This window comes from Tachysurus fulvidraco, chromosome 17 (assembly GCF_022655615.1).
Source record: "Tachysurus fulvidraco isolate hzauxx_2018 chromosome 17, HZAU_PFXX_2.0, whole genome shotgun sequence".
NCBI lineage: Eukaryota > Metazoa > Chordata > Actinopteri > Siluriformes > Bagridae > Tachysurus > Tachysurus fulvidraco.
Window position 1 is genome coordinate 12874029 of NC_062534.1, and position 141173 is coordinate 13015201.

The 141173-nt window shown below is 39.6% G+C and overlaps 3 protein-coding genes across 20 annotated transcripts; 2 read left to right on the forward strand and 1 right to left on the reverse strand.

The window, feature by feature from the left end:
- The first annotated feature begins 34111 nt into the window (after positions 1–34111).
- atp11c (ATPase phospholipid transporting 11C) lies at positions 34112–92625 on the forward strand. Of its 15 annotated transcripts, none has more exons than XM_027135974.2 (31): positions 34115–34720; positions 54609–54728; positions 56146–56235; positions 66897–66977; positions 68806–68913; positions 71331–71459; positions 71788–71876; positions 72951–73001; positions 73350–73414; positions 73852–73933; positions 74020–74170; positions 74330–74527; positions 76117–76287; positions 76762–76949; positions 77042–77113; positions 78236–78309; positions 78404–78507; positions 78598–78779; positions 79626–79892; positions 80073–80250; positions 80342–80444; positions 81585–81730; positions 81824–81883; positions 82345–82472; positions 82783–82918; positions 83012–83077; positions 83220–83323; positions 83886–84042; positions 87057–87165; positions 88086–88117; positions 90403–92625. In XM_027135974.2, the coding sequence occupies exons 1-29, from the start codon at positions 34694–34696 to the stop codon at positions 87159–87161; spliced, it is 3432 nt and encodes a 1143-aa protein (XP_026991775.1). In that variant the 5' UTR covers positions 34115–34693; the 3' UTR covers positions 87162–87165; positions 88086–88117; positions 90403–92625. The 15 variants fall into 15 exon arrangements, with proteins under 15 accessions (XP_047658666.1, XP_026991769.1, XP_026991771.1 ...); XM_027135975.2 differs by having other exon boundaries at positions 87060–87165; XM_027135968.2 differs by having other exon boundaries at positions 34113–34720; positions 82783–83077.
- Positions 92626–98471: 5846 nt separating this feature from the next.
- Positions 98472–128550, forward strand: mcf2a (MCF.2 cell line derived transforming sequence a). 4 transcript variants are annotated; one of them, XM_027135110.2, is made up of 30 exons: positions 98475–98998; positions 105446–105514; positions 106779–106893; positions 107744–107834; positions 111629–111748; positions 112101–112217; positions 112309–112458; positions 113634–113755; positions 115307–115421; positions 115513–115632; positions 116292–116483; positions 116614–116805; positions 116930–117101; positions 117895–117971; positions 118109–118191; positions 118891–118957; positions 119090–119205; positions 120143–120212; positions 120395–120487; positions 121096–121188; positions 121331–121456; positions 121811–122032; positions 123418–123510; positions 123618–123696; positions 123806–123869; positions 125555–125655; positions 126721–126830; positions 126967–127079; positions 127295–127395; positions 128376–128550. In XM_027135110.2, the coding sequence occupies exons 1-30, from the start codon at positions 98905–98907 to the stop codon at positions 128414–128416; spliced, it is 3318 nt and encodes a 1105-aa protein (XP_026990911.2). In that variant the 5' UTR covers positions 98475–98904; the 3' UTR covers positions 128417–128550. The 4 variants fall into 4 exon arrangements, 2 of the variants coding, with proteins under 2 accessions (XP_026990911.2, XP_047658668.1); XM_047802712.1 differs by lacking the exon at positions 98475–98998 and adding an exon at positions 99481–99811; XR_007138380.1 differs by lacking the exons at positions 126967–127079; positions 127295–127395; positions 128376–128550 and adding an exon at positions 124744–124885 and having other exon boundaries at positions 98472–98998; positions 126721–126748.
- Positions 128551–129671: 1121 nt separating this feature from the next.
- f9a (coagulation factor IXa) lies at positions 129672–133690 on the reverse strand. The gene is made up of 8 exons (XM_027135100.2): positions 133534–133690; positions 133151–133320; positions 133045–133069; positions 132819–132932; positions 132590–132721; positions 132205–132473; positions 131969–132095; positions 129672–131643 (listed from the first exon to the last, which is right to left on the reverse strand). The coding sequence occupies exons 1-8, from the start codon at positions 133598–133600 to the stop codon at positions 131063–131065; spliced, it is 1485 nt and encodes a 494-aa protein (XP_026990901.1). The 5' UTR covers positions 133601–133690; the 3' UTR covers positions 129672–131062.
- Between the last annotated feature and the right edge of the window lie 7483 nt (positions 133691–141173).

Genomic DNA, 141173 nt, shown 5'->3' on the forward strand with positions numbered 1-141173 from the left:
GGAAGGCGAGAGAGGGAGGACTCACACTGTGTAAGTCTCGGCCACTGTTTCCAATGTTTATTCATCACAGATATTACCCTGTGTGTCCTTGGGTGTTGTTTAAAGTTTGTCAAAGTTTGCTTTTCCTGTTGTTCTTAACACAGGCCACACCCGAGATCTGCCCCCTCAGGCATGACCTTTGTGTTTGACACCTGCCTCACAACCTCGGACGCACAAACGCACACTCCAGCCTGACAGAGATTTCACTGTGATCCTTCTCAGTTCTGATCTGTGATTCTCTACAGATTTTCCTTGTTGTGTTATTGAACTTGACAGTTCTTCGTCGTCTCGTGGTATTGTAGTGTCGTCTTAAGTGCACATTGTAGTGCTGGTACTCATTTTAAAGGTAGTAAATAACTACCATAACTAACACGTCCTCAACACTGTGCGGTCTAGCTTACTCCTACGGGTGTAGAGGTAGTGATTTAGGTGATGTGTGATACTGTCAGCTGGAAAGACTCGCAAAAGCACAGTCGTATTCATATCCACATGACGAGGCACGGAGTTCTCCATGAGATTAAGGAATTAGTGTGATAACATTTATTTAGAGAAAGATGAAGGGAAAATGAGGGTGGGCGAGACGAGGGTGGGCTGTGGCAGTGTTGTGGTGAAGTTACTCGAATATTTGAAAAGGTATTTAGTTGTGTTTTTGTAAAGTACTTGTAGTAACGTAGAATACTTTTACTAACGGACTGAGTCAATTCTTGTTCGTCTTTATATTTTATAAGGCAGCAATTCTAAGTACATTTGGACATAAAGTAAAAAGAAAATAACAGGGACAGATTTTTCCTTGTCAGATGTACCTAGCCTTGTTTGGTCTGACTGAAATTGTAGGCAATCTCTCTCTTTCACATGCCGGTCTCTCAGTCTTTCGTTTGCTTTGTCAAACCGTGTGCATAGTGTTTCCTGATAGGAGTAGTAGTATAGTGTATTAGGTGAAAAGATAGCACTCCCACAGTGCTCGCTCCTAATCGTGGACCCGGACCCGGTCTCCAGTGCAGAGCGGTCGGAGGCTAAACATGCTAGTTTAACATTGTGATAAAGCGCCACTTTTGTCTGTACGTGCATGGTGGTGTGCTGTGTGTGTGTGGTGTGTGTGTGTGTGCACGTGGGTGTGTGTGGTGTGTCGATGTGTGTCGTGTAGGGAGTGTGGGTGGGATGTGCTGTGTGTATGGGTGTTGACGTGAGTTCCTGCAACTAACTGCCCCCATTTGTATGCACAACAACTGAGTCTCAGCTCAGCACATTTTCAGCTTTTAAAGGATGACCAACTGTTACCCAGCAAGCTCACAGCCGATAATAGGATGATCACTCGCAGTACATCGCAGTGTTAGCATTTAATTGTATTGCAGACAAATGCTGCTAGTTCGTTACGCTGCACCTGCGAAAGCATTTTGTGCATGGAGCTCACAGTTGCATACAACTGAAATGTATGTTGCTAAGAAAGCAATAGTTTTTGACAGTAATTGACTGTAATGTTCATGTCACTCCAGTGGACCTACAGAGGCAGTTACTTGTCCTCCGTCACTTGTCTGACATCCGCTCATCTCACACAGGCTCTCATTGTAACCCCCAACACACACACACACACACACACACACACACACACACACACACAACCAACACCCCACACACACACACACACACACACACACACACACACACACACACACACACACAACACAGCCTACTTTAAACACACCCTGCCCCCCACCCTTGGTTGCTTGGACTCGCAGCCACCAGCAAGGAGCTGAATATTCCGTTACAGTATGCGTTTTCATGCAATTGTCTAAAAACAGGATGAAGAGCCGTAAACGATTATACCAGTGGAGGCGTCCTATAATGCAGCAGACCTCCACACACACACTTCTCAGTCTCCTTCTCGCTTACAAGCTTTCTCTCTGTCTCCCACCTCCCTAACACACAATAATCTCTCAGGACATCCCTGATATCCCATAAGAGCCCCACCCAGGAGGAAGAGTAACCCAAGAACCCATTTCTCAGGGTCTAGTGTGTATTGTAGGCCAACTGATAAGTTTACTGTGTCTTACCCACTGACCCAGCAAACACACCCCATAAGTCCCCTCATATTAGCCCTGAGCTGACTCTCTCCACACACACACACACACACACACACCACACACACACAACACACACACACACACAACACACCACACACACACACACACACACCACATGCGGAAAAAAGTGTTGAGGGCCATTTTCATTCCCTGGGCCGTAGTATAATCCGCTGATATAATGTGAGAGATAGCGATCTTTTATTTGCTGATTTATAAAATGAGGATGTAATATGAGTGAGCTTAAAGGGGAGTGACTTGGGGTGGAGGGAATGAAGCAGTGTCGCTGGAATCTACAGTGCTTCATACCTTTCGGCTTCATTAACCAATTTCACGCCGAGCTGAGCTAAGAGAGGAAGAGCGGAGGCTCGGCGGCCACAACAATGGCACCTTGAGGGACGTGGCAAAAAAGTAAATAGGGTAGCACTTCACAGGCAGCAAATTAAAAACGGAAAGTTGGAGAGGAAAAAAGTTGAGGGCGAGATGATTATGTCTTTATTGTGCCCCTCTCTATTTATTGAAAAAAAATCTCTTCTTTCCATTTGGTGGCCATCTTTGACCCCCACCCCCATAAGCTGGGCTGATTCGCGGAAATAATGATCTATTACTTGTGCTGTAATTGGTTTCTAAGATGGCTTTGGCAAGAAAAGCTACTCATAGCTTTCGTTTTTTTTTTTTCATATAATTTGGTTCTTATCTGTAATACTGTATGTATGAGAAAAACTGAATAAATTAAACATTAATGTGGGTGTTTACTGTCATTGCCCTGATGAGTTAAAGGGCTTTGTGCCTGATATTAATAGTCCTGCAGAGTTCTGCACTGATCTGCTTTGGAGAAGTGTGTTAAGATATTAAGACCATAAAAGTGTTTTTTTTTGTTGTTTTGTTTTGTTTTAGATTTTAAGCATTGTTTCTTAATGATTTGGAGCTGTGTGTATGTGTCCAGTGAAACTGTAATAAAGTGACACTGGGAAGCGAGGAAGCAGTGCTGTAAACAGTACACATTCATTAACAGTGTGAAAACAGACACTGACAGTGGTGAGAAGAATGTTTTTTACACTCTCTCTCTCTCTCTACGACGCTCTCGCGCTCGCTATCGTCTCTACGATCAGCTCTCTTCCCGCATCTCTCTCGCGTCGCACTCACTCGCTCTCCTCTCTCTACGTCTCGACCCTCTCCCATCGCTCGCGCTCGCACGCAAAGCGAGCGACGCGAGAGAGGAGCTCGAGAAAAGGAAACGAGAGAGAGACGAGAGAGAGAGGCGACGAGAGAGAGAGCGAGAGAGAGATAGAGGCGAGAGAGACGAGCAGAGCGAGAAAGTAGAGAGAGAGAGAGTAAGAGAGACGATAGACTGAAAGAAGAGGAGAGAGAGAGAGGCGAGAGAGAGAGAACGAGAGAGAGAGAGAGAGAGAGTAAAGAGAGATCTTTTCCCCCCCCCTACTCTAGCGAGAGCGCGAGAGAAGAAGAGAGAGAAGAGCGCGCGAGAGAGAGAGAGAGCGAGAGCCACGAGAGAGCGAGAGAGAGAAAGAGAGATAGGATCGCTCTCTCTCGCTAGATAACTACGCTCTAGATATAGCTAATATCTATCACTATAGATTTAGATAGAGACGCGCAATAGAGATCTCATCTCTCTCTCTCTCTCTCTCTCTCTCTCTCTCTCTCTCTCTCTCTCTTTCTGTGTGTATATGTGTGTCTGTGTGAATGAGTCTATTATTATTTTCATTACTATTTCTGTGTAAGCTGTACATTGCTAGTATTAGGAGAATGTGTGTGTCAGAGAACACAAGCGAGCACCCGTGTAGGGTTAGTTTCAGGGTGAAAAGTGTTGTAAGAAGTTTTATTATATGAAGTCCAAGAACATCACTCCTATTCTGTGATTGTTGTGCGGGATAGGATTGTTCTCTGTTGTATTTGATTTATTTTTCATAGTTATGTAAGTTTTTCTCTGTGTAGATATATAAGGCCACAGTGTCTGTGTGCTCGGATGCTTCATTAAGCGAGCTGCTGCCTGTGCGCACACACACTCTCATACCCTCGCACAATGCCTCGACAGCAGTGAGACTTTAGTGCTAGTGGCCTGCTGGCTTTACGAGGCAGACGGATCCTCCTCGCCATAAAGCCATTAGTCAGGAACAATGGGGGCAGGTGCGAGGCCTTCCTCAAGTGCTCACCTGCACCCTGAGCTCCATTCAGCCTGGCCAAAGGGCCTTTCTCTTCTCTAACTCCACTCTCGCTTACTTCACAGATCACTCCACAGTTTCTTTCAGTCTCCTTCTTTCTTTCTCTGTCTCTTACTCTCTCTGCCTCTCTTTCTCTCATAACATCTCCTTATATGAGGAGATGAGAAGGATGAATATGGAGACGAAGGTGTAACCCTGATGGAGATAATCTTTTATTGTGTTGTTTCTTTTCAAACAAAGATATCCATTGGAATCATCTCTGTGTTTCAAGATGATTTAAACAACCCTAAAAGACTATGGACTGACTTTATGACTTAATTCCCTCAGAATCTCTGCTGCTTTTAGCTCGGTGGTTCAGCAAATCAGTAGAAAACTAACAGTTCCAGTGATGACCCAAAAGTTTGGATTTTTTTTTTCTTCAGTATTTCTTATCTAATTTGTCTCACATATAATAGTGCTTAGCAGATGCCTGACTGTGCAGATTGATAGCCATTTTTTTTCTGCCAATCTTAAACTCAGTCTTATCCAATAATCCAAACTAAATGCAGGTTACACAGTAAACTCCAGACAAGATATCTTACATCTGTGTACCAGCATGTAAGTTATACAGTAATGTTATATTCACAGTTTTGTGTAAAATCACATTTTTGTGGTATCTATATACAATCAACACAAGAACTGTTCACTTATTTCAAGGTGAAAGTTTTAGATAATTGTTATACAGTATACTGTATATGGGTTTACACTGTATATATCCGTATGGTATATGTAATTATATATCTTTATACAGATCATCAGTAAGAAAAGCATTACTGGTTAAAACAGAAGGTCGGAGACTGTATAGATAATGGAAATAGATTTGCACATTATGATTATAAAACAAAGATAAAATGAAATGAAATACTGGATATTAAACACTCAAATTCTGTTTCAAACATTCAGTGTTATTTCTAGGTTACTGTTTAAATATGAGCAAATGTATGATTTGTTTCTTATTTTGTACAAAATGTGCCTGATGTTCTTTGAGTTTTATTTTGAGGCACATGTTGATCTGGCACTGTAATAATCTAACATGATCTTTATATTACTCTGAAATGAACTGAACTGAAATTCATCTCAATTTAGTTTGCACACTGTAATAGTTTTTAATTTGCACACTGAATTTGACCCATTAGATTGTGGAGAATATGATTTGTAATAAAGCATCAGAATTTAGATAATAATGCAAAATGAATCCATTTTGTCACAGCCTTCTAGAAGTACACTGCACATGCAGGAAATTATAGATGCTGTTATACTGTACTTTACGTATATTAAGTGTAAGTTTAATTGGTACGTGATATAACTCAGTTAATATAGTATATACTATAATCAGTTAAGCAAACTAGCAGGAAGCAGTGAGTCAGCTGTGTTGTGGGACGCGGAGAGCGAGACAGGTGGACAGCACACGGGCAGTTACTGTATGGGATAGACAACAGGAAGACAGACAGACCGACTTGGAGAGAGACAGGCCTGTGGACAGGCATCAGCAGGGGTAGGAGCCTGAGTGTCCGCTCCGGTGGCAGACGAACAGATGTGTGGTGAATCTTTAACTTCCCTCACTCCCCACTGTCACTGCATCTGTGCTCAGCCCCGCCTGGTCAGTGGAGCCCCCAACTGTGTGAAAAAAATGAACAATACAAACCTACCGGTACACTTATTGATCAACGCTGCCTTGCCCAGATTACTGATATTTAATAGCCTGTAGGGTCATTAATTCACTGCCTGTTGAATGCCTGCTGGAGCATTTATCAAGTTTCAACTGAACTTAAACGTATGTATATATGTGATTTTTTTAAAAATATATCACGCCTCCTGATGATTTCCCTTAACTAGTCTGAAATAATTATGGGATGATGAGCAGCTTAAGCAGACTAGATAACTGCTACTGTGAACGATATAACAAACACCTTTAATACCTAAAATTATGATGTGTGTCCATATTAATAATCCTAAGAATGCAAACTGTTGCTTGGATTCATGTCACAGCCTCATTAGTGTGTGACAGGTATTTAACCATCACACGGAGTGTAAAAGCTTAAGTATACTGAAGCAGCATCATGTCTGATTGTCCCCTCTCTAACCCCGTATGTGAAATAACAGCTATGTCACTGGCATAATACTCCGTAAGTAGCGTTTTATTGTCATTTATGTGATCAGCCCTAATCCCCTTAGACGTCACACAGTAAATAGTAGGGGGAAAGCTATCTCTCCATAGTGCTCTCTTTCTCTGCTGCTCCAGCACCCGTGGTTTATTTTAATTGAAAATTAGCAAAACAAAACAAGGGCAAGAGGCTCCCTGAATGACCCCCCCTTTTCCCTGGGAGCTCCTGGGCCGTTGAATAATGCATATGGGAGAGAGTAAACAGCAGCGGTGGCTCTGGCCCCGGAACAATGGGCCTGCTCTGATTTTATTAGCGAGCTGTCAATCCTCCCCCAGCCTGGAAAGCGTGGGACTGCGGCCAGTAGGCAGCTGCTGACCGCCTCACACTGACCTGCACACTCAGGCCCAATCCAGCCGGCTGCTTACACACACTGAGCTGCATCCTGCATGCCTGCACACACCCCACCTTGACTCATCCACACATTAGTGGTTGAACATGTTTCAGTGATATGACTAACTAGACCTTTAAAAAACTAACTGTTGTAAATTGATATAGTTAAGCATCAATTATTGGAAATTGGAGCCTAATATAATCCTGCATGCCTATACACAGCCTTCAGGGATGCAAACACACCCATCACCGAATGATCTTAACTCTAACAAATACAATTTAACTAGACGTAGGGTGTACTTAGTAGTACTTGGGATACATAGAAAATCCATACAGAATTCTTCTTCTTCTTCTTCTTCTTCTTCTTCTTCTTCTTCTTCTTCTTCTTCTTATTATTATTATTATTATTATTATTATTATTATTATTATTTATAATTGTATTATATTTGACACTTGGCAATCACACTCACATTCACATTCATTTCAATTTGTGGATTGTGGGACAGCAAAGGGTCACAGAGGACATTTTAAAACTTCTCTCCTTCTCTTTTCTGCACTCCTTCAGCTATTGAGATTCCAGTCCTGCTTCTTGGCTTCGGCCCGTGGTTGTTACCATGCCAACCAGCAAATTGGTTAGCAGGATGAGTAATGATGGGATGTGGTGGAGCTGGAAGGAACCAACAAAGAACTTATTACAGCTGGGTCCTTTCATAGGGCAACCATTGTTGTCAAGTGTACCTGATATTAACCTGCTTTAGCCGGGGCTTGCTCTCCTCATGGACTCTGTGTGTGTGTGTGTGTGTGTGTGTGTGTGTGTGTGTGTGTGTGTGTGTGTGTGTGTGTGTGTGTGTGTGTGTGTGTGTGTGTGTGTGTGTGTGTGTGTGTGTGAGCAATGTTCAGAATGTTTGGTTTGCACTTTTTCTGCCTCTCATCAGATTGTCTGTCTTACTTTAAGGTGCATGCTGACACTTTACCTTTCTGTTTAGACAAAATAGAAAACTGGTTCAACATCCAAACAAACAAGGAACAAATCCACCAGAGCAGCCTTTTCTACACTACTTGGCCCATGCTGAATAACCTCTCAGTGCAATAGTTTGTGAAAGTATCAATTTCCTTACAAGTGCACAGAAAGAGTTGTCCAGACATTCTTTCAACAAATAAATAACATTTGACTAAAACATTGATGCATGATGTGATTCAAATGAAAACCACAGATTTTTATACAGTACATGTACAGGTGTATTTACGTCAGAAATGAGTTTGTTCATTCTAGGAAAATACTTCAAGATGGTTTGGAGGATTTAAATTAAGGCATATTTAAACACTGTTCATCTTATTTTATTATAAACCGAAATATTCTTTAATACCAGAAAAGTTATGAAAGTGGATATCATTGCTGTGCCACTAATTGCTGAAGTTCCTGATTTCTTCAGTCTTGAGCTTCAGTTACTTGGGTGATATATTTGGTTAATTCTCCACGTTTATTTTGTTTTTCTTTGGTGTTTTCTGGTTTCCTCCTGCCTCCCAAACTTTTCAGTGGATTGCTTGTGTTGTTTCGACGAACTGGTGTCCCATCCCGGGTGTATTATCTCCTCACACCTAGTTGGGACATTCTCTAGATCCACCATAACCATGACTAGAATAAAGCAATCATCTCATTCAAATTAATTTAAAAATAATTTTAAATACAGTATAAATTTAAAAGTTTAAACTGCTCATCACCAGAAAGTGCTGGGCATCAACTTGAAATTAGACTAATTATCTTTTTTTTTTAGCAAGGGCTTAATTTTTTAAAATATCTTAAGAGAGTGTGAGACCTGAGTAATTGAGGTACATAGTGCTGTTGTACATAGTACCACACACACACACACACACACACACACACACACACACACACACACACACACACACACACACACACACACACACACACACACACACACACACACACACACACACACACACAAATTCATGCATATGCAAACATCAAACACCTCTCTGAATAGGTGATGAACCCACGCCCTCTCTGTCCTCCCACTGAGGTGTGAAGGGTGTAAAAGCGTTCAGCTACTGGCTCAGGAGTAGCGAGAGAGAGAGATCAGTCATTGACGCAGGATGTTTTAGTATTTGACGTTAGTTTAACAACCTCCTCTGTGCAAAACCCCCAGGCAGGAGGAAGATGGGTCAGAGATAGTGGATTACACCATACCTGCTGCCCTGCCTGACCCATTGTTCTGCTTATCTTTAGCCTGGCCTATCTTCTAACCTGCAGCCTGGGAGGGAGGGGGATATAATACCAAATTCAATGTCTTCAACTTCATTTAGGAACTCTGGGGAAGTGCTGCACCCAATTAGTGGGTCACCATACTGGTGTTAATACAAAAGAGTCTCAGTTTGGGTTGTGCTGTGTGATTGCTGGTGAATTTAGTTGGTGAGTTTCCCAGCATTGAATGTGCTTTGTTGTGTTCAGTTAAGAGTGTACAGTATATATTTTATGGTACAATTTGGTAGAAGCTCATTGATATCACTTTAATCCTTGTAATTTAGTTAGTAAATAATTGTAATTAAGTTTTAATTTGATCTTGACCTCATCAGGCTATTAAGTGTACCTTTTTATTTCAACCTCAATAGTTTTTGAGTTTATCATGAGTAGATGTAGCTAGTAAGGCTTTAATTCCACAGTTTTATGGTTAACAAGGCTTTTTTTATCAATAGAGCCAAAGCTGGTCAGTTCCCCAGCATCATCAGAGGGCCCTCATTGTCCATCAGTCCTCAGTGTCTGGTCATGGAGCAGCCCTGCACCCACTCACCCACACTGTTCACCGTGGGAAGCAGCACATCCAAAAGAATTGGCCATGTTTGGCTCAGGTAACATGTTGGAGGAGGGGAAGAGCACAAATGGATGGATGGATGAAGACAGAGAGAGAGAGAGAGAGAGAGAGAGAGAGAGAGAGAGAGAGAGAGAGAGAGAGAGAGAGAGAGAGAGAATAATCCTGGGGTGGGGGACACCAAAGGTGAGCATGAGCCTCTGAGGTATTTTTTATGTGTTTATGTAAGTGTGCATGTTGAAGTATATGCATTATTGTGAATGTGTGTATGTGTGTATGTGTGTGTGGGATGGGGCATCCCTTGGGAAATAGAACTGTGGGAATATGCATCCCAAGCAGGACTACTGCTCCCAAGGGAGCCCCTCTCTTTCCGGAACACACACACACACACACACACACACACACACACACACACACACACACACACACACACACACACACACACACACACACACACACACACACACACACACACAAACACAAACACGCGCGCGTAAAAGGTGGAGGTATCATCTGTACTAGTATTTCCTTACATTGCTATTTCTATATCACTATTTTCCATGTACAAACATGCATGCACAAACACACACACACGTGCGCGCGCACGCACGCAAACAAACAACAGGTCAGCAGTGGCTCAACAACCAGTAGCCCCTCTGCTGAAGAGACAATATACATTCTTCCCCCTAGGGAGGTGAGAGATGGACATGGTGTCACTCAAAGCCCAGTACTGCTTGACAAGCAGATCATTGAAAAGCCTTTTGTGTTAGTATGTATGTTTCTCTTATTACACTCTGCTTGTATGATCATTATAGAATATTTATCTTTTTTCTTGGACAATAGTATTTATTTTTAAAGAATAAATAATCAGGCAAATTTTTTTAGATATTGACAATTACAAGAATACATACATTTCTGTTTCTTTTATAATTAGACTAATTTAGTTATATCATTTAGCATATGTTATATTTATAATTAATTATATAATAATGATTCAATAACTACAGACAATTCTTTTTTTTAGATTTTCCTGTACTAAAAATGTCCCTGTAAGTCACTTATAATGGAACCCTAAGGGGATTTGATCAAATCTATCAATAAAGTATAGATATAGTATAAAGTAAATATCAGTCAGATTCAAAATAATTATTACACTAAAAATTAAGCAAGATAAGACACGAGAGAATGTCAAATACTAATGGTGCCAAATTAAATTGGAAACCGATGGCTCTGTTACTCATCTGTAGGAATGTTTCTAGCATGGTCAGTGAGTACTTTTCTTTTTCCAGAAAAAAATGATAGTTCTCATTATTCTTTATCCTACAATTAAACATCCCAAAACAAATGAGACTTGGGAGTTTCCAGGACATTATTTCTGGGTGAATATGTCAACAACATCCCCATCCACAGGTCATAAGTGGTTCATGAATGTTTTGATGATGATAAAAATGTTATTAATGTTATTTATTTTTAAAGTAATGTTATTAATTTATTGTCTACAGATTTGAAACCAGCTGTAAACATGTGAGAGTTCATAGTGACGTGTTGGTCTCTCCACTTTCATCAACTAAACCCTTAACATCAGGCACCATCATCACAGCTGAATGAATCTCTTTTGGAACAATGACTTTATTCACTCATGTATAGTTCCAGAGATTTGTAGTATCTGGTCAAAGTCATAATGAAGCTGGTGGCTTGTAGTAACCCAACACGTTACTAACACACCCGAGGGTAATTTACACTGCTCTTAAACCTGTTTCATTCTGGGTAGAGGAATGATTCATACTTACATTTACAGCATTTGAGCTACTTGCATTTAATCTCATTTTCTACAACTAAGCAATTGAGGGTCAAGGGTCTTGCTCAGGTTAGCTTTGCCTTTCGAACCTGGGGTTATGAAATCCTGCCAGTCGTGTGTATTGTGAAATGACGTGGTGTTAGATTGTTATGGCTACATTCTTAGTTACACCCACGGACACACACACAGAAATTAAAAAGCATGTACTGTACCTTATATCATGTGAAAACCAGGACATAGGAACACTTAGCAACGGCTTGGTAGCATTAGGTGGCAAAACACCGAACATACTGAATGATAGAAAGTGCCACAGCGAGTGGGAAATAATTAGTGCCGTAAAATTTGTTGAAGCTGGATATCATTGAGCGCCTGAACAAATACACATCAAAAAAGATTAGAAAGAAGTGAATACCTGCTTGGGCACAGAATGGCAGACCTGTCATTTTCCTTTCTGGCACAAAAGCTCAGACAGGCTGTAATTTAAAGCTGTTGTGTATTGTCTCCAGTTAGAGTTGTTGACACCGAAAACATGCAAATAAGAATATGAACCCCGGGTTTAGGAACATACAGTGTGAAACATCAGATTATGAAAACCCAGGATTAATTATTAAACCCGGTAAAGTAGGAGCAGTGTGAAACATGAAACAAGATAACCCAGGATTCCTTTTTCCCAGGACTAAACCCAGGAGTTTAGAATGACTGAGCGTTAACTATTTCAAGTGTGAAAAGCCCTTTTATGTTGTTTTTGCCTTCAGTATGTTTGTGTGTAGTTCTATTTAACTTTCTCCAACTGAACCAACACAGTAAAACCTCATTGTGCTAAATTGCTAGAGATTTGTGGTATCCTTCAAACAGGTGCTAACTGGAAAACATTTAGGGTCTCGTCTCGTCTCGAAATATGTAGAAATTATTGTCCAAGGTAATTATTCATAAAGATGCAAAGTGAGAAGAAATGCTGAAATGCTGAATTAATCTTTATTAAATACATTTTAGAGAGCTGTAAAAGCCATAAGTGGTGTTTTTTTTATTATTATTTGTGTTGCTGCACATTGCTCAGAACACTGGCATGAGTGCAAAACAGTACATGCGGTATGCTGATAATCTGTTCCCGCTTGACACCTGCTGATGTATAGATTAGATTAAATCTGAGAATGGCTGAGAGGATTAAGTCACTGCTGCTTTCCATGGAGCAGAGAAACACCTTGTCTGCTGTGGCATGAGGCAGAGCCTGAGGGTCAGGGGGTCTTGTTTACCTGGGACAGGCATTTCCTCTGTGGGCTGATAAGAGCAGGACAGGGGAAGTGCTCTGTCACAGGTGAGTGGAGAGAGAGAGAGAGAAAGAGAGAGAAAGATGCATGAGGAAGCCACCTATGATACCTGCACTTACAAACATGGAAACACACAAACCATCCTCAAATAAGGTCATGTGTGTGATCTGTCTTGGTGCAGACAGACCATGGATAGATTAGTTAGCATATGTCTATGTGTGTGTTTGTGTGTGAAAAAGATAGAGAGAGAGCTTTGGCAAAAAAAAAGTGATGCTCAGACTGTTTAGCTATAGAATGCATATTTTGTTGTTGCACAGAAATATGCAAATTATTAAAAATCTTATTTGTAAAATTACTTACAATTTTTAAAATGACTCTCTAGCAAACAATCAACATACAAAATGCAACCAAACTGGAGCAAACCCCGTTGTAACTGCTAGTACTGGTGACATGCAATATGAGTTGAGCTTAAATATTTGTACCCACAAGGCACTGCCACAAGGCTGCAAACAGCAGAGGTGCTTAAAGTAAACAGTCCCAGGACAGAGGAGGCTCGGCTGATGGATGGAGGCTGAGTTTGTTTGTTTTTACTCTGGCCTTCCTCTTCCTCCATTACCTGGGCTTGAGCTCTTCTGTGGCCCTCAGGTGCTGAGAGGAGCCAGTCAGCCTGAACGTGTTAACAAGAGAGGATCCCTAGCATCCACTGACAGACATACGTGCAAGCGGCATGGAGTTTGTCACTAACAATAAGTTCTGCTTTCTGTATGGTTATGTTTTTATGTTTAATGTCATCATAAAATATCATGACATTAAACATGATTTTCATTTATTTTATGTAGTAACTGTATGTGTAGGAGTTTGTTTTGGAGCAGGATCGCATGAGCTACACTATATGTAACACGTCTGCATATCCAGTCCTTTATCACTTTTTGCCCATTCTGTACTGTTACTGCATGTAATATAATTACACAACAATATTCTATTTCTTTCATATTAATTTCTATTCATTTCTTAATTCTTTGAATTTTTAGGTTAGTTTAGTTAGATAATCAGATGCTAATATGTACAGGTTTTCATTTCACTGCAGGTTATATACTGTATATAATTGGCTACATGGCAAATAAAATCTTGAATCTTGAATCAACCACACATTGTTTACACACACACACACACACACACACACACACACACACACACACACACACACACACACACACACACACACACACACACACACACACACACACACACACACACACACATACTGCACCATTTTCTGGCATTGAGCTTCAGAATCTTGAAGGTTTCATTTTGAAAGACTCGCCACTTTTCTTTATATCTGCACTTCTGTGTGTTTATTTCCAACAGAAATACAAACTTGGGACCAACAGAACATAATGAAATAATCAGAGCAGGATATATTCATCGAACCCAAATGTGTTTATGTACAAATTAATATTGATGTTAGCTATAGAATTAGCGTTAGTGTTAAAATTGTGGTTTTCCCTGATTTTGTAATTCTGTGGTTAACCATCAAGCATTACTTAAATCATTAAATTACTTTAGATAATTAATATTTTTTTAATAAAATATACAGAAAGATGAATGATTACATAATTAATAATAGATTTTTTTTTGTTTAAAGTAGTTAGCGGTTAGTAAAAATGTTTTCTGATAGGGCACAGAAAAACTCTGTGGTTATTTATCTGAAATGTGTGTGAAGTTCATTAGTGATAGGAGACAGTTTTGGTCATGTTTAAGGACTAAATGTACCAGATTCTATAAGTAAATCTGGCTTGTGAGACTCGACCAACTGTAGAATTGCTGTATAAATGTCTTTGCTTTTAAATTGACATATAGAAATAAGTTTCAACAAAAATCACATAAGCTAAAGGTGTTAAGGGCATTGCATTTGGATTCTATTTAATATATTAAGCTGTGATTTTCAGGTGAGAAGTAGAGGTGTCCCCCGCTCGATCCCCACCTTCTGTTCAACAGACCTCCACTGAGGTAGCGCTCGGTCCCATTGTGGCCAATCCTAACCTGAAGTACTTTCCAATAAGCAAGCAGAGCGCATCTCAAGCAGCATAGCCCCCCACTTCAGCCTCCACTTTCTCCCCAAAAAATCCCATTTTCAGGCCTTGCAGCTGCCCCTGTTCTGCAAGAGCACTTAGCCATGTCATTCTATCTGCCTCTCCAGGCTTGGGGTAGGGGGGCGGCAGTGAAACAGGCACGGTTTTGTGCGCCACTGTCTCTGATACGACTCCAAAAATGAAAATGAGGCCATGGATCTTCATCAGGGAAGGCAGGTGTCCCCAGCCTGGCCCAGGTGAAGACACAGGGAGGAGTGCAGAGCACGAAGAAAACGGAGGAGGGGAACTGGAGGGCCTGCCTTCTATTACAGCCCTTCCCTTTCCTACCCCACACCCCACCCCACCCGACACTTAATTGCCCATGTAATGAGCTGCCGGTGAATGGGCTTGCTTGTGTGGAGGCACTTGAGGAGCCTGTGCATTAGGGGCACCTCCTGCAGCTCCTAATCTCAGAGCCCATAGATAGAGAGAGAGTTGTGTATGAGGCACAGGAAGAGAGAGAGAGAGGAAGAGAGAGAGTGATGCAAAGAAAAAGAAGTTCACCTCTCTTAGAATTTTTTTCCTGTTTGTATTTTGCCCCACTACAAGCCCCCTTCTATCTTTGTTTTCTGGTTTGCGGGGCGAAATCGGCAGGGCTTTAAAACCTATGTTAGCCAGACAGACTTCTAGGCCCCAAGTGGCAGATGAGCACATTGGAGTGTGAGAAGTCTTCATGTGGCAGGACACCTGTTCTGTCTTCACTTCAGTCAAGCTGCTTAGCCAATGTCTTGTCAGTCTATTGAAGAGGAACCACCTGCACAGTGACCTTACGTACTTCAGTATACACTGTGCAGTTAGCATTAATTTAAAAAAAGCATCTCGATGATGCATCCAATTTTGAAGTGAATACAAATAAGAAATCAGAGATTTTTTATGGGTCAGGTGTCATTCTAGAAAGGCTGTTATCTTCATGCTAGCATTCATTTATTCCAGATATTTACATTTTTGCAGTGTTCTTAATTGTGAACCGTCAAGTACAGTCAAGGCAGTAGCAAGTTCCATTAAAGTTCCATTATTGAAAAACAAGTGTGTAATTCAGAAACAAGACGGAAGGCATTTGGAGATGGAAATACTTCTGAGTAAACTGACACTCAATACAGCAATGATGCATGCATAGTCCTGCATTTTCCTCTAAGCATTATGACCAGTGCCAGCACCAGCACCCTTCTCACGCTGTTTGCTGTAAAATATTAGCTCCCACAATCCCTCTGCGGGAAGGCTGACAAATAAGATGCTGTTGTTTGGCTCTCACAGAGGGTGCGGGGGTTAATGATTAGTGCCGTTGGGGGTAGAGATAGGGGCTTTCTCCTGTGCCTCAACAGATGTTGGTGGGCCCTTAATGTGGTTATCAGGACGGAGGGTCTTCTCAGAGCTGCTCTGCCATTGTGTGCCGCTGCATTCCAGGGCTCAGCCACGGCAACCGGGCATCCTGGGAGCACAGCCGGGTGTCCCGCTGCGCCACTGTGGGCCTGAGCGCTGACTGCTGAGCCACCCCCAACACACATACACACAAATACGCACACATACACACCACTATATCCCACACACAAACACACACCACTGATCACAAACACTATTCTTTACACCCCCATTGCCCTCTAACACCCACCCCAGCTCCCACTCTGTTCCTCAGCCATACTGCCCTTTCCCACACCGCTTTAATGGACTGATGCCTGGGCACAGCTTCTGCTAATGATTCACTCTAACCATCTATCTATCTAACTATCACCATCTCTTTCTTGCTCTCTTACTCTTTCTCTGTCTGGAAAATGTTTCTTATAACATATGAATATTATATAATAACGTCCTGTGAAATTGTACCATTGCTTATTGTGAAAATTGTTTTTTCGTTTGAAGCTCCTTAAGTATATATATATTTTTAAAAGTAATTGCAATGATAACACTCATGAGACCGATAGAGTCGATATGAGTTTGTTAAAATGTAAACATTACATGCTGATACTGTAAAGGTAATGGTAATAATTTATTAGCATTTGTTTAAAATGCTAAAAGTAATGAAGTAAATTCAAGTAAATTTAATTGCAATAGATTTATAATAAAAAATGTTAGAGATTACTTGCTTAAGTATGTTTATGTCTTACATGCAAAACCTACACACTGACTAAGAATTGCAAATGTTTGCCCTGGCTTGTTCCTTTGAATTGGTCTCAGCATAGAAACCCGTTGATTAATCCACATGAGCATCAATCACTCACTGGAAGTCCCCAGTTGGGTGAAATGTATCCCAGTGAGAATTAATCTTCTCAGTTATAATTCCTCAAATGCATCATTTAATTAGCTGAGTCTCCCAGTGTGAGAAGACAGGTGAGCGCACCCACCTTTAATGTACACATAAACTCTTCTCCTGTTTTCAGGACATGCTCTCAACTGCATCCTCCACATCAGTGGCAGCTGTGGGCTTGTTTGTATACAGATGCGGTGAGCGGCAATGTTAATTACCCTGCAGCTGCACTCCAGGCCTTGGGCTGCAGTTTCTCACTGCGCCGTCTTTGTGTCTGAGCGCAAGAGCGAGGAATGTGGGAACATGTTGTAATTAAAATGTTCTGTAACCCAATTAAGCGTACTGCCCTATCACCACCATCACCAGCAGCAGCAGCGCAGCACAACACAGCACCCAGCGATCAAGCTGTCTGAGAGCTAGTTGCCACTTCTAGCCATAACTCTTCATTTCAAAGCAGCAGGCTTTAATGTCTGCTTCAGGAAAAGCTGCTGAGCCTGCTTAGACAGAAGAACAGCCATATCTATAGAGGAATATGACGATATGTAGGCATGTGCTAGCGGGTAAACACAAGTAAATGAGTTTGTGTGTGTGTATGTGTAAGGGGTCTCTTTTCCCTCTTCAGGCTTTCCTATTCATCACCTCTCTGACTTTCACAGAAGATAAATATGTGACAATTACTTCGGTCACAGCTGTCTATCACCCTGTCACCACGGAGACAAGCAGTCAAATTTCAAGACATGGATTTCCTAAAAAATTCTCACTAGTGCATATCACATAGGATTCCGTTCTCTCTTTTAGTGAGGAAGTTCGACCACATTTTGGCATAAACAACAGATTTAGTTCTTTGAGTACCCTTTGTGCAGCACCTCTAACCAGTTGCTGGGCAGTGCATTCAAGAAGCCTGAACAATGACAGTCCACAATAAAGGTGCTCAATTAACTGTATAACCCTGCCGTCAATTAAGGCATCAGTTACTAAATTGATGGATGAGGTTAAATGATGCGATTCATTTTCTCCATCTAGCGGAAACACATTAGAAACGGCGGTATGTGAAATTTATTTGATTAATGCTTTAGTTATAGTGAGAGACATTGGCTAGAAGAGACACTACACTTTTATTGAAAGAAAGATAAATGTATTATTTTAAATGAAATTTCATTTTACAGCTAAAATAAACATGATTTAAAATTAGTTTTTGTTTCAGTTGCATACTAGTACAAGGTATTACCAAGGGCTAATAACATCTTTTTTAATACAGTATATTGAGCCGGCTGCATCACTTATCTGGGCTTTCATTGTTCAGAATCATACTCAGCTCAATTTTATGTACCTTAATTATTTAAGTATTAGCATTATGGATTGGGGTTAAGCTCAAATGAGATGTTCACTATTTGGTTTTGTGTTCTCAGCGAATGCTTTAATTTCTCATTCTCTTATTATAAAGTTTCTGAGTCACTGAACACTGCTTATCAATTCTGCTCATGGGACATGGAACAAAAGGTTCATGTTTAATCCAAATGATTTTGATCCAGTCATCTCGTTAACATACCTGTAATGTTCAAGTACATATTTAAGATGCTTTTTTTTTTTAAATTGTCATTTATTTCACATTTTTATATCCTAATCATTGAAACTAAGATGACTTACAGAATACAGATGATAATTTTCGGATGACTTGAAAAAATATTATTAATTAATTCATCTTTATTTTTGATCCTGGTCAGGGTTTAGGGTAAAGCCAAGCATTACAGAGCAACACTTTATGGTTTATGTCGTATTTACATATTTTTATTATATTGTTTTACCAATAAATAAACTTTATTATGAATATAGTTACAGAATTAGTTTCATCAGAAGTATATTTTCTAATTTACGGTTTATTTTTAATTTGCTGTTATACTAGCCATCTGATCTGGGCCAACATTACATCAGTTATTAGCTTTTATTCTCCATTAGTGATTTGACAAATGCCCCTTTTCTAAAGCCCCCATATCATTCTGCTTGACTTTCCCCTGGGTGTGAATTCAGTTATTGATTGCCTGTTCTGTTTCACTTGGAAAAGGTTGATAAAAGGAGGTTTTCACTTTCTCTATTCGATGTGACAGCTTCCTAACAAGAATAATGGAAAAGCCCTATTCACAGGCAAATCAACCTAATTCAGCGTGCCCCTTCACTTTGAATGGAGGAGTCACAGTCCTTCCCTGCTCATTCCATCACAGCCCTCTCTCTTCAGCAGCCTTCAAAGTTAGCAGAACTCCTCCAGCACCAAACACTAGTCTTTGTCACTATCCGCTGCCTGACCATCAACCAGATAAATAGGTTTATAAATGCATGCCCCATTAATAAAGGCAGCACAAATGGGCACAAACAATCAGCTGATTTCATGAGCTGAAAAAAACTCACGAAATCCTCTCAGAGAATTTTCTGGTCATGTTCGGTTCGTGAATTTCACCATCCACAATGTTCTAATGCTCTTGTACCTATTAGACATTCCCTAAGCACAGGAAATGTACTCAATGAAATTTGATATTGCTTTGACCAGCTTATACCGGGGCATTATTGAGGGAAACCCTAACCCTCAATCTAACCACTTTGCACAACAGGATTTTTAAACTGCTTGTAATAACAAGGAACCTTGCCTGTGTAACGCTGGATTGAGGCCAGATGAGAAGAGTGCAGGTGTGAGAGCTAACCAAGCCTGGATGCCTAGTCTGGGGCCTGTTCACAGGGGATTAAGGTATCAGCTCAGCCCTGGTGGCACAGAGGTCATGTCTATTGCACTTGGGGTGTTTCCAGCATACTGGCCACATTATGGGAAGTGCAGGGAGCGAGACTAAGCCTCCCATCGCCATGAACCATGAACGACTGCACACAAAACACAGTGTTAACCCACCTGTCCTGCTAATAAAGCATCTCATACACCTTTCTCAGGTGGATTTGTATACAAGTTACAGGAATTTATATCTGTCTGAGTTTTGGAGGTTTTGGTTTTGGAATAAAGTGTATGTGAAAAATGAGAACACAGCAGGAAGAATATTAAAGAATATCACATATGTCTTAAACACAGTCTGTGAGAAACATTAGACAGACCCTAACACCTGAGCCAGGTGATTTAATGCACGCCCACAGATTACCTGGCTTAGGTGTGTTGGCACTTAAACAGAACAAAAAAAAAGTAGATTACATACACTGCTTGTAAACTGTTTGGGCTCAACTAGGTTTTTAAAATGTTTTAAGGAATGAGAACTTTGTAGTTTCTGACATATTAAAGACACATATAAAGACTAATCAGGTTTATTTTGAGAAACATAAACTAATAGATGTAAATGTGACACTAAACTGCTTCACACACATTATGTGAACAGTCAGTTTTTCCCCCCCTAGGAATTTCTTTTCTTCTGTGGCTGGGTGGATGTCTTGGTTTAAAGGTCAGTTTAAGGCTCAGGTTAACTTCTGGACAGGATGTTCCATTTAAGACAGTGTTTGCTCTTTTGTATTTGGGTTACATGGAAAATTTAATAAACCTTCCCCTAACACAAAGACTATAAATAAGTAAATAAGAAAGAAAGAAAAATAAGTAAGTAAGTAAAGAAAAAAAGTAGGATAGATACTGTACATGGATAGGTAGATTGATCAATCCAAGTCTGGGCGTTAGATTCCCACCATGATTCCTCTGCCTTGTGCATGCATTTTCTCCTCATTCTTCTATGGTGTCCTCCAGGTACTCTGATTTCTTCAGTCCAAAAACATGTATTGTAAGCTGACTTGTATCTCTAAATTGTCCATTGTGTATGAGTGTCCTGGCATACACTCCTGTCTCTTGCAACCCTGTATAAGATAAGCAGTATAGAAAGTGGATGGATGGATGCCTTCAAAGTCTTTATTCAAAACCTTAGCTCTACTTTATCTAATTAACATCAATATTCATTTAGAATCTAGATAGCTGTAGATAAACAGGTGAAGGTTGTTAATGACAACATAAAAAGAAGGTGAAAAGTTCTCACTGCAAATACTTGGCCTTTACAGCTCCATAACATACATAACACTTCTGTTCTGAGTAACTAGTCCTTGTGCTTATATGGCTAGCGGTTAACTGTGAATGAGTCCTATAGAACATATGGAAACATTTGTTTAAGCTCAGACATGTTTGTGAGATTTTGACTTCCCCCATCATGTCCAGCACTTTGTGCACACTTGCTCCTGCTCTCGATTGGCTATTCAGACCCCTCTAGGCAGACAAGGCCCAATCACAATATTGTCAAGGCTCGGTTGGTTTTCTGGTTCAAATCCTTGTTCACGCTGTTTGCTGAGTACTCATCTGCTGTGACAGGCTTCAGACAAACAGAGGCTCCTAAAAGAGGTCTTCCACAAGCAGATCCTTCCTGCTGGGCTGTGGCTGAAACGAGCCTTTCTCTCACCATCAAGTGGAACCCAGCCTATTGAGCTGCAACCCTCGGAGGCCTGCATTGAGGCAGGCTATGGGCCAGCGCTTCACCCCTCAGGGCCTGGCCACCCTCACACTGTCCCTGGACACCTGTGTCCACCTACCCCCAGCGTGGGAACCCTCCTAACTCAACCCTGTTACCTAGTGCTGCTTGGACATAATGCTCTGAAATCCTCTCTCTTTAGAAGTCTTTAAATGTTAGCACAGCTCCAGCAGACAGTGTTGCTCAATGTCACCCGATGTCACATCTTGTGATTTGATTCATATTGTAATAGGCCCAATAAGGATAAATTCATACAAAATATGGGTTCAGAGAATTAGCTCACAGCTAATGTAGTCTACATTGATAATGTTTTGGCTGGCATGCAGGTACACAATGGAATATTGGAAATTTGAGAAGGTAAAAAGCTGACCCAGTTCCTTGCCAGCAACCCCACTCCAAGTGCCCAATCCGGCTAAATCTCCATGGCACACTGCAGAAAAATGGCATCAATTAATCAGCATTCATGAACCGTTTACTTGAGCCCCCTTTTGTTTGCAGCAGAGTTTAATCCAGACAGAGACTTGGCTGTTTGGGTCCTTGCAGACAGCAGTGCTCAGCCCATTGTACACTCACAACTGCTGATGCATGAAACGTTGTCATTCCCATACCCTTCTGTCCTGCAAAGCTTTCATCTAATAAAGTAGCAAACACTTAAAAACTAGCGTTTTATAAATAGTAGGTTGATAAATTTTGTGTTAGCTTTATATGTGTACTTCTGTTTATTTCTCTTCATTCATTTGTAACCAGAGGTCTTCAATTTCTCCAGGCCATGACTTCTTTCTTCTACTTCCTCAATCTCTCTCCTCAGAGGGCAATATGAACCATAAACCTCCAGTTTGTTTGACTTTGCCATGTGAAGACATCTGTCCATATTCCAGATATCCCATTTTGGTGCAAATGATCCCCTTGAAGGAGGCAATTTTTACAATATGGCAATTCTACCATTTCCATCACGGCTTAGCACAGATTCTTTGCCTTGCCGAAGAAGCAAGTTTAATTGGAAGGCTGCATTTCAAGTCATTCCACAATTATACAATTATACTGGAGATGCATGTCTGCATGTTGCTCCGTTTGCACCAATTTACTGCACTTTCTGCACAGTTTAGAACCCGCTTCCTTTTCAGTGGATGCAAATTCCCCTCATTTAGCTCCAAATGAAGCATAATTGCTCATATTCAAGCAAACACCTTGCTATAAGAGGTTCCTCCTAGTTAGTTCGCATTAAATCTGAGCAGAACAAAAATCCCCAAATCCATTTGTGCACATGTGCCAGCTGGGTCATTCTGTTGGGAGAGGGATGAGGAAATGGATGATGCAATTGAGCACATTTAACATCCTGCTAGCACTTCTTCCTGTTACCGGCATCTCAAAACATCACTTAAATGCCTAAAAGGCTAAAACATTCGCTGGAAACCTGCTACAAAAATTAGTTATTCAACATCATGTAACGGTGTGTAAATGAAATGTATATTGAAATCGATGACATTCTGATTATTTCCAGAAATATATACACGAATTTGCATTTGGAGTGGAACGTCATTTCATAAAAATTTGCTTCAGGTGTAGGCCCTCCATGCATCTTTCACGTCTATTGAAATTATAGTGAAATAACGAAATTAGACGTCACCGGACATTTGATCATCAAAGTATACTCCAGTCTTTCCGCTCTTTTGTTTGAAATAGTAGAAGTTAGAGAGCGTTTCATTGTCCGAAAGGCCCAGAGTACCCCAAAGTGGCAGGACAAGCACACCGCTGACAATAGCTTACAAGAGACTGTTTTAATTCATACCCTCTTCTTTATAAAAAGGGCGACAGCACAACAAACCGTTGACTTGCTGATACACAATTAAGAGTGATGCGGCAGTTAATGCTACAAGCCGCTCTGTTTAACAGTCTGTCTTTGACCCTCTGCCTTTGAATAAATATAATGTGGCGGGCAAGAGCGAGAAACTGGAGCTGAGAGAAAAGGGTGCTGGGGAGATTTTAAGCCACAGATAAGTAGTTAAAGACCTTTATAGAGTATAACGCCATTATGCTTGCTGAATAAAAATAGGATTTAGTGTTTTTTCCACTTAATTTGAATCAAAAGAATCCCCACCTTACATATTGCGCCGGTAATGTAATGGAGAGAGAATCACAAAAAAGGCTTTGTGGTTCTGACACCTTCTATAGTGGGCCTGTGTTGTCCTGCGAGCAAAAGGAAGAGAAAGCTTTTTTCTTTTGCGCCTTGCTATCTGCTAACCCATTCTAATTGATGCCGCTTGCATTCCTGCACTGGGCGCATTCAGTGAATAACGAGCGATGGACTGAATGCCCATGAATTGGTGCCTTCTAAGAGAAGCAGTAAAACAGCCCCTACACCCCCACCCAGCTCTGGATCTCCCCCACTAACCACCAAACTCCTCTGAATCCTTGGCCAAAGCTTGCTCTAGCTTTACCGCCCATTAAAGCTCTGCTATTGTGCACTGACGCAAACCCCACAAAAGCTGTCCATCTCTGTGAGGCCTCTAAAGCTTGGACTCACACAGACTAGAGTGACAGCTACTGCCACCACTCCTCCACCCCTTTCACTCTTCTTTCGCTCTTTCGCAAATTCTACCCCCAAACATCGCACTCCATCTTCTGTATATCTGTATATATATATATATATATATATATATATATATATATATATATATATATATATATATATATATATATATAAACCAATCTGGTGCTATGTTCAACTGAATAAAAAATAAAGTTTGATTTCATAAAACAAAAGTTGATATCAGTTGTACTTCACCCTAATCTTCCTAATCTTTACTTAGTGTGACTTTTCATACTGTTTGTTTGAGCTGTTATGAAGCAGAAGTCTATGTTGATGATTTAAGTTTGTCTCTCTCCAACTCTGTCACTCCTTCCCTCTCCCTCAGTGCACAAAGCATCAATCTGTCTTCAGAGCTGGCACCCTCAGCCCTTTGTTTCATCTGCAGGTGCCTATGAAAGCACCACGGCTGCCCTGAGCACGCCACGCCTCGTCCCGGCACAGGAACTGCTGACAAAGACTCCATGTGGGAATGAGGGATGCGTCGAAGGAGGCGGGAGGGGGGTGAGGAAAGGGGGGTGCTGTTAGGACAGATGGTTGGGGAAGTTTCCCAACTTTTTGCAGGCTAGGCCTCCTCCATGGAGACAGTTCTGCAGGATTGGGTGCTGTGGTGTGAAGAGAGTCACCAAGGGAAGAGCCACTGATGCAATGCCTTCTGAGATGCACAGGGTCACTGCCTTAACCTTATCACTAATGGGCTAGAGCACAGTCATGCTTTCTTTTATAGACCCTTGTGAAAATTAAATTTGTGTTTAGTGTCTTACTGTTGTTTTGATTATTCTGAAATTGTAAGTGTGTCTCTTTACACAGCCTTTCTTGCTAAAATGACAGTTCTGTGTAAAAACATGTAATTAAAATGGACTAAAAAATAATGAAATGAAACAATTTAAAATTGACTATGAAGATGCTGTAATTGGCTGTCATTTTTTCCACAGCCCCAAGTATCTCAGAGAACCTGCTGCAGTTCATTTGGAGACTTTCCCTAGCTCACTCAATTGTCTTTCTGCAGCCGATACATGTTATGTTCTTTAATGACGCACAAATATCTTTCTGTAAATGTAAAAATTTAAATAAATGTTTATATTTGTTTATTTCTGTGGGCAAACTAATGCAGAAAAAATTAATTACACAATTCCATGAAGTCTCTTTAACTTTACTGTTATTCTTTTAGTTACTGTAGCTGACCTGCACATTTATTACATCACTTTCCATTCTGCAATGCTTACACATTCTGTACTCTTTATACTGTATAGAAATGTACATGACAAATGAAACCTTAAATTTGAATCATTCTGTTAAAAGTCACATACAATGCCAGAATTTCTTTATTTCACCTTTTCAACCAGTCTATAACTAAATAAACCATGAATTGATGTAATATCTCATTTATTTACTAGCTCATTGTGGAATGTAAAATCTAAAATATCTTAAATATTATATATATTATTTACATTTTTTTTAAATTCTAATATATAAATATTATTAAAATAGTATTTGATTTATTTTATTACAATAAGGACATTTCTCTTTATATAATCAAATCTAAAAGAAATATGGCAACCTAAGCCTTCCTCTCAAATAATACTAATAGTCTTGATAATACAGGACTATGTCATACTAATGTCATACTAATTGAAGAGGCTAACTTCTTATTTTTTTTAATGTTTGTGAAAGATCTGTATTCGGAACTGCTCAAGGAAGATTTTACTTCACTATATCATCTCATTTGACATCATTCAAATCTTCAACTTTAGCATCAGTAAAAATATCTGATAGCTGATTGCGACTTTAATAGGTTGTCTATTGAAGCTAATATAAAAATGACTAAAATGTGAAATCTTAGCCGAGATTATGCTGTTGTTCATAAATGATAAGGTCCAGGACTAATGAATTAATGAAGTAAACGAAATGACTTACCTTATTGTGATTGCTGACAGCATGACACTTTAACACGAATCTGCAAGTAAACAGCCAGTCTTAACTCTGACCAGTATATTATTTCCAACAACCTCATCATCATCACCATTTCTACCACCACTATCACTACTACCATTTCACCACCACCTCCATCACTACTACCATTTCACCACCACCACCATCACTACTAACATTTCCACCACCACCATCACTACTACCATTTCACCACCACCACCATCACTACTAACATTTCCACCACCACCATCACTACTACCATTTCACCACCACCACCATCACTACTAACATTTCCACCACCACCATCACTACTACCATTTCTACCACCATCATTACTACCATTTCTACCACCATCACTATTTTTAAGGTCGAGTACCCAGAAGAGCACACCTATAAAAACATTAAAACAACTATATTTACTTAAATATATTATAACAATCCCCACTACCAGCCCACCACCATCATTACTACCACTACCTTAATATCAATTCTGTGACCCCAACAAAATCACTTCTACCACATCCACCACCGTTATCATTACTACCGCCCCACTAACATTCTAACTAACTACCTCCGATAACACCAAAACACGAGTTTAAGTTCAAGTATGTATAGGAGCTTGTAAATAATTATATACCAGTCAAGAAATAAGAACCAAGAGCTAAGAACATTTATAACAAAATAATATAGAATAAATTTAAGTAAATATAGCTGAATTTGGAATTTGGAGTACTTCTTTGATTAAAGTAAACATGTTTTTATAGGTGCGCTCCGCTGGGTATTCACCCTTAAAAATACATAAATATAAATAATCCTTAATAATAAAATTAAATAAAAAACAGGGCAGTTGTTCAGATTTGTGACCTGATCATAAGGATGATGGAATAACTTAAGTGGCCTGAAAGATCACTGGGCCTCAAGCTCATATTAACACTGACAAGATCCACATGCGAAAAACAGGTAAACTCTTCATTTGACAGGTTCTCTCTCTCTCTCTCTCTCTCTCTCTCTCTCTCTCTCTCTCTCTCTCTCTCTCTCTCTCTCTCTCTCTCTCTCTAGCACACACACACACACACACACACACACACACACACACACACACACACACACACACACACACACACACACACACACACACACACACATGCACAGACTAAGTCCATAAGACAGAAAAGACTTGACATAATAAGCTGGTAGACTAATTCACAATCTGAACTGAAAAAGTTGATTCTTGATTTAGAAGACCTGCAATCTGATCACACAGCAGTAAGCCAGGCTACAATGAAACAGGGAAAATTGTGGCTGGGTCTGAGGGCTAAATAATCCATAAAAGCTTTTTTTGACTTAAATGAACAGGATGGGTTAGTATCGAGTAAGAGGACGGCTCTTTGATGGCTCTTTTGATACTAAAGGGGCTTAAATTACTAAGCAGTTGAAAATTTTTACTGTAGTAGATTATGAATAAATTGTTTGTAACTGAGAAAAAATTTTCATAAGAATATTTGACAATCTTTCTATTATTTTCTTGCCCTACAGCGCCCCCCTGTGACATTATCTTAACATTACACATAAACTCTGTGTGTGTGTGTGTGTGTGTGTGTGTGTGTGTGTGTGTGTGTGTGTGTGTGTGTGTGTGTGTGTGTGAGTGAGTGAGTGAGTGAGTGAGTGAGTGAGTGAGTGAGTGAGTAATGAGTGAGTGTGTGAGTGAGTGTGTGAGTGAGTGTGTGAGTGAGTGTGTGAGTGAGTGTGTGAGTGAGTGAGTGAGTGAGTGTGTGAGTGAGTGTGTGAGTGAGTGTGTGAGTGAGTGTGTTAATTGTACACTAACACAATAATGATTTATTTGGTGAGATGCATGATATTTCCCTTTACTACATTAATAGCAAACAAATTAATGTCAGGGCATTTTCACTTGGATCATTGCTGGCCCTTTCAACTCAGTTAATCAAATCAGCAATTTATTTCAGCTTTAATGGGCCTCCTTCTAAAATTACATTCACCTACATTTTTTGCTGTCTCTTGTTGAATTAAAGAAAAAATAAGAAAATAAAAAGGTACTGAAACATTTTAGACATTGTGGAAATTCCATGTGGTTGTTTCATATTGATATTGCATAATTTGAAGAGTTTATTAAAAGTTAAACTTAATATTCAGTCCCTCCCATTGTTTGAAGATCAAACCCAACTTATCAACCCTAAACAGTTACAGTGTCAGGTCAGGGAGCAGAAACAGAATCGGGACCTAAATACAGGGATAGAAGGTAGACAGGGCTTTTATTAATAAAAATAAAAATTAGTAAAACAAATCAAAGGAACAAGCAAATTCATATGACATTTTCTGTACATTGATGATTAGTCCAGCTTAACCATGGTGTAAACACACACACACACACACACACACACACACACACACACACACACACACACACACACACACACACACACACACACACACACACACACACACACACACACAACATATCCTTCAAGATAACAATGGCTCTTTTTATGGGACACAAGGGCTCAAACCACATGAACACCTACGGGAGATTTTAAACTGATGTGTTAGACAGTGCTCCCGACCACCATCATGAAAACTCCAACTGATGGAATATCTTCTATTTTACCTGTTTTAACTGCCAGGGTCTGTAAAAATCAGGTGAATAGTTGTTTTCTATACTGTTGGACTATATGTATCCCCCATAGAGCTATCCATGTAGCTGTATGCATATACTGTACAGTGGTATGAAAAAGTGTTGGCCCCCTTCCTGATTTTTAATTTTTTAATTTAATTTAATTTTGAATTTTTTTATTTTTGCATGTTTGTTACACTTTAATACTTCAGATCATCAAAAATATTTAAATATTAGTCAAAGATAACACAAGTAAACACAACATGCAGTTTAAAAAACAAAATCCAAACCCACATGGCGCTGTGTGAAAAAGTGTTTGCACCCCTGTTAAAACATGACTTAACTGTGGTTTATCACACCTGAGTTCAATGTCTCTAGCCACACCCAGGCCTGCTTACTGCCACACCTGTTCACAATCAAGAAATCACTTAAATAAGACCTGACTGACAAAGTGAAGTAGACCAAAAGATCCTCCAAAGCTACATGTCATGCTGAGATCCAAAGAAATTCAGGAACAAATGAGAGCAAACATAATTGAGATTTATCAGTCTGGAAAAGGTTATAAAGCCATTTCTAAAGATTTGGACTCTAGCAAACCACAGTGAGAGCCATTATCCACAAATGGCAAAAACATGGAACAGTGGTGAACCTTCTCAGGAGTGGCCGGCCAATCAAGATTACCCCAAGCGCACAGTGACGACTCATCCAAGATGTCACAAAAGACCCCACAACAACATCCTAAGAACTGCAGGCCTCAGTTAAGGTCAGTGTTCTTGACCCCACCATAAGAAAGAGACTTGGCAAAAATGGCCTGCATGGCAGAGTTCTAAGACATAAGCCGCTGCTGAGCAAAAAAGAACATAAAGGCTCGTCTCAGTTTTGCAAGAAAACATCTTGATGATCCCTAAGACTTTTAGAGAAATATTCTGTGGACTGACAAGACAAAAGTCTTTTTTGGAAGGTGTGTGTCCTATTACATCTGGTGTAAAAGTAACACTGCATTTCAGAAAAAGAACAGCATACCAACAGTAAAATATGGTGGTGGTAGTGTGATGGTCTGGGGCTGTTTGCTGGTTCAGGAAATTGGTGTGATTACTTGCTGGAACATTTGCTGTGATTAAATGGAACTATGAAAAGTGATGTGACATACGGCTAAGTACAGTGACCCATACTCAGATTTCGTTCTCTGCATTTGACCCATCCAAAGTGCACACACACACAGCAGTGGGCAGCCATTAATGCTGCGGCACCCGGGGAGCAGTTGGGGGGGATTCGGTGCCTTGCTCAAGGGCACCTCGGTCGTGGCCGGCCCGAGACTCGAACCCACAACCTTAGGGTTACGAGTCAGACTCTAACCATTAGGCCATGACTTGCTGTCTACCAAAAGATCCTGAAGGACAGTCTGCAGCCATCTGTTTGTGACCTCAAGCTGAAGCAAACTTTGGTTCTACAGCAGGACAATGATCCAAAACACACCAGCAAGTCCACCTCTCAATGGCTGAAGAAAAACAAAATGAAGACTTTGGAGTGGCCTCGTAAATGTCCTGACCTGAATCCTATTGAGATTCTGTATAATATTTAGGGGGCAAACACTTTTTACACAGGGCCATGTAGGTTTAGATTTTGTTTTCCCTAAATTAATAAAAACCTTCATTCAAAAACTGCATGTTGTGTTATCTTTGACTAATATTTAAATTTGTTTGATCATCTGAAACATTAAAGTGTGACAAACATTCAAAAAAATCAGGAAGGAGGCCTTTTTTTTCACACCACTGTATACTGGGAGGTACAGATGACCACAGGAGTAAAACAATGACAAATTTTTATAGAAGGATTATTTCTAATCTTCTACTTTTGACTGTTCCTGTTGGTGGTCGCAACAGCAAATCATCTGTTTCCACCTAACTCTACGCTCTGCATCCTCTACTCTTGCACCAATTAACTTCATGTCCTCCGAGTTTCCCTCTCTTCCAAGTACTTTTTAAAATAAACGTTCAATATTATTTTTCTGTAAATGAGACCTGGGCTTGGACTACCTTAGAATGCTTGAAACATTCTGTAGTGCTTTTGTTGTGTGTTTGTGTGCTCACATTATGACACACATATAATTTGGCTAAACTCGATATATATTGATTCAGTACATCCTGATGGAGCTGTAAAAATGTCTTTAGTTACAAGATATAAAACATGTGAATTGTATGTCAAAAATGTAATTGAAAATTGTAGTAAATTTACTGGCAGCTACATGTAATTGTCAAATCTTTCTAATCTCTTAACAATTTGTTATCTAAGTTAACAGTGGCTACAAATATGTATTCCTTGTGTTAGACAGTAAGCAAAACAGTATGCTATCCCTGCCTACAATTCCAGCTTGATCTGAAAAATACATTGGCCATAGCTGGTCATTGTGGTAGATCATCTCTGGCAACTTGATGAGAATGTCAGGGATACAAACTCCAGTTTTTCCACCAGTCCCCAGCTTTCTCAGGGTTTTGGGGCTTTTTTCATTAGCAGAACGCAACAAGGTTGTCTCTTTGACCCAAAAAGCTGATTCTCTCTAGGATAGAGGCAAGGTTGTACAGGTAGATATCACAGTTCAGAACAAAGGCTTCGACTCAGCACACTTAAATCTTTTGTAGAAGGAGAGTGATTATAGATATTGAGTTCCTGAAGACTCCTTTCCAGGAGTAATCAGGATGCTGCTGTACTTCGTATCTAAGTTTCTATGTGCCCTCACTGAGGCCATTCGCGATATGTCCAAACACCATGTACACATTGTGACATTCATTTGTTCTATGAACTCAGAACAGAGCTGAAACCAGCCACAAAGCCCATTTGCATAAGTAGACATGATTGCATGATTCAGTCAAGTTAGATTTAGTTTCTGTGTCACAAACAGAGACGTTTTCTGTGGGCAATATATTAGCACACAATTGTTAGTCTCCTCGGACAACGCAGTGCTAGTCAGACGTCTTGGCAGCACAATGTCTTGTGTCACTCTGCCCTGCAATGAAACTTTTCAGGTAGGCCCCTTTCATAGATATCTCACTGAAAGCAATTCATCTACTGCAACTGTAGTGTCTCTCACGGTCAAGACCCCAAAGTACCCAGAAGTGATTTCCCAGATCTGGAAAAGGTTTAACTAGTCAATGCCTTATGTCTTTTTTGATGCCAAATCAAGTCTATGCCCATTTTTGAACTGCTGGACAGCCCGACAGGACAGAACCCACTAACCCACTGTGTTGTAACTCACACATCCCACTTCAGTATGACACATGTTAAAAGTACAAAACATGCCCCCCTGATGGTGCCCCAGCAACAAGGCAAAGTACAGATTGGTACCTTTATTTCTGAGTCTGCACTTCTAATAATAAGCATCATTAAATGAAAGAGCAAATGGTCTTTGCACTGAGTGCAGCATGAAGAAATTACTTTTAACCCTGGGGCCAGATAGCTTCTGTCTGATTGATTGGATTTACAGAGAGCTTTTAAAGTGATGTGATGCTTCTTTAATAAGGTGTGGTCACTAATTAAGAATAATAATGCATTTTATAATTAATATAATAATCAAGCAAAGAGCTGAGTTCCTCAAAATCGATTTTGTGGCTGTGAATTACTTAGTTCATGGCAGTTACTGTATAAAACAGGTGAGGAACAGAAATTTCAGTTGAATTAGATTATTATGGCCATAGAAACCTAAGCATGGGGATGATAGATAATATAAGATCTACATTTTACTTCAGTGATGGAATGATGCATAAGGACATACTGGAGTCACTAGTGTTGTACATTCTATAAAACAGAACAGAAAAGAATTACATAAAATAAAACTGAATAAAAAAAGAATAAAATTTTTGTTAAATAAGTCTTAAATAAATCTATCATTTATTAGTAGATGATGATAACATGTAAAATGTCTACTTTCAATGTACCAGAGTTACAGGCAAATCACCTTGTCAGCCTATTAACGTATTGACAAATATGTTTACAAATATGAAAATGCATTTTGCACAGCAGTTGTTTGTCCTGCTTTGTCCTGTGAAGGGTTGTGCCCTGAGTCCCCTTGCCCTCCAAGGTGACAGTCCCAGTACATCTTCTTCTTCTTTCGGCTTTTCCCTTCAGGGGTCGCCACAGCGAATCATCTTTCTCCACCTATCCCTATCTTCTGCATCCTCAACATTTGCACCCACTAGCTTCATATCCTCATTAATTACATCCATATACCTCCTCTTTGGCCTTCCTCTTTGCCTCCTGCCTGGCAGCTCCATGTCCAACATTCTCCTACCAATATACTCACTCTCCCTCCTCTGAACATGTACATCTAAGGCTTAGATATAAATAAATTCTGGGACTGTCACATAGTAGAGTAACCACATGGGGGCGCCATAACCAAACCTATTCACTGACCCATCACACTTTCTGGATGATAAACTCAACAGCTTGTATTTCTGGATACACGACTTTTCCTCTATCAATAACAAAAAGATCAGTTCAAACAGGTTTTTCTTTCCCCTAAAGTAGTGTTGGAACTGTGGGAAGGTCAGACTAATAATATATACTGTATGGTAGACTAAATCTACCTGCTAACCTACCTAAATAAAGCTGCAGAATAATAGGTGTAATAATGAATGTTTGTTTCATTGGAAGACATCAGTACTGCTTTTATTACACCAGATACTGATAACATAGAGCCTATAGAGGTATATAGAGGGTTATATAGAGGTAAAAGGCTATTATTCAATTCACAACTCGCTGCTTTATTTGTCTATTTCATTTTTTATTTATTTTTGTATGAATTATGTGTTAAAAATCGTGTGATACCTGGTTTATTCATAAATCCTATTCCATTCTGCATGCATACAGTGGACTTTTTAATCTGCCCTGTCAGATTAATTCATGCTAATGTTTTATTGCACTTTATTCCTCTTTATTTATGTCTGTACTTTTGAGAGTCACAAACTGCTGGAACCAAATTCCTTCTGTGTGTCCACACACTTGGCCAATAAATCTGATTCTGATTCTGATTATTTATTAATTAACATGCTGTAATTCTGGGCATACAATTATGAATTGAACTTTTTCCTATTACATACAGTATTTCACTTTATCCTGATCACAAAAAAATAGGTATTCTATTCTTTAATTAAAAAAAAAAAGAATCATGCACTTTATAAAAAAAAACACCTTAAAAACAACTGAGGAATACGGTGTTAAAATTAAACAAGGATGCACGATAAAACAAAGATATATTCCACAGTCGTTACATTAATTGGACTGTTTACTTCTGCAATGTTTGTTATACAGCCTGAGAGAGCTCTTAAACTACATTTCCCAAGAAGCATTACGTAATGACGTTTCGCAGTGGGCGGTGCTTAGTGGTGCGTAGCGGGTCTTGCGTGGTGTGGAGTAAAATATTTGTTTGACAGGGCATCAGGGCATCAGGGACAGGAGGCGGTGGGCGCAATGTAAGGGCAAGAGACGGGGCATCCTCGGCGATTAAACTACTGACACTTTATTTTTAAAGATAAAAACCCGTTTATCTGCAATCCTTTGCACTACCGTACAGCGTGAAGGGTTTTTTTGGTGAAGCTCAGCAACAGGGCGCGCGCATACACACACACACACACGCATACACACACACACACACACACACTGCACGATGCCGCTGAACACACGGAGGCTCCCGCCACTAGCACCAGCGCCTCGCCGCTAACTGCGGAACACAAACCGAAATGCGAATGGTGACAGGAAGAACAAGTGGAATAGAGAACAAACCATGTAGCTTCCCCACCGCGTCCCGCACAGACAGAACACAACTGAACACAGATAGCTAGCCGAAAGCTAACCGGCTTTAATTGGCGTCATACATGCAAAGTTACTGTAGCTAGAGCAAGTAGCCTGAAACAAAAGGAACCGCGTTATTTTACACAGCAGGTGCCAAAGAAGACAGGAACCGAGTATGTTACGGAGAAGGTTGAATCGTCTGGTAAGTACAGCTTAACATCTATAACAAACACAGTGGGGTTCGTTATTAGTGCAGCGTTTGTTTATCTTCTGCTCTGTTAGCGCTTCGGCGCGCGAGCTCAATGTTGTCGTTTTCTTCTTTAACTTCCTGCTAATGTTTTTTGCTAACTGGTTTTTCTCACCGCGGATCGTCTGGCTGACGACTACAAAGGAGTGTATAAAGTGTGTAAAGGATATAAACGCACGGCTAGTCACAAGTCAGGAAGAGTGGAGGAGCGGTGAGATTACCGCGCATGATAACACGGGAACTTCCTTCTGAGCGCATAAAAAAAAAAGCTCCTTTACTTCTCTATAACGCTCCATAACCTCCTGTTTATGCGTACAGCACATCCTCTTAGGGCTAAGTTAACACTCCTGGTGTAACACTGACACACGTGTAGGTTCAGGAGTCACTCTGGATTCTGCTGTGTGAAGATCATCCTGCTGCCAGTCCACTGAAATCTATCCAGACAAATCTGATTATTTCTAAGAGCTGCAGTTCCGGCTGAATTGCATCTAAGACTACTTTAGTGTTGCAGTCTTACTCCTCTGAATCCGAGAATTGGTTCCCTAATGACCCTCATTAGATGGGAAGTGCTTGGTGAGATCATGCAGCTCAGACAGCATGCATTATAAATAATTATTCTGTTTAGCAGGTTGTCAGCACATGGCACTACTCGACTGTTTGGATTCAAGCTGACAAGCCCAAATCTCCTGCATCTACATGAAGCACGAGTTGTTTCGTCCTTCGGATTTAAGCGTCAGCAAATGTTCTTGCAGCTAATGATGAAGTCATTATTAAAGTCATAAATTGGCTTTCTGTAGACGCCTTAAAGGAGGTCAAACAAGTTTATTAAATAAAGCGTTCATTCAGCTGCTTCTTTCACCATAGGATCCAAATTCATCCAGGATGGATTTGAGGACACACATGTTGACTGAAAGAGGTGTTTTTTCAGGGCAATTTTTCCTGTTTTCCTTCCCATCGCATACAGTGAAACCGCTGTCTGCCCTCTTCCTCATAAATGAACTCAAAGATCTACATGAATAGCTGGTGTTATTGCTGTGACAAGACAGTGAAAATGTGAACCATCTCTCCAATTATGGCTCCTGGCATCATTGGGATTCGAATTCGCAAGTTGACTGCTTTTTGTTGCACCACACAGGAGCCTGTCCTAGTAGCAATTTAGATGATAAATTTTATTTTAATTTAAATTTATCTCACCCCAAAGTCTCAAGTAAATAAACTGTCATCTTTAGTGCAGGTGTAAAACTTTGTAACTCTGCCTCTGGTAAGACAATCGGCCAAACCTGAGCATATCGCAAACGCAATTAATGACATGCGAACTGGTTTACTGGAGTACATTGCAGAAACTTTGGCTTCATCCCAAATGATGTACTTCACACTCTGCACTTATACTATGCACTATGTACCCTTCAGTTGAAGTATAGTCGCAAATTTAACACAATATTTGTTTTAATTATTATTTGGAAGTTTCCAACTGGAAGGTCGTTGGCCATCTTTATCATCGGCATTTGTGTCAGCACACAGTAGCTCCACCCCTTTTCACTGCACAAGCAAAGCTGTGACTGTTCAGTGCACGAAGTGTCCAACATTCGACAAGTCACCAATTTTTGGAAGTCACTCTAGCGCTGGCACTCAGTGAAGCCATGACTTGCTGAATTAGCAGAGCTGAAGAACCTGCCAAAGTGGGGACAAGTGATAACCCAAAGTGTCTCATAGTCACATTCACTTCTCTATAGAGCTCCTCTTGTGTTTTAACCGCAATGCCTGGATTTAGTCACGCGTTTATTACATTTATTACATAGGTGATGTACTGAAGATTGACCCATTGCATTACTGGCGGCATTGTTACAACATTTTACTGCTGCACCGAGCTGTTTTACTCCCTCAGTAGTGTGCATGTAGTCACTGTTGACCGTGTGACTCAGGCACCATGAGCTGGATAATGATTACATTATTCACTCGGACCCTTTATTCGGGATTTCTTTGTAGTAGGTACATATATTTGTCCTGCGTCCACTGCTATATTGACATGTGACTCTGCTTCCTCGAATAGGATTTCTAGTTATTGTTATGCATGATGGACTTCTGGATCTTTCACTCTCAGTAATATTTCTGTCCTTCTTTATATATAAAGTTTATCCCTGTGGAGGTTCTTGCTACTCTCCGCTTTCCTCGGAATGACGTCTTTTTTCGGCACCTTTGTTTTCGACGTCCGAAGTGGGGGGAAAACTTGGACTCCATGTTGGTCTTTTATTCTCAACAATGTGATGAGAGCTATATGTATTATGCCCTCCTCAAACCAGCTTATGCTCGCTTGTTGATTGGGCTAAAGCAAATACTTGTGTGTGTGTATAAAGCAAAACGTATTTAAAGGTTGTTGTTAAACGCTGCATCGAGTAGTAGGTAGGTTTTAATTCACTGCACTGTAAATGTTTTTAATCATCATGCGAGTCCTACATACATCTGTGGCATTTATTCTATAAGGTAATGAATTCTAACCACAAATAAACTTTTATCTAGAGAAGAAACAGTTCACTCACATTTGCCGTGTTTAACAGCAATTAATGTCTGTTGTTTTTCAAACCTTTAGGGTACAGAGAGGGGAAAAAAAACCTAATGGTGACCTTTATCTCTAGTGCAAGACTTGTGTGGGTCTTTCTAACCTCTTCCTGAATGGAGCACAGGTTTACTGACGTTATCTTAAGTGAGGCCTACATTAGATGTGGGCATTAGTGCCAACATTTAGTCTCATTTTACTACTACTTGCATTGTTTTGTAGCACCACTGTCTATAGTGCCAGCCTCAGTTAATACTATTAATTATTCAGTCCCTCCAGGATTTCTTTTTTTTTGTTGCTGCCAAAAATGTTTGATTTTGCTGTAGCTTAACATTTGTGCTGCTTCTTGCAGAGCTTGAGTTAAAATACGTTTTGTGATGTTACACAACACATCCTAGCCCAAATCTGTGAAAATTCTGCCTTAATTCTTGTGGAGTTTGCTTGAAGTTGCTTGTATTTATTTCTGTAATTTTACAAAACCTCAAAATCCATGAGGGACTGATTAATAGTCTCCTTAACACATTCTCGCTTCAGCAGTAACGATGTACAGGGACATGTACATGAACAGCTGATGTCCTGCGGTGATACAGTGACACTGTAAAACTTTCCGTAAGGTGATGTTTATTCTTGAAAGACTCTTTATTGTTTTTTGTACCATGATAAGCTGTGGGGTTTACAGAACAACTCTTTATAGGCACATTTGATTAAAAAACCTGCTGCATCTGATAAAAAGCACTTGTTAGACTTGCACAACATTAAACATGTCCATAAACAGCACTTTATATATATATTGTGTACAGTGCAGAGAAATTCTCGCTCGGCATATTTACATCACAGGAATCTGGAGTCCAAGTGCAGCTCAGTGATGATGCAGCATGTCAGGTTGAGGATGTCAAAAAGCGTTTGAGTGACCAATAACATTTTCGCTTGAATTTGATCCTGCGCTCTGACCCCAACTACCAGCTAACTGGGATATGTGAAGAAAGAATTATACTGTACTGTTACATCACAGATAAAGGCTTCTTCTGTACATGACAGCATACATGCCTGTAGAAGTGTCAACTAGTAAATATTCAAATCTCAGCAAAAACCGCTGGGGTATTGCAGAGAGCATTTTATTTCATTGTAAACAGTCTTCCAAACTTCAATTAGGAAACAGTATAAACGTGGCTATTTTATACCGAACGGTCAAGAAGCGTCATACTACTGCTACTTCGTTCACAGCCTTGCTCACTTGCTGATTAAGCAGCATTTACACGTTTCTCCTTCTCTTATTTCTACACTTATTACATCCACTGCAAGTGTTCCACCAAATAAATCACTGGAAAGCAATGTCCCAGCTTCCATTAGCTCTCCGTGATGAGATGTGCCATTAAACCCACAGTCTTGGGACACCTATTAAGGTATATGCCAAGTGGTAGAACTGCTATAATGTGCACTAGGGGTGTTATCTCATGTAGTCCGTGTTATCACGTGAACTGGGTGGAGGTCTGACAGAAGTGCTGTAGCGTTGTGTTTAGACCGATAAAGCATTTCACGTGTGAGGCGAAATTGGTGCACTGCTCTTGATGCTTTAGGACTTGTTTTTGGTTAATAGTGGTGTGTGTTTCTCTCAGGCTGGTGAACGTTAGAGAATGTCGGGTAAATTGTTCATATGTTCGCCGACACGTGCCTATCAGAGTCGGCTGCATTGAGCCACAGTTTGCTTCCAAATGAGAAGCTTCACGTTTGTGCACTTAAATAAACATCAAATCTCTCTTTCTCCCTCTGTGTAGAAAGAGCGAGTGAGAGAGCGAGAGAGATCCTTGACACTGGGTTCTGCCTCAGTTTATGGTGGAGTCAGAAGTTGGCAAGGCCAGAGCTCTTCTTGCTGCATTGAACGCAGGCTTTTGAAGTGAACCCTCGAGGAGATCTGAAGACGGAGGCGACTGTTAACAGTGGCCCGAACCAAAAAAAACAAGCAGACTGCAGACTTTTGATGTGTGTGTCAGCAATTTACTGGGATTCCTCCCTTTTGTAATTTCCTTCCCTCATGCTATTGTAATACTCAACACCCTAGTGCATGTTTTTTTTTTTTTTTTTACCCCCTCAGCTTTTGAAGGCTTTTTACAAGTTCTTCAGTGTGTTACGGCATGTTCTCTTTCAAGTCTTACACCACTTTCCTTACTGCTGTTGCAGGATTAAGCCTGATAGGATCTGCTAGCATAAAAACCTGTTACTCGGGTAATTTGAGTCAGCCCACATAGGACATCATAAACAAACACACACTAAAAAATTCCCCATTTTGAAGAAGTCTGAGTGACTCTGGGTTGTGCATGTTAGCCTCGGGGCTCTCCACACTCTTTGCTAGTACCACTAATACCTCCGATATTGCCGACCTGCCCTGTGATGATGATGTGATAATCGCTGCTCGTTTCTGGATGAAAGTTGCCCAGTGAAAGTGGACTGATGTAAAGCGAGCGTGTCAGCACTGTTTCTGCTCTCGAGTGAACCCACAATTCTGTCCTTTGAAACAGTGTTCTCTCGAGCACTCCAGAGGTTGCTTGTTTTGCAGGATTTTAAAGCAAACAGAAATCTGAAGCATGGTTCTGTATCAGATTGCTCTCCTGTAGTGGGACTTTGGGATTATTCTTGTTCCCATAATAGCTCCAGTCCACCTGTTGGGGGCAAAAGTTAAACCGATGACAGTATTGAGAGAGCAGCAGAGCTGGGGGGTGAGGCAGGATAGACGGGGATAAGTCCCAGTAATCCCTGTGATTTATCAGTCCTGTTTCATCCGGAGAGCTGTGTATCGATTAGCGCCGCGTTCTGCTTTCCCGCCATTTGTCTTGCGACCCCCCCCCACCACCACCACATCCCCCACGCACCAAACAATCTTTCTTTATAACTGCCAGTTAGACAGAAACGCTTACACCGTTTTTTACCCTGTCTGTCTTTCTTTACGGCGTGAAATCGCAGCACACTTTGATCCTCTACACCACACAGGCAACAAGCACAGACAGAGAGACAACAAGTATCGCCGCGACTGCTGTATCATTTCAGACTTTTCAGTAGACTGCGACAGTGAAATAGGAACGCGGTGGAGCGCTGGGTGCTTCGGGTGTGTCTGGGATTTTGTCCATCTCTATCTAAAGAAAAGGCTGATTTCCCTGAGTTTGTAACGCTGAATAATTTAACCGGCTCATTTCTTTTAAAATTCTCCTCACAATGCTTTTCCTTTCCAGAACTCATGTTGCTCAAGATGCATTTGTGCCGTGTTTATATAAAGCCTCATCCTGAGGTTCCCTTTGCCGTGCTTCGGCTCCCAGCAGCACTCTGAGAGCACTCACATAGACATGTGAAGAGGATGATGAAAGGGGTGTGTGTGTGTGTGTGTGTGTGTGTGTGTGTGTGAGAGAGAGAGAGAGAGAGAGAGAGAAAGAGAGGTGAAAGTATTCTTTTGATACTGAAAGCTAATATTACTGCATCCATAAAAAAAGCTGCTCACAGGAACATCACACACACACACACGCGTGCAGAAGCTTGTGTAATTGCAGATGATGCCGTATGGACGGCTGTATATTTCAAATGGCCGTATATATTTTTTTTTATGGCTTCTACGACACAACATGGGATAATTAACTGAACAGTAATTACAGTCAGGATTGTTGCTTGCATAATAAAAGATAATGACATCAGAAGTCTTAGAGCTGAGATGCAGCTTTTGTTTTTCAAGCCGGTCAGCATTTTTTTTTAAAGCTCTATATCAGGCAGCTAGTACAGCTAGTCGAGAGGGCCAAAATTGTATCTTCCTCTCCCTGTAAATGGGACGGGAGCCATAATGCAGTCAAACAGATGAAGTTAGTCCTAGACTCATTGTAGTAAAGGAGACACTGCAACAGGAACTTGATCGCAGGCTCCACCAGAACAGGAACAAAAGTGTGCCATTATAGAGTAAAAAAAAAGAAGTATATATTCACGTGTATGTGTGTGTGTGTGTGTTCTAGCATCTCAAAATGAAACAATGTCTTTATTATTATTGGGAGTTCGATTCGGTGTGTGTGTGTGTGTGTGTGTGTGGAGTTTGCATATTCTCCCCGTGCTTCAGGGGTTTCCTTTGACTACTCCAGTTTCTTTCTGTAGTCTGCAGACAAGAGTTGTAGACTGATTGGGATCTCAAATTGTCTATACTGTCCGTGTGTGATTGTGCTTTGTAATGGGTTCCGATTCCCCTAGAAGAGACTCCAGGTTCCCACAACTCTGTCTAGGAATGAATCGGTTTACTCGTTTTAACTTTGTATGAACTTTCCTGTTCATACGACAGAGTTGGTTAAAATGTGTTTGCTTACAACAAGGCTCTGGATTCACTGTGTATGTCTGTGTATCAAACAAGACATTCGTCATTTCTAAAGTAGACATTTGTCATTTGTCACTATTGCTCATAGTATGTGAGGGGGAAATAAAAAAAAAAACACACTTCCTCCTTTGATAGTGTTTTTCTCTTTATCAGGAATAAATGGGATAGGCTACAGGGATAGAAAAAAAAGAACCTGCATTGTGGAAAACACAAATTTCCCCAAATCTGTAAGGTTTAGTGTTAATGGTGGCTTACAATGCTGATGGTCACACATCACACTGAGACACCACTATAACATTCAGTGTTGAATTAATGCTTTCTTAATTCACACACACACAGTACGTAGTATCACAGTGTAACACACACTGTACGTAGCAGCTGTGTATCATGAACCTAACACACGCTCGTGCTGCAGTTGCAACGCTCACGTCACGTCTGCCACAAATTCTGGACTGCCTTCTGGTAATCATGCAGCCATTATAAATTCGAGAGCATCGTCTCTGTGGGACTTGTTTGTTTCCTAGTTTTGAATGAGCCAAAAAAGCCGTTTTTTTTTCTTCCCACCATTGAATGCCTCCAGCTCAGTGTTTGTGCATATTTACTCAAGCCTGTCTGAAAGTGCGCTTTAAAGAGCATGATTCATTCACACTGTGACTCAGCAGCCCGAACCAAGAAAACATGACGTGTGCTGAAGGTAGGTGTCACAGCGATAGGAGGATTACAGCCATTGAAATTTCACTCTATGAATTTTTTATAGGTTTGCTAAGTGATTGGCACGTAACACAACCTTCCTACTTCCCTCAAGCACTTGGTCCAAGTCCACTTTGGCCAGGATGAGCTGATACATACAGTGTGCAGGGGCTGAAACCCAGCGCACTACTCCGCTGTCCGTTTTGGCCACAGCGTGCAAGCTCTTGTTTTAGTTGTGGTCAGGTTTGTGTTCGTCTGCAAAGTGTTTGCTCTCACAGCACAAAGGCTTCCTGTTATATTGTCTACTTCAGGTTTTCCAAAGTCTTTCAGCACTCGGACGTTCCAGCGCAGTCCGACCGAGCTGTGAGGTGAAATTTGCCCAGTGACCAACTCGCACAATAAACTCTGTTTAAACATAATAACTGAAAACAAAAAATTTCAGCCCAAAAGCTCCAGCAGCTCTGATGTAAATGAAATGTTTTTTTTGGGGGGGTTTTTAGTGACAAATACTAGTCGATATTGCTTCTTGTCTCATTCTGTTCCAAGTTACACGAGAGCACATTGCTGCACAGGAAAGGCTGCGTAACACTGTTTCTCACTTTGTTTCTGAGAAACGGACACTGTATAAATGAAGTGCAGGCCACAGCATGTCATGCCTGCTGTCGCTGCGCTCTTGCTGCTTCTCAATACATGACACGCTGCTGCTATTTAAACACACTTTTTAACCTGCGCTACCGTGGAGCCACCTTCAACAGGCGCAAAGGAATAATGTTTCACGCAATATGGCAGAGTTGGACATAGTGACAAGCTGAAAGTCGGTGGTTACTGCCAGTAATCTTTACGGTGCTAAATGTCAAATGCTCACAGGATAAATAATAGATCGAGGTGAGATATCCAACCTCCTGCGGCTGCTCTTCCAGATCTTCCCCAGCGAGCTCACCGCACAGCCAGCATCCCCTTGGCACGTTTAGTGCTGCAGATAAAGCCGCTTCTTGACACAGTCCCAGCTCTGACCATACGAGTGCTTTTATACACCTCATTTTCTCAAATTTCTGCTGATAAAACGTTTCTCTTTCCTGCCAAAATCTGATTTCCTAGTCAAGGAAGCGGTGTTTATGACGTACGTGACTCGTAAATGAGATTTTTTGCTGAAACACATGAGGGATTTAGACCTGGTGATGTGTGTGTTGTCCTGAAACGGGGAACATGAGTACTTATTTATGCAATTTCTCCTTGGATCAGTTCACTTTAACACAACTGTGTGTGTGTGTGTGTGTGTGTGTGTGAGTGAGAGACACGTGAGTATACAGTGTGCGGCTCTTTTTTAGGACAAAATTGTGTAAACTTGCCTGTTTTTGGAGAAGAGCCATTAAAGGTTATTTTAAAAAGGCTGGCCATTTGCTTTCTCACCACAAGCTAACCACATTGGAGTTTATTTGCGATTGTTTTGGTACGGATCCAAAAACAAATGCAGCGTTCCGAACCAAGGGAGAAAACTGACCCGGCTCTAAAACAAACACCCCAACGTGCCAGGTCTGTAAACTCTCTTTAGACAACACCAAAGAGCTTTTAGAGTAGAGCCGCTGCTCCTCCCTGAGACTCCAGGACGCATCCTGAAGCAGATTCAAGATTTCATCTTCTGTTGGATTAGGAATGTTTCTGGATCTCTGGTAGGAGCTGAAACCTGTGGCTGAGTGTAGACACGTATGGATTGACCATCCTAACCTGCTGCACTGCAGGAAAAATGTCCGAAAATTGTATGAATGAATGAAAGCGTTGTAGCCTTTGTCCTCCTTTCTCTTTGGCAGACATTTTACTATTTTAATTGTAATTGAGGCAAACACTAATGGATGTCATGTGGAATTCATTCGGGGCTGAACTGCTCGTACAGACATTTACAAATGTAATTGAGATGTGTAGCTGAACTGACTGACTGCGTCTAAGTGCCTCTCTAATAGAGTTCAGCAAACCGGCACTCGCCATGCTAACCCTATTAAACCTGCCCTTTGAGCTTGCTCGCTTTTTTGGTCCCAGGCTGCTCCACACTACAAGTCAGAGCTTAAATAAAGAGCCTCTGTGGCTATTTTTATCCATGCATTGATCGTTCTTTTTCTCTTCCCGCTCTTAATTACAAGGTGCCTTTTAGTGCAGCAAGAGCCTTGTGAACCCGGCCGTCTGTGCCTCACGCTGCGACTTCATATCCTGAGTAAGCAAACGAACATGCAAACCATGCAGTGTGATATTTTGGGCTTTCCGTTTGCAACAGTACCTTGTGTTGCAGTGGTGGAGTTCAATCAGTATTGCATACGTCATGATTTAGTCTAAGCAGCATGATGGCAGAACATCATCGCTCGGAGATGTTCACAAGCTCCTCATCGACCTGGACACCGTAGCTCAGCTTGTTTTCCTGCTCGCTTTACCCATATGCTTCAAGTGCTGAGCTGACATGTTTAGAGAAAAGGTGAAATGCGGTATGCAGGTTTTTTTGCGATCAGAAGGCAAAAATTTTGTCATGATCTCATTTTGCTGAGCTACAACTCGAGAGTAACTAATCAGTCCACATCTCTACACCAAGCGACAGGAGCCACTTAACTATGTAAAGACAACAGATCGACTGACGAATTGAATCTGACTAAACCATCGTAAGTGAATTATGAGTGTGACATAGAACATGGACTGTTTAATGCAGAATCACATATTGGTGAAGACAAGTATCTATCAGATCCTTTCTGTGCAGTAAGGGAGCTAAGAAGTTGTAAATATGACTTAAGTCAATTTGGTCAGAGCAAGACGAAGGCGTAACTTCTTATTAACTTGTACAAATATGTACAAACAGCAATGTACATCATAATCAAACCGTTTTTCTTCTGTAGGTGTTTTAGAGCTTTGTCTATACCAAACACATAATAACTGAAATCAACTTTTGAGATGAGTGAACACTCAATTTCAAGAAATGTATCTACAGACATCGTATGCGTTCATTCCACCATGTTTTCTAAAAATCCTCAAAAAAAAAAAAACCCCAAAAAATTCCCACTCGTAACTACGACCGTTTGTTAGAATTCCTCTGCATTTAACTCATACATTTGAGTTTCCAACATGAGCTGAATGCACCATTAGGTTAAACTTTTATCTATACTGATTTCTGGGGCCTTTAAGGCAGCAGAAAGCCTCTTTGGATGCAGTGGAGCGTGGGACTCTACTGCGCACCTACACACATTCACTACAACCAGCACGTTACAGAGCTCACCTAGCTGCTGTGTGTTATGGGCCACAAAAATGTTAGTCAGAGCAAATCCGTTCACATGTCTGCAGTTTATCTGCATTTCTCATGTTGATGTAGTTCAAATCAATTTTCCAGAGTGAGTAATAGCCTCATCGTTACATCATAACTTTCCTATGTGGTTCCTTTTGTTAAACCGTTTTTTTTTAAACAAGTTGTGTGTAAACGTTTCCGAGATACGTTCTCCAAAGTCGAAGTGTGACACCGTTTTATTTGAACATACTCCAGCAGATCATTTTGTTTTTCTTCTAGCGAACAGTCCACACAACTGCTTAAACTACGTAGCTGGTTTGGACTGAAAAACAGGTCCGATCTCCTCTAGTACTGATCCACTGACTGGCATGTGTGCTGAAGTTGTATGTTTATATTTTTGTTTTGTTTTCCTTTGCATGTCTGTGGCTGTAATGCAAAACTGTAGAGGTGGCTTTGTGAGCCTGGAGCTCGTCATGCATGTCTGCTTATTTGGCATGCAAATCAAAAACTGAGGTTGGAAATGAGAGAGTCCATAAAATGAAAATTGCTGCACCTGCTCCTTCTGATCAGTTCAGTCGAGTTGGTTAATAGCAGTTAAGCAGAAGAACAGCTGATGTGTTATTAGTGCATTAATTACAGTTTTTACTTTTTACCTACCTGCTGTAGATATTTAATTTTTTGTCTGTGACCATCTGACATGTTTCTTTTAGTTACCGGCTCTAAGTAATGGAACAAGACTTTGGAAGTGGCTCATTAGTTCTGTATGATGTCACTCTAATATCGTTTTATTACCGTTATTGATCTAGCGTCATACTACATCGCTTCCTGACGTCCGCCTCGGCTGCAGCTCTTTTCGGAAATGGCCTGCGCTCATCAGAACCCGGCTCTCTGTATTCTGTATTAATCTCCTGTATAAAGAATGCAATGATGGGATCTAAATAGGAAATGAAAGCAGTGTGCCGAGCCTGATTAATTATCCATTTGTCAATGCTAGGCTAATGAAAACCTTGCTTAGTAATTCAGCACTTGTGGGTATGTAAGTCTGCAGCCACCATCCGGTATTTATTGCTGTCAGGAGATTGACAGCATCGAACACAAGCCATGTTCAGAGTCATTAAAAAAAAAAAGAATATATACTTCACTATCTCTTCCTTATCACATCTCTCTGTGCACATGCCATCAGTCTCTCTCAGATCGATGGCTGGTCCACCACAAGATGAGTAATAAGTGCTCTTTCCTGTCGCGTGTTTAGCCCATGGTCCTTAGTTACACTCTCAGTTACAGAAGAGAAAGCCGACATAGCAGAAGTGCAGCCTTAGACGGCTAAGCAAGAACAAAATATATAGCTCAAGGTGCATCCCCAATGCCATGCTTACACTATGCACTATACCGTGTAGTGGATGAATTTTAGAAAGCTCAGTCCTAAGGGTTTTTACCTAACCAGAACTGTGACGCTGCTGGCTTAAGCACAATTCAGTTTCCTTTTTCAACACAAGCTCATTTAAAACATTTCCTTGCACATGTCATTTCCCCCTTCATCCAGTTTCAGCACCTGCTAGCTCTGCCTCTCTTCCTCTACATAAGCAAAGTTATGTGTTGAGTGCATGAAGTGTCCAAAATAGCGAACCTCTAAAGAAGTGCACTGATACTTGTTGGAGTTTTCAGTGTGAACACCCTACACACACTGTTTGGCCCAGAAAATGGCACAGTGCACAAGTATGGGATTTGGGCTTTATGTGCACCTTTAGTGTCTCTTAATTGTCTCAGTCTGTAACTTACACGTGTCTCTTAACTGCAGATGAAGACAACTGGACACAGACTTTTTTTTTTTTTTTTGCAGTTTCTATTTTCTTAATTGCCTCAGTGTATTACCTGCCTGGTTTTGGCCTTTCTGAGTAAAGTAAGTGTGTGTGTGTGTGTGTGCGTGTGTGTGTGCAGTTCATGTGATTTGGAAGAAGTCAAACACAATGAATATATATACAGTTTAAGGATATATTTGCTTTGTCAGTGTTGGTAACTTGTGCCATAGCATCCTGAAAAAACCAGTGAGCCAATAAAGCTTTTAAAACCTCGCCGGTTTTATGTTCTAGAACACACTTTGTTTTGCCGTTAGAATAAACGAAGTGGAAGTTAGTTTAATAAAAGCGCACATTAAGTCAATCCTCTCTGCACAAACTGCCGTGTTATTTCTCAGCTTTTTACAACGCATCAGTCTGCACTTGAGTCAGTCTGAGGTTCCTAGCCGCTGAGCCTGGGAGCGCCGCGATGCCTAAAGACAAACGAATGGCTCGTCAACTCCTTCCCCTTTAACCAAGCCGAGGGCTCGTTTGACTGGAGGTCATGAGAGCAGTGTTCAGTGCCAGTAAACCTTTTAACAAGGCAAGATTTAACATACAATTCCAATCTCACAATCTCAGCCACCCATGGAAGAGGCACAGCACGGCCTGGCCTGCTGGTATGGCTTTCACACTTTTGGCATTGGATGCAGCACTTTGCAACCTAAATCCCATTTCTCCTTTCTTTATTAGGTGCACATAAATTCTTTAGGGTCTAATCCAATATTGTAATGCTGCTGTTAACTCAATCCACTAATGCTTGTGTTTTCCCTCATGCCGAGCATTTGGATCTTGTCCCAATCGAGTACGCTGTGTTTGCATAATTGATCCTGCTCTTCCGTAGATACTGAGCGCAATCCCGTCCAGCAGGACTCCAAAGACGGGCAGTCCTTCCGTCCCCTGCCAAGTATCATGCCAAAAGCTGAGGCTCGGCTCTGCTGTGCGCTGCTGACATCGTGCCAGCTGCAGCTCGGTCAGAAGAGCAGCTTTCTGCCGCTGGGAAAGAGTCCTCACAGACGTCTGGTTTTACATACCATTGGTCTAAAGCGTCAAACCCTGTGTGTTTTGCACATGCTTGTTGTGGCATGCCTCTCACAGTTGACTGCAGAAAAAGCTCCAAGTATGAAATTTTGTTCAGGGCTTTAAAGGAAAAGGACCTCAAATATACGTGTGAACATTTGACATAAAGATATCAGTATCTTGTGTCTGAAGTTGTTAACAGCTGAGAGAAACTTCTAGACTTGCACACATGACACTGAATGACACCGTTGTGTATAATTTGCATTTAGCTGACGTCAGATTGCTTACGATGGTGTGCCTTGATTGATGTATTATTGTTTAAACCTGCATAAAGAGATGAAGGAATGTAGTCTGGCTTGCATGACATAAGACGATGTAGCTGCATGATGGCAGCACTTTACAGTTTAGTGTGTACATTTTTAGAAAGGTAGTTTTTATTATTATTATTATTATTATTATTACTACGATTTCACACATTTTTAATTCAGTTAGTTGTTGGCCTTGAGGACTGATTTTTACTAAGAGCCCTTGTCCTGGGTCTGTTGTGTGTGAAGCATTACATTTTTTTCCCCTTTTTTTCATGACGCCCACACATTTCATGACGCGCACACACACACACACACACACACACACACACACACACTCTTATTCAGTGCTAGAGTTCCAGTGACCTAATAAGTACCAAAAATACCAAATGACATACTATACAATATATATGGATGATTTTTTTTTTCTTTTCATTAACTATAACATCTGACAGGACTAGGCGTTTTATTATTATTTTTTTGTTCCCTTTTTTTAGAGGATGTACAATATTTAACAGTTTCTATTAAACTGTTAAACATCTATAAAACCTACCAGTGAAGTAAGTGTGTGTGTATGTGTGTGTGTGTGTGTGTGTGTGTGTGTGTGTGTGTGTGTGTGTGTGTGTGTGTGTGAGCCTGGTGAGGCTGTAACCTTGAGACTGTTATGGTTAATGACTCCTGAAGAATGACATGGGAGATGAGGAGTCTGTTAGAGATAGTGACTGTTAACAAATAAGTGAGAGTTCATGGATTTGTTGGCTTCTAGCTTAGCAAGTATTTGTGCTCATTTCGAAACTAAAGTGCAACACAGATGTTTGGCCTTGGACATGTCAAACTACACTGGACCAAGTGGGTCCTGAGGACAGGAAGCAATCCAAGAACTGAGCCTTTTGGAAGATTAATGTTGTTATCTTCAGAGGTTTCAATTACAAAGATGCAACAAGGTCGTATGGTGTAATAGCGTTAATGCCAAGTCTGAACAGGCCCATAGATAAAAACGCGTAATTGTTCTGTTCAGATCTTACTGTTAATATGATACAAGTTGTTGCAGTGATTGTTTTTGTTGCTTTTGTTTCTTTTGCACTTGTTTTTTTATTGTTGTTGTTGTTGTTGTTTACTTTGTTGTTGTTGCTCTCTTGTTTTTATTGTTGTTGTTGCTCTCTTTAATGTTTATCCATCAGCACACAGCAACAACTGACAGCAACAACTGAAATAGCTACAACAAAAAGAGCAAACAACAGTGTAGTAGAGTAGCTACACAAAAGGGACTTTTTGGCTTGCATGGTGAAGCCCCAAGTGGACTGTAGTTTGAGCTGTGTTACACATACAGTAATCTGCTCTGAATCACAATGAACATTGTTACACTTAGCATTTCAGTTGTGAAAGCCTTGGCTCAGTTTTACATTCATTACAACTGTTCTGGATTGGGCCAGTTTATCAAAACTCCTTGTACAATTCCATTATTGTCTGGAGAAAAGTCGTGTGACATGGACTTGTACAAGCATTGCAGAACAGCTAGAACTGCACAAAAGGCTTAGACTACTGTTTAACATACAATAGAAGCAGAAATAAAAATTGAAGAAAATTTTTTTTGCACATCTATATAGTGACTAATCTTAAACGTGACTTATACAAATCTACAATGAACTCCCGTAATGCTGACACGACACAGCTCGTCTGTATCGGTTCTGGCGGATAATCTGAGCTTTTCAACGATTTGTATGGTGTATACTGGGATGGCAGGATGACTGTTGAAATCTCGCTCTCCAGTCCATTCTGTCCTCTTCTCATAAACATTGGTGATTGGCGTTAATGCTGGTGAAGCTGGGTCATGTTGCTGCCCCCTGTCCTCCGTGCTGCAGGATTTGGAAGTAGAGGCACATGCTAGAGGCAAGTCTGGCACATGCTACCATTTCCTGGCACGGAGTGCTCCATCCGGGCAGAGAACAAACACCGGACGTGTGATGAGAACTCGCAAGCGCAGTCACGTTCCGCCGACGCTTACATAATCTCCCGCTCTTCCCTACAGGAAGGAGAGCCAGAACCTCCAAATGGTTCTGATAATGAATGTTTACCAAACAGACTCAAGCTGGAGCAGCTCTCATGGGACAGGAGAAGATGGGAGCTGTAGATGAAGTGTGTGTGTGTGTGTGTGTGTGTGTGTTTGATTATGGAACCGATTCATGCCGTAGCTTCCATCCGCCAGGAGTTGATAAACATGAGTGGATAAGCAAATGTCTCCATGGTGGAGAATGCGAGCTTCATCAGATCATGAATACTAATGTGTTCTGCTGAAGATCTCAGCTTGCCTGGTGACGCAGTCAGGAGGAAATATATTCAGTGCCTCGTCACACTCCTCTGAAGGTACAGCCATCGGGTTCAGCTTGTCCAGACAGATGAGGGAAAGCGTTACCGCCGCTCCCACACTTAGAAGGTGCGATTACTGTGCGTTGGATCCTCCTGATTGCTAAATAATTCACTTCGCTAGTAACAGCAGCACCACTTGCACTTTTCCCAAGCAGGCTGAAAAATGTGGCGAGCAGGAGAGAGTACAGCTGAAAGCCTGCTGAAACACACTAGTGACAGCGTGGTGTTAGTCTGTTGTAGAGAAAAGTATTGGCTGGCTTGAGCTGGTACAGCTGCTGTCTTTTTATTAAACACACACAATTAGTAGAAATGGAACCACAAGTTACTCAGCTCACTTGTAACAACAAGAAGAAGAATAATACAAATCATAATCATTATTATTTTGATTTGATTTTATTGTAGCCAGTTGCAGGAGTTGCTTTCTCATATCTTGTGATTAAATGTCACAACATTTCTTTGCCACATAATTGATCTGTTAAAGCTGATATAGTTTGTGTTGGCCGTTAAAGTCTCTCTGTTTAGAATTTGGGCATTTGTGCAGTTTTGTGTAGTTGGACATGCTTGGGTTAAAAAAAAAAGAGACATGTACCACCACGCAGGACTCGTATGCTTTGTTAACGTTTTCCTTCAAAGGGTTGAAACGCAAGCAGTCCTTTTTATTTATTACCGAACGAATCAGGTGACTGAATACAGTTTCGAATCAGTTTCATGGCTATTTTTTTTCACACAAGGTGTTGCGCTAGTGTAGTGTTTCAGTGTGGTGTTTACGATACCACAGAAATGAGCACATGATTAAAACATTCAACATTTTAACACTACAATAGTTGAAACTAATGCAGTTTAAATTGTAATCATATTAAACCTGACTAATTAAACATTAAGCTCTCTGACCAAGAGTCTTAAGTGTTTTAAATCAGCAGTGTGTGTGTCTGTGAGAGAGATTAGCACTTGTGTGTAAGCTGTATGTTCAGAAGGGATGTGGTTATTAAAGCTCTCCTAATTGAAAAGAGAAAGCCCTAATCATCTTTAGCAGCAGAAGTTATGGGCTTCACACTATGCCATTTTACTGTTGCTGCTCGGTTAGAAAGCGTAACGTGATGCACACTGCAGTTGAGACCAAAGTCACTCGACAAAAAAACTTGTCTGAAACTTTTGCGTACAATCTCTGAGTGTATCTGCGGCCATGACGCTCATCTTAATTCGACCAATAAGAGGACAGCATATGACTACAGGAATCCTGTGGGACACTCGTGGCTAAATCAGACATATAGGGCTTCAAAAGAACAGTTTCTTGAATTGCAGCTGCAGACAGAAAGTCTCAGTAACGTCTCATCACATTTGTATCACAACAGATACACGCAAAAAGAGACACAACCCCAGAAAGAAATAAAGGATGAACTACAGCTTCTGTGTATAGCTAGCTATTTGCCACACAGTACTCTGTTCATACAGTTTACTTACTCTTATGTAAGTGTGAAACTACCAGGTCTTCCAAAAGTCTCTGTACGGAGGCACAATGAACTCTTTAAGCAACTATCAAGAGATTTATGATCTCTACTATCAAGTTCTACAATCTGTTCTGCCTCTACTCTACATGATTGGCATTTCTTTGTAAACACACACAGTCTCACTCAGCTCTGGCTTTCAGTTTGGTGTGTGTGTGTGTGTGTGTGTAGGTGTGCCTGTCATGATTCTTGTTAAGGTCCATCACAGCTTCAAGATCAAATTGTGAGACGGATTTTAGTGCGTTATTTGTTCTTCTTTTGTCACAGGTATGCTATCTGTATGTCAGGTGATCAAAATTAGGGAATTTTAGCTGTGGGTTCTAGCACTGTTTTACTAGCATGTTTCACAAAATAACCAATGTATGTCACCAAACACCTTTATAATGTGAAAAACACAGTGATCAAAATTAGAGAACAGTAAAAACTGTAGTTGAGGGTTACAGCTGTGAGAAGCACAGCTACGGCCACAGGACATAACTAGTTTCTCACACTGCTCTCGTGTGATCAAATCAAATCAAATTTTATTTGTCACATACATACAGGGTACGATATGCAGTGAAATGCTTTATGCAACTATCCGGTATAAGAATGCATAGAACAGTGAGGATGGAGAGAGAGGTCCAGTCCTAGATCCTTGGTGTCTCCTGGTTTAAGATCCGGATGGCCTGCGGGAAGAAGCTTCTCCTCATTCTCCCTGTGTTTGCTTTCAGGGAGCGGAAGCGTTTCCCTGAACGCAACAAAGAAAAGAGTCCATTGTTGGGATGGCTGATACCTTTTACAATCTTCCTGGCCCTGGTCCCGGCACCGCGTGTAATTTAACACGTTCCTGTTGATCTTCATTATTTAATCTGACCTGGAGTACTTTTCAGTTGAAGTACATTTCTTACTGGGATATTCACATCTTATGCAGCAGACTGGTATCACACAAGCCTTTGTGTTTTAGGTGGAAATGTTTCTAAGCTCTCTATGCTTTAAAAGCAACCTTATTATGTAAAACAATAATATGATCCTTTATCTATCAAATGTATTGTTCAGAAAGTCGACCTGTTAAATTAAAAGGCTTGTATAAAATGAAATGATATTTCAGTCTTAATCCCCAGCCATTATTACCAGTAATAATCTCTAAAAAACACAAAATTTGTTCAGACTTTCATTTAAAGAGAGGCAGTAAATGTTCTGCAGGATTCTCACCACACCACACGGACCCATGGGTAATTATTAAACCACTAAAATGTCGATCAGAACACTCCGTCTAAGCTGTGGCGCTTCATATTTGCTTAAAGTCGAACTTTTCTCCATCTTTATCTAGTCACCAGCGTTTGCTTTTCTTCTGTCGCTAGCAGTCATCAGCTCCCTCAGCCATGCCAGTGAATGAATAACCTCTGCCTGCTTCGTCACCATGAGCTGCTATACACATGACCGTAGCATAAAACTACTTTACTACACACCAGATATTGACTTTAGTTTATTACACTTAACTGCCCTGTGTAGGAGTGTTTTTGCACAATTCTTCATTTGATCCTCCTTAACTCCTAAAAACGTTGAAAGCATTATTGAGCAAGCCGATTCCACTCATCCGGGTTCTAATCTGGACACATCTCAGTAAGAAGTGGTTTTACCAGCAGCACATCTTTAACTGATGGCTTAGCTGATAGAATTAAATAAGCAAAGCCTCACAAAGTGTTTTGCTGTTCAAGTGACATTAGACATGTTATGACAGAGCTTGACTCGTAGAAGATTGTTTTGGGACACCATAATCAGCCCTTACATGGCGTCTAATATGCATCATTTCTAAATCTGTCCCGCGTTTAGTCAAGCGCCTGAGCATGATACGGAGCAGACCTGACATCTATAAATGCTCTGTGTCAACAGGCCAAATGGCATTGTTAAACTGAGTGTATTTTAATTGCTCTTGCTCTTGCTCTCTCTCTCTCTCTCTCTCTCTCTCTCTCTCTCTCTCTCTCTCTCTCAATAGTTTGGTGGGGATGAAAATAGAGTGGACAGCAGGACCATTTACGTAGGACATCGCACATGTCCGGCCATAGAGGCCTTCACCCCTCCTAAATTCTGCGACAACAGGATAGTGTCTTCCAAGGTACAGTATGTGATTCTCTGCACAGAGTTCTTTTCTTTTCTTTTCTTTTCTTTTCTTTCTTTCTTTCTTTCTTTCTTTCTTTCTTTCTTTCTTTCTGTCTTTCTGTCTTTCTGTCTTTCTTTCTTTCTTTCGCTGTGGTTCAGTCCGGTTTGCATTTGAAACTTTGGGCTTTAAAATAATAGTTATGCTTTCTTACAAGCTCTGTCTGTTTTCTGGCAAGTTACACATCAAGAGCAACTATAAGGTTACACATGGGGCAGAGAGATGGTGGGGTGGGGTGGGGTTGGATGCTAGGCTCCCTGCCGCTTGACCACCTGTTTGTTTGAGGTGAAGAGGCGTCCCCAGAAGTGCTCCACGCCCAAAGCAATCCATCCACCCACACACCCTCTTTCACATTCTCTCACATCTCTCCATCACTGCTCTTGCCTCATGCTCACACTCTAGGAAATGCCATGGCACGAATAAATCTTCATTTTTTCCACTCTTTTCCCATGTCAGAACATCTCACAATTAATGGCAGAGCAGAACAGGTGATTCAGTCGCTCTCCTGATTCTGACGGGACTTCCTAAATCTCTCTCAGCTGGCAGTGTGTGTGCGAGAAAGAGATATGCCAGAGATGAGAAATAGGAGTTTATAGAGTTAGCCATCAGGATCCTGCTGTGGAATCGCGTGATCAATCCTGCTCTGGTGCGACGGGTGTAAACACACTTTAATTACTCGTGCTGCGGTGTTTACCCTGCGCTATGTGCCTGGCGTTCATCATCCCTTTCCTTTCTCTCAGCATCTCTCCTCTGCACCATCCCTCACAGTTTTCCTCCTCACTCAAGAAAGCCTTCCTTCTATGGCGTTTTCGTTCTCAGTCCTCGTTTGAATGTTTTGTCCATGCTCGGGCTTCCCGAGATGAAGCCTTCTTGTTCCTGTTCCTGTGCTTTTATGGTTGACATTTTTGTGCTCTCTGACCTGCACTGCTTTTCTTTCACCCCACTTACAGAACCTGTCTCTATACATAGAGTATTGAAAGGGTTTCTTTCATCGCCTGCCAGTCGCAGTATTAGGTCTGTGTGTGTGTGTGTATCATGGGCTGTGCAAGCAATTCATTGTTCAACAGCTTTTCCTCCATTTTCATGGCCCACCCCAGACTGTCAGAGAAAGAGGTAGAGAGACGAGTTGATTATGTAAATGAGTGAAACACCTGCAGGAACACACAGTATTTGTCCTCAACCTAATGCAGAATACTGTGTTCACTTGCACTAAATTATAGCCATATGCGTTCTTTTTTTAAGATTTCTCAATCAATAAACACCCACAGTACAGTCTTAGATTAGCAAAGTTTCCCAATTAGCTCGGCAGGTTCACGGCTGTGTGTTTTGTTTTTCCATCATCATACTGATTGTGTGATTTGTTTTATCTCTGCAGTACACGATCTGGAACTTCCTGCCAAAGAACCTGTTTGAGCAGTTCAGAAGAATCGCCAATTTTTACTTCCTTATTATATTTTTGGTGCAGGTAAGTGTTTATAGTTGCTTAAAGGAAACCTGCGTGTGGTGTGTTTTTGTGTATTAAAGCCAACAGTGTGAGAGATGTGTTTATACTTTGGCTTCCTGCTCACTTGGAGCCTGCTGTGTCTTTATTCTCCTTGCTGATCTGATGAGAGAGAGAGAGAGAGAGATGTGGAGGAGTATGAGCCACCTCAGATATCCTTAAAAGTGGATATCGGTAAATAGTATACACTAGTAACATACTGTTGTAGAACAATGCACAATATTATCATGGAGATGGGAAACGCTTGATACTGATTGATGTCCCATGGATTTGATTTGAGAGGCAACATTTTCATCTGTAACGGTCCAGTTGTTTGTGCTCGAACACTAGAAGCTAACAGCAAGCATTTGTATCTGAACAAATCTCACATGAAGAACCTGACTGAGGTTTAGACATGAAGTGACACTGAAGGGAGTTCCCCAGTACGATGGCCACCGTTTCACCATTTCAGTTGTAAAGCTCCTCTGTTTTTGTTTCACGTCAAATCTCTTTCGAATTCCCATCCCATGGAAAGAGAGAGCTACATCTTAGTATGGCTTTCTGAAACACTGTACACTTTGAATATGAAACTATTTGACTTTAAGAATCCATATAAAATTCATATAAAAATACACACACACCGACTCGCAGAGAGAAAACTGCCGATTTCCAGCGTCAGAGGTGCGACAAAGTTGAGAAAACATCATGCAAATATGAAGTGACTCGATGGAAAGACTACCAATGGGAGTGAAGACAGAAGACCGTGTGTGATCCGTAACACAGCACTCCCTCTAGAATGTTTCTTTGTTGCTTTACGCCAACACTTACCAGTGACTTCATAGTACCAAAACTCACTAAGGAGAGGTAATCATTACTGCGAATAAAATAAGGAAACCCTGAACGGTAGCATTAACAACCCTCAGTTACACAGACACAAACTGCAGCACTGCAGCCACTCTTCATTCTGTCTGCCGTGTATTCTGAAGCGATCATGACTGTGCCCTCCACCCTCCACCCAGAATCACTCCAACATCTCCCCATCATGCACCCACACATACCCTGCTGATTTTATATATATATATATATACACACACACACACACACACACACACACACACACACATATATATACATATATATATATATATATATATATATTCAAAGCTGAAAGAGTGCAGCATAAATAATCACTACTTCATCTTCTATAGAAAGATAGATAGATAGATACATAGATAGATAGATAGATTTAAAGAGAGATGGATGGATAGAGTGCATGAGCTATGAGATGTTATCTGTTATGTAAGGTAGTGATTATTTGCTGCTGTTTTTTTTTTTTTGGTTGTTTATATTAACGTATAAAGCAGTGTTAATTGCTTTTACTTGACCCGCATCTCTTTTAGCGCTCATTTTAAAAAGGCCACGCGTTTTTATTTTTAGCATAAAAGCTAAGAATCCCTGGAGTAAAGTGTCCACCAGAAAGGGTTTTGAAGAGCCATCACTTCAGTTTGGAATGGCCGAGTTACAGACGGTCACTATGGGAGCGTCCCAATTCAGAGCATCCTGCCTAGGGTTCTTATACAGAATACAATAAATAAAAATACAGTAAATAAAATCTTCCTGACTGCTTCTGATGCTCGTATCATATGGGTTCATGCTCGAGTCTTTAAATTCGACATTTATCGGTCGCAAAAAACTACATGCGGCGGAATAAAAAGCTCCTATAAACTGGCAGTAAAGGAAAAAATACAGAGCTCTTTAATATCCTATAGGAATACCGGTCACGTGAGATGAATATACTGTATAATAGAATATAATTAACCCAATCATTTGTAATGACGATTGTGTGGGAGACTGTTTGCGATAACCTTCATGCCACTTGTGTGTGAAAGCAAATATTTGTCGTCACACACGGGTGCCTTTATTTTGGCTTGTTGTCCTTTTGCTTGTGTTTGTGGAAAGAGTATTTTGTGTGTGTGTGTGTTTTGAGTTGTGCATGAGTATGCGCATGTGGCTGGCGTGTCGCCACTAATCCAGCTTCCCTCTGGAGGAGCTCCTTTCTGCCGAGCTCGCCCACGTAGCCCACTATTAGTGCTGTAAGGGAATCACACACACGCACAGCTCCCGTCGCTCAGAGAGCACAATCGCATCACTGGCACAGAAAACGGGCCGCACTGTTCTTCTGAGGCACCACCAGAATGCGACATCAGAATACAAACCACACGTCTCTTTTTCTCCTCCTTCCTTAACTTTTCTCTCTCTCTAAATCCTTCTCCTAATCCCTCTGTACCTCCACTCATCTCTGCCTTCTCATCTGTTTCCCAAACTCTCTGGCTCTTTTTTTCTTTTCTTTCTTTTCTGTTCTTTTTTCTTCCATCTCTCTGATCCTACGCCTCTGCAGCACAGCCCTGCTGACGTCAGCAGCCAGGAAGCCCTCTGTAGTTCTCTAGAACCACAAATAGTCACTGGCTGATAAAAAAAGCAGAGCTTGGCTATAAATAGACTCTGCATGCCTTTGCCTCGGTCCTGATGGGAATAGGAGGGAGGAGAGTGGTAGAGCGAGAGTGAGAGAGAGAGAGAGAGAGGATGAGGAGGAGGGTGGCTGGGAGAGCTCTGTCTTTAACGCTTTGACACATCTTGCTGGAATATCCCGCATAAACGTGTGCATGTGTGTGTGACCGAAGAGAGCAAAAGGACAACTCTCAGGTTGTCAGTTGTTGTAGAGGATATTAACTGTTTACTTAACACTGCTTGCAGCTTTTTCAATTCGTTTGAAAGCTTAGTTCCAGAATTACACATCAGGTTCAATGGACTGGGTTTGGTGCAGTGTTTATGTAACAGTGCATTATGCTGCTTGTGTATGTCTGCAGCCAACCAGCATGAAAAAAAGAATAGAAAGTGCAAACTATCAAGCTTTAATGTGATATTAACATCCGAATCAGAAGAATGGAAACGGTACTAAAAGTGAGTAAGCAGAGAAGAGGTCTAGTGTTGTTTTCAAGTGTGATCTTTGAATGGTGATTCAGCCATCATTAGGCTGAAAAGCAAACAAACTCAACAGAGACAGCAAAAGCAAATAAGCTGTTTGGTGCATCCTTCAAAAAGCAAGAAGAACGCACTTGTGAGCTCATGAACACAACAGAGTACATCTGTAGTTGATGTCAGAAGTATTCCTTTTGCCAATGAAGAAAAACACCTTGACTACACTTGGCAAGATGAAGAACTCCTCCAGGAGGTGGGTGCTTCTGTGTCAGACTCAATAATCAAGAGAAGCCTTTATCTGAGTAAATACCGAAGGTTCAGCACAAGATAAATGAAAACAAATAGACCAGATTAGAGTTGGGCAAAAATAGGAAAACAGTTCTTTACTGTTCTGTAGCAAATTCATATGGACAGATGAAACACCTGTCAACTTGTAGAAGAGTGATGAGAAGAGTATGGCGAAGGAAAAGAACTGCTTATGCTCTTGCTCACACCACCTCATCTTATAGCATGGGTGTGTATGACTGTTACTGGAACACAAAAGCAGCAGGATGAGTCCTGAAGTATACACAGTGGGCTACACAATGGCCTAAGGCAAGCCAAGGCTTTTTCAAGGTGCAGGAGTGAAATCGTCTGCAATGGCCACCTTAGTCATCCTGCTTAAATCTAATCATCATGTATTTCACATGCTGCAGCCAAAAAGGCCAAAGTACCAACGTGACCTGAAGACTGCTGCAGTAAATACCTGGCAGAGGACAGACAGGTAGGGAAGCAGACAGACAGGCAGGGAAGCAGACAGACAGAAAGGTAGGGAAGCAGACAGAAAGTATCTCAAACAAAGAGACGTAGATCAGATTAATGGAAATGATTGTATACCAAACCTGACATTTTGCTCACTTTCCAGTCACATTCAGTTCGCATTGTGGTATTTGTACATGAGAAACTTCCTCCTGTAGTGTAGCGTGTTCTGTTCATGATGCAGTCGCGGTGTAAAGACACTCGTCAGGAATCAGTTTGTTGTTGTTAAACAGTCTGTTTAATGGTCAGAATGTTTTCAACAAAATTTGACAGTCTTTTCTCCCTGTATAATGAACAATGTACAAAATGTTCATACAAACATTTTCAACAGAGTGTGTATTTGCCTTTCAACTAACTAGATCAACACTTGCTATAAACAGGAGTTCAGTATTGTAAAATATCACAGGCTCACCCAATTTCAGAATAAATGTAAATGTTCATGAATTCTCAGAATGTGACTAAACTCTCGTACTTGTGTAAAAATGATCAATTGAAACATAATGTGTTTGACTTGTAATTAATGGAATGCTGATGTTTCTATTTAACACACATTTCCAGGATGCACCCACATATTTGCATCATGATGCACAATGCATCAGTCTCTCTCTCTCTCTCTCTCTCTCTCTCTCTCTCTCTCTCTCTCTCTCTCTCTCTCTCTCTCTCTCTCTCTCTCTCACATACACTATTAGTATCATGTATTTTTTTTCTGACTAATGTACCAACAGTATAGACTATAAATTCATATTTGAAATTCACTATTACACTATATTATGGATGATTTTATATTATACACTGCATTCTGTATATATTCCAAGTACATTTAGAAAGAATGGTGTTCATGCCCTCAGTGCAGTTCCAGAGCCTTATTGTATCTGTGACTGGTGTAGTGAAGCGGACTCATGATAGCTCGTGCGCTGTTATTAGCACACCTGGCGTTCCTCTGTCCTTTGTCACCTGTCTGTAGATTGTAATAATAAAGATTATTAAATGTTTGCTTTACCGACTGTTACTTCTAGTTCTGTGTAGCACTGTAAGCCCGGGAGCTTCTATTAGGCATGTTATTAGTTTGCTTACTGAGTTCTTTCATTCATTCACTGGTGATGGGAAAAGGTAAACAAACTTTTACTTGTAGTAATCACAAAACTCGACTAAGCACAGAGAACACAAAGCACCACATTATACAGGGTCCATACAGAGAGGAAATGAACACAACAGCTTCCAGAGACATCTTTCAAAATGTTACTAGATAGATAGATGGATAGATTCAAATCAATTTGTTTGTATAGTGCTTTTTAATAATTCACCTTGTCTCAAAGCAGCTTTATAGAAGTATAGAAATGGAAGGGAAAAAAGAAATATAAGAAGAAGAATTGGAAAAAAAAAGAATAAAAATGCATACAAATTAAAGTTTAAAAACAAATTATTTAAAATAAAATAAAACGTCCATAGATAGATAGGTAGGTAGGTAGGTAGATAGATTGATTTATTTTTCTATCTATTTAGGGCCTTTGACAAAAGAAGGCCATGGAAAAGATATGGCATTTTTGATCATTTAAGTGCAATTCCACACATGACCACGTTAACACGAGTTCGTCATGAGCGAGAGTGTAGCAGATTTTTTGTAAACAAACAAATGACATTTTGCTGAAAAGTAGTCATTACCTCTATGCCTGGAGATGTTTGGGCCATCCTGTGTGTGATTAAATAATCATACATTTTTATAATGTTGAGACATCTACTGTATTTTAGCCTACAGTTATTTTTGTACAGGAGCTCTCAGATCAGTTTTTGGTACATTTCCAATTGTGATTGTTCACACTTGCCCAAACGAAACGCCCCGTAAACACAGCAGAATTTGCGTCACACTGACTAAACACAGCATAGATACTACTGAAATAATTAAATTGGCTGCAGTTGTGTTATGATTGGAGCCCACAAGCTGCTTCTTTTCATTTGTGTTGCACTTGTGACTCAGGAGGTCGATGTGTCTTCATCTCCTGAGTAACCTAGACCTTGCTTGATACAAGCCGCAAAATGCCCAAGTCTACAGGAAGCACCGAAAAAATGTTTCAGGGTGTTTGCTGAATATAAGGATTGCATCTTCTCTTCCTAAGTGTGATTGCACATTAGCTGTGTGCGAAACATTCCAGACATAGACAGGTCACCCCCTACATGAAGCCAGCACATTGTAGGGCACAATCACACACAGTCACATACTGAACAAAAATTAGGGATGTTAATCAGCCTATAATGCATAGGCAGAAGATACAAGCTACACACTCATTAGACTGGAGTTGTTTTTTATTCAGGAACTAGCTAGACTATGGGGAACATTTACCATACAAGAATGAGCTGTTACTATAGAAATGATAATGAATGAGAGCTTTGATATACAGTAAACCTTTGATTTGTGGTCACAACTTCTATCCAATCAGATTAGTTGTGGTGTAAATTGTTTATTCAGTATATTATTTTTTTTTCATCCCCCTTATGAAAATCTATTTGCATCAAGTATGATGAAGTTTAGATTTCATCTAGTATGCACCGTTTCCAGTTTTCCAATTGTCCAGTCATTTACCTCCGGGGTGTTGTGATGATTTATCACAGCAAGAACACAGAAATCTGTCACTGACCTGACCATAACACTAAGTGTTCTCTACACACAAGCTCACAGACACACACGTTTGGCTAGCTTTACTGGGATTGACAGGCGTTAGAGTAACACAGCCTCCCACACTTTTGACCCCTTGGCTTTGGCTTTTTAGACTTTGTATTTAGTGAGAATCCACAGAGGGCAGAGCGAGGATGATTACAGGGTGGTGCTGTAAGGTGGAACTTTTTCAGCTGTCTTTGTCAAGTATTATTCATTCTAAAAATTTAATTAAAGTACATTGTCTTACATGTACATACACAATATTCAAGCACTGTATTACTTTCATGACGTGTGGTTTGAAATCCTAATCTGCATGTAGTCCACGGACACAGAATTTCAACACATTTCCCGGTATTTCTCGAACAAAGCCTATGTTACCTGGCGAGCGGCTCAGTGGTGCTGCTTCCCATATGCTCACGTTTTAAACATGTCAGCACCCGCTGTTGTAGTTATTGTTGCTTGCTCATGCCACATGCTGTTAGGACAAGATGTTCGGGAAGCTTGTTTTAGTGACTGCCAGCAACTGTAATGGTTGAAGAAGGGGGGGGGGGGTGTTACAGTGAACAATTTCATTTATTGCTTTTCTGAAAATCTATATTTATCATAAAAGCAAACCTTTGTTAAAGTCTAATTCTGTTGAATAAATTCTAACTGTAGTCTAATTCTGTTTGTTGAATTCTAACTGTAGCCTAATCCTTTCTATGGAATGCTAACTGTAGTGTAATTTTGTTTAGTGAATTCTAACTCTAGTCCAATTCTATTTGCTGAAATCTACTTGTAGTCCAATTATTTTTGCTGAATGCTAAATGTAGTCTAATTTTCCTGATTGATCCATTTCTCAAATTCTAAGTGCTGTTTAATTCTATTTACCAAGGTTTTTTTGTTTGTTTGTTTTGTTTTTTAGCTGTAGTTTAATTTTATTCATCATGTTCAAATCTGTGGTCCACTTCTATTCGCTGGGTTCTATCAGTAGTGTAATTCTATTTACATCATTCTGTGGCACAATTCTATTTACATAATTCTAACTGTAGTATAATTTTGTTTGCTGAATTATAACTTTGGAAAAATTCTATGTACTGAGTTAAATTTAGTATTATGTTTTAGTTCTTTAAACCTGCATGGCAGTGCAGTGAAGGGCTAATGAGTCCATTGCAGAACAACCAGGGATTGATTCTTAGCTCAAGTGTGAGCTTAGTGTTTTTTTTTATCCAAAAAAATGGGATGGGATGAAATCAAGCAGTGTGTGTTAATCAGTTCAATCATGTGGAACCCATGGCACGTATTTGAATTTGAATTGTATTCAGCTCCAGTAAACATGCTTGATGCTGCAGTGACTGCTTTAAAGTGGCCCTAGATGTGAAAGTGTGTGTGCATCGACATGATACAACAGATTTCCCAGATCTACTGTAACCCTGACCAGGGTAAAGCTCTTCCTGAAGATAGATGGAATGAAAAGTTAATGTTTTGTCTGATGCTTCTGAAGTATTTTACCTAAGACATATGGGCAGAGTTCATTCGGGTTTACACAAGTGGACAGATTTGTGAGACAAAATCCACACCATAACAAAACCAACAAAGCTTTCTGAGTCAGCTGACGGCTGCTAGGAATAAAACGAGACACGCATGTTAATTCACTAAAAATGCTATGTACAGAAATGTACAGTATCAGTTAAGTGCTGTTATCAGAATGCATCTGATACTTTAGTTAAATGAAGTGAAAAACCAAGCTGTGGCCTTTCTGCCAGGAGTGAACTGCAAACACAGTAGGAACTGAAGTCAGACTGTAGTAAGGACAACAGGGACAACAGACGGTCAGTGCAGTCGGATTGGACAGAGGAATTCACTTAACATTGTTACTTTACCGAGTCTTACCTAGTATATAAATCATTCTGATTTATATACTGCATTTAACAATAGACATCGGCACAAAGCGGCCAAACTGAAATCCGGGTGTCAGATTAGATTTAGATTGTACGTGTTTGTTATTCTTGTCACTTATGGCAGATCACAGCTGTGTGCTACACACTTTTTGTACACAAAAAGGGTCATCTATGGTGTCATCACTGACTGTGACAAATGTACAGAGGTGTTTAACGGCAGCATTTTTTTTTTGTTTTTTTTTGCTCAAAAGTGTGACGTAGACGTCTTCTGCAGCCATTCTCTCCTGACCGGTTAAGCTTTTCCTCTCCTCATGTCTGGTCTATCCTGTAGCGAATGCTTCTGACAGCAGTGTCACACAGCAGCTGTTAGCACACCTCGAGCAGATGGGGATCCTTTGAGCAACAGGAGCTGCCACACTATGTCAGAAAGGGAGTGAGAGAGGGAGGGAGAATGAGAGAGAGAGATGCAGGACAGGCGTGCCCTCTAGAGGGTGGTGTGGTCAGCTGAACGTACCATCCACACCGAGTTTCCTGACCTGCTGGACATCTACAGCACGCGGTGCTGGACCAGGGCCAGGAAGATTATATAGGACCTCAGCGAATGAGGAGAAGCTTCTTTCCACTCTGGCCATTCTGAGTTTAAAGCAGGAAACACCCAGGATCTAGTACTGGACCTCTCCCTCCTTCTTCACTTTTTTTTTGCATTATGAAACTTTAACACTGGACTGTCACTTTAACTCTGGACTTGCACAGCACAGTGCCACTTTATACACACCATACTGCATATGGACACGCATTTATGTATATACGTATATTTTTCACACATTTTCATATTTTATATAGTTTTTATATAGTTTATACTTATTTTTATACTTATATTTATTTACCTCCTTTTTGTTTTATTATCTTTAATTCCATTCCTTTTTATGCTTTAACACCGGACTGACCTAAAAAGCTTTTTACTGCATGTCATACTCTGTATGTGTGTGTGTACGTGACAAATAAAATTTGATTTGATTTGACTCTCACTCTTTCTTTTTCTCCTTCACACAGTTTGTTTTTTTCCCCAGTTGTTGCATGTGACATCAGCACAAGTCCCTTAGCAGAAGCTGGAAGATGCTTTGAACATGTTTGTGTCTGTCTCTGCTTATTCCTTGGGAGCCCATAACTGTGTGTGCGTGTCTGTGTGTGTGTGCGCGCCCGTCTGTGTGTGGCTTTCTGTGTGCTTTTCTGCCTGCCTGTCTGTCTGTGTAAAAATTTTGACCAACTGCTCCATGTTCACATGAAATGATGAAGTTTTATATCCACTCTCACACTTCACGTCCACACATCTATTGTATAACTCATGTAGCCTGTAGCTGATCTTACACATGGCTTATGGGAATACACATGGTCTGTAGATACACCTGCAGTTTTCCATTTTGCAGGTAGCATGCTGTGTGTGTGTGTAGATGATGGGAAGGTGCAGTAAGAAACATGATGCCAGTGGTGGATAAACCACTAGCTCCGCTGTCTGGTACATTTCATGTCCATGCTGTTTGATTTTTAGCTTGAGTTGCTCAGCTGACAAGGAAGATACTTCTTTAATGACGATTGCAAAACAACATGACTCACTGCTGTAACTAGGACATTCCAAATCCCACTTCCTGCTTCTCTACTTATGATTTAGGAGCTTGTCAGTATTTAGAGTCATTCTCAGAATTCTCAAAAATAAGATAAGATTACTGCAGGATTTGATCTTAGATTCGCATTAATTTTTTGGTTAAATACACGAGAGACCTTTGCACAAAGATTTTTGCATTTTGAAGATGACATCTGCGACTAAATGTGGAACTTTAACATTGATGGGTTTATGTAGCGATTGAAATTGCCATTTTTAAAACCAGGAACAAACTGGAATTTCACCTTTGTTGGTAATGCAAGGAAGTTTAACAGTTAAACAAGAAGTTAACATTAGTAAAAATCTGATTATTGTGTTTAAATCTTTTCTCTAAAAGAGATTTTTAAATTGACTTGAACCTCCTGAAACAGACTCGGCCGTGAAAACGGCTCCAAACACTCACCGATGCTCGCTGAAGGCAACACGATGCATTAAGATCCGAGGGGGGTGTAAACTTTTGGACAGGATGATCGATGTACACTGTCTTCTGGGAAATGTACATATCCTATGTACCTCTAAAGGGCAGAAGTACTGTAAATGAAAAGGCTGTGAATTTATTTAGTTATCCTTCACACTGCACAGTTAATGGGTAATAAATTGTGGTGTGTTTTGATGTTTGTGAGGTGTGCGAACGTTCCTAACAGCACAGCACTCTTTCTCTCTTATCTTTATCTAGGTGATTGTGGACACTCCAACCAGCCCAGTGACCAGTGGCTTACCGCTGTTTTTTGTAATAACAGTGACAGCGATCAAACAGGTGACCACAGCATCCTCCATAAGTCTCTCTCTCTCACACACACATTCACTCACTCTCTCTCTCTCTCTCTCTCTCTCCCCCCATCTCATCCTCTCACATTTAAGCACCATGTACTGGTTACCTATTCACTTGCAAATCTCAATATTTCTTCTGGCCCCGATGTCGAGACCTCACCACAGTTTAACCGATTATTTCTATTTCTTTGATTACACATTTTCAGTCTGGTAAATCTCTCATCCTCTGGCAACACTGATAAAATATTAAACATGTCAGTGCCATGAAAGGGCAGTGTTCAACCCCCCATTTGTCTTCATTGAAGTAGCCTCCACTGAATATCCCCTGCCTTTTTTTTCCTAACCCCGTGTTAACACGGTCATCCTATGAGCTCGCCTGTCACTGCTAGTTGGTGAGCTTTAACCATCCAGCTGTTTTCCTTCTGAGACAAATGGACTGAAGTGAAGTTGACTCTCTCAAACCGATATCCATAGACAAGGAGTTTATTTGAACCAGTGGTGTAGCCGGGATTGAATTTCAAGCACGGATGAGGACATATGTTCTAAACATCCACTACATGAGCTGTACCAATAAATCATTAAGTGTGCCATGCTCCTGCATCTTGGTCATGTGCCAGATGTCAAAATGATTTAAGATGCAATCTAACATCGACCAGTTTCGTCGTATTTATAATGTTTTGGACCGTTCCACTGAAACCTATTAAAATAACATCCAGAGATAAATGACAAGCATTATAAACCCAAACGTTTGTGGACACTTGACCATCAGACACACGTGTGGTAATTTCCCAAACTGTTGCCACAAAAGTAGAAGCACACACTTGTAAGGATGTCAAGGAAGTCATTTGTTGTGCTGTATCCTTAGTTTCCTTTAAGTGGAGTCAAGGGGACCAAACCCTTTCCAGCATGACAATGTCCCTGTGCACAAACTGAGCTCCGTGAAGACACTCGAGTGACCTGCACAGAGCCGTGACCTGAACCCTGCTGAACACTTCAGTCCTCCTCACCCACCATTCCAACATCAGCACTGACACACTACTACACAAAACTACACTCCAACATCTAAAGGAAAGCCTTCCCTTATTATAATAGAAAGAGGAACTGATATTGGTCACATGATCACAATTAATATCGAGTATTACTTAAGCTAAAAAAGCAGATCTATGCTTCCTTTTTAACTTCTGCTGTACTTCATTGGCCATCACACCAAAATCCTTAGCGTGCAGTCAGCTGGCTCAGAGGTTTCAAACAGAAATAGGAATAAACCGTGATCCCAGCTGGTTAATCCCGCTAATCCTTTAGCAGCTGGTCAGCAATAAAATGTGACAACAAGCACACATTTATTTGGGCATCTGGGCTGGTGTTTAATATGCGGTAATCTGAACGATGTCTTCGCTAACCTTTTATGAACATCATTATATCACATTTACTGCACATCAAAATTAGGCTGCATGTGTATTATTTTAACCACTTACAAATAACCATTTGGAACGGTCATAAAGCTTCGTAACAGAGACGTCAGACACTACGCTGTAACTTGGGGAGGAAAATGACTGCATACAGACCGCATATAGTGTACCAACACTTTTTTTGTTTATTATTAGAATTATTTGCACACGCTGTCCTGATTTAATTAGGCACTCAAATTATAGTTCACTGTAGTCTTTCCACATACTGCTTTGTGGATGCATAAATACACTCCCTAGTTTCATTATGATCACTCTGTTTCTCACTCAAAATTTCTTGCTCTGTTCTCTCTCTCTCTCTCTCTCTCTCTCTCTCTCTCTCTCTCTCTCTCTCTCATATCTCTCTAGGGTTATGAGGACTGGCTACGGCACAAAGCAGACTACGAAGTGAACAAGTACCGAGTGAGAGTGCTAGAGAACGGTCGGATAGCACTTACAGAGAGCGAGAAGATCAAGGTAGGTTTCAGCTGCTGCTCCCATGTCACCACTGTAAGAAAGAGGGAAGAGAGGACTAGTTGTGTGTGTGCAGTGTGCAGGCTGGTCTTACCTCATGAACTAAAATCCAGCGCATACACTTTACATTATCAACACACAAACTGATCAGTTGATTCATTTAATTCTAAGTTGTTGGTCCAGACTAATGCAGTACAACAAGCCCATGGGTTTGTACGTTTATAGAAGTGTGTCCTATTTTACAAGCTTTTGAATCAAGCACATTGTCTTAACCAGAGGTGCACTACATTACTAAAACAGCATGCAGCTGCAAATGATGCTTTTTAGGGGTTCCCCCAAACCACTAATCATTCGCCACTACCTTTCACTGAAGCCTCATTATTTCCTCTTCACACTCTTTTACTGGATCCGGTCTTTTCACACCAATTGATTTCTGCCCCATTTGATAAAGCATCCATGCTTCTAGAAGTTCTCTGATCTATATTTATACATCTAAGCTCATGGAGCCAACACAGTACAATGATGTGTTAAGGCCATAATATAGAGGATAGGATTTTCTGTTCAAGTGGCTATTACATTAATGTAGATACACACCAATGTCAAACTGTCCCCATGATTTGGCAGATGTTCATTGCAAGCCTTGCTTGTGAGGAGGAAAAAACCTTTTTTCCCCCCCTAAAATGTTACTCAGAATACATAAACAGCTTATACATAAACAGATATTTTACAGTACCGTATGTTCACTTCACATATCACAGAACTGTTGAATGAATGACTTGCTTATAACAACACAGCTCAGACACTCGTGCCAGCTGTACTGTAGCTCAAATCACAGGTCTGTGTTAATGTGCTCCGTCTAATTACGTTCTTGTTTCTATAGTAACACCTCATTCACAGGGACTTGTATAGTGGATGCTACATGTAGTACAAGTCTAATAAGAAAATGGCTAAAAATAGCATCATCAACGTAAGTGGATAGTGCTTTAAAGTTCATTTGTCAGTGTGTTTCCCAGCGCAAGAGTCTTTAGGGCAAACGTTTATATTAATAATAAGAGAATAAATGGCTGTTTAATGCAAAATGTCACATTGAGCTCATTGACAATCCATACTGGTTATAAATGGTTTATAAATGGTAAGTCTAACTTGTTTGTAATGAAATCTTTTATTTATTTATTTATTTATTTATTGCTTGCTTGCTTGCTTGCTTTAATGATTGCAGTCGTTAAAATTACAATAATAATATATATACAGTAATCCCTCGCCACTTCGTGGTTCAAGTTTCGCGGCCTCAGTGCATCGCTGATTTTTCAAAAATATTCATCGAAAAATAAAAATAAAAACGATTTTCCAGAATGCCAGACAAAGAGAAACTCTCTCAGAGGCTTTGTACACACATACAGGCACTCAGACAAGGCACATGATTGGTTCCTGGCACGAGATCTGAGCTGATTGGCTGCGCATAATCGCATCCTCTCCCAGCTTCTTCCCTTGTTGTATCTCGCCACTCTTGTTCACGCTGTCAACTGTGTCTCGCGTATTGTGTTTGAAATTAACTTTTTGTTAAGCCCTTACAATGCCTCCTAAGCGGCGTGCCCCTGTGAAAGATTCCTCTAGTGAGCCCAAGAGGAAGAGGAAGATGATGACCATCAGTGAAAAGGTCAAACTTAGGGCCAATCCTACTTCGCGGATTTTCACCCATCGCGAGGGGTTCCGGTCCTCATTAACAGCGATAAACGAGGGAACACTGCAATATATACCTAACAGTACACACTTTTTGTTGTGTTCTTCGTGACAGTCTTGGGTTTGGTAACGCGGTGATTTTTCTTCTCTGCATGACGGCTTTCATATTTAGCGAACCATGCTCTATTTCTGATAACACTGCCAGTGTGAAAACCCTCACAGATAAACATGGATAAAACAGACATTTACATATGAAACAGGAAGTGCTCAGCGAACAAACCTGAAGTGAACGTAATAGTGTTGTGCTCCTGATGGACTCGATCCGATTGCAGTGTTTGATTTACCAGTGAACTTAAAGTTGTCATAGGAAACTTTAAACCTCTGTGTCCAGAAATCTGCAACTAAATCTTCAACCAAAAATGTTTCGGTTTTGTTGCTTGAGATTGTACAAAAGCAGCCAGCATCTACGAGGAAACGTTGTGTGACACAAGTCTGCCATTCATCCCACTTAAATACTGTGACACGATGTGAACCAGGCTGTTAAAGCAGAGCAGCTCAAAAACGTATGAAACAGTCTGCGTCTGTAAAAGCACTACACAGACGGATTATTCAGTCTTCGGCTATGGATTTGGCACCTGTGTGTCATCTGCGTGTGTAGTCTGCACAAGGTGCTTTTATGTTAGGAGTCGTCTGTGTAGAAATCCACCTTATTTGTCTATTTTTTCACATGTACATCACAGGTTGGTGATATAGTAGAGGTTGTGGAGGATGAGACCTTTCCCTGTGACCTCATTTTGCTGCATTCCAGTCGAGACGACGATACGTGCTTCGTCACCACAGCCAGCCTGGATGGGGAGTCCAACCATAAAGTGAGCTTATTAACACATCCTGTGACGTAGGTCATAGCTCTGTTACTGGACAAGGTGTTTCCGTGACTATATTAGGTATGAGTTTTCAGTTTGATGAAGCACAGAGACCCATATAGCTGCTTTTTTTTTCTCTCCCTGAATTGCTCTGGTTCTTGAAATAGTTGACCCACATTCTGTCATCAATCGTCTAGTCTACATGTCATGTTCCTCCCTACACTTCAGCTCATTATGGAACATATCTGTATTTTTTTTTTTCCAGATGCATTATTATGCCAGCAGATTGTTGTCTGGTTTTATCTATTGTACTTCTACCTGCTCTCTCTTTTAGACACATTACACTGTGCCGGATACGGAGAAGGATTTGCAGTCTCTCATCGCTACCATAGAGTGTGAGCAGCCTCAGCCTGACCTCTACAAGTATGAACTCATCTTGTGTGTTGCAACACATGCTGGCACATGCTCAGTACATTAAGTCCTTTTCAGTACATTTTTTTTAACTCGTTAACCCCAGTTGCAAAAGCAGTGTTTACTAGATCCCTGTGTGTGACATCAGCCATCCTGTTCAGTCACATTAAGCTCTGGCAGACCATACAAACCATTAGAGAAGGTTTGGAAATCTGCACTTTCCTTTTACTCAGAGAGAAGTGCCAAGTAGATTAGCTCTCATGCTCCCCCTGTTGGCAGGTTTTACTCACTGCAGTTTTGCCCCCTTTAAAGTCACCAAAACTTTAGCTTTTGTCTTGAATCACATACAATTTTTTTCTCTATTTGTTAAATATAGAGTGTCTGTAAAGTCTCAGTCCATAAAAGAAAAACATTTTTTGCATGCTCTTACTTACTTTTTATGTTTTAGAAGTATTAAGAGAAGTACATATTAAAATTAGTCTCACAGCTGCATCAGAAAGCTGTCACAAAGTTGAGAGGGACTAACCACAAACCAGTGTTACATGTCCTCTTGCTGCATATTGGAGCGTAATGGGCTATCATTCAGTGACCCAGAAACACTTTCCACTCGTATCTTCGGTAATAACTAATATTTAGGTCTGCATGTTTCTTAAAATATACGAAAAGTCTGTAACTTTCATCGAAAAAATTTTCTTATAAAACTATGTTTTATAAAGTTCAAGGTGACTTTAAATTCTAAGCAGCAGTTCTGAGTATCCTCAGGCATGTTTGAAAGTTTTAGAAATGGATCTCAGTGCCAGTAAGTTTTAATGATGGGTCAAACCCACTGAGCATCTTATCTGTATCTGGTGCATTTCATATACAGGGTTCAGTCTTTGCACTGTAGATATTGTTGTGCTGCTGTGACAGTTTACAGATATTTTTAGAACATAGAATGAAGACCAAGAACAAATGGATCAGTGCGTTTAAAACATCTTGAGACATCGATCAGTTATATTTAGCACTTGAACAGGTCAAGGTCACTATGTGTTTATTTGCTTAAATTTGTGTGTGTGTGTGTGTGTGTGTGTGTGTGCCTACTTGCAGGTTTGTGGGACGGATGCACATTTACAAGCCTGATCAGGAGTCACCAGTGAGGTGAGTCTGTTTTTGCTTGCTCTACTCTCCTGTTCCTGACGTCATCACCTCCGTATCTGTCCCTTCGGCTCTCGGACACTTTTCTCTTCTGATCATTGTTTCATTGACTCATAACATCAAACAAGCATTATATCAGAGCAAGGCTATGCTGCTCAAGCGCTGCTATAGAACACTTTGTCATTTGTCACTGTAGCAGTGAGTAATGTATTGTAAATCCCCACACACCCTGTCCTTCACAAAACCAGCCCTCGCCAAACAAACACGCTTCACATTGTTGTCAGGCATAGACCCGAACGTAGAGACGCCGCTCTGTATTAATATAATAGCTGTGTTTATTTTGTGATTTAGATCATTGGGTCCAGAGAATCTGCTCCTTAAAGGTGCAACCTTAAAAAACACCAAGAAGATTTACGGTAGGTGCAAATGTTCTGTGTCAAAATCCCACTGACTTTTACAGAGATTAAAAATGAATTGATTTTTACATTATACAAGTCTAATATGAAACAACACAACAAATAATTTGTTTGATTATTCAGTCATTCATGTTCAGTAACAGTGGACACTGAACGTGAGGTGCGAATAAACCCACGGAAGTTGCACACACTCAGAGGAAACCCCTGCGCTCCCAAGAAGACTACAATTATCTTTTTAAAGCTGGTTGAATATATGAGAATAGCTTTATATCAGTTAACTTGCAAATATCAAACTCACCCCATACCCACACTTACTGTAGTCTATAGAAGCAACACATTTTTGTTAATATTGCTTAAAATTGCCATCAGAAAAGATAGTGTGTATGCTAATTAGTAAACAGAAGGATTAACTCCACACATGCTGTTTCTGCTCCCAGGTGTCGCAGTGTACACAGGCATGGAGACAAAAATGGCTCTTAACTACCAGGGCAAGTCACAGAAACGCTCAGCTGTAGAGAAGTAAGTGGTCGAGGGAGAAATCTGCATGGCTGTACAGACAGCAGGGTCCGAGCTGCTCTGAAGTTGTTGTGCATTTTTCTTAACAGGTCTATCAATGCATTCCTGCTGGTTTATCTGAGCATCCTGATCAGTAAAGCGGTGGTTTGCACCACACTGAAGCACATATGGCAGAACCGAGAAGGATCTGACCGAGCCTGGTACAATCAAGAAACCCAGAAAGAGAGGAACACTAATTTGGTAAAGTGCCACCTGTCCTGCCATATATGACTAAAACTTTCTTTCGTTGTTGTTTTGTTGTTGTTTTTGTTTTTATATTATATTCACTATGATACCTTGCAGTTAGAATTCTAGGAAAAATAATATTTTTCCTTTTTTTTTTTTCCTTTTAATTTGCAGTATCTGAAGATGTTTACAGACTTCCTTTCCTTCATGGTGCTCTTCAACTTCATCATCCCTGTATCCATGTACGTCACTGTGGAGATGCAGAAGTTCCTGGGTTCCTTCTTTATCACCTGGGATAAGGATTTCTTTGACCCGGAGATTCAGGAGGGGGCGCTGGTTAATACGTCAGACCTCAATGAGGAGCTCGGGCAGGTGAGTATTTCACTTGTCTTGACCAGCCTTTAATTCAGCGTGTGATGCGTGTAGTACGTCAACAATCTTTTGAAAGAGATGCTTGTGATAATGAAGTGTCTGTTGTCTGTTAACTAATACACAGTGTCAGTCCTAGTGTCGGTGCTACGCATTTTGTAAATTTTATTTATTTATTTACTTACTTACTTACTTAATTATTTATTTAATTAAAAGCTGATCTGATAAGTCAGAAAATAATGGTCTTTAAATATATAGTAGATTGTCTTCTCTTTAGTCCAGCGCACACAAATCAATAAATGAGGGCTTAATGCTGGGCCAGATGTCAAGCTCATCAATACTGTAATGTACTACTAACATATGCATTGCTAAACATATACTTTGTGGAGTATCATTGAGGTCAGTGCTTTTATAACCACATTATTACTCACTGTAATGACTAACCGATTGGAACCAATGGGTTCTCTTATTTCTTGTATGTCTTACTGTCCACAGTATAACAGAATTTATTTATTTATTTTAAATAATGTTTTTCGCCCCTTAAAATGCTACAATACCCAGAATGCATTACAGACATACATAATTCAATTCTCTCCTGCTGTGGTCGACCAATCATCACTTCAGGAAGAATAAACAGTGGTCTTTAGTCGATTTTTAATGGAACATGAGAGTTTGTTTAGTAAAATGTGGCCTTGTGCATACTGTTAAAGTGGACATGTTTCCAAGCCAGCAGTAGACTTTGAGTTCTGCCTTCGCAGATAGTAACTAAACAGATTATCATATGAATGTAACAGCCTTAGTTTTCTTGTCTAAATTTAGTTGTTTATAGTTTCTGTGTGGTTAGCACCGTGGCTTTTACGATTACTTCATCATCTGCGCTAATCTATTACGTTCTAATACATAATAGTAATAGTGAATAACATGTCAGTTTGATTCCTGAATAAAATTCTCTACAGATACATTGATCATATTGTAACCCAGTAACCTCATTCGCTAATGTGCTCACTTCTGTTTTTAGCCAGCTTGAGCGTGCACTTCTTTTTGTTTACATATACTAAATTGGTCTCTCTGCTGTCGAAAATCAGTTTTTACAAGCGTTCAGCCATCACTTCAAACCCAGAGGACTACAATTGGGATTTGAAAGCATTTACTGGGTTTTCCACTAAACTCTGCTAGCAGAGGCTTGTCTTCATGCATGTAGCTACATGTAGTAAGATGACTAGTAAGCCATCTTCACTCCATCACAATAATTTAATTATGAAATAAAGTCATTGCTTATTAGCAGCAGCCAGCTAGCCATCTTGTAGAATATACCCTCATTAGCTGGGATCTTGGTGGGCATGTGAGACTCAGCAAAAATGTCACAGAAGCATAGAGTCAGATACCAAACCCAGTGGACAACAAAAGGACATGTACATCGACACAAGTATACATGGTGCTCATGCACTACAGGGTTGTTGCATTTACTCTTTTTGTCAGTTTGTCAGAAAATACCATGGAGCGGTCAGAATTCCAGAGCACATGCATGCCTTTAGTGTAGACTTCTCAGCTTCACGTTGACATTGTCCTGTTTATCATCCTGTTATTTGAAGGTGGAGTACATTTTCACGGACAAGACGGGGACGCTGACCCAGAACAACATGGAGTTTATTGAGTGCTGTATAGATGGCTTCCAGTATAAGAACACAGAGTCCTGGAGTGAGGTGGACGGGTTCTGTGTGACAGATGGGTCGGTGAACAAACTCTATCAGAAAGCTGGGAATGTGAGTGGTTCTGTATTCTTCATACGTTTATAGACATTTCCTATAGTGCTGTTCTTTAAAGGAGCAGTTTGTAGTTTTTAGAGCCCTCAGCTGCCTGCGTGGTGAATTAGAATTGCAATGAAAACATGAACAAGATTTCCCCTTGACTCCCAATCAGTCCCACCCCCTCTGTGGCAACTATGTATGCCCTATGAAGAGGGGGTAAGCTGTGTATCTCTGTTTTAGACAAGAGGCTAATTTAAGTCCAGAAAAAAATGCCAATACAGGAGTATAAGTTATCTCTAACATTAGGTCATTCTAAAAGTCTGCAAATTTATTTATTTTTTTGTCTTTTTTTTTTAAAACCATGCACCCCAACTCCTTTGGGAGCATTTAACTCTGTGTGTCCTTGTGATGTACGTGTCCTCCATGCGCCAGTGTTTTAGCTGCATTCATTTAATATGTCCTTTCTCTCTCTCTCTCTCTCTCTCTCAGGAAACGGAAGAGCTTTTCCTGCGGGCTCTGTGTTTGTGTCACACAGTGCAGGTGAAGGAGGCGGGGCCAGATGAGATTGACAGCGACCAAATAGATGGCTTTGACGGGGAACACTCCCAGCAGGCCGAGCAGACGGGATACATTGCATCTTCCCCAGATGAGGTTGCTTTAGTAAAAGGAGCCATGAAGTAAGCCAGCACTCTTTACCCTTGTTCATGGATCATTGGCAATAAATGTACTAATGTAATAACAAGAATAAAAATTACACACCCTTTTTCAGATACGGGTTTACCTTCATGGGTTTGGACAGCAAAAAGATGAAGATAAGAAACAGGCAAAATGACATAGAAGTGTAAGTGCTGTTCTTTCTCTCTACAGAAATAATGTTGTAGCCTCCAGACTAGCACAGCGCAGTAGTGATGGTCTGTAGAACAGAAGCTGAGCTGAGAAATATCTGCACCACTTCCTATCAGTATTCAATTCTCAATGTATTATTCATTCATCTAAAAGCAAATTATTCTGAAACTGCTGTATATTATTGACTGATGACAATAAAACTAACAGGAACATATAGCTCTGCAGATACGAGCTTGTGAGTGTTAACTGAGATGAATTATAGCATGGACTAAGCCAAAGCCTCATCATCTGACCTCACAAATGCTCTTGTGGTTTAATGAGACCATCCCTACAGTCACCCATCAAAATCTAGTGGAAAACCTTCCCAGAAGAATGAAGAAATCTGGACATATAGAGAGTCATTAACATTTGGCTATATAGTGCATCAGATGTACAGAAGTACATTTATAGCATTGGAATGGCTGGTTATCCGTAAGGGAAAAGACTTTTGGTCAGACAGTCTGCCTATTATTTCTAATTATAACCCATTCTAATATCTGGTAAAACATTGCTGGCAAATTCTAAAGAATGGAGAATACTAAGAATCAAAACAAGCTCATTGTCATCTCTTCATTTGGCTGATCTCTGTGGAGTAGTAAATGCTGATTCATTCAGCGAGATCTCTTTCTCTGACTGAATTTATCATTATTAATTACTTATTTAATAGGTCATTTAAAACATTTTATACCTTTTAAACTGGGGCCTGCCACCGTCTTTGCAGTCTCTACTGTAAGTGTTTTGTCTGTCTTGATGATGTGAGATCACTGTTTGGCAGCCAGTATCTGATTATTGAGCTAATAAAGCTGTAGCTATCTATAGTTATAAAAGTTTGACATTCATTGTATGAGAATAGATAGCAGGCTGTTTATATTACCCATACAGGTTAAACAACTTCCTTACCTCCTTTTTGGTAAGGTTAGAACATAGAAACACGTATTTATTCAGACATACATGCTGATACACAATTATGCTCACGGTTTCTATTGTGCCAAGTGGTGTCTGGTGAGTGCTTTTAAGAGAGGGTTAAATGATAATGGTTTTCAAGGTCTTTATCGTTTCCTTTTATTGAATTGCACAGATACGAGTTGCTTCATGTGCTCAACTTCGACCCTGTGCGGCGGAGAATGAGTGTCATAGTCAGGACCAAGATGGGTAAGTTAATGTCAGGCTAATTATTTTCTTCCCTTGTGAACTTCGAACAAGTTAAAGGCTAAAGGAATGTTCTGGTCTGTGTTTGTGTATTCAGGTGAGACACTGCTTTTTTGCAAAGGGGCAGATTCCTCTATCTTTCCCAGAGTTAGGCCAGATGAGGTGGACAGAATCCGCATGCATGTTGAGCGCAACGCTACGGTAACCTTTCCACTGTATTCTACAGTAAATATCCGGTAGTAGAAAATCTCCAATACAGCCGTAAACACCTGTAAACACCTGTGCTTATAGGAGGGCTATAGGACTCTCTGTGTGGCCTATAAACTGTTGAGCCCAGAGGAGTACACTGCAGCAGACGCCAGTCTAAGGGAAGCTCGACTGGCTCTGCAGGATCGTGAGGAGAAGCTCATGGCTGTGTATAACCAGGTGGAGACAGACATGAGTCTGATTGGAGCTACAGCAGTAGAGGACAGGTCAGTGACCCAACATGCACTGCAGCTGTGGACATTCAGTGTCCTAATGTGCATTGCAGGCAGTTAATAGTATACTAGTATACTAGACTCTGCCCCCTCACTTATCAGTAGATCAGTAATCCTTTCATGGAATTTAGGAACTTCTGTGTTTGAATTTCATCAACCAATCAAATGAAATATAAACAAATCTAAATAGAAGTCTAATTATGCACTTGTATATGAAGTGCAGCAGGTCTAATGAAGGCAAATGTTATAGGTGATTTCATGACAAAAACATTACTTCTATGTGTTTTTTTTCCCTAGAACTAATAAATTGGGTAACAAATTGGGAAATTTGGGTGTCGTATACCTGGAGATATTTTGACTGCTATGGATGGAACCACTCGGAGACAATGGTGCTGGCTTTGAGCTGCTGTTATGGCACTTGGGTTTGCACTCGGGTGCCATAAATGAACATCTAATGGCTTTGACAGGAATGAATCAGTGTTAAAACTATAAGGAATTCAGAAATTATACTGATTTAGAAGTTGCTCAAAAGCTTCTGGTTGCACACTCCACTTAATTCTATACAGTTTTAGATAGAACATTATAAATAATCACACTCTCCAGTGTCTCCCAGATGAGGATGGGTTCTCTTTCGAGTCTGGTTCCTCCCAAGGTCTCTTTCTCATGTCATGTCAGGGAGTTCTGCCTTGCCACCATTGCCTCAGGCTTGCTCATTAGGGATAAATCTAAACTAATATCACCTTAATATTCACATTTGACAGCCATAACTGTCATATGTGAATTCCCAGATCTGCTTTTTTTACTAAAAATGTTTTGTTCTTAAATATTCTCGTCTTTCAGATTACAGGAAGAGGCTGCAGAGACGATGGAAGCTCTACATGGAGCTGGGATGAAAGTGTGGGTTCTCACTGGAGACAAGATGGAGACGGCTAAGTCCACATGCTATGCTTGTCGCCTGTTCCGGAGTAGCACAGAGCTGCTGGAGCTGACTGTCCGCACACTGGAGGACGGAGGGAAGAGGCGCGAGGAAAAACTCCATGAGCTCCTTCTGGACTACCACAAGAGGGCAGTGCAGGATGCAGCGCCTGTCAAAGCTGGAATCACCAGGTCTGCAGTCTCCAAAAAGACATATCTGTTAAAGTGGGGTTTCACTGTAATAAAGATACGAGTTATAAAACAAAGCTGCACTTTTGTAGTTCTGTTCATTTTTCTGTCTAAAGAAGAGTGTAAATCTGTAACTTTTTAACCGTGTGTGTGTGTGTGTGTGTGTGTGTGTGTGTGTGTCAGGAGTTGGTCCTCAGCCAATCAGGAGTATGGCTTCATCATAGATGGAGCCACATTGTCTTTAGTAATGAACACATCTCCTGATGCAAACTCCAGCCGCTACAAGAGCCTCTTTCTGCAGATCTGCCAGAACTGCACAGCTGTGCTTTGCTGCCGCATGGCACCACTGCAGAAAGCGCAGGTCTGACATGCACACAGGACTCTGTTATACTGGTCTTTATTTGGGTTATGCCGAAAACACTGTATATGTTTATTTGTATTAATCTTTGTAGATAGTGAAACTGGTGAAGAATTCTAAAGGCTCTCCCATCACCCTGTCTATTGGAGATGGTGCCAATGATGTCAGTATGATCCTGGAGGCTCATGTGGGCATTGGTAAGTTGTACAAAACACTAGCTCAGGGACAGAGGTTTTCTAGTCTGGGTGTTATTTGTAGTTCACAGAATGGGGGAAAAAAGTACCCTGTCACCATATACATATCAAACCAAGATAAAGATACTAGTAAAGTTTGGTGCATTGTGCAGAGAGAACAGCAATGATTTCTTGTTGAGATCACAGAGATGATGTGCTACATTAAAAGCTCTGTTATGAGATGATGATCATACACTTGTCTGTATTAACTGCATTTAATTAGCAGTCTAGCTATGCGTGCAGTGTTTACTAAAGCTTCCAGCCTTTTTAAATAGGTTTGACACCTAATAAAGAATATCTTTTATGTAATTAAAAAAAAACTTGCCCAGTGTTTCATGATGTGGGTGAATTTTTGTTCTTCCATAACACTACACTTATTGGCAGTCCTTGCTATTGGGCCCCGATGAAGTCATTTTTTAAATATCCTAGAAATGGTGATTATTCAACGAGTTCAGCACACTGACTTAACAACAGCAACAACATTAATATATGAAATATAAAAATTGACATACACACAAGTATAAATTCAGTGCAAACCTTACAAGGGCAACATCAATTAGACTTGGATTGAATGTTTTTTAATAGGAATCTGGGCACTCTTTAAGTGCTGGAACATTTGTATTGAAAGAAATAGAGATCATGTAGAAAAATTATGTAGTTTTGTCATAACTCTCTGTAATAAATAAATAATGCAAAAAAAGATTTTGTTTGAACCTTGTAATCTTCTCTTTTGTAAGAGATATTTACATTACCGACAAATTTTTCAAATGGACTTATTCAGAGCGAGATATTAAAAACTACTGTGTACATTACTCTTTTCTGGTTATCTAATTTGTTAAGACAAGCAGCATTCCAAACATGCTAATATTTCATATAGTTTTGATATAAAATAGCTGGAGTTTGTTATATTTAGATCATTACTATCCTTACTTCAGGCTGTCGGCCGCATAGCAACACAAACCTCAGGGTATGGCCTCTTTGGGAACTACAGTATATTCATTGTGGGCACAAAAATACTTTTTTTTTTTTTTAAAGTGACTTATTTCATCAGTACAATCTTCTTGATATGTTCACAAGCTGACCTGCTTTCTTCTTGTCTTGCAGGTATAAAGGGTAAAGAGGGGAGGCAGGCGGTCAGAAACAGTGATTATGCCATTCCTAAGCTGAAACACTTAAAGAAGCTATTACTGGTGCATGGCCACCTCTACTACGTCCGCATCGCCCACCTAGTGCAGTACTTCTTCTACAAGGTAGACAAAAGAAATCGACAACACACGTTTTTTTTTTGTCCTGAACAGATGTTTCTATTTATTCATATATTTTTCTTGTTCTTTTGTCCTCAGAACCTCTGTTTCATTTTACCTCAGTTCCTGTACCAGTTCTTCTGCGGTTGCTCTCAACAGGTGGGCATGCTGAGAAAAGCCACTTCCTGTTTATTCTTCCTTCCGTTATTTCCTTCCTCTCTCTGGCCCCTAATGATTGAGGTTTGAAGTATGCAGTGCCTATGAACCGCTTTTGAGAACATCAGAATACTTTATTAATGTGTTCTCTTTTGTCAGAAAAATGAACACTGCATCATATGACTTGGCAAAAGCAGAATATATACAAAGCAGAGGCTTCAGTAAAAGAAATCCTTCCAGCAGTGATATTAGTATGCATTTTTGTTCATGTTGGCTTTCATTTACTAGTAGATATTTAAATAGGATTAAATATCTGTAAATGGAAACTGCACTTACATTCCCATGCTCTGGCTGTAAGGAAATTGCATGTGTGCTGTAGAGTGTGTGTGTGTGTGTGTGTGTGCTTTCCTTTGTGTTAGTATTAACCCCTTGTGCCATATCCCTGCCACCCCTGCCCTCTCCAGCCCCTGTATGATGCAGCCTATCTGACGATGTACAACATCTGCTTTACCTCCATGCCTATCCTGGCATACAGTCTGCTGGAGCAGCACATGGCTATTGAGGTCCTTCTAAATAATGCCACAATCTACAAGTAAGACACCAAAAGTTTGCTTCTATTTTCCGTACTATTGTCACTATTAAATCATGAACCATAATAAAAGAGCAGCACTACAGTTTTATCCTGAATAAAAAGGTCCGCTTTAGTTTGGCCTTGTTTTAATTATGTAAGACAACGTACGTAGGACTATTTTAATGCATAAGAGTAACGTCATCCCCAAGAAAACGCACAGTAGATATTATATTTTAGAATATCCTCAATAGTATACAGTAAGTGTATCGTTTGTGTAGGGTTCAGGTTAAATTATTTTTTAAATTCCTTTTTTTCCCCACCTCTTCTGTAGGGATATTGCAAAGAACGCTATGTTACGGTGGCGTCCCTTCCTCTGCTGGACCATATTGGGGATTTTTCAGGGACTTCTCTTCTTCTTTGGTGTCAAATATCTGTATAACAACCCGGCACTGCAGGACAATGGCCAGGTCAGCATCATTTCTAGCTTACTCCTTTTACAGTGTTGTGAACAGAAACGGCACGGGCATTCATCCTCAATTTTCTCTGTTTTTATTTGCCAGGTGTTTGGAAATTGGTCCTATGGAACAACAGTTTTTACAGTCCTTGTTTTTACTGTTACATTAAAGGTTAGCCCCAGAAACGAGCACATATCTTATTTTATTATTATATAAATTATATTATTTATTATTAATCTGTATTTAGATTTGTCTCGGTATATCATCATAAAATGTACCTGACACATTTTCCTGCTTTCTCTTTCTCCATCAGCTGGCCTTGGACACGCGGCATTGGACGTGGATCAACCACTTTGTGATCTGGGGCTCACTGGCTTTCTATGTGTTCTTCAGCTTTTTCTGGGGAGGAATAATCTGGTGAGTGAATACAGAGAGTACGCTAAAGTTTAATCTCTCATATGTCTTTTGATGTAAAAACACTCCAATATTTCTTCAATAAGGATACCAGCGATGTCGCGTTGTTGGCACGTAAATAGAAACTTGAGGGGAGATGGACATAAAGTAAACTGATGATATTTATTTTGAACAAAAAGGAAAAGAAATTAAACTGGTCGTTTTACATGTAAACTTGATTTGGATGTAGTAAAGGGTCTTGTTTAACGGTGTTATGGTCAATGATGGTATGCGCTAACACCGACCCACCCCATACTGTATAGAGGAAACACACTCATTAAAACATTCAAAACATTACAATCCAAACATTACAAATTGCAATATTCAAATAATAACAATATTCAGATATTAACAAAAATATATATATGGCTTTAGAAGAAATTGACTCTAACACCAAAATGAGGGACTGGGGTAGTTCTGGTTGTCTGATATTATGCGTTTTAGATTGTGATATGCAACAGATTACATGCAGATCCCTGCAATAATGCCTCCACACTGCCATCCACTTTCTTTTTCCTTCTCCTAGGCCATTCTTGAGACAGCAGCGGATGTACTTTGTCTTTGCTAACGTGCTCAGCTCGGTGTCTGCCTGGCTGGTCATCATTCTCCTCATCCTCCTCAGTCTCCTACCTGACATTCTCCTGGCAGTCCTGCGTAAACCCAAGGGCCCCCGTGCTCAACAGGTACTTCTTCCTTTTCATAACCTGTCATCCACTTTAAACTGGTTCATTTTCCAATCCACATACTTTATGACTACTATCTCATCCATCTTCTGCACATCTCATTATGTTCTTCTTTTGTAACAGCCAGAATCAGCTGGAATTCCATTTACTACTGTTTTCCCTTTGTTCTGTTGTGCCCTTGGGTTCTCTCTCTCGGTCTTCTCTCTCTTCACCTTGGAGCAGTCAGCTCAAGCATCAACAAATCAAAAACATTTTAAGCATCTCTCATTTTCTGTGTTTCTTGTATTGTCACTGTCCGGCTAACGGAGGCAGAGTGAGCTGTACTGTAAGCGGCATAAACTCGTACATAAACTTTACAATACTAATGCTACGTTTGCACATACGGAGACTCGTGGCCACAGAGTGAGCATGTCCATCAATCTAACAAAGTTTAAAAAAAAATGTAGCTTTATGTAGAGATTACCAATGGGAGTGAAGCTTCTTCCTTCATCTTGTTTGATATGATGCATATATACAGTATGTACTAGTGAAGTATATACACAAACGTCAAATATCTCTCAGAACGTTTCATTTTAGCGACAAGAAAACTGGATGCTAGCTGTGCCACTCACCATAAAAATAAGCATTATTACTATGGCAACCAGTACTAGGACTGGTGATTTTATAGTATATTGACTGGCAATCTGCTGAGATAAAAACCTCTGTCTGTGTGAACGTAGCATAAAAGTCTCTCCAGACCCCAGAAACAATCAGCTAATATCACCAGCCCTGACTTGACTTGATGCTGGAGGAGAGCAGATGGAGTCGATGTGCTTCCTCACATATAGTCTTTGCCGTTCCTTCAAGCATGTCAGATAAACTGGCCAACTGCTGAGAAATGGCATATGCAGTCCAACTACGTGATTCACACATGATTAAATAACCCATCGTCACTAAATTGGATTAGAACTCATTCGAAATTGTACTGCATTACATTACTGCATCTTTATACTGTATACTTTTTCTCTGCTTTGATGCTAAAAGGCAAGAAAAAAGGCTTGTTACAGGGAAACTAGAGCCTAGATTTTAGCTTGTTTTGGCATAGAATGCCAAATCAAGTGAACTCTGTGATATTTGCTTGTAATCTCTCAGAATTACTGCCGATTTTCTGCAGATTTGGGTCAAGATGCATCATGTGACATTTATCACAGCACATATCACACCAAAGCCTTTTTCCATTCATGCGCTTCAAACCTGAGTACGTTTACATGTTAAACAACCGTCTCTTTAAAGAACGTGTCACCATATCAACAAATAAAATATTTAATTGTTTATTTAAATAACAGCACTTTTTAATGTGTTCATTATTATTATTATTATTATTATTATTATTAATTTCTGTGGCACATCCTCTAAGTTTCAGTACATTGCCTTTTAGTTTAGAAACATTGAATGATTAGCTTTGACACTGGCATTAATGTCAGCACTGTGTTTTTATAGACAATAAAGAGACAAATTAATACTAAACACGTTAAAGGTTTCATCAGGGCTGCAGTTAGAAACCTGAATATTTTATATGGAAATGGTAGGAGCTGGTAATTGGTCAGGCTACCCAGCGCACACGCGCGCACACACACACACACACACACACACACACACACACACACACACCCCAAGCTTTCATCACTCTTATTATTTACTATAAATATTGCTGAGTTTTATTTTATTCTTTTTAAAAACACCCTCACAGGTTCTGTGTAAATCTGCTGTAAATCTCACCAATAATATTTTACAGGTTTCTAATAGCATGCCTTAATTTCCCTACTTTTGACCCATTTTTACTTTTACCTCCATCCTTTCTTTCTTTCTTCGCTTATTTTCTCCTCTTCCTTTCTTTCTTCTCTTCCTTTTTCCCTCTCCTGTTTCTTCTTTATTTGATATATCTCTCTGTCTCTCACTTCCTCCTTCTATTTCCCTCCTGTGTGGTTGGGTGGTATAGAAGAAGCAGCGGCTTCCTTCCTCTGGGACCTCCACTATCTTCATGCTGTCGCAGACTGCCAGCACTCACAGCTTTTCCTGGAGTGACTGAGGTCTCTTTGTTTGTTTCTTCCCCTTGTATTCTGCCTGCAATCTCTCCATACTTGTATTTGTCTTTTCCCCTATTTGTTGGGGTGCGTACTTCCGAGTGTCTCTTGGCCTGGTGTTTGGTGCTCGTATTCCAGAAAGGAATGCTTGTTGGGCTTCTATGGAATTTCATGGGTTCTTGCTCAGGCCCTAGATGATGGATGGATGGATGTTAGTTAGTGTGTGCTTGCCGTTAGTGAGTATGCTGCTATGTGTGTGCGCGTATGCGTGTGTGCGTGTGTGTGCGTGTTTCTCAGCCCCCTGTTCTCCAGTGACTTGCTTTGTCTGTGCATGCCCAATCTGGTGAATGCAGCACACATATGCACAGAATATACCTGCATGCGTGCTGAGTCAAGTCTACACTGTTATATAAACAGCTACTGTGGCTTTTCATCAAGAGTGTGTGTCTTGAAAGTTATAGACTTGTGTTTGTGTTGGTGCATATTTATGTGTGTTTATAAAAGGGAAACCTTTAAAACCTTATCCTTTACTTTAAACTGTTGTATTGCTAATAACGTGGTATAAGTAACATGACCTACATCATAAACAGGTCAGACGATGGTGTGATATGCAGCCTTCATTACCCTTTCTAAAATATAAAATAACTATTTAAAAGACTTTTAAAAATACATTTTTATTAACGCAAATTTGTTGCCCTGCGTCATGCATTCAGAGAGTGTAAGGTCACGAAAACCAAATGTTAATGCATTATTGCCAAGCAGGTTTTCATTCAGTTATTTATTTATCAAACTAAAAAAACAACAGTGTTGTTTGGTGTGTGTGGGTGTGCGGGTGGGGTGGGGTGGTTGGGTTGACGGACATGTGTGTGTGTCTTGGTTAAACTTTGCAAACACACATATAAGTTTATTCCATGGTGTCCTAAGTGTCTCACACAGTCCAAACCCTTTCAGAAGAAGTCGGCTCACACGGGTGCAGAGGACAGCCTGTCCTCTCGGTCTTCAGCCAGGCCTCTGCTCATGAGAACCTTTTCAGACGAGTCCAATACTGTCATATGAACAGGTACCAGACCTACCAATCACAGCCCTTTTTACTGCTCTAAGCTAACTGGGCTTTTCTCCTCTAAGGTGCTGTCCATTCAGTCATGTCTCCTGGTAAATTCCTGTACTTTCAGCCTTTGCCTGATCAGTTAGGTTTGTTTGGCAAAGTCAAATCACATGTTTTAAAAACAACATCTGTAGCTACTGTAGGTTTTATCGTTTTGCATCAGGATTCAACTAAACTATCTGTCAGTCAAAGCTATTACTCTAGTTGTTCATTATTTCTTATCTTTAGCAGGATAAACAGAATGTTCCTTTAATCCTTCTAGAGAAATCCCTTCTGTTGAAAAGCCCTTGCATGTTCTGTTGGAAAAATTCCCTGTAATTGGGTTCATGGCTAATATGTGACTTTAACTGACTAAACCCTCTTCAGCTATGTGGGTCTGGGAATCTTATATGTGGCCAGGGTGTGTGTGTGTGTGTGTGTGTGTGTGTGTATGTATGTATGTGTGTGTGTATATATATATATATGTGTGTGTGTGTGTGTGTGTATGTGTATGCATGTGTATGCGTGTGTATGTGTGTGTGTGTGTCTAAATGTTTGAGTCTTCTGTATTGTTCGTATACATATACACTGTTCAGCTTTGTCTGCATCAGTGGTCCTGTCATGATGTGCGTTACATTTTGTCTTCATCGTTTTATTTGTCTGGTCTCTGTTGCATGTTTCATGCCCGCAATACCTAACCTGCCTAAACCTGGTCCGTGTGTGGTGGATTTGGTTGCGGAATCTTGGCCTTTAATGGGAACTTTGCAACATGAATGTGTGCTGTACATGTGCTTTTGCCTGCTGTGCATGTGTGCATGGTGATTAAGTCAGCTAAAGATGAGACTGTGTGCATGGATCACTCACCAGCATTAAATCCAGTTTCCTGTTCTCCTCAGCTGTCAGCGGAGACTCTCCTTCATACAGACAGGTAAAACGATGCCACTGATAACAGATGGCAAAGATGCCAGTGATCTGCTCTCAACAGGTCCGTGTATGTTGTGCTCATTAGATTTTCGTTTCAAAATGTAATACAACGAAACTGGTTTTTATTTCGTTTCTGTACATCGAATGTAAACAGTCTAAACACCACTGTAAAAGTTTCAGTTTTTGTGAGTAAAATTGGACCAAGATAAATCATGTTTCACTTTTAATCACTTTTAATGTGCTATAGCAGCTATCATAATTCAAGTGAAAACAAACACTTCAGGGTGGTAAAAAAAAGAGAAAACCTACAATAACCTGGTTGTACAAGTGGCCTCTTGTAATAGGTCATGTGACTGCTCAGAATTCATCAGTCGCATTCAAACTTAAGTTCGGAAGTTATGTAAATCAGTGCAAGTCTTATTAAACCCAAAATGAGACCAGCTGATTCTGTAGCATTTCCTTGACCTCATCTTGGTTTGTCTGACTACTGAAGCCACGTAGATGTATTGGGGGGTGGGGGGCTGGGGGGTCTGTCACTCAAAAGGTGTTTGTTAGAGAGAGAGAGAGAGCCAAACGATATTTACAAAGCATTAGACCATGAAAATGGGTCACTATGGGAGGTAAATGGGAACACTAGTGTTCAAGAATATGACTGCTTTTAACATATATGAAAGGAAAAGAAGAGAACCTTTTGCAAGTCTTGCTTACTCACTGCATAAGGACTAATAGCCTGTTATTTTCTTCACATGTCTGGGTTGTCCAAGCCCTGCTACATTTTAACATAACATTGAACACATATGTGACAAGTGGAACTTTTTGCCCCCAAACAAGGTAGTTCATCACCCAGAGAATGCTGTGAGGAAACATGGTGGTGGTAGCATCATGTTCTGGGGCTATTCTTTTCACCTGGGATTAGAGTTTTGTCGAGATAGCGGTAATCATGGATCTCACCAAAGGAAGAGTGGATTGCCAGATCAAGATGTACTAGTAGGTAGACTGTAGACTCCTAAACCCACTGAGTGATGTATTATAAGCAAAAGGTGTACTAACAAACTATTAGTTCAGGGATGTCACACTTATATAACCAGGTTATTATAAATTGTTTTTTTAGCTTTGTTTTCCAATTTTGCTGCTTGTTGTATCATATACATTTTGAAACCAAACAAATGAACAGATTGTACACAGACCTCAATACCACGGCATGGCTAACAAAATCAAATCAAAACTCAAAATCAAGCAATGCTCTAATCACTTCCAATCTTATCCAAGCATATATACAAAAGCTGAAGAATTGGGATGAATGATCACTTCATCTTGTTTTGATTCGGGATGCTGGTGAGATTTTTAATATCTTTCTTTAGGAATATTTCTTTTATGCAGACTTTTTTATTTATAGCTATACATAAATGATCCTCTGAGCACTTTAATAGAAACCTATACCTGTGCTCATTCATATGATTATCCAACCATCTAATCATGTGGCAGCAGCGTAATGCATAAAATCAGGCAGAAAGAGGTATTAAAATTGTGTTTTCAGTCATTTGAACCCTCGTGATGTTGCTACCGAGATGGGCTGGTTGGTGCAGAAACTGCTGATTATCTGGGATTTTTACTTAAAATACTCTGTAGAGTTTACACAGATTTGGGGTGGGGAAAACAAATAAATCCATTAGCTGGCAAGTCTTTGGGTGGAAACAAATAGTTGATGAGAGAGGTCAGAGGAGAATGGCCAGACTGGACCGGATTGCTCAAATAACCACTCTTTACAATAATGATTAGTAGAAAAGAATTTAAAATACACAATGAACCTTGAGGCCTACAACAGCATTGGAAGACTAGAAAAACAAGTCTTTCTCCAGTATTGATCCATTCAGTTTGTGTATTCTTGTAGGTCGTCATGGGCCATTTGTCTCAATTATAGTGTGCTGTACTTTCTGATATGAATTTCTGCTCATCACGATTGTAAAGGTTAATTATCAGAGTTAATTTAGGAAGCTCTTTATCTCCAACCAGTGTTGCTATTTTAATGTTACTTATTACTTTTACCTCTGACTGTTTTGTATAAAAATCCAGAGACATCAACATTTTCTGAAATATTTCAACCAGCCTGTTTGGCACTAACAACCATGTCATGTCAGAATCAGTGAGATTACGGCGAGATTACCTCCCCCCCCCCCCCCCCCCCCTTCTGGTGTTTGATTTGAACATTATCCGTGGTGGTTCGACTTTAAAACCTGTGCCCTGTGTAGAAATGATGCTTCATTGCATGTACTTCTGTTCTTACTACAGATCACAACCATCACTACATTGTCCTACAAGCTTCTGAAAGAGCGCTACTGAAAGGCATGGAAAAGATTGGAGGAAAATCCCCAAGCTATACTGGCTGTCTGTCCTCCTGCCTGATCAAAAACGGACAAGAAAACAGGAGCAGCTAAATGAAAACGAATCAAACCAACAAAGCCTTTCCATACCAGGCCTGGATCCAGCAGATTGACGGCCCTCCGGCTCTTTTTTCACTTTGTTCCTTCTTTACTGTTTCTTGTATGACTTCACATATGCATACTGTGTTGCAGGTCCTCACAGCACGTGCCACTTTTCAACCACCATGTTTAATGATCTATCCACCATGTCCTGCTTCTGCATGGGACAGCTCTCACCAGTGCCACATTCCCTCATCATTCCAGCAGGGCTTTTTTTTTCTTCTTTTTTCTTGTTTCTTTTTTCTTTCAAGGTTTTTGGTCTAGATAATGTCAGACGTTCAAGATTGTGGGCTTTCTCGAACATGCTGTATCGATGGCCCTGACCTTAATGGTTTACAAAGCTGCCTTTTAACAACATGCTGTGTGTCCATTTGAGTTATAAGAGAGCTTGTGCATGTGTTTTCTTGATGTGTGTGTGTTTGGTCAAAAGTGTGCAAACTCTTCTTTAGATTATAGTTTATAATGGTGCAGGGATCACTTGAGACATCAGATTATACATTACTGATTGTTAAAAAGTGTATGCGTATTTCCATCAAATGTTTGCTGAGAACCAAAAAAAAAAGGTCTTCTGGAGTGCTTGCTCTCCGTAACCTGTTGTGCATGTGCAAAGTATGTATGTGGTTTATGTGAGATAGACTGAGGTGAACTTGACACATCTTTAACCAGAGTGTGGAAAACAGTGCACAGTGTGTCTCTTTGTACTGGCCCACGCTCACTTTTTTCCTTTTATTGTTAATTTTGCCTTCAACACAAGTATAGCGTTTGTCTCCGGCTCCTTTGTTCTGTCCTTTACCTACTTTGTGCTTCTTTATACATTCCATTTTTATGTGCCATGGTTTCAGTCACTTTCTCACTTCTTACTGTTTTTGCTTTTTGACTGTGTGAATCAATCTGACATATTTATTTACATAGTTTTAGTCACAAAGGTTATATTTTTATGATGTGTATCTTCTTATCATCAGGAACAGTAGGTTTAGCCTGTGTAATCCCACATGCTGGGTTAATTGGATGTTTGAGAGCAGGGATAGCTGTTAGATCAGCACTTCACACATTACCAGGTTGGTTTCAGGTGGGAGCACATCTCAATATGCCCTTTAACGAGAGCTGAATGATTATATGTATGTACTTGCTAGTAGCCCAAAGTGGGCATGAAGAACCAATTTTTGGCATGTTTTATCTTTTAGAAAAAGAAAAAAATTGGTCACGTTTTGAAATCATTCAGATCCAGAAGGCATCGTGCCCCATTACAGCTTGACCTGATTTGAACCAGCTGTATGTGCATTACTGTGAGATCAGTGGCGTGTGTTAGACCTCTGACTGTGTCATGATGCCAAGCATCTTAAGCTCAGATTTCAGTTAGCCTACAAGCACTTTCTAATTCTGTCATTAATTGCTATTTTGTGAAAAGAATATATGTATAAGCTCTATATTGTATTTTTTATTTCATTTGTCTGATGATTTATTTAGACTGGGTTACACAGCCATTTAGCAGCAACATTCTGAGATAGTCTTATTAGTCTGAGTCACAGTGCATGTGTGTACAACGCACACGTACACCAGGGCCTGGACGTGTGTGTGTGTGTGTGTGTGTGTGTGTGTGTGTGTGTGTGTGTGTGTGTGTGTGTGTGTACTCAGAATGGGAATGGGTGAACGGGACCTGCTTGCAATGTTTCAAATACCTTTAAATTACATCAGAGATGCTATTTTCACAGCTTATAACTGTTTGATTGTCATACTTGCCTGAAAACAAGAAGAAAAACATTGACTGTATTTTTAATGCACCCTTTTCCAAGCTGTTTTATAAGAAAATAGGAGGAAAATGGCCACACAAAAAAAAAAAATGCAAGAATGAGGGTGAAAACTCGGACAGTGGTCAAGATGTGGTGCTGAAGGGAATCCAGCACAAATAAAGGCAGCCATGTCCTCTGTCAGGACCCTCAGGCTCTGACCCTCTGAGCTGAATGTACCTCTTTAACACAGTCAGATCCAAAAAAAAAAAAAACTTTATATAATAAAACTGTTTTGAAATCAAGACTCTTGTTGACTGAGTTGTTTTAACAGAAAAAATAAATAAATAAATAATAGAAATCTTTTGTTTAAAATGTATTAGTTTAATTAATTGCTTGTTTTGTGAAACACTGTCACCGCTACAGCAGAACCAAACCAGTCACTGAGGGGCCAATTCACAGTGCTGGGTTGCATCAGGAAGGGCATCCATCATAAACCTGTGCTAAAAATAATAATAAAAAACAAACAAAAAAAGCAAATCTGAAGAGCTGCCAAAGAGCAACTAGTTTTGTGAAACAATTTATTCAAAACTTGAGAAGCAGACTCCTCTGGGAAGCTCTCCTATAAAACTAATTGAGGAGTTGATCATGCAAAACCTCCAGATGAATATTGTTCTTTCGGCCGCTCCCTGTTCTGGGCCGCCACAGCCGGTGACCTGGTCCACATATTTGATTTGGCACAGGTTTTACCCCAGATGCACTTCCTGACACAACCCTTTCATTTTATACAGACTTTGGACCAGCACTGAGAGTAAGCACTTCAGTAGCAGGATTAGCTCCTTACCCAGGAATCAAACCCGGGCCATAACCATGAGAGCACGGAATCCTGCTGCTGGACCACCGGGAGGATTTCCTGTTAAAATTTCATCCATTTTGTTTCATCATTTTCCTTACCTTATATATTTCATATAATGTTAATGTCCTTATTATCATAGAGCAATAGAGCAAGAAAACACTTCAAAGCCCCTTTTTCCCCTCATGGTTGTTTTTTATTCACAGTTTTTCACAATCACTGAGAGTTTCAGTGGCGTTAAACATTTAGCAATCCACCATCAGACCTAACTGTGTGTACCTAACCTTTTCCAAGTAAAGAAAATGGACTAATCATCACAGGAGTATTTTTCTTTTCATTAGAATGAAATAAGGCATATGGCTAAGCGGGTACTGTATATTAGAACACTCAGTTGTGAGAAGGAGATTAAAACATCCCTAAAATGTAAAACTAATAAGACAATAAAAGTGCATGGCTTAACAAGTCTGTTAAAAATGGTCGAGAAGCCTGGGAGAGTTTAGCAGAAGCTTGGTGACATCTGTCACTTAAAGAGTGGGTGATTGGACTGATGCCAAACTAGCTCACACTATATTTGATGCACCAATATAGACTTTCACGTTCATATAGGGACCCCAATTGGCCAATGTGTGCTATATATATATATATATATATATATATATATATATATATATATATATATATATATATATATATATACAGTGCCTCCCAGAAAACAATGCATGGTGGGCAAGTGCATGAAGTGGGTAAATATCAGTGGACTATTTTATGCTGTTACTGACCCATTTGGGGACTGTAGGTAAATGAAACCCCACATTTTAGACAAACAGGGGTGCTATTGAGCCACTTAAGAGACACACCTTTGTCTGACCTTTTTGTCCACACTTAAAAGCCAACAAATGTGAAGTATATGTCAAATTTCAAGTTAATCTAAGCACGCCAAAAGCCTTAAATATGCCTGAAATAAAAGTAAACTTTGACACGATGGCATGGCAACGGTGTTTGAGATGTCAAAAATCCCTTCGCAATTTCACATTAGATTCAATCGCATAAATCCTCTAGGAGGAGTATTTAAAAGTTCATTGCATGCAACTGTGAAAAAAGCCACCTTTGTGACTGACACACTTCCTAAGGCCTGTTGGTGGCGCTATACCCGGGACTCACTATAAGCACATCTATGCGATCGGAATCCTTGGCCGAACATACACACCGCGTATCATCACAATAACAAATTTTTTTGCTTAGATAGAAGACACTTCCTGTTTCTCTGAATTCGCCATAACTTAGTCGCCTCGCCATGGCAGCACCGTTCGAGATATCAAAAATCCTTTCGGAATTTAGCAAGTGCAATGTCTCGGCATCATGTTGACCACTTTTGGTGTCAATCGCATGAATGTCCTAGGAGGAGTATTTAAAAGTTCACCACATACAACTGTTGTGACTGACACACTTCCTGGCGCCTGTTGGTGGCGCTATGTCCGAGATTCACAATAGGCACATGGATGCGATCGGAATCCTTGGCCGAACATACACACTGCGTGTCATCCCAATAAGACATTTTTTGTTTTAGATATTAGACATTTCCTGTTTCTCTGAATTCGCCATAACTTTGTCACCTCGCCATGGCAGAACCGTTCGAGATATCAATAATCCCTTTGGAATTTAGCAAGTGCAATGTTTCGGCATCATGTTCACCACGTTTGATGTAAATTGCATGAATTCCGTAGGAGGACTATTTAAAAGTTCACCGCATGCAATTATAAAATAATCCAAAATGGCCGACTTCCTGTTGGGCGGAGCTCTAGTTTAGAGTGTGAAAGTTGTTCAGGTTGATGAGATCTATATGCGTACCAACTCTCGTACATGTGCTTACATAATTGCCCGATCTGTGCACAAATGTTTGTTTTTGCATTACAGGGGGCGCTACAGAGCCCCCCTGCCACACCTGTATTCCAGCCTTTGTCCAAGCCTAACGTCGCACGACTCTGACATGTGCCAAATTTCAAGAGTTTTCGAGCATGTTAAGGGACCCCAATTGGCCAATGTGTGCAAAAAAATTTAAAAAGCACCAGTTGGTGCTCGGGCCCTAAAAAAGCAAATAATATACCCGAGCAAAAACAATAGGGCTTCACACCAGTCGGTGCTCGGGCCCTAATAAAGAAAGGTCCATGCTGTGAAGGTGTAAAGTGGAATAGGGGTAGTGATTATAATTCCTGTTGAAATGATTGAAAAACAAGATTTCTTAGTACAAAGCTGAGGACACTGAGGCAGCATTGTTAGAGTTTATAGATGGTGGAAAAATACGGAGGAGAATTTTGATTTCATCTGTGTATACTGAACGTTTGGTGTCAGCTTTATGGCAGTGGAAAGTAAAATCTAATAACAGGGTTAAAGCATTTGCCCATACACTTACTAACTCCCCCAATACACAGCAGCTACCACCTGGGGCAAACACGTGCTTCAAGATTTTGGGTAAATTGGGAAATTTATTGTTAAATATTATACAGTAAAAGTCAATAGAAGCAAGGCAACTAAACAGAGTGACTCCTAAATATTTAAAGTAGTTCAGTTTTTTCTATAGTTCTTTTAACAGATATTTTCCCAAAGCAGCTTCACAGAAACCTGGATGTGACAGTGGAAAGGAATAAGTCAAGGAGGAGACTTCCACAACTGTATACAACATCATTAAGTGCTAATTGTGTTGAGATGGTGTTTAGATGGAGCATCTGCAATCATTTGAAGCCTTCATTTAATGTTGGGTCTGTGGTGAACTCGGAAATTGGGCTTGACCCATTAATTCCTCAGGAGCTCTTGGTTGCTTAATTCCACGCGACTACAAACTGTTGTAGAAAGGACATTATTTCCATTTACTGTCCATTATCACCCAAATGACAACGTGTACCCTTCTGAGTCTGGTTCCTCTCAAGGTTTCTTCCTGATATTATCTCAGGGAGTTTTTCCTCATCAACGTTGCCGCCGTGATAAATAGTACTGTAACTTAATTTCAACCTGTTCAACTCTAGGCCTATTTTTGAGCATTATAATATTTGATCATATATTTTCATGTGACAACATTGAAGTGTACAGCTTGTATAACAGTGTAAATTTGCTGTTCCCTCAAAATAATTCAACACACAGCCATTAAAGTCTAAACCGCTGGCCACAAAAGTGAGAACACTCCTAATGAAAATGTCCAAATTGGGCCCACTCACTCACTCATTTTCTACTGCTTATCCGAACTACCTCGGGTCACAGGGAGCCTGTGCCTATCTCAGGCGTCATCGGGCATCAAGGCAGGATACACCCTGGATGGAGTGCCAACCCATCGCAGGGCAAACACACACTCTCATTCACTCACGCAATCACACACTACGGACAATTTTCCAGAGATGCCAATCAACCTACCATGCATGTCTTGGGAGAGGAAACCAGAATACCTGGAGGAAACCCCCGAGGCACGGGGAGAACATGCAAACTCTGCACACACAAGGTGGAGGTGGGAATCGAACCCCCAACCCTGGAGGTGTGAGGCGAACATGCAAATCACTAAGCCACCGTGCCCCCCCCTTCAAATTTCCTGCCAGCACTCCCTTAACCCTCTTGGGTATGGAGTTCACCAGAGTCTCCGAAGGTAGGGGATCATGCTTTGCTTCAGTACATCACAGTACATGTTGGCATTCATGGTTCCCTCAATAAACTATAGCTCCCCAGTGCCACAGCACTCATGCATCCCCAAACCAGGACACAAACTGTTTTCAAAAAACAGAAACTGAAACAGGCTTTCTTGTGCATCATCTTTAGAAGAGGCTTCCTTCTGGGATGACAGCCATGCAGACCAATTCGATGCAGTGAATGGCATTTGGTCTGAGCACTGACGAGTAACCCCCCACCCCTTCAGCCTCTGCAGCAATGCTGGCAGCATTCATAGGTCTATTTCCCAAACACAACCTCTGGATATGATGCTGACCACGTGCACTCAACTTCTTTGGTTGACCATGACGAGGCCTGTTCTGAGTGGAACCTGTCCTGTTAAACTGCTGTATCATCTGGGCCACCGTGCTGCAGCTCAGTTTCAGGGTCTTTGCAGTCTTCCTATAGCCTACGCCCTCTTTATGTAGAGCACCAATTCTTTTTTCTCTGCAATGAGGTACCATGTTGAACTTCCAGTGACCAGTATGAGAGAGTAAGAGCAATAACACCAAATTTAACAAACCTGCTCCCATTTCACACCTGAGACCTTTTAACACTAAATAGTCACAATTTTTTTTTTGTTGTTTTTCCCCCCCACAGAGTGCTCTTCCTTATACCATTGGAATCTGCAGAATCTGGCTGTGTGTTTGTATTGTATTGTTCGATTGCTTGTGCCAGTTTTGTTGCGTGCACAATGTTTACGCATTTTTTCCGTCTGTTCATTTAGCCGCTTGGTGTTTATCATTTGTTCGTTTGTGTAGATACATTCAGGGTATGTATGCTTAAAAAAATATTTATTATTTCTGACCTGGCTCACCCCAAGCTAGGGTGAATCATTTTTATTCTGTTTCTATACTTCTTAAAGCTGCTTTGATACAATGTGAATTGTTTTGAATTGTAAATTTCAGTTGATATTCTAAAACTAAAATATTAATGGTGAAAAGGTCTGTATGTTTATTTTTCCCCTCTTTTTGCTATCAACTCTGTAGCAGCTGGTCTCTATTATAGAACAAGCCTGTGATCTTTTTTTGGGATATTTTATATCCCAAAAAAAAAAGTTTTGGTTGCTGTGTAAGGTGAAAAATGATCTAACATGACTTAACTTGGTTTAATTTTTAACAAACTAAATGGCAGCAATTTTAACAGGGATGAGAAAACATTTATTATTTATAATTTTTATAATTTTTATTTTTATATACAGTACAGATATATTCCAGTGACTCTCAGTGAGTTGCTGTTGTAAATATAGGTTATGGAAAAATTATTTCCCTAAAAGAGTGGAAATATTAGATAATACTGGAAATAAACACCTACCTGCAATTGTTCTTATCTGACAATAAGTTCTCTATCCATGTTTGTTTATGTTTCCAGTGTACTGCTTTGCTCTGTTGTTTTCTGATATGAATAATGAGTGCAGAGCAGTGGAAATGTTTTTCCCCACATTTTCATTCACTGTGTGTGTCTGTGTGTAAGAGAGAGTACCAACATTCATTGTTGCCTGATGCATGAGCCTCCACCTAGACTACACAGCAGCAGTGGAGCATATTTGCCCCTCCCTCTACATCAGGCTGACCAATCAGGGGATTGGAGAGAGCAATAGAGGGAGGAGCTGGAGTGTCAGCAGCCTCACACAGAGCTGCAGCACTGACGCACTCTCATCCACAGTGGTGTGTAGACAGAGGGCTGTTATGGAGTGCCACTTTACAGATGAGGTTTTACAGTTCCGGACAGGATGATGTCCTTACATGCAACATATCTCTACCATATGCACGGTGTGCTGTTTTTTAGCATAGGGTGAACTGTATATAGTCTGACACCTCTCCTGGTGTCAGCAGTGTGCGTTCTTGGTTCATTTTCCTAGATGACATCCTGAGTCGGAGAAGCTGGAATACATACTTTGCTTCAAGTAATTATCAGGAGAGGAGCCCTTATCCAGCTGTGGGCTCGGGACTTTTCACTACTTTTACTAATCAGTAGAAGGGGAGGATGTGAGGGCCTGGAAGGCCCGATAGTGTGGTCTTCTCCCCTGAAGCACAGCTAGGGAATGGGCCCAGGATCTTTGCTCCAGCCTCAGAGAGACATGGAGGACTATTACAGTCTTCTGCAGGCTGGCACTGAGCTGGAGAACACACTGCAGCGTGAGTACTCATCACACACAAACTCCTCATGGGACCTGGATGTATAGATTAGGGGATATCACACAGCCATGGTTTTAACTTCTGCTTCTGCTTGTTTGCTCATATTGTTCATCTGTAGGAAACATAATAGTGGTGCAGCATGGATTATTATAAACCCTGAAACAAATTTGACCCAGATTCTGAATTTGTTGTTTATAATGCACACATAGAATGCAGTGGCTTTGCAGTGTTGATAAGACTTGGGAAGACTCAGTGATCATATTTCCATACGGTATGATATCAATGTCTGGACAATGTCTGTGGACATCACAATACACTAAGATTATGCTGGCTAGGATTGTACAACTATTTTATTTTTATAATTATGTTTTTACTTTACTTGTTATTAATATCATGAAGTTATAGCTTTTCATAGTATTTTTAATTACAACTGCTGTTTTTTATATGCTTTCAGTATAAAACCAAAATATCATGATTATGTATTGTGAAAATGTTAATGCCGTGAAAATTTCCCCTTGCCCCAATTTTATGTTCACAGTAACTATTTGTTAATATATTTATTTCATAATGAGAATGCAATGCTGTCCATCCTGGCTGGCAGATGTGTATGTAATCTCCTTCTCATCACACACAAGATTTAGAGCTGTTTCACTAAGGTGGGATGGGATGCTGAGAATGACATTCACGTTGCACTGCACCAGATGGCAGAGCAGCCACCAGCACAGTAGTACCCCCCTTTCCCCAAGTCTCCTTCTTTTCATTTCCCTCTGCAGCCCCAGAACATGGCTCCTGCCTGAAACAGTGACTCAGCATGTAAGTGCAGTAATGCTTAGCTTCACTGTCCAGTTTGTGATCTCATCTCTCCTCCACCATCACACACTGATAAAAAGTTTTCAGTGACCTGAAGGATGTGCTCTTGATTCCTCAATAGTCTACAAGCTTCGACCTTGTTTATTGCGTATTAATATGCTGTTTAGGACACAGATTGTTTGTGGTGCCACTTTATTGGCCTCTGCTCCATTTATAGGTAATTCTGCAGCATCGCAGGTCTATTTTTACCTGATGTTATGGTTAGTACGCTGTAATGACCAGGGTAACATGATCCAGCTGTTCTTCTCAGACTTGGATTAGTTCAGTGTACATAGAAACTGATGTACTGGTGTACCGATGTAATCTCCACTGTCCTATATATCTCTGTACACTAGAGTAAAGACCACAATTAGAATCCATATTCCAGTTGTCCAAGTCCTCATTTCTATAGTGGATGTATTTTAAGCAGGCTAAGAACAATGCCCTGTCAAGCCTAGACAATGTATAGCTGATTGTTTACTTTGGACTCACCACACTGGAGAAAGTACATGAAATGTACATGATAGAAATACTAGAACATGATAATGATTACAAATCTCTCTAGCAGACTCTGTTTCTGTCACATTCTTCCCAACAATCACTCAGTCAGCTATTAATTCCCTTTTACACTAAATGCTCTCACAACAAAGTCTCCATTTAGGGTAAGAATATATGATCAGCAGTCAAAACTGCCAATATATGTGTGTACAGTATATTTGACTAGTGTGTGTGTGTGGATGGATGTGAGTCACTGCTTTTCTGCAAGAAGGAAGGACACTCACACAAGGGCAGTCGCACAAACACCGGCTTAGTGAGAAATTTAACTTTAGCTTCGATTGCATTGGCATATTAGGTCAAAACAGGAGTGTAAATAAGGGGTATTGAGAGTATGCACTTATAGATAAAAAGATTATTTGTAATAATGTGGTGTTGCACCTCCAAGTACTTGTATATATTGCAGTTCAGTATTTGAAATGTGGGGGGAAATCTATAGTCATATGTCTAGACATTACCAGTGACATGTTTAAATTGCTTGCTAAGAAAAGTCAAGTAAACTTTAATTAAAGCAGCAAAATGTAAAAGATTTGCACAAAGCCCAAAGTAGGTTTGACTTGAGTTAAGTTAGTCTTGTCAAAAATAAACTCACTGTCAGTAATAATGCCAAGTATCAATCAAGGTGATGTTGTCTACCATTTTATACACTGCAGTGGATGTAAGGTGTGTGTGTGTGTGTGTGTGTGTGTGTGTGTGTGTGTGTGTGTGTGTGTGTGTGTGTGTGTGTGTGTGTGTGTGTGTGTGTGTGTGTGTGTGAGAGTGATTACAAAGGGTATTATTAAAATAATTATATGGTGAATTCATTCAGAAAACACCATTTGGGCTGATCACCTAGTGGAGGATGTTGGGAGAAGGAAGCTATCACTCATATCTTCCTGTATGAAGTCTAAGGTTCTTAACAGTAATAACTGTATCAGGATCAGATAAATTGTAAAATGTTATGAGTTTTCATCCACACAGTCTAGTTAGCACTCAGCTGAGCTATCCATGTACACATACTGAGCAAATAGACGGTTCTACAAACATCATTTGAGCGCCCAGAGTTGGTAATAAAGGAGAAGACTGGCTCTATGTCTATGTGCTTTGCCATGGGCTGTGTGTGTAAAGACAACATAATGTCAGGGCATGACTGGATCCTCAGATAAAAGGCATTTTATTGGCATGGAAGAACAAACATGGAATAACATTCAAGCATTAAATGAGCAACGCAACATATTTGTTGGAGTATTTTTTCCATCCATTTTAACATGCATTTAAACTCTTATCTCTTATCTACAGTAACTGCTTTTAAAATGACAGATATGATTGTTTAAATTATTAGAGAAATATATTTATTTACTTATAATGGTATTTCAAATTTTGCTAACATGACAGATGCTTCTGTGGAAGATGAATGAATACATTTCAATTTTATTAAAAAAAAAACAGTGCAGCAAATATCAACTAAAAATATCTTGAATAAAGGATTATTAATATTTGGGATTCAAACTTGCAACCTTACGATCAGTAGTACAACACCTTAACCACTAGGCTACTACATCCTATTCTTTAATATTTCTATTATGAAATTATTGGGCATTAAACATATTTCTAGACATTTATTCATTTCAGACTTTATTGTCTTATTCTGTAGGGAAATAATTTTATGTAATTGATATACAGACTTGTCTGGGAAAGTATGGAATAGGACAGATATTTAGAAATATGCTTTAAAACTTTTCATTTTTTATTATTTTTATTATATATATATATATATTTTAATATTTTTATTATATATATTTAAGGTATCTAAGATATTTTTAAAATATAATTTTTTGCACTCCCCTCATACTACAACATTTTTCAGTTGTCTAGACTGTGGGGTAAATGTGGCTAAATTAAGTTGGGAAAAAATCCAATTCTGCATAGATTATAATCACAACATACATAACACCCCATTAAAAAATGTGTCTTATGTGACAACTTTTTTATTGCCATAATATCTAAAGATATGTTTGGCACAAAACAACACAGGCTTATCACTCAGACAATGACATGCCAATGTTGAAGCACGGTGGTGGCAGCATCATGCTATGACACTTCTTTTCTCCTGTGATTGTTATTCTAGTCAAGATAAGAGAGAATAATGGATATCACCAAATATCTATTTGCTACAAAACTGCAGGCCTCTGTTAGACAGCAATTTTCCAATTAAGAATGGGGGGAAACAACACGTTGGTAGACTCTTGCCTAAAAATACTGAGACTTGTTTACTCAAGCAGTTGGTGCTTTAAAAAAGTGTTGTGATTTAAGGGGTTTGTACACTTATGCACTTAACCAGCTTTGTGTTTTGTTTTCACTTGAATTTTGTTGATTGCTAAATAACATAAAAGGTTAAAAAAGATCTCACATACAGTACAGTGGGGCAAATAAGTATTTGATAAACTGAAGATTTTTCAAGTTTTCCCCACTTACAAAGAATGGAGAGATCTGTAATTTTCCTCGTAGGAACACGTGAACCGTGGGAGACTAAAAAAAATCCAGAAAATCACATTGTATGATTTTTAAAAATACATTTTCATTTTATTGAATGAAATAAGTATTTGATCACCTACCAACCAGCAAGAATTCTGGCTCTCACTTGTCTCTCACAGTGAGACAAGTGTACAGTACAGTATACAGTACCTACAATGAAAATTGTAGATTTCTCTATTCTTTGTAAGTGGGAAAACCTGAAAAATCTGAGTATCAATGTACTTATTTGCCCCACTGTAATCAATCTTGGGTTTTACATAGAAAAAACTGGGTCGTGAAAAGTTTTTTTTATATCCACTTAAAACTAATGACCAGTAAATCCAAGTCAGTGTGCATTAATGCTCATAAAGTCTTGTTTGGTCAGCCATTAAAAATTTATCTGTGATTGAGTGACTTCATTCATCACGTCCCTCTCCGGCTGCCAAACCTTTCCATTGGCCCCAGCAGCCTGCTCCGCACAGATAATTACATTATCTCTTAGACCCTTATACAGTTTTAATGTCCTACATTTATTATTTAGCAGCATCAGCTATATTTTAATGAGTGGTACCTGTTTTTGTCATCTGAAAACTAAGTAAATAGTTACCCAGTAATATACTGGATTAATCCTGTGTTACGTATGTTTTACTGATATGAATATAATTAATGACGATTTATGTACATACTACCAGAAATATTGGAACAGCAGTATGTTAACTTTCATAATGTAGTGTTTTCTAGCCAAAAAACAATTTGAGCAGGTATATCAATATCTGATTATTTATTTTGCATGTAACATAACATTATTACAAATCACCACTTAGAACGTAATCTATTTCTAGATACATTTAATGTTGGAGAATATCCACAAAATACAGTAAGTTTACATCTGTTATCACTTATGTTTGGGGGTTTCTTAATTTTTTTATTTTATTTAAAAGACATGTTACCAAGAAACTGAATGTCTTCAATCTTCTTCTACATTAGAAACTTAAAAAACATATTTACATCTATTACAAAATGCATAAATGTTAATCAAATGTCTCCTCACAGAAAATATCACCATATCAACATTTAGGTGGGGTCTCCGTTGTTTGAAAGCCAATGTTGACATTTGAAATCACCAAAACAAAACCGCCCCTAACTAAAATGGGTCCCACCCCTGTATTGATAGCTCCGCCCACACATACATACGTAACCCAGGCAACTAATGGAAAGAAATGTGTCTTTATCATAGCTGAAGGGAAGAACAATACGATTGCAGATAAACAAACAAGCAAAAATGACACACAAGCATAATCATGCAAAGGACAGCATATATTAGTTCTGTGAAACAACGCAAAACCAAAGTTACTCACCTATCGGGAAGGAAAAAAGCGGCCTCGGCGACTTAAGTAAAGTTGGTCACATATTCACAGATTGGAGTTTCCCGAGTCAATAACTCCTGAGCTAAATGCTGTTACTAGCAAAACGCGGTTGTAGCTGCCTCTCTACATTACTACGATAGAAAAGAGGTGTTATTTGTGAAGTAACAGCGTTTAGCTCAGGAGTTAATGACTCGGGAAACTGTATATTGTCAAATATATGTAGTAAAGTCATGCTCAATTTTACTTTTAGAGAGCACTTTGAGTTTACTTTAAGTTACTTTTAACTCCTAGGAAATTAAATGATGATCACACGTATAACAAACATAAAAAAAGCATGCTCATTGAGGTTTAGGTTATATGTTAATTTAGGCATAATAATGAACTGGAGGTTACAGGCATGATAAGACAGGACAGTTGTAATTTTTCTAAATTATAATTTCATTATCCTTTCAGAGTTTTGAGGTAACCTGTTGTATTTATTAAAAATTGGGTTCTGTCCCCCTGGTGTTGTCACTTCCACTTCTCGATCCTAGATTATCAGATTTCCCGGTGAAGAGACTTCTTTTTGGAGCCTGTCATCTGTCCTTGGCCAGTGGCATAAATCTGGGTGGTTGTTAAGGATTGTATTGGACTGAGAGGATCATTCCTTGGTCAGATTTGTTCCAACACTCCCCCAGTTGTTTACAGGACAGATAAAATAAGAATACACACACCAGCAGTAATTAACTGGCTCCTACTGTAAGTGTCTGTGTCTGTGTATGTTTTACTACTAATTTCACTCTATATGTCAAATAATTTATAGTAGCTACTAAATAATATACATAATGTTTTATATGAGACTTTTTACAGTTTTGATGTAATCATGCACAGAAATTCTTTGCCTTAATAAAAATACATCCCAGGGACAAAAGACAGAAAGAATGCATGAATGCCTTATTTATAAGAATGCATGTTACATTATAACATACGATACGGTAAGATGATGTATACAAATATTAATGTGATTATGCTGATTATTTCTGCTTAGCTTTGCCATGTGAACACATTGTATTGGATCTTGTAAATATCTTCGTTATGTCAGGGTTGGTTTGTTGTAGCTATCATCACCACTAAACCCATTCAGTGCTCAATTCTCAGTGCTCAGTGAGATAAAAATGTTGATTTCTTTCTATTTTCTACATAGAGGTTTCAATTCCTGTGAGTATGAAAGAAGTGGCTGGCTTTATCGAGAAGCAAGTGGCTTTTTTATCAGGTGAGTTTGACTTAATGGTGTCCCATTAATCTTTGCTGTAATGATGTGCATTACTCAGATGATTTCTCATAGCATGCAGATATTATTGCCCTATGTATACACTCTCACTTTATTAGGTACTGTACACCTGCTCATTTATAGTTATACAATGATTCAGTCATATGGCAGCTGCACAATTCCTACAATCCTGCAGATGCAGGTTAAGAGCTCCAGTAAATGTTTACATCATACTTCATGAGAATGGGGAAAAATTGTGATGTCTGTGACTTTAACTTGGTTTGAGTATTTCAGGAACTACTGATCCTCTTGGATTTTCACACACTTTTCTATAGAAGAGTCTACAGAGTTTACACAGAATGGTGCAAAGGAAAAAAAAACAGCTTGTGAGAGTCTGCAGGCTGAAACACCTTGTAGATGAGAGAGGAGAAGGATGACTGATTTGAGCTGACAGGAAGTTTGTTAACTAAAATGATCACAATTTACATCTGTGGTGCGGAGAAAAGCCTCAGAATACACCACACATCAAATCTTGAGGCAGATGGCAACAACAATAGAAGATTAAATTAGGTTCCATTTCTGATAGCTATGAATCTGAGGCTATCATGGGCACAGATTCACCTAAACTTTAAGGTTGGAAAAAGGCCAGGTGATTTTTCTTTATCGCTAATTTTTCACTGTCTAGTTCTTCACTGTCACAGCTTAAAGTTTGATGTGTTGTTCTTTCTGATATGCTTTTCAGCTCACCACAGTTATGAAGCATGATTACATGAGTTACTATGCAATCTGATATTTCTCCTTATCAACAAATCCACCCACCCACAGAACTGTCACTCACTGTGTTTTTTTTTTTGTTCCCCTACACTATTCTGAGTATAATCTAAAATGTGTGTGGAATTCTCAAATCAGTAGTTTCTGAACTACTCAAACCAACCCGTCTGGCAATAATATCCATGCCAAGGTTAAAGTAATAGATATCACACTTTTTCTCCCTTCAGAGGTTTGCTGTAAACATTAACTGAAGCTTTTGACCTGTATCTGCATGATTTTATGCATTGTGGTGCTGCCATATAATTTGTGTTCCTGTTAAAGTGACAGTGAGTGTATATCTAGCATTGGTTTTATTTCCATTAGGAAGTCAGCCAAGCAGAATGTTGTAAATTTTCATTGCAAAAAGCTTACCCATTTGCACCTATTTCATCCATCCACATTTACAACATACATGCGTGATCAAGGATATACGAGCACTGTGATCTGATCTCTTCAGGGGGCCGTGGCGAGGATTCTAGTGTCATCATTACTCTCCCAGAATGCTCAGATTTCAGTGATATCCCAGAGGAAGCTCTAGCTAAAGTCCTCACATATCTCACATTGATTCCACGGTATGTGAGACTGATTTATCTTTTCTCTCCCTTTCCTTCTCTCTTACTGCAATGCAGCACAACAATGCTAGTTTATATATTCTGTCCACATATAGTCAACACAGTCTTGTCTTCAGTTCTATAGCTATGTCACCAATCTTACCATATGCTTAAAACCTATTTAGTCATTCCCCTTCCATGTAGGTTTTTCTCCTTTTTTTTTGTTTATTTAAGCATGCACCTTATTTAGCAGCATACTGTATACAGCAGGACTATTCAGTTAGTGTGTCATGGGTCCATTTTATGAAAATAATCCCATATGAGGGGCCAGAGAGATACCTCTTGCAATAGGAGTGATGACACAACAACAATATAGGAGCCTATATGTTGTATTTTTGCACCATAAGACACACAAATCCAGAAAATCACTTTTCCCCTACATTTAAACATACTGTACACATGTTGTATTTTGAAACTACATTATTGCATTGTAAGATGCGCAAATAGTTTTTTTTTTTAATCGGGTGTATATGTTGTGAGGCTCGTTTTAAAGACATTCGTGTGTGAGCATGATAACAAATGTTCTCATCTGTCAGTCATTGCATCTCACATCAGAGGGTGCTCACGCCACTTCATAGAAGCGCGTCACTTCATAACTGAAGGGTCCGTTGTCCGACTAAACTAAGTTTATTCTAGAGGTCTTTTTCCCACTAGGCTACTAGGGCCGGATCAAATTACCTTGCTGCCAACTGAATAGCCCGGGTATACAGTACTCTTTACAAGCATTTTCCAGTTTGTAAGCATAAAAGGATTAATTCTTTAGTCTCTATAATGCTCTCATCTACTTCATTGCAACTGCTGATGTTTACAGAGCACGTCAACCTGGAGTAAAATTTATCATCATTCTGGACCGAAGACTGGATACCTGGAATTCCATCAAGACAGCACTTGCAAGGATAGCGGTGAGAGATTATCACATATATTATCACAGCCACCCCTGTCTTCCCTCTGTTTACAACATATACATGTATGTTAGTGGTAAAATGTTTGGACTTCAATGTATACATTCCAATGTCATCATTATTGGGACTGCACACTGAGAGCGATGATAGCTCGGTTCTTATAATTTTAATCCGACTATTGATTTTAAATGTCACGATGCATGTTTATTATCATAGTACAGTAATAATTCTTACATATAATAATAATAATAATTCATTACCTGAAACAAATTCAGTTTATTTTTTTTAATTAATGCCACAATTTTTTTCTAGATCAAGATGACAAAAAAAAACCCAGAATCGCTCTTTCTAAAACAAACAGTGACACAAGACTGCACATTAGCCTTTAGTTACAAGAGATCGCTTACCTTAATGAGAAAGAACGAATTAGATTATAAAATTCCTTAAAGATGGAAATCCAACACAGTGTGGCAGTCATTCCATCAACAAAAAATAAGTTTAGTGATAACAACATCATATATTTGAAAAAAAAAAAAAGTAATCTTGCTATGACATGGCTAGCAAACAGTTTAAGTGTAAGTTGTAAGTGTAAGTTTAAGTTTTAAAAAATGGTGTAAGTTTTAAAAAATCGGTCCATGAAAAGGTTTTATCCTGCAAAGCTGATCTGTCCATTGGTATTCAAAACCAGCTTGATGGAAAATATTGTTTTACAATTAGTACAGTTTTTGTGATGATTCTGTAATAACTGATAGGGAGCCTGGTAGGGAAAAGAAAATGACAGGAAGACTGTCTGAAGGACAGAAGGACTGACAGAGGGAACGATGGAGAAGCTAAATGACTGGCTGAAAGAGCAGAAGGCTGATAGAGAGACTGGAAGAAAAACTGAGGCAGAGATTGACGGAGAGACTGGTGGAGAGAGCTACAGACAAACTGACAGTCACTAATAGAAATAGTGATGGAGAGATCAAAAGATAGAGAGAGATAAAACATATGATGATGAGATTGACAGAGAACTTACAGAGATTTAGAATGACTGATGGAAAGAATGGACTGACGGGCATATTGACTTGAAAACTGATAGAGTTTCTGATGGACATACTGGCTAAGAAATTGAAACAGAGGCTGACACAGAGAGACTGACACTGAGGCTGACACAGACAGACTGACAATTGAATTAGACAGAGGGTCTGATACAAAGAGACTAAGACAGAGAGACAGAGATTGACACATAAACTGAGAAAGACAGAGACTGGTATAAAGACAGTGACACATGAAAGATTGACAGACACTGGGACAGAGAGATTGAAACAATGATACTGACACAGAGACACTGGAATAGAGAGATTGACAAAAAGACAATGGCACAGAGAGATTGAAAGATACAGTGGCACAGAGAGATTGACAGACAGTGGGCACAGAGAGATTGACACAGACACTGTCACAGATACACTGGCATAGAGAGATTGACACAAAGACACCGGCACAGAGAGTTTGACAGATACAGTGGCACAGAGAGATTGACAGACTTTGGCACAGAGAGATTGACAGACAGTGGCACAGAGAAATTGACACAGACACTGACACACATACACTGGCATAGAGACACTGGCACAGAGACACTGACACAGACACTGACACAGATACACTGACTCAGAGACAGTGGCACAAAGACACTGACACAAGGATTGGCACAGAGACAGTGGAACAGAGAGATTGACAGACAGAAACTGGCACAGAGACACAGACACTGGCACAGAAAGATTGCACAAAAAGATTGGCCCAGAGGCCCTAGCACAGAGAGCCTGATATAGAGACAATGGTACAGGAACACTGACACAGAAACTGGCACAGAGAGATTGACACAGTGACACTGACACAGAGAGATTGACACATAGTCATGTGTTGTGTATTTTTAAATTTAAAAACTTTAAGAAATCCTAGGCTCCTAATGACAAATGTGCAGTGATTACGTTTTTGACTGACGCAATGGAGCAAACCTGAAAAAAGTGCTGAGTGAGGCACACATGTGATTGGCCACATGCTGCTATACCTGAGCATCAGCATCATACACTACGTGCTCTTTATACATGATGAGTTTATGCTGTGTGGAGAGAGTGAGACTGAGAGAGAGAGAGAGAGAGAGAGAGAGAGAGAGAGAGAGAGAGAGAGAGAGAGAGAGAGAGAGAGAGAGAGAGAGAGAGAGAGAGAGAGAGAGAGAGAGAGAGAGAGAGAGAGAGAGAGAGAGAGAGAGAGAGAAAGGGGGGTCAGTGGAACTGCGGGTGGTTCTGCAGCCACCAGAGTACTGCATAGTGCAGGCAATGACAGGAGAGGACAAGCTGAATTAAAGGATTATCTGTCCTTTTTTAACCGCTGCAATGATTGCTTCCTGTTCCTTTTCCGGAGTTCTACACGAGTGTAATGAGGATACTGCAATGGTAACATTCCGGCATTTAAAGGGTTAGAGTGAATTTAGCTTATTCATTCCATTGCTGTTGTTAATCTGTGTTTTACAGGAGACTTTAAAGCAAGCCCTGTATTTGTACTGATAATAATAGCTGATCCTTAAAACATGTTTTCATGAATGACTGTTAACAAAGGTTATAGAGCTGGATTGGTGTGTAAGCGTTCAGAACGTCGTTATTTACGCTGGGTCGGATTTAGTTTATGGAGAAAATCCTTCACACTTTGTGGTTTATCATCAACATCATTTTTTAATTTTTAATTTTTTTTCCATTTCTCATGCATTTTTTTCATTCATGCAGCAGTTTGCATCCTGTCATATACTGTACATCAAAGAATATATGTCCTGAGATATATATCTATATATATATCCTGTCATCCAGATCAATAACAGCCGCATTAAGCAACATCAGCACAATAAACTTGGGGGCAAATTAAAGGTCTTTTTTTAACACATTCTGTATTAGCTATCTTGCTTATCATGTTAGAGAGGAATAATAATAATAATAATAATAATAATAATAATAATAATAATAATAATAATAATAATAATAATAATAATAATAAAACACTGATTTGTGAATGACGCTAATGATCTTAAACAGGTTGGAGATTTTGGAAATGGGATCCTCCTTTATGCACTTTTTAAGCTCCATTATAATCTCAAACCTGTGCATGTGAACACTCAAATCCCAATAGATTGGTTGCTGATTTACTGCATCATCTATAGGATAATCCATTTTAATTACTGTACCTTGACAAGGCATTCACCAAGTATTCACCAAAAAGTGATAAATATTTAGAATCAAAACATTCAGTCTGAAATGCTTATTGAGAGTTTTCTTTCCTTAACCTGCCTAAGAGCTTTTTGGTATGCAATCTAGCGTTCTAGTCATCATGCTAGCTGACCTATTGTAATTATTCCAGCTGACCCTATTATAATTATTCTATCACAAAGGGGGGGTGGGGGGTGGCAAGCCTTGCATGACAAAATTAAATTTTTCTTAAATGTTTGTTTTCTGAATTAGTTGTTTTCCTGTGTATAATGTGTATTATTTACTATTATGTTCAATGCATGTAACAGGAATTATGTCATATTAATACATGGAACATGAATGGCACAAGATTTAATATTGTGAATATTGGAATATTTGATAATGAATTTTATTAAAAAAATTTTTAATGTCTATTAAAATTTAAATTGGATTTATGAGTGCATCTAAAATTTTCTGATGGAAATTAACGATCAACTCTGTCTTCTTTTTAACTGTGGGGTTGGTTTTGGTGGATGGACCATGCTTCATAATACTGTTTTTTTCTTTTCTGTCCTTAAGGCATCTTTTCCAGGAAATCTTCATCTGGTGTTAGTACTGAGACCAACCAGCTTCTTCCAACGCACATTCACAGACCTTGTCTTTCGCTTCAGCCAAGAGGATTTTATGCTCAAATTACCAGTAAGACCATCTACACCAGGGCTGTCCAATCATTAAAATGAAAAAGGAGCCCCACCTGATTCCAGCTGTTTCATCAGCTGATCTTGGCTTTCAGGAGACTCAGGTGTGGCTTCTGCTTGTTTGCAGATAAAATCCTGCACACCAGCTGTTTGCAGATACACTGTGTGTGTGTGTGTGTGTGTGTGTGTGTGTGTGTGTGTGTGTGTGTGTGTGTGTGTGTGTGTGTGTGTGTGTGTGTGTGTGTGTGTGTGTGTGTGTGTGTGTGTGTGTGTGTGTGTGTGTGTGTGTGTGTGTGTGTGTGTGTGTGTGTGTGTGTGTGTGTGTGTGTGTGTGTGTGTGTGTGTGTGTGTAGGTTGTGATGCTGAGCTCAGTCACTGACTTACTGCGCTACATTGAGGAGAATCAACTAACTTCTGAATTTGGAGGCACTCTGGAATACTGCCACAGTGACTGGATCTTCCTCAGAACTGTACTGCACTGCCACTCACACCTCCTCTATTTCCACATAATACATGACAGCAGTGGTGATGTTAATGAAAAGGCGTCTCATCATTTTGCAGGCTGTAGAGAGTTTTGCAGTGACTGTGAAGGACATTGCTCAGATGCTGCAGGCCTTTGGCACAGAATTGGCAGAGATGGAATTATCACAGGAGAGCAATGCCATCGAGTTGCTGCTGCTGTCACACACTGAGAAATACAGGAAATTGAAGGTATAGCTGAAAGTCCAACCTGTGTGTGTGTGAAAAATACCTTTTTTAGGTTTACATTTTTACATCTTATTTTTTTATAACAGCAGGCCTGAAGCTACTGTAGTGCTACCTACAAGACAAATTTGTGCTTTCTGGATTCTTGGTAAATTTGTGATTTAAAAAGAAAAATAAATCCAACAACAAAAATGTGGATGATGAAGTTTATAGCTGCTCTAATGTAAGTGATGACAGGAATTAACTTGCCTGGGAGATGTTCCACAATATGCAGTGTAATGCTAAATTCATAAAAAAGGTATGAAATATTCTATAATTAATATGATTCACAGGTTCTTCTAACCTGTGCGTGTGCAATCACTCATTTCAGAGCAGTTCAGATCAGCCAGGAGCACTTGGCTCTCATAATAACTGTTTTTTTTTCCTGGTTTTTAAAAGCTCAAACTGAAATGCCTGTCAAAACAGAGACAGACTCTCTGCCACTGAGATTCGCTACCAGATACAAATAATGCTAACTAGCTATATTAGCTTGGAGCTTAGTGAGCTATGTTAATTTTTCTCCTAACTTGTTAAATTGTATTAGCATAGTGGTGCTGCTTAGAGTTAATGCAAACACTAACCAGGCAAGGGCAGGGTGTGTGTGAGAGAGAGTGTGTGAGTGGTTTGGTAAGTGCGTGATTGGTTAGGTGTGTAAGTGTTTGGTTGGTGTGGTCAGTGATTGGTTGTGTGTGTAAGTGTTTTGTGGGGTGGGTGAGTGATTGGTTATGTGAGTAAATGTTTGGTTGGGTGAGTAATTGGTTATGTGTGTAAGTGTTTTGTTGGGTGGGTGAGTGATTAGTTGGATGTGTAAGTGTTTGTTTGGTTTGGAGAGTGATTGGTAGGATGTGAAGGTGTTTGATTGGTTTGGAGAGTGATTGGTAGGATGTGTAAGTGTTTGATTGGTTTGGAGAGTGATTGGTAGAATGTGTAAGTGTTTGATTGGTTGGGTGAGTTTTTGATTGGGACTTAAATGGTTCCCATGAAATAAATCTAAATAATTAAGCTTAAATTATTTTAAATTCAAAACATTTGCAATGTCTCCTGAGTGTTTCTTTGTTGCTGCATGGCTAGTCATGAAATACTTTTCTCTATGCCTCTGCCAGGACTGAGACAGATGTTTGTGTTGTTCTTTGTGAGTGCAGGACGCTATCAGCTCAGTGATGAGGGAGGGACGCTACCTGCTCTCTAGCCTGGAGGCTTCTGGGAAGGAGGAGAATAAGGATACACACTGGGACATAACACAGGACTGGGACACAGTGCAGAGGTGTGCAGTCCCCATGACTAATTCACTGTACTGACTCTGACCTACAAACCAAAATACAAGAATGACTTTAACATGACAGCTGAGCAGAGAATACTTCATTCTATTGGAATTATTTTTTTATTGGCCTTTATGTATTGTAGATCTATATTTGATATATATAGATCTATATATGTAGATCTATATGTACTTGTGAGTGAATATTAAACATTAACATAGTTTTTGTTCTAAACTGTTTTAATTTCTTCCAATTGAATTATGTACACATTATGTTTTCATGAGTTAATCATTTCAATATACGTCTCGTGCTTTGCACTTTGGTCTGGAGGCATGAGATTTTGTCCCTCTGTATACATGTGAATTGGGTAAATAACAATAAACCTGAACAGACAGGAGTATTAGAAAGATGGAAATCATGAAACTACACTAAATAAATAAATTGGAAAATGGAAAAGTTATCTCTAAAAGTTTGAAGTTATTTAGGTTTTCTATTTTATTTCCATAAGAGGTCATTTCAAAATAAAAGATAAAATAATGTTTTATTTCAGCTTTTATTTACTATGTAATATCTCCAGTTGATTTAGTATTTTGTGTTGTTGCCTTTTCATGACAACTTAAATCAAACACTTGAACAAGCTTCTCATAATGCTTTCCCAGTGTTTTTGATTATTTCACTTGATAAAACTGGTGTAACTCAGTCAGGTATGTGGGTCTTTTCAGTCAGACATACTTTTTTATTTCAGACCACAAATTGTCTACTGGGTTCAAGTCAGAGTTTTTTGATGGTCACTCCAGCAAAATTAACTTTGTTGTTTGCCATTTTGTTCAGTGCTATGCTTAGGATAATTGCCTTAGGCCTCTGCCAACCAGTTTAATTATTGTTTTATCTGACAGAGAACACTGAAAACTCCTCCAAACAGATAGTGTAGCTTTTGATTTTTTTTAATGCCGGCCTGAGAATAGTGGCTTCTTCCTTGTGCCACAGCCAAATAGAGTATGGTGATGTACAGGGGAAGACTTTTAATAGTGGATGTATTGTACAGTTCACACTTTGGTACCTAATGCCTCCAACCCATTCACTAGTCTTTAGATATCATCTCTATTTAATATTGTGGCTTTTTACATCCACAGGTCTCCCCAACCTCCATTAAATTTTTATAAGGCAGAAACTTTTAAAAGTCATTACGTCAATTTCTGGAATCCTCCAGATTGGTTACTGACATAGTGTTAAATATTAGACCCATTGACATTCTAAATAAAAGTTGGAATAACTCTCTAAGGTTAAATCTCTCTCTCTCTCTCTCTCTCTCTCTCTCTCTCTCTCTCTCTCTCTCTCTCTCTCTCTCTCTCTCTCTCTCTCTCTCTAATTGTTAGTTTTACAACTACTTCTGATGTAAACAAAGTAGATACCCAAACTGACTTGCAAAAAGAAGGGTATAAATGTGTGATTGGTTGAGGCCACTGATATATCTTTGGTCTAGATGTATGTAAACATTTGGCTTTCACTGTTATATAGTATTCTATAGAACCTCTTGTTTCTGAATTCTGTTATAGACTCCTGGCACAGCTGAGGGACATGGAGATGGCTTTTGATGATTTCTTTGACAAGCACCACCTCAAACTTCAGCAATACCTGCAGTTACTGAGATATGAGCACAGCTTTCAAGAGGTAGGCAGAGTTTCTGAGCCCAAAAGTAACGTAAACAAAGCCAAAAATGCTGTACTTGATGTCTATTTAGGATCTGTATTGTCTCTCACAGATGGAGAGTTCATTGGAGAAGTTGAGTTCTCAGGAATGGAAGCTCATTGTTACAGGAGAAACACTGGCACAGACAGAGCAGATCATCAAAGAGCTGGATATTCTAGAGAAACGAGCCCAGGTAGCTTAAATTCACTCTTAAAAAGGGGAGCTGTTGTAAAGCTTTACATAGACCCTTGTAGGACCCGAGGGACAAAGGACCTTAAGTGTTCTAGAGTTGCCCTCTAAGAGTATATATCCATGTTCTCAACTAATGTGCACTATTAGCCACAAAGCATTAGTGAGATCAGACACAGATGTTGGGTGAGGAGGTCTGGGGTGCAGTCAATGTTCCAGTTTATCCACCACAAAGTTGTTTATTGGGGTTAAGACTAGGGCTTTGTGTAGACTATACAAGTTCTTCCACTCCAATCTTACCAAACCATGTCTGTATGGAACTTGCTGTGGACAGTGGCACTGGATTGTGATTCTACAAAATTGTTTGCTTCAACAGTTTGGGGAAGACGTGCAGTTTGGGCTGTGATGGTCAGATGTCCACAAACTTTTAGCCATACAGTGTATATGAGTAAAATATTAGAAAATATGTTTCAGGAAATTCAGGAAAATGTGTTATGCCACATACCACTGACTTTTTAGGTTTCATTTCAAGCTCAATATATTTTTTTCCTATAAACATTTTATGAGGGAATAGATGAAAAAGTATAAATATTACTAGTTTAACATCTTTCTGATGCCAAAAATGGCATGTCTTATCTTTGACATTCTTTTCTGTGTCATAAGGAGGAAATGACTCGGGCCCAGGTGATGATATTGCATGGACACCAGATGGCTGCAGGTCATCATTATGCCACTCCTCTAATTGTACAGCGCTGTAATGAGCTCAGACACCACTGTGACACACTAAACTCTGCCATCAGTGCTAAATGCAAAACACTCATACAAGTGCAGACCTTATTGCAACACCTCGAAGAGGTAAGATGAACACAAGCTCTTCTACCTGCTTCTGTTAAACTCAGAAATCGGCTTAAACAAAGATTTCATTATTATTTGTTCATATTCCAGATCAGTATTTGAACTATTTGTCTGTATGTCCTGTGTGCAGGCCCAGAAATGGTGTGATGATGGCACATGCCTCTTGGCCAATCAGCAGTTAGAAAAATTGAACTCTAGAGAAGGTGCTCAGGCAGCTCTGAGCGATTTAGAGAAGTTCCAGGAGGGGGCGCCAACGCTCTTTAATGCTGAGACAGACTTACTTTTTATGGAATATGAGGGAGTCCTCACTCCTCACTTACAGGTAAACTTTCATGTTCATAGTCAGTCAGCCCACTCCTGACGTATTATACTCACACACACGTATATACTGCATGTATAGGTAAAGCTGTCTGAAATCATTGTGTTTCGTGTCCATTTGTTTGCAGACTCATATAGAGAAGACATTTGAGAAGTATACCTCTGTACAGAATCTATTCCAGACTAGACAGACCTGCCTGAAGAAACTAGCAGACAAACATGTGCGGCCAATACAGCTGGTAGTACCTCGACCAGAGAATCCACCACGATCCAAGTCCCCAGTCTTTTCTCCCAAACATGGTACACTGATGGTATACTTATCTACCTTAAACTAACACAAAGGACCTCAAAACACTCAACCCTTAACCTGTAGTGGCACTTAGATGGCAATTAATAATGATTAATCATGATATCATGATAATTACAAGATTTTCTATTATTGTTGAGTTATTATTAAACAATATATAACTGTATAGTTATTATTATTAGTATTAGTAGTAGTGGTAGTAGTAGTAGTAAAGTGAGTAAAAAAGGAATTTCCTGGATCATAAGATGCTATGTAGCTATCAATAAAATATCATGTATTACAATATGGAATATTAGATCATGGTGGATGCCAGTTAGGTTATACTTGAGTTTCAGAGTCATAGTTCTAAGGTTAATTAATACACACATTCAGACTGTGCAGGACTCAGAGGTTAGGAGGTTAGGAAGAAACCATTTAATCTTAAACTCAAGAACAGATACTGACCCCTGCCATGTAAGATCACATCAGTATCACTCCTACTTCCTCCACACATCAGATCAATGAGGGAGCTGAAATGCTTATTTCTGAATGATCTCTTGTACCCAAAAAGTAGCTGGTTACTCTGTGAACTGTGTAGAAGCATTGTTCTTAACAAATCTACAAATCAGCACAAATTCTATTGTACGTGCATGTATAATTACACTGCCACTTAAACATCTTTTTATACAATATGTTGATTTTTATTTGTATTTTTTTTTAAATATTTTTTATTATATGTATGTGATAATATATATTATATTTTTAGTGTATTAAATGTTGTGTTGTTTTTTTTCTTCTGCAATACAGATCTTAATTCAAGTATGAAATTCACCTTTGACTTCTCAGGCAAAAGAGCAACTCGGAAAAGCCCAAACTCCAGGAAGGTAATAGAGTCAGAATGATTTATCCTTTAATATACCATACAGCTGACTGCTTACATGATTAACATTTAATATGTACTGTACATTGTCATGCATGTGACATGGGTGTATGTATAATAAGATGGTCTTTTGCGTGTCAGATTGAGGTGTTGCACGACTATCAGAACCGCAACGCTACGTCCTACACTGTGGATGGCGTGGATGGAGCAGACCTGCGGAAACAGTTAGTCTTCTCTCCTTAAAAGAAAAAATTATCTATCGATATATCTACCTCTGTCTGTCTGTCTGTCTATCTATCTATTTGACTATGCTTTGGGAGATTCTTCAAGACTTTTATTAAGTTTATGTGAGAGAAATAATGACCAGCAGTAAGAGTTTACTGTGTATAGCTGTTGTAATGCTTTATAAAGGTCTTGCCGACCTTTCACAACATTATCATGGAGCTAAACAGCTGTGTGAAAGATGTCACATTAGAAATTGTAGCTGCTGGTGAATTTCTCCGGTACAAAATGAGAAAACACTTTGGAGCCTGCTGTTATAAGAGATTAATCAACATCTACATTCTGTTTATTACTTAGATAGTTGACTTTTAAATGCATGTTATAAATTATTTCATCCATGCATAATTGCTTCAAACAGTATTGTTCATCTAAAGGTTCCTGTAATTTCCTGTAATGATCAAACTACACAACAATTGACCAGATATAAATAGAAGGTTATTACACATCTCTGTCATTCTTCTGTTAATATTTAATTAGGTTTATGGCTCATCAAGCTCCCTTTGTTGTCATGCAGCCATCTGTTCTATCTGCTTTTTTCTAAAATGGAAACGAGCTGTAACATTTCTGTTTAATGAGTACTGAAGAGCAAGTATATAAATGCTATATATATGTAAACGTGTGTCTCTGTGCATTTTCTCTAGTCATGTAATGAGGGAGCTGATCGAGACAGAAAGGATATATGTAGAAGAGCTTCTGACTGTGTTGCTGGTAAGAATTCTGAAGATGCCAATAAAACTGCTCTTTTTGATGTCATTTGCTTTTGGTAAATATTAGGCATGAACATGGTGCTATACTGTACCAGCAAGCTGCTGCTCAGTGCTGAAACTGTGTTTACTGCAGGGCTACAGGGCAGAGATGGACAACCCCTTGCTCTCTTCTCTCCTGCCCACCTGCCTGCGCAACAAGAGAGATATACTGTTTGGAAACATGCCTGATATCTACAGTTTTCACAGCAGGCAAGACCACACGCAAACACACACGTCGTCTTCAAAACTTTATTATAACAAGACTGATGAGCAGCGTGGAAACTAATCCAGCACATGGAGGATAAGTAATCCCTGTTTCCTATGAGATAAAACATCCTGTTAAAAAAAACTCACACACACACACACACACCCTGGCTCAGTGGCTTGGAGCATCCCATTTTCTCACACACCTTTTATTGCTTTCCCCACCCCCACACTTTCAAACGCAACTTATCATGTTTTCTCAGCTTCATTTGTTAGTGCCTTTGAGACCAGTTTCTCCTGCTGTGTATCTAGGTCTGCTGGGCAGGATTGGCAAATTGGTTGCCTGCATTATGATGTTCTGCCAATTAAAGTGTCTTAATTATCACTTAGCTGCTGGTGAAATAAGGATTTGAGCAAGCCAATGAAAACACAGCTGGAAGAGTGGAGATCAGCCCTGGGGGTGGGTTTCTGGCACACTGCTGTTTGAGAATGATTTAGAAAGATATGCACTTTAATCTGACTCAATAGTAGAAATATTTGTTCTAATTTCATATACGTTCATGTTTTTGGTGCTAATTCGATGCACAGATATCTAGATAATGAGAGTTAATAGATTAAAAGCCTTTATTTTGTCACATATACATTACAGCACAGTGAAATTATTTCTTCACATATCACAACTTTTTAGGTTGGGGTTAGAGTTCAGAGTCAGCCATGATACAGCACCCCTGGAGCAGTGAGGGTTTAAGCCTTGCTCAAGGGCCCAACAGTGGCAGATTTGCAGTACCCCAGAGCATAAACCACCTAAGACACAACTCAAGTGTCCAGTGTCTAGTGACACTTGTGATATTGTGGTGATTAGTGTAAATTTGTCTAGCAATCAGTCAGGACTCTTAAATTTGATCCAAAATGACTATGTGTGATTTATGGTCTGTTTCTCCAGAGTATTCCTGCAAGACCTGGAGAGCTGTCTGGACACGCCTGAAGCTGTGGGAGCATGTTTTCTAGAACGGGTATGACATTTTAACAGGTAGTTTAACATTTAACATTTTATGACGGGTATGTAGTTTAACAGCAGCCATGTCAAACCCTTTTATGGTACTCTATTCCTGTGTAACCATTTGATGGATCTGGAATTCACTTTTCTTTGATTTTTAGCTATAGTAGTATGAGAATTGTGTTTATTTTGTTTCAGAAAGAGAACTTCCAGGTATACGAGCGTTACTGTCAGAATAAGCCACGATCCGAGTCCTTATGGAAGCAGTTTTCGGACTGTGCATTTTTCCGGGTATTAAACCAACTTATTTTAATGGAATTCTACAAAGTACATAAAATTCGGTTTGGATTTCATATTAATGACAGGCACTGACTGCTAACTCTTAACTATTTATAACATTTCATGCAGGATGGCTTTGAATTCTTAATTTAACCCAAAGCTTTGAAGATGATCATTTATCTAAATTAAATAATAATTTGTTTGATGTTTTATGACATCCCAGCAAGAGAAAATATCTTAAATGTAGTCCAGTTTATTTAAGATTTCCTGTTATAAGATTATTGTAAAACCAGTTACAAATTGATTAATCCTATTTCTTTTATTAAACCCATTTCAATCTTGAAATTGGACTTTGAGTAACTTTGATTATTTGTTTCAAGAAAGATTATTCAAGAAATGATCAATTCAACATATGAATATTGGAGAAGTGATCTAATATTCTAAAAGTTAACAAATTCTTCTAGTTATTCTATTTAAAGTTGTCTTAATATATATATTAAAAAAATAATGTACTTTGACAGCATAAACAAACAAACAACAAAGCTGCATGATGTATAGTATGATGTTGTGTGTCTGGATTTAGGTTGAGTTGTGTTGTTTTCTGTTCACTCGTGTTTCAGGAGTGCCAAAAGAAGCTAGAGCACAAGCTGGCTCTGGATTCATACCTGCTGAAACCAATTCAGCGTCTTACCAAGTACCAGCTCCTGCTGAAGGTGTGCCCAGGCGTTACCACCCACTCCAGACACTCTCAGAGATATAGATAGGAAATCGATAATATATTCAGCTGAGCAGGTTCAGGGATTACGGAGATTTGAGTATGTTGTGTTTCACAGTGGATGTGTTTATATTGAACAGGAGTTGCTGAAGTACAGCTCAGGGTGTGAGAGGGTCTCCGAGCTGCAGGGTGCACTGAACGCCATGCTGGACTTGCTCAAATCTGTTAATGATTCTATGCACCAGATTGCCATCACAGGATATGAGGTGAGCACTGTGTTTTTCTGCATTTTTATGTGTGATTCAGGTAGATGATGATGCAGGTTCAGAATGTACAATGTGCAGTATGATGTTTACAGTATGTTCTCTCATATCAGCATTAAAATAAATGAGGAATGAGGTTCTTTCCAGAGCATTCAGGTCCTCAACCAGGAGCTTGGACTTTCTCTGGACTTATAACACTCACTATCTCAGATGACTAATTGAATTATTGCTTATTTTAATTTAATTTAATTTAATTTTTTTTAAAAATCATCTTGAATATATTAGGTATGATAATGTATGTGACCAATAAAATATGATATTGAATTTGAAAGTAAGTGTGTGTGTGATATCTGATAGGGTGAGCTGAGTGATTTGGGCCGAGTCCTGATGCAGGGCTCCTTCAGTGTGTGGATCAGTCATAAGAGAGGCGCGACACGGATGAAGGAGCTTGCACGCTTCAAACCCATGCAGAGGCACCTGTTCCTGTACGAGCGTGCACTCCTCTTCTGCAAGCGCAGGGAGGATCATGGCGAGCACGCTAATAAGACACCTTCCTACAGCTTCAAACATTGTCTTAAGGTACTGTATGGGCCACACACACAGTATCCAACTAAACCTGGTGGACCCATTACTTATTTGCTCATTTATGTTATGTTCAAAATAAAAATGCAGTAGTAACTTTTAAAAATGATTAAGAATAATTATACAGCCTGTGGAAAGCAAGTGATGACTGAATATAACAGCATGGAAAATTACAGCATCCAGAATAGAAGCCTTTATTTTGTCGCATGTACATTACAGCATAGTGAAATTCTTTCCTTGCATATCCCAACTTTTTGGTGGTTGGGGTCAGAGCACAGGGTCAGCTGTGATAGCCAGTTCCCCTGGAGCAGAGATGGTTAAGGGCCTTACTGAAGGCCCAACAGTGGCAGATTGGCAGTGCTGTGGCTTGAACCCTGTCATTAACCACTTGAACAACCACTGTCCATCGCCAGCTGGAGATAACAATAGTAAAACAGATTGAGTTAGACAGGACAAGCTGTGTTCGCACCCAATGCATATCCAGTTGTCACTGGGTATGCAAAACTTTTTTTAATCCTGGCTATTAGTAATCTGACATTTCACACTGTACAATCCTAAACCATGGTGTAACCTCAACAACCATGATTAAATATTGACTTGTCTTACCCTAATGTATTAGTGAAAATAAAATGTAAACCTACGTATGTAAGCAGGGTTTCAGTGACTGTACAATTCACATAATATGAGGCACATGTTTCTGATTGGGTCTCTGTTACTAAGCACCTAAACAAAACTTCATTTCACACAGCATCGTTTCACTCTGTACACATTCGGCAGCGCAGTGATGGGTTAACAGTAGGGTTTATCCAGGAGTAGGGTTTCATAAACATATATGCTTCTAAATTACAAGTGTGAAACCTTCCTCTACCCGCGGTTAGAAGCAATGTTTAGAACAATCATAACCAGGGGTTAAGTGCACTGTGAAAAGCCCTGCTGACTTTTTCACTTGATCTTTCCAATCAAGTATAAGCCTTGCTAGCACAGCCAGCTCCAGATATCATGTTTCTAGCAGAAATCAAGGTGTCTGTTCTAGTGGTCTGTTCTAGTGGTGTTAAAGGAGCTTAGCGGTTCATTTGAGTTCAGCTGTAGAAACTAGTACTGTCGGGATTGCAGTTATCTTCACTTCTGTTGACTTCATAAATATTTTGAAAGGTCCCATCTGTTTTATCTTGATTTATAATTAAGACCTAAGATACGGGTCATCTTTTGCCTCCTGTGTGTGTGTGTGTGTGTGTGTGTGTGTGTGTGTGTGTGTGTGTGTGTGTGTGTGTGTGTGTGTGTGTGTGTGTGTGTGTGTGTGTGTGTGTGTGTGTGTGTGTGTGTGTGTGTTTGTGAGAAGTGCTAATTGGCTAGAGTGAGTGTTTCTCTGTGTCCCCTTGCAGATGAGTGCTGTGGGCATCACAGAGAATGTAAAAGGAGATGTGAAGAAGTTTGAGATCTGGTACAGTGGCAGAGAGGAGGTGTATTCGGTGCAGGTGAGGTCCTCATAAAGAGCTTGATTCTAGGGTGAACATATTTTATTGTGAATGTACTTTTTTTTTATCAATGCAATGCTTAGAATTTGACTTTTTCTTATCATAAGGCACCGACAGTGGAGGTAAAACTTGCTTGGTTGAATGCAATTAGAAAAATTCTCACCAACCAGCAGAAACTATTTAAAGGTGACTACAAATGACTAGTACTAAAGTTTATATATATATATATATATATATATATATTTAAAATACATATATATTGCTTAAGAGTTCCCTCACCATGCGATTTGCTTAGGTGAACTTTGTCACTCCAACCCACTGGCTGAACATTTTCCTCTGTCTCCGTCCCTCTCTGAGAGGTAAGACTTTTGAGAAATTCACGCCTTTTATACAAATAGAGCACTGATAGCACATTTAGCAGCTGTTTACCTGTTTTCTTCACAGCTTCTTTAGCCTTTGATTTCCTAACATCTCCCTGTCCTGCTCTTACACTGCCTATTGCTTCAGTTATAAATTGGAAAATGCATACGTCTCCTGGAGAGCTAGCAGAGGACCGGAGTATAGATGTGAAAGACATGCTGAGGAGATTCATCTCAAATCATCTCTGTGCTTCATTATAAAATGGCACAAAGAAAAGCACTAAAACATCAATATTCAGCCAATAAACATGCAGTAAAACACGGTGATATAATAATAATAATAATAATAATAATAATAATAATAATAATAATAATAATAATAATAATAATAATATTCCATTTAACCACTTCAACTAAAAGATATATGTACTCAGTTGCCACATTAATAAATACACTTGCTAATTTATACAGTTATCAGCCAATCATAAACATTTGTTGTTGCCCATCAGCACTCAAGGTGTTCTGTGATGCTTTTCTTCTCATCCTGGATATAAAGAGTGGTTATCTGAGATATTATAGACTTCTGGTCAGTTTGAACCAGTCTGACCGTTCTCCTCTGAGCTTCCTCATCAACAGGCCAGTTAACACCACAGAGCTGCCACTCGGTGGAATCAAATTCTGATTGGAAAATTGCATAAATGCACAGTGATACAGGTGTTCCCATTTATATGCTTTGGATGCTGCGTATATACTGTAGGTAGTGATAGTAATAGTTTGTAGTTAGTATAAAGTACATTAAAAGTGTGTGGTGGTGATGATGATTATGATGGGGAGGATGAAGCTGCACTGTGTGTGGTTGCCTCTCCTCCTGCAGGGCCATGCGGCCTTCCCGTGGGGTTCTTACAGGTTGCCTGCCACGTCTGGACCTTGTGTCCGTGTCAGCGGGTGCGTGTGTTTGTCTGCGCTCCCGAAGCCCACGCCTCGCTCGCCCTTCCCAGCGCCAGTGACGCTCCGCGGTAAAGCGGGTCGCTCTGATTCTCTTTCATACACACAGGGCTGCAGCAGCTGCACATCCCTCATGTCATAGCTTACCATCAGAGACCTACTGTACTTCATGCACCATCCATAACACAGTTCTGCATGGTATGCAAATGATGAGAAAATTCAGAGCCTCTGGTATGGCTCCATGGTTTTGGCTGCTGAAACCATGCTTAGAAGTAATATTTCAATCACAGTGCTTATAAAGAAGCTGATGTTTGGCATGATGCTTAGTAATTAGCCAATGATAGCTTTCATCGATCGTTAAGCACATCATGTCCTTTCGGGGTTTGAATGAAACATCCCTTTATGACAGAGCTCACTTTTTAAACCTGAGACCAATACAATTATTTATTTTGTTTATAATTCTATTATGACTCACAGGCAAGTGGTGAACAAATAAGCTTTGAAATAAAAACCTTGACAAATCGCATCATACTGTAATTACTTTTGTTTCATTTTGGCTCAGCATGTGGCTGTGCTCTAATAAGTTCTTCCTAGGTCTGAATGCAAGCTTGTATATTCTAATGCAGTTTATGTTGGGCTGCTGGACAACATGGCTTATTTCTTTGGGTAAAGTGTTTGTGTTTGTTTGAGAGAGCATTTATTCAGTTTCTTTAGTATATCCTCTTCCTCACCTAATACAGCAAGAAGCAAAGAGCGTCAGTCAGCTCGGAGGAGACGGAGTCGGGCCACAGCAGTCCAGACCCGTTTAGCCTTTCTCCACAACACAAGGACAACAGACACAGTGTGTACACACACAAAAACCCACACACAACACACATACTGGATATTGGTGCCTAGGGTTAGCTTTATTACTGCGTTTAGCTTTCTGAAATTTGAAAACCAGGGCTGACAACACACATTAGAAATTACCGAGCACTGCAAAAACAACCTGAATAAGTATTTAGAATAAATTTGTTTACTGTTAAGGTTGAGGCCCATGATAGGAAGAATATCTATGTACTAGTGTTAAGACATGAAATAGAACGTAATATGACCAACATGTTCGACAATTCATAAATATTAAAAATGAAATGTAATATAGCATGTTGTCATGGTATGTTTGACTGATATATATATATATATATATATATATATATATATATATATATATATATATAAAACCCTGACAACATACTATGTTATATTTAATTTGCAATATTTATGAATTGTCCAACATGTTGGTCATATTACGTTCTATTTCATGGTCATATATATATATATATATACACACACAGCTGATATTTTGTCTTATTTCTGTGACATTAGAATGTGTGTGCACTGGGACTGATGGATTAGTAGCTGGTGTAGTTGTAGCGTCTCTTTCGGTTTCTTGACATACAGTATAAGCACACACAGTGTATTTGTTCATCTTGAGTATGTGTAAAATGCCATTTTTGTTTCAGGTGTAACAAGTATGTACATTTATATGAACTGCTGTTTCTCTTATTCACTTTTATTTCATGTTAAGACAGAAGCTGTGCACTTATTATATTTATACCGAAGCTATGCTTTATAAAGTTAGACAGTAGTTAATACATCAGTAATTGTACTCATGTGTCTCTAAATAAGAAGAGATATATAGAAGTCAAGATATTCTTACCTGAACCCAAAATTAGGCTGTGTCCCAAATGGTGTACTGCACACTATGCACTAACACTATATACTATGTACTCAACTGTCTACATATTCAATGTTTCATTTTATATATATATGTATATGTGTGTGTGTGTGTGTGTGTGTGTGTGTGTGTGTGTGTGTGTGTGTGTGTGTGTGTGTGTGTGCGCGTGTGCGCGTGTGCGTGTGTTAGGTTGGCCAGGTGCCACTCACTCAGTGGATATCTGTGAAGATCTGGAGGACTGGAGTGGAGCTAATCTCCCTAACATGTCTGACACTGAAGAGGAGGACACTGTTCGTTTGGTGAGTGTGTTTGATCTCACACTCCTGAGTCGAGCCATAACTACCAACACCTGCTCAGTGTATTTATTCTCAGAAATGTTCTCTTTATACTTTTTCCTGAATTTACTGACATTCGCTTCCTGTCTTGTTCTACCAGTCTCCAGGTAAACACAAGGCTGGAGCAGGCTCTAGCAGATACGCTCCAGATGACCTCATCATTAAGTGTGGTGATATCATAGAGCTGCAGCAGGAGGACAACGACGGCCACTGGTGTGTTCTGTTTACTTCTATTTTGATTTAACATTTAGGTAGAGAAACAAAATCTGGTAATATGGGTGTTGCATATTATTTGCAAGTTGTGCATTAGTTGCTTGTTCCTTCTTAACACTTTGCTAGAGATCACCTTTTTACAGAAAGCACTCAGAGGTATGTAGCAGTGTTTGTGCTATAGCATTGTTTTCAAACTGATCCCTGGTTTTGTATAGGTTGGTGGAGAACCTGAGCACTAAACAGGACAGGCTCTCTGCTGCAGGCCTGCATGGTATTATGGGAAGGTGCAGCAGAGGACGCTCTAACCAGCTGCACGGTGTGTAGAAAAGTAATAAATCACTAATAATAGAAAATCAGTAGGATCAAATTCATCATCCATTTCAGTCTCTCTAGTCTCTTCGCTAAGTATAAAGTCACTCACAGCATTGGATGTCTCTTCGTTGCACCGATAGCTGTCTGTACTTATAGTACATCGATGCTGATATGATCTCTGATTAATTTACAAGTTTTTTGTTGTTGTAAAGTTGTCGAGATACTAAAGCAGGTAAAAATCTGCCCATTTTTATTAATAAATCCCCGACATAACACAGTGTAAGGGTAGCAGAACTGTAGCACCTACTCACATTTTTTGAATGTAACACTGTAATTATTAGCGGACAAAGTCCATCTTAGGATTTAGAGCAATATAAAACAAGAGTTTCTCTCACAGACGTGTCTATACAGAAATACTGCAGTGACATGTTTTCCCAAGTTGCAGTGTAAATATACAGGACAAATATACACTACAGGACATATTACACTATAGGACATATTGCAGTACAGGACATATTGCACTACAGGACATATTACACTAAAGGCATATTACACTAAAGGCATATTACACTATAGGACATATTACACTACAGGACATATTACACTACAGGACATATTACACTATAGGACATATTACACTACATGACATATTAAACTATAGGACATATTACACTACATGACATATTATACTATAGGACATATTGCAATACAGGACATATTACAATATAGGACATATTGCAATACAGGACATATTACACTATAGGACATATTACACTATAGGACACATTACACTACATGACATATTACACTATAGAACATATTACACTATAGGACATATTACACTATAGGACATATTACACTACATGACATATTACACTATAGAACATATTACACTATAGGACATATTACACTACATGAATCACTTTTCATTTTTGATGCTGTGTTTAGTCTTATATCTTCTCTGTTGGTCTGTTTGTTTTACAGAACCAGGAAAACTGAAAACGTGGAAGCTGAGCTCCCTCTAGACTGTCTTTCGGCATGTTCAGCCTCATGGCTATGTGAGCTTTATCCAAGACACTTGTGTCAACACAATAGCTGTTCTCTGTTCTATACCTGAGTGGGCACCCTGTAGACAGAGAGGTTTTTTTTGTTTTTTTAATAAAAAAAAAAAAAAAAAAAAATATATATATATATATATATATATATATATATATATATATATATATATATATATATATATATAATGTTACATTATGTTACAATTTCCTGGATTCTGATGAGAAAATAAGGGCACTGTGTTTATTTTGAAGGTCTATATAAGTCACAGCAAACTAGTGCAACTAGTTTGTACCCATGACAGAGGATGCACCTTTATTCCTATCAAGTGTCTTGTCTTTGATTAAGTATTCTCATGGATTTAAGAGACCCACAGCCACTCTGTTTTTCCACCTGGTGACTGGACATGATGCTTGGTGCATTTGGACATTGCAGCCAGGCTCCATGCCACTGTGTGGCACCATTTAATATATTAGAGCATTTTTACCAGTACTGTATCTCATTATGATTTAAAACTCCTCACTGTTTCCACATTCTCAAAACGTGACTGATTTCTAAGATCCAACTTCTAAAGACTGACAACATGACCAGCTGTTTGTTTGTTACTCTATTGCTTCTGCCAGCATTTCAGAGACGAGTTGCATGGCTTTTTTATTTTCTTCCCTCTCTCAGTTATTAGAGGTTAAATGCATCTGAGTCACACACACACACACACACACACACACACACACACACACACACACACACACACACACACACACACACACACACACACACACACACATACTGATAGACAAAGAAATCCTAAGGTGTGGCTGATTTTGATTCTTTTTGAACAGACTTTAAATATAACGTTAACAAATAATTGTGTGTCTATAGACAGGCTATTAAATGGCCTCCCATTTACACAAAGATTGGACTTGAGGTGCTTATTCCAGAAAAGTTGGACAAAGTTTAACTGAATTCCCTTTCAGGACAATAACACGTCATTCCACAAATCACATCATTACCAAACTGAGTGCAGTATTGTAGGTTTTTCTGGCCCCAGATTGTTTTACAAATGCACTTAAGACAAACTTAGGGTTAAAGAACCTTCTAAATATTGAAAGTATTAAAGTCAGACCCAAAAAGAATTTTGGGAGACAGTTAGAGTATTATTAACACATGTATGCATGAAGATCCGTAATTAAGTCATGAGGGCCAGAGATTGACGTACACGTTGAATTGAAACATGCTCACTTTTTTTTATTTAATACATCTTTGCTTCCTATTAGAGAAGGTTTTACCGCAGTCATGAAATGTGCCTACTGGGTTCAGCGCATAATTAAATATTGATTGTGGACTTATATGAATTTACCACATCAAATCAAGCCCCCAGTTGGAGGGCTGGCTTTGATATGTCGGTGTTTGAAGTGGAAATGAGTTTGGTGGAGCAGCAGGACCAACTCCAAAGTGCACATTTCTTTACGGTGCTAATTTATTTATTTTGCTCGTAAGTTACTTACTTTACAGCTCAGAATGTTATGCCAGGCCCCAGAAAAACTGTAGCATCTCTGTGATATGGACACTGCACATTGTTATTTCCAGTTTAATATGACTGATGAAGAGCTTTAATTTCTGTAAATAAGTACTGTATGCACTATACTGTAAAGGTAGCAACTGTAGCACTTATGGAGAATTTTTATATGTGGACGGTTGTATTACATGAGTTTAAATAAAAGATTTTCTAGAAATTCTGTTTTAATTGGAGAGTTCTGCAGACCCACAACCCCACCACCACCCAAACACACACACCCCTCTCTTTCTCTCTGAAAAGCCCCTGAAATGGTTGAAAAGCCTTGATCTGTGATAGGGGAGATCCAGCGGTTTTTCAGAACTGGGCCATGAGTCTTTTTAGGCACACACAATCAAAAAGTAGGCTTTGAGTGTCAGATATTTGCAGCATACCGCATTTCTTCTCTTCCTCTGAAGTGTGTGAGTTCAAAGCTATAGCACGGCTTGCTTTTTGGGCTCTGTGAGATGAATTTATCAAGTGATTTCTGTCAGTCCAGGAAGGGAGGAGACAGGAGGAGGGGTGTTGCATGATATGCATTTAGAATCCTGTCCTGTTTTTATGCTTGCTTTGAAGAAATACTAAGTACGTTTTTGTATTTTTTCCCCTGTCATCATCAAGAACAACTAAATGGAGAGTGTAACTAATTCAAATATATGACACTATTTGATGGCTAAATGTTCATTCTTTTTGCAGTCTATATCAAGGTAAGAATGATTTTTTTTTTGGTGTAGCAGAAGTCTAAAAGCTGCATTTAATTTAAGAAACCGTTCATATTTAGTTGTCAACAACTCCAACAAAACCCCTATATGAGGGAGCAATCCCATACTGATTCACACATTACAAACAACTTAGAGATGCCTACAGCTACAACACACGTCTTTGAACTGGAGGAGAAAACCCTCAGTGCACAGGGAGAACATGCAAATTCCACACACATGGGGGAGGCGGGTATTGATCCCCAACTCTGGAGGTGTGAGGCCAACATAGCCACTGTGCTATGTTTTGGGGGTGGGGGGTGGGGTGGGTTTGGGGTTAATATAAAGAGAAAAAAATCTTCAAATTATAACTCAACATCATTAGCTGGCTTGTTTTTGGTGATCCCCATGACATACTGTATCCATTTGTAGTAGCTGCCTACCCGTGTGTATACGCCATACTTTCCTTTTTTGGCGCATTCCTCCCCCCAGCTAACAATGCCAGTAAGGAACCATGTTCCTTTATACTGGTTGACATGGGGTCCCCCACTGTCCCCCTGACACGCGTCCTTTGATGCGTCCTTATAGCCAGCACAGAACATGAAGTGTGTGATCCGCTCACTGCTGCTCTCCTTACAGTCACTTCGATCCACATAGGGCACGTCAGCTATCTGAAGTATTTCTGCAGTTCTTCCGTGAAACAGCAGCCGGCCCCAACCACTAATGGTGGCCGGTGTGCCAGAGTGAAGCAGGCTCTCGCTAAAGCTGCTGGGTCCGAGGCAAATGGACCGCACCTGGTTGTTAAAAACGATGGAGCGGCCAAGGCGCACAAGAGCTATATCGTGGTTGTATAGGCTGGTGGATGGGTCATAGCGAGGGTGCATTATGGCCTTCTCCACTGCTATGTCCTGCTCTGTGTCCTCTTTCTTGCTGACATCGTGCTCACCTGCGAGATATGCAGATTCATACAGAACACCATTATATTTGTCACATTCTAAATGACCTGAATCATATTTGCCTAATTTAATTTAGGTACAATTGATGGATCATTAATCCAGGAATAAGATTTACTGTAACTAGAGAAGCTAAAAGAGAGGGAAACAGGTTTACTTTTAGTTCCTGAAGTTTAGGTGAAGACGTATAGCATTGGCATTGGGCATATGGCATTGCCTGCTCTGTGTAGGTGTTTACTTTCAATGTGAAAATGTTGCTGTTTAAACCTTGCTATATTTGGTGTCATAGATGATGTCTCTATTAGCCAGGAGTCTTACCTACTCTGATAAAGAACTCTCTCTGCTTGCTGTCTTCTATACAGTGTGCTGCAGTGATTACCCACTGTGCGCTTAGAATAGATCCTCCACAGAACACCTGCTGCGTGGAGCGCTGCACCAAGGCCACCTACAGAACACCAATCAGCAATGCCATGTTTATACATTGTCCAGATAACATGTCATACTGGATGTTAACTGCTTAATCCAGCTGTTGTGAAATTGCCCGGACTCTGTACCTGCCAGGGAATTTCTCCAGGCGATGCCGAGTCTCCACCAATGATGCGAGTCCTGTTGTTGACCTGCTCTGTGTTGTTATGGTACCACATGGGTAGTTTGGAACGAGAAGTGGTGATTTTTCCCTTCGTTTGGCTTATCGTTTTGTTAGCAATGGTAACTTTCTTGTGACTAACAATACTTTCAGGTTCTGTCCTGTTAGGCAGTTTGGAGCCTAAAGCTCTCACAACAATCTTTCTGCTCAATTCTCTAACACCACAGGGAAACTTCACTGTAAACACACACAATAGGATTACATATTGAAGGATTAATTATTAAATGATGCAGTCTCTCAGCAGACTATTATTCTGTGCGGTTCTGAGGGAAGATAAGGTGTAAATAAATTACCTTCAGGCACACATGTAACCTCCTCAACCAGTTTGTACCCAGTAGCGCAGGAGCACACTGCAGCACGAGTCTCCAGTGTGGAACAGAAATGCATGCAGCCTCCGTTGTTAATATCACACTGCCTGGCAGTCACTAATCAGAGCAGTATAAATAATAATGGATCATGTTGGGGACATGGGGGAAATTACTGACATATATATATATATTTTGGAGAGATCTTTAGTCTCACCTATTTCACAGTTCTGTCCAGTGAAACCTGGTCGACAGTGACATATGTACGTGCTCTTTTGGTGCTCACATGTGCCCTGGTTTTTACATGGTGTTGCTTTGCACTGGTTCCCATCTGAAATAAGAAAACATTTAAGATCTAGTGTGTGTTGAAAATTTTACCTGAAGCAATTTCTATATTCTAGAACTTTTAATGAAGTCACATTAAACAATTAAAAGGAACTTACAAGCATAACTTGACCAAAACTCCATCTGTAAAACCAGAATAAGTTTAGCCAGTGATCGGTAGAGTTCTGAGATATGTGTAGTACTGTGAGTTCTTCTTTTACTCACTGTTTTCTCATCATTTTCGAAGACTTCTCTGGCCTCCTCCACGCTACACTTCTCCTCTATGCACTCTCTTTCCAAATTCCCTTTAAAAAACTCCTCAAAAGCACCTAGGTTTGCCCTCCTGTACCGCTGAAAAAGAGTATCTGCCTCCCACTTATCCAGGAACACTGGCCCTGGGGAGATGTTGAGAGTTGTTAAGTGATTAAGATTAAGCACGGATCTCTAAAAACATACTTACAGTAGGCACTTATTCTTCCATTACTAGTCTATAAAGCATCATTTCATGTATCGTTATTTATGGACAAGAAAGCCAAGAGCTATTTTGATTGCATGCTTGTGTCTACCATTGTATTAGTTTGAGCATTGTGAGATACTGGGTGTCTTACCTGCAAAGATCTGGAGCTTTTGCTGAAGCAGAACCGAAAAGAAGAAAAAAACAGAGAATGTAGCCATGCCTGCGGAGAGCAAATTTATTCCACGCTTTAGTCAGAGGCTAAGTAACCAGAGCCAGCACTCCAAAGTGCAACCGTATTGTTTGTTCTGCCTACACAGTTTTGTGTGTGTTTGTGTGTGTTTGTTTGTTTGTTCGTGTGTGTGTGTGTGTGTGTGTGTGTGTGTGTGTGTGTGTGTGTGTGTGTGTGTGTGTGTGTGTGTGTGTGTGTGTGTGAGAGAGATAGAGAAAGAGAGAGATTTGGTTTAGATTTAGCTGAGATAAAGTAGAACAAGCATCTACACATATTTGTTGAGATTTTTTTGACAGTTAGCCAACATCCAAATACTTTTAGCAATCCATGTGCAGCATACATTAAATATTTAAAAGCATAAGTAAACAAATTCAAAGTTTTTGTTTGTGCACTAATTACGAAGTGCTAATAATGATATATACCGTTTATCCTCACCCGCATCTACTAGTTTCTCAGCGTATTAAATACATTAGTCCTCCACTAGATGGCAGGCTTTAATTTACTTTAATTCCCTTCTCAAAAGAACATTTAGTAATTTAATTAAATATCATATATACGGCTCAGGATCTGGTCCGGAGTGAATAATATAGTTATGATTTTGGTTATGAGCTAATTACAAAAGTTTGTGCAGATTCTCATTAAAATCATTAGCTTATAAGCATTTTTTTCCACCTCAGTTTCTGCCTTTTTATGAAAATTAAAAATCTCCATCAGTATACCTGGAGCTCCAGGAGCACAATAAAATTAAACCTGACCTAAAAATGGACTCGCCGAACCCCATGAAATGCAGGTAGCATTAGTATCATCAGTAGCAAGGAAGGAGCTGAATAAGCAGACTGGAGGAGAACCCTGGAGGCTACAGTTTAATTCCACTGCTAACCAGCAGCTTTAAACCCCTTAGTATCTATCCCAGGATCTTCCAGGCCTTAGGGATTCCCTTGGCTTCTAAGATGGAGCGGTCATATTGACTGTGGGCTGTTTCATCTCATCTAGCCAATACTCAGATAAATTATTCATACTCATGCAATTAACACTGGCCATCAACCCTACTGTGAGAGCCACTTAATCTAGGTAGGCAACAGTAGCTGAAAGTTTTTTTTTTAGACGTGAGAGGGGGTGATAAGTGCCTCTCATATGAAGCAATTAACAAACAGTGTAATTGTAGCCCTAAGCCATTTCAGAGGGCGTCAATAATTAGAACTGTATCACTCCAAACTTTAAATTGCATCATTTAATAGCAGCTGCAGCTTTTGCCTTTGAATTGTTCTTGAATGTTGAGGTTGTTATGTAATGCAGACAGAAGCTGATCATAACCATTACCAACAGCAGAGTTGGCATTTCTATTTGAAAAAAAGGTGAAATGGGTGATTGACATGTGCAGTGTCACAGCAGTGCTAATGTATCTGAGAAGACCTGAAACCAGCAAGCCAACAACCTCTATTTAGTGAGATTGATGCAGACACACAGGCGTATAAAGCATATTCCTAATACTTTCTGTCACTTTTCACCTCTTCTTCAGGGTGAAGGTCATATAGCTGTAGAATACAGTGCAGGTCTGATGTACAGTATTGATGCACATGTCTTCAGGAAGACTAATGTCAGGATGTAGATGTGGAGGCTGATTTATAAAGCAACGTCGTTTGGCACCATCTCCAATTAGACCAGTGGCCAGGCCGGGGGCGACAGCCTGCTCCTGTAGATAATAAATACCAGGGAGATTAATGGTACAACACTTATTCAACAGAGAAAAGCAGGTGGTGAGCAGAGCAACTGGCCTTATCTACTCTTTGTCTTTGCCTTTCTAATTGAGGATTTCAGCTAGCATCGATGGCTGTTGTTTCAGTTTGTATCAGGCTTGTAAAGATACCCTAGCTAGCTGTGTATTTAAAGGAACACTGGTGTTTTTATGCAGCACACATGCTATTACCACTGACACATATCTTACACATTTGAATGTAATGAAAAAATTTATAAAACCTGTTTACTTGTGATCATTTACAAATGGAAGTCTAAAGGCAATTGTATAAAATATGTGACTACCAAATACTCAAAACTACAGTAATCACACCCACAATAAAGCTGACATGAGGCAGATATGAGATTATATGTTACCACTACCCTACTGGAACAGTACAATTAATATTTTTAATTACTTTTTAATTTTTAATATTTTTAAATACAATTTCTTCCTAGATCTTCCATAAAATCAGAAAGAGACTGTATGAAAAGATGTATCTCTTCTCTCCTTGTACATTTTGTAACTTGCATCTTCCTTATCTGGTCCTTTTATCTACTTACTCTTCCTTGAGAGGTTTTTCTAACTTTTTCCAGCAATCTCTCAGCACAATGTGATGAGAATGTTCCTGGAACAGTTGGCCATATGATAAAAATACTTCTTTTAAATACCATTTTACTCAATTGCACTTTTAAACAAAGGTTCCTTAAAGCTGATTTGTTTGTTTTCTCACTAAATGTATAGCCTTGACTTAACATGGCTTATGGCATATCACCTGCACCACATCCCGCCCTTATATGGGTCATCTTCAAACTGTTGCCTCAAAGTAGGAAACACAAAATTACATAAGATGTCTTTATATGCTTTTGTAAATCTATTGGTCTAAAACCTGGTCCAGCCTGACAGTACCACTGTGCACAAAGCAAGCTTCATGTAGACATGGTTTGCCAAGTCTGAAGTGGAACAACAATCTCTGGAATGAACTGGAATTGTGACTGCACCCCATGCCAACTCATCTGATCAGTGTCCGAAATCACTAGCACTGTAAGTTTGAATCCAACAGTAACTGGGCTATCAATTAAACTGACAAGCTCTTATTAAACTTGGACAATCTGTATGGAATATTTCCCAAATCAGTTCCATATCCATCTGCTTCTGGAAGATTTTTCATTTTTTTAACATCGTGTACATCATTAGAGCTTACCGGGTTCCAGATATCTACAGTTTTTTTCAACCTAAGCTGTCTACGCTGCTAAAAAATCCAGCTTGCTCAGACCAGATGCCAAAATACATGCTGAGCTGATCTCGCTGGATGGTAAGTTATTTACCATTATACTTATTAGTAACTAAACTGATCCATAAATGTTAAGATCTTTTTCTAATTGCTTTACTGTTGTGTTATTTCTTAAATATGTATGGTGTAGCTGCAGAAGTGCTAATTCAGAATCCATTCCTTTTTTATCCCTTCTCCTGGCACTTATAAGCTGGCAAAGATGGTCTACCAGCTTAGCCTGTGTTTTGGCAGCTGGTCAACAAAACCGGATTTTTTATGGTAGTGACGTAATTTGTGTTTAACCTTGGATTTTACAGTCTCCAACGATATGAGGTACACGTTGTGAGCACATTTGTCATGCGGTTTCTGTGATTGTGCTCAGAGGTTGAGTCATGTACTGTGAATTGTAGTAAACTCATTTGCTTTACAGGTTCAACCCAGCTGAAGCAATTCAAATCCATTTAATTGTTCTGTTTCCCTGCAATGTTTCAGCTTTTATTTTCAATTTTCAGCAGAATGGAAAAAACAACATACCTTGCCGTCCCAACAGACAAGGAACTGATTCTTTAAACTGAAGATTAGTCTAGCCATGAAATTTTTTAAACCATGTGGTTTTTAGACAATTGACATTATTATTATATAATTGTTTACATAATGTTGCATGTGATGTCATGTGACTAACCTGTTCACATGTTTATCTGAGATCAGATATAATCTCAGGGCACCACATGTGACCATATAAATCTGCATGATGTCAAATGGTCTTCGTGCAAATTACATGTTTGCATGGGAAATTAATATGATTTTTTTTTAATTAGAACTGTCATTTGGTTGATAATGTATTAGTCAAGAATAGTAGATGGTGATTACAATTAGTATATTGGTGTTTAAATACTGCAGTCCTTTAGGTATAATAACAATTTTAAACATGGAACTACTGTATATGAATAAATTACATTTTATTTTAGAGTTAACAGATTGTCGACACATAGATGACAGTATATCTTCAAAGCCTTCACAGCCCTATGAGACTGGTTGTGGTATATAGGTGTATCACATTGCTGATGGTATCTGGAAAGACATGACAGTGATAATTCACTGCCTGTGGTTTGATTTCTGACTGGTCTCTTCAGAACTACTGGGGAAAAAAAAAGAAAAAAAAAGAAAAAGAAAAGCTACTCTGTGTAGTTTATCTGTTTCTGGTCATCCGGGCATTTTCACAGCAGTAATATCAGCATGTCCACTCAGTGGCAGTATTAGACGGCAGTGGCAGTATTAGACTATTTATTTTATAAGGACCACAAGAGCACCCACTGAGAGACTTATGGCTATTCAAGTCATTCAGCCATTGCTAAAGTTACTAAGTTAACCAGAAGAGGTGGTGCCTTTTATGACTAATAATCTCTACAACATACCCTAACATTCAATCATTTGGTCACTAAAGGGAATATTTCACTGTCTTTATGACAATAAAAAAAAAGGCTTATGGCTGAAATTGTTTTCTAGTCAAATATGAACAAATGTAGTTTGGTTGTTCATGAAGCTGCTTGAGAAGATGCAGAACTACTTCAGAAATACTGATGAGAATTTTTAAATGTATTTTATTTTACTTTAAAAACACTGTTCTTGGTCACTGCCTGTCAACATTATATTTCTGTAATAAGAGAATATATTAATAATGAAGAAAACTTTACAAGAGAATGGCCCAAACCTTTAGACTGTGTAGATAGACTACAGTATGTCACATTTTTCATATGGTTCTGAATCTGTTACTTTGGATAACATTAAGTTTAAGGTTTATATAATGAGGACACTGTCTGGTTCATGTTCTCTTTAGAAAGGACTGATTGGTCCCTGGAGACAGAAAAGTAAGAGATCAGCTTAAAATCCTGATAGAATAAATAGCTGTAGAAGTATTAAACCTGGCTTGAAAATAAAACATTGTAATTATGAGGATGTACAATAAAAGGTTCGGATGAATGTTTTCAATCACAGCACTGAAATGAGCACAGGTTATCTACTAAGTTAAAATGTACTTTTGTAGATTTGTCAGTTTTGGTGACTGAAGTGTTTTATATATACTGTATATATATATTTCACTTTGAATCTGATAGTATTTGTAGGAATTTGTGGCAGAGTTATTATTTTGCTCTAGACATTACCTGTTAGGCAGACATGAATTTGTGAATGGTTGAAGATTGAGCACTGTCTGGACTCGAATGTGTATTCTGCTTCAGAATAAGTGCTGAATTAGGTTAATGAGTGAAACAGGCTTCTATCTTCCAGACACTGCAGGACTGCTTTTCTCTGTTTTATACTGTACATGCAAATCTCCAACATTATTAGTTCTGTTTCTCATAACCAGACATTATTCTGAAGACTTGTATGATATCTTCCATAAGTGTTACTCTGAAGTCATTTAATGTTATTAGCCTTGTCATCAATCTTGCTCACCTATTATTGGAGTTACAGGAAAAGACTGCAGGCCTGAATAGTTTAGCTCATGTTTCAGGCCCCCTTACATTGACATTAATGTAGTATTTGATAAAGAACACCTTTGTTAATTAGTGCAGCCAATTGGTTTACACCCACAGGACCTCACTGCCGGTCTGACCCAGCCCATTGCTGGCAGCTGACATTTAAACCGTCTGCTTCATATTTATTCTGAAGGTGAAAAGATGAAATATATACTTTGAACATGCTTATAATTTCTCTAGCTTTCATTATGCATTATTTCTATTTTTAGACTATGTTGAGGTGGGAATGTCAATCTCAGCTGATTTTGGGATGAATGCATAGGTAAAGATATAGGAGAAGATGGATGTATGGATGAGATCCCTGACTGGAAATTGACACGTTTTTAGTCTTATGTTGTGTGATTGACGTATGTGTGCACACACAATGTAGTAATTATTGACTTGATCCTATATATAATGTTTTATAATGGCATTGTTATACCTTTTCTTTAAAGTAAAATCACTTATTTTCATTTGCATCAGTTATATATCAGGTATAATAGAATTATACCTTTGTTACTTCAGACACATTCTGCACTGTATTTAAGACTGCACTGATCAGCCAATGTTACTGATTGTGACCTATAGTTCTTAAAAAAGCCCAGCTTTTATGTACTGAGTGTCAGTCATAGCTCATTAAAATCTACTGTAGGAGGAAGGAGGAGGACAGAAAATTGAAGAATGACAGCAGAGGAAAAGAGAAAATTGAGAAAAAAAATTGAATAGAAATTGAGAGCTATTTTTAAATAATAATTAAGAATGATATGTTCTAATAATTTACATTTTTTTAAATAAAGCAATCCTAGAGCCTAGCAGATTTAAGCAGCATCCATTTTATTTCACTGCATACAGACTACAGAATGTATATTAGTTATTTTTATCAGCTTCTCCCAGAACGCAGAGCTTTTTTAAACAATTTGATCTGACCCAGGCACAACATTAGCCTAAAACATCCCATTCTTTTTATTCCTTTAAAAAGCACTTTTTCTCTGTCCCAGAAAAGTATTTTAAGAACATTCCCATATGCCCCCAAAGCGATAGCTGACAGGATTTTGAGACAGAACAAGATGATTAAGCATGGTTACTCTTAAACATATGGAGAGGGAGCAATAGAATGCCATGGTTTTAGGTAAGTAAAAGTAGTGGAACAAATAGTATTAAAGTACATAACAATTGATATTTGTTACAATTGATGCATGTCTCTTGCTTTTAATAACTTCATCAAGCTGGAGACCCAGTGACATCACAAATCTGGTGCATTCTTCTTTTGTAATGCTTTTTGTCAAGCTTGTACCTCAGCTTATTTCAGTTGTTCATTGTTTCTGGTAGGGGACTGTCTCCCCTCTGTCTTCTCTGCAGGAGTTAAAATGCTGCTCAGTTGGGTTACCGTTGGGTGATTGACTTGGCCACTCTAAAATGTTTCATTTTTCCATCTGATGAAGTCCTTTGTTGTGTTGACAGTGTGGTCTGACTCACTGTCTTGATGATTATGTTCTTCCCAATTAGATTGGATGCATTTCTCTGTAAACTGGCAGATTGCACATTTCTGTAGCCTTTGAAATTCATTCTGCTGTTACCATCATGATTTATATCAATACAGATTAGTGATCCTGTTCCAGAAGCAGCCATGCAAGTCCATGCAGTGGCACTAGCCCCACCATGCTTAACCAATAAGCTCATATGTCTGGGATCATGAGCAGACCCTTTCTTTCCTCACACTTTGGCCTTTTCATCTCTTTGGTAGAGGTTGGTTCCTTTCTTCTTGCAGAAAGGAAGAAAAAATGCATTGCATTCCACACCAAAACCGTGTTTCAGCTGTGAAGCATTTTATAGGTGTTAAGCTTTGAGTCTGTTTTGCCTCCAGGCCTGGACAAATTGAGGGAACACTGAGGGAATAACTCAGTGGAGAACAATGAATTCAAAACTTTATCTAGTGAATGAAATTTCTCATATCCAGGTGTATAAATATAAAAGTGGTGGTGACATGGACTTTGACAGCTCCTGGTGAAACTACAAAAGGTTTGTTTATAATGAACTG

Excerpts from the sequence above, each read along its gene's own strand:
- f9a (XM_027135100.2), bottom strand. The coding sequence starts at position 133,600 with ATGGCTACATTCTCTGTTTTTTTCTTCTTTTCGGTTCTGCTTCAGCAA. Across the intron at positions 133,321-133,533 it reads AAAGCTCCAGATCTTTGCAG|GGCCAGTGTTCCTGGATAAG; the intron begins GTAAGACACCCA and ends ACATCTCCCCAG. Across the intron at positions 132,096-132,204 it reads CTGGAGAAATTCCCTGGCAG|GTGGCCTTGGTGCAGCGCTC; the intron begins GTACAGAGTCCG and ends GGTGTTCTGTAG.
- atp11c (XM_047802707.1), top strand. The coding sequence starts at position 34,694 with ATGTTACGGAGAAGGTTGAATCGTCTG. Across the intron at positions 73,415-73,851 it reads AAACACCAAGAAGATTTACG|GTGTCGCAGTGTACACAGGC; the intron begins GTAGGTGCAAAT and ends TTCTGCTCCCAG. Across the intron at positions 76,950-77,041 it reads TTAGTAAAAGGAGCCATGAA|ATACGGGTTTACCTTCATGG; the intron begins GTAAGCCAGCAC and ends ACCCTTTTTCAG.
- mcf2a (XM_027135110.2), top strand. The coding sequence starts at position 98,905 with ATGGGCCCAGGATCTTTGCTCCAGCCTCAGAGAGACATGGAGGACTAT. Across the intron at positions 118,192-118,890 it reads GGAGCAGACCTGCGGAAACA|TCATGTAATGAGGGAGCTGA; the intron begins GTTAGTCTTCTC and ends CATTTTCTCTAG. Across the intron at positions 127,080-127,294 it reads GAGGACAACGACGGCCACTG|GTTGGTGGAGAACCTGAGCA; the intron begins GTGTGTTCTGTT and ends GGTTTTGTATAG.